We start from the raw sequence: 144,179 nt of genomic DNA, 5'->3' as shown, positions 1-144,179 counted from the left end.
GTTCGGACTCCGGTCACGGTTCTGAATCTAATCTCACAAAGTGCAATGCGAGACTGATAAACACCAAAGAGTCCAAATCCGACAAATCGTTTTGGAAAATCATATTTTAAATCAAATAATGCCAAAACTGGACTGCTTTGCCAGATTACAGAGTCGCCCCCTAAATATTTTATTTTGGGGAAATTTAGGAAACCCTGACTCGTGCCAAAGGCCACGTGTCCGTCATCACCAAAGTTGCCTTGGCTCGGGAACTTGGGTACGAGAGGGGAAGGTCTTGAAATGAGCATCCCCGTTTGCCCGATCAAAGAATCGGCCTCTACTAACCATGATATGTTATTTTATAAACCTCATGTGTTCTTATTCAGATTATTAGCTAACTTTACTATGTGACGCACACACAAGCAAGTATAGACTAAAATCGCAAGAATTGAAACAAATTCAACTCATGTTTGCTTTCGAAAAATGGTTCGAATTTGCCACCCTCAAGTGGGCTAAAACGCATATTTGCCACCTCAAGTGAGCTTAAAACATGATTTGCCATTTTGCAAAGTGGGCTTAAAACTCACATTTATTGAATTGTTCCAATTCAAGTAAGAAAGCCTTCATCCACAGGCATTCATCCAGTTTAGCATTTAAGCATATAGCCTCATGGTAAGCATGAGAAACATGGAAAATATGGAAATCACACTTATGCAAGCATGCCAAAGCGTAAAACTCACCTAGTACTCCGAGCTAGGAAAGAAAACAAAGTTAGAAAAAATGCATGATTCCTAATTATGTTAAATGACTAATGCAACACATGCAATATGCAATTAAATAGGCTCGGCTATCTAATCATGGAATATGATACAATTGGATAACATGCTTTGAAACACGTATTCAAATAAGTATTGAAATATAATGCAGTTTGAATGATGCGTCGAGCCTCAGTGCATGCAAGACAAATGAATGATGCAAACATGCAAGCATAAGGTATGCTAATCGAAGTATGTCGTAAACTAACCATCGAAAGCGGTTAAATAAAAGGGAGAAAGACGTGGGGTTGGAAGACATGCACACACGCACGCACACTTATTACAACATTACGCCCTCTCAGAGGAGGGTTCGAATGAATAAGCTAACTAGCTACGCTAAGCTAATTATTACAGACCAAAACTAATTAACTATTCTAGCTAATTATTACAAACCGAATTGAATAACTAGCTACGCTAAGTTAATTAAGTACAACACTTGAATTGAATAATTAGCTACACTAACTAATTAAAGCAATTAAATGGCCTCGAGGCGAGGGATGCATGCATGCTCGGTTGTTCTGCCCGAAAATGGCCTTGCCTTGCCATCGGATGCCTCTGTTTGCACTCGTTTGTTTTCTGAAATTCGTACCAACTTCCAGATTGCCTCTGCTCCAACTCAAGAACACATTTGTGCAAAAATTCACTGGTGGCCGGTCGGCTACAAAAAGTGGCTGTCGGCCACCTCAACTAGCTGGTCGGCTACTTCAAGTGGCCGGTTAACCACCCACTTTTATGGACTTCTGCTTTTGCTGCAACAAAAAGAAAATAGTGGCAAAGCAATGCATTTTCAAGAAATGTATGTACTGCTACCCTCCTTATCATTTCTCAAGCTCAAAGGAGTGTAGTTCTTGGTTCTCAAGCCATCAACCAAACATTTTCAATGCATGATGGCTAGAAAACCAAGTTTGTACAAGCTTAGTGAATGCACAAAGAAGACTCAAAGGACCACCTCCCTATCATGCATTATCAAGGGTAACGGTGACCAAGAAAAGTGGCACATTTCATCACTTTGAGTATGAAACGTCCCAAATTTCTTGTGTTTGGATTAACATTCGATCCAAACACATGCAATGCAACACAACATGCTAAACTTGCTCAAGTTTTACTTGTCATGTTTTATTTACACATTTTACATTACCGATTAGTACTTTAACCAGTTAAGTCCAAAGTGAATGTCCTCTAATAGAAAGAGGGCTTGAACCACAAGTACCTTGAGCATGAAAGAGGTCTCATGTTGTTGGTTAGTAGAGACCCTCAAGAGAGGATTAAAACCATTAGGCATGAGAGCCTCAATTCCAAACTCAAGCTAACAAGGGGTTCAAAGCTACTTTCAAAACAAAGCAAAGAGTGAAGAATAGGGGGAGGTTGCAGATATTTCAGTGTTGAAATGGCATGAAAAAGGACACTAAAACATGAAAACAACACATGCAAGTCACGCTAAGAGCCTAAAACATTACGCTAGTAAAGGAGATTGCACCACAACTACACAATACAAGCCTCAAAGGGCCAAACCAACTCAAGGCAGAGTTAAAACATACCAAAATAGTGGCTAAATCATGCTGAGATTGAGGCTCAAAAGGCTAGAAAAACATGCTCACATGTTAGCTTGCGGACAAGACTCAAAACACAACTCTCAAAAGCAATGAAAGAGTGAAATAAATAAGCATGGGACATAGCTATATACACTGAAATTACATGTTAAGAGACACTACAACATGCAAGCCACTCAAACACTTCATGCTTAAAGCCTCAAACAATGAGCTAGTGAAGACCGTTACACTATAGCCATGCAATACAAGCCTCGAAGGACTTAGCCAACCCAAAAAAGAGTTAAAGTAGGCAAAAATAGTAGCTAAAACATGCTGAAGTTAAGCTAACATAAGCTAGAATAATAGGCTAAACCATTAGGCATGCTAGACTAGTAAACACAAGTGCACTACAAGTACAAAAAACAAGCAACAAGTGCTCCAACCAACCCAAAACAGAGTTGAAACATGTAAAAATAGAGCCCAAAACATGCTTGAATTAAGCTAATTTAAGCCACAAAAACATGCTACTATGTAATGCTAACTAGGCATGGAAGTGAGACACAAGGAGGGGAGGCTAACCCCTCCATTTTTAGATTTCAAAACATACTTTTTACCACTGAAATAACTCTGAATTTCAGTGGTTTAAAGGCCCAAAAAGTTTGACTTTAACATGCCAAAAGATGGTGCAAAGGCTCACATAAATAAGCAACAAGAATGGTAGACAACCCCCTAGCACAAAATGGCTTCAAACCAACATGTTAAGGCTCAAAAATCAAAACTTTTTGTAGTAGAAAACTAGGCTCAAAACAGCATAGAAAGATGGCAAAGCAAGTATGTACAAAGAGCTTAAATGAGGTAAGTCTTATACCTTTGAAGCACAGCACTAAACAGCCACTCTCTTAGGCTCAAATAACCTTCCAACAACCCAAAATAGGTCCCAAGAGGCCTCAGCTCCAAGGTGGTCCAATTTGGTTAAGGGCTAGTGTGCAAAAATGTAGAGGATTCTAACTATCAACCATAAAACAAGAGAAAAGAGAGAGAATTCTAGAGAGAGGGGGAGAAATTTTGCTTCAAATTTTCTAACCCCTCAAATGGGGGAGAGACCCCCTTATATATAGAAATCCAAGCCAAAGGCTTGCATTCATCCCTCCATACACGTGTACGGAGATGGCCTTCAGTGAACAACAGCTAGCACAGTTGGCAAAGAAATATCTAAAAGAGGGAGAAAAATGGCCGTCAGCCACTTTAGGTGGCCGACCGGCCACCTTAACTAGCCGACCGACCACTTCAAGTGGTCGATAAGAGGAAAAAGTGACCGACAAGGCCCCTCCTCCTTCTAGGTAAGAGGCAACAAGGCTTCGCCCAAAAACAAGCACAAAACAAAAAGGGTTTAGAGGTTCAAAGACAAGGCGTTCCGCCAAGAACTTCAGGCGCTCAAAACAAGCACAAACAAGCACAATCATCGAGTGCATAAACGATGACGTCTAAGTCTTGAGGTCGGTCAAAAATGGGGTGTCTACAGTTGCCTCTCTTTGACAAAACTCGGAAATTATGAAATGATAGGAGTGAATGTCAAAGACTAGAGACGACCCATTTTTGACAAGGCCGAAGACTCAGACAAACAAGCAAACCAAACAAAGAACGGTTGTGCCCCACAGGCTGCCTACGTAGCCCTTTGCAAGGAATCAAACTAGCGTAGTTCTGGGGCAAGATGCAAATGATATGCACGATGCAAAACATAACTTATGATTATGCAATGAGGGCTGTAATGAAACATCTAGACGCAAATGTTATGCAAAGAGAAGCTACAATAAACTCGTACATAAGCAAGTAAACATGAACCAAATCACATTTCATGCAGAAATGATATAAGAAAATTATACAATTTTAATTGCGCCTCACGAGGGAAAGATAAAGAACAACACAAAACTCGGGAGCACCGGAGGCGTGAAACAAGATTTAATGCATGGGACACGCGAAGAGAGAAATGGTGTGAACCCAAGGACACACCCAAAGGTTTCGAACCACAGAGGACAATGATAACAAGTGAAACACATTCAACTATTATGCAATCAAAGCAAAGAGCGGTATAAACATTGGAGTCCGTCCAAATGCTTTTAACCAAAGCGTCCTAACACACCGTGCGCCAGAAGGAAAAGAGAGTGGTGTGAACAACAGATGGTGGTATGAACATCGAGCGTACGTCCCAATGTTTCTAACCAAAACAGAACAGTATAAGCATCGAAACACATTCCAAACGCTTCTAACCAGAAGGGTGGTATAAACATCGAGCAGACGACCCAATGTTTCTAACCAAAGCACGGTATAAGCGTCGGAACACTTTCCAAACGCTTTTAACCAGAAAAGTGGTATAAACATCGGGCACGCGACCCAATGTTTCTAACCAAAACACGGTATAAGCATTGGAACACTTTCCAAAAGCTTCTAACCGGAAGGGTGGTATAAACATCAGGCACACAACCCAATGTTTCTAACCAAAGCACGGTATAAGCGTCGGAACACTTTCCAAACGCTTCTAACCAGAAGGGTGGTATAAACATCGAGCACACGACCCAATGTTTCTAACCAAAGCAAAGTATATACATCGGGAACACGACCTAATGTTTCTAACCAAAGCATGGTATAAGCGTCGGAACACTTTCCAAACGCTTCTAACCGGAAGGGTGATATAAACATCGAGCACACGACCCAATGTTTCTAACTAAAGCACGGTATAAACATCGGGCACACAACCCAAACGTTTCTAACTAAAAACAAGAGGGAGTGGTATAAACATTGGGCGCACAACCCAAGTGTTTTTAACCAAAACAAGATATAAACATCGGACGCACAACCCAAGTGTTTCTAATCGAAGGAAGGGAGTTAAAGGCCAGGAATGATCTTACCTGAAGTTCCTCTGAATGAACCGTAAATACAATATCACCTGGTTGCACCAACTTTGAATGAACCGTACATATAATATCGTGCCTGCATAAGAAAGAAACTTGACAGATATGATATAATAAGGATGCATGTTCTATGCAAGATTAACAGCATGTTCTATGCTTAATACCAAATGCATGTTCTACGCGAATATGAGAAGCGAGCGTGAGAAGTACATATTCTATGCAAATGTGAGAAATGCATATTTAATGCAAAACACCGAATAAAGAAACGCGCGTCTCAACGCGGCTGATTCAGTTACAGCCTCCGATTTACCTCTCGGAGGAATTACAATATATTTCAAAAGGATACACATCGTTCATGCCGGCTGACGATGAGCCGCGCATCGAAGACATGGTTCGAAACTTCCGCAGAGACACTTGGAGTTGAAAAGTGAAATTTTCTTGCACTTTCTCGAGATCCAAGGACACAAAACAGCCTAAAAACACACAGGGAGAACACTGGACACCTGACGGCCACCCTGAAGCACTGTCGGCCACTTGCAAATGCTGTCGGTCACAAAAATTGGCCGGTCGGCCAGTTGTGGTAAATCTGGGACATTTCGGTCTTTTTGCATGGAGATCTTTAAAAACACATTTCCAAATCACATTCCCTCACACCCACAGTGCCGAAATCACTTGTTCTTCATCCCTAGACACTTTTACCTCGTAGATCTGTGCTTTACACGCGTTTTCCAACGCCCTACGCGAAGTTGATTCGCTAAAACCTTTCGATTTCCTCCATTTTAAACCGATTGAAACTTGTTTTCGGAGCTTTTTTCTCCATTTTCCCCACTTGAGCTTTGTTTCCCTCAAGTTTGTCTTGAGTTTGGCGCCTTTTCCCGGGCTTTGACTTTTTCTCCCATTTTTCCTTTCTGAGAGTTGACTTTTGTTGACTTTTGGCACTTTCCACCTACTTTGCTCATTTTCGCCTACTTTTTCACCTTCTTTCCAGATGGCAGACGACGCTCTTCAAGATGGAGGTTCTCCAGGGATGGAGGGAGAGGCTAAGTACATACCATTGCCGCCTAGAGTCCGACCTTTCGACCCGGAGAGGTATCGCCCCGAGGCACATGCACTACCGCCCAGTACAGTCTGTCACTTTAGCGGATTTACACGAGGCACACCAGCAGATCTCCTACTACGAGAAGTAGAGTCTCACCTATCTCACGGTGCCTCCTAGGTATGCACTGTATTCTTACATTTTCTGCAATGCACTTTACATTTCTTGTATAGCTTGCACTTTGCATTGTATTTCATCTGGTCATTCTGAACACATTCACACACTGTATTTCTTCTACTCATTCTGAACACATTCACACACTGTATTTCTTCTGCTCATTTTGAACACAGGTACACTCCCGTTTTACCCGAGGATATGGGTCCACCTCAGCGAGGGAGTGGTACATGGACCTCCCCAACGGCATCCGCCAGATCATCGATAAGACGGGATTTGGTTTGTTCTGCGTGGGGCTATCGCACCTCATGGCGAGCAGGACCCTTCTGAGCGTACTGGTAAAGAGATGGCGGGAAACCACCAACTCTTTCCATTTCTCTATTGTTGGGGATATGACGATGACCCCATATGATTTTGCTATGTTGACGGGCCTTGGGGTGGGAGGCAGCCAATCCCATATGATACCAACATGGGCAAGTGGGAGGCCGCCTAGACCTATTTGCTGGGAGCACACCCATCTATCTTCCGATCAGGGATGGTCTGATACACCTGGTTCGCAGACCACTACAAAGGGACAGCCCCAGCGACTGTAGAGGAGACCGAGCAGTATGCCCGAGGTTTCTTAATGTTCCTCTTCGGCACAACTTTGTTCGCAGACAGGGCGAACACAGTCGGGCTATATCTATTGAGTGCCTTGGTGGACTTATCTCAGGTTCGGCATTATGATTAAGGCGGCACCGGCCTCGCTACCCTATACTGCTACGTGAACTTGACCTCCCGCAGGAGCGGGAACAAAGTTGGCGGCTATTGGAGAGCCTGGGAGGTATGCTTTACTTTTCAGCTTTACATTTTCTACCGTGCTTTCTACTTTGCACTTTCTATACACTGCACACTACATACACATAGTCTAATCTCTGCATCCGTACTTTCTATACATTGCACTACACATTTCGCTTTCTGCATTTTCTGCATTCTTTGCATTCTGTATTTTCTGGACATTGCGCACATACTTTGCTTCCTACATTATCTGTGTTTATCTGTGTTCTCACTATCGCTGTCTTGCTTTTTTTACAGCTATGGGTGTACGCCTATTTTCCGACGCTTGCTCCCAAGCCGGAGGTCGAGATACCCCTTGGGGTACCATATTCTCATCAATACGATGGGAGGTGCCAACCGAGGACCCAGGAGACCCTCTCATTCCTCCGCCAGTATTTCGATACAGTGAGGGCAGTCGAGGTAACTCAAAACTCACAGTTCTTTATGCTTTCAGCTTCAATTCATTTTACATATCTAATGGCAACTTATCAACCTATGCACTTGCTATTTGCAGATCACGTGGCAGCCCTAGGCGTCGATACCAGAGGGTGCTAGATTTCAGTTCGCCGGAGCTTGGGGCACTTCCCGGTATCAGCTCGTGCTTAAGGGGCTAGTAGGTCGCGCCTGGTTTCTAGGTGAGCGCTTCATGCGCCAGACACTGGGTCTGCTATTACAATCGATTCCCTTACCACCTCCGTCTTCTATGCGAGCCACAGAGAGTCTCTCCCCTCAGGAGATCACTGACTTCATGCGGGGTGGAGATGCAGACTTCCATAGTGGGGAGGGGGACTATACGACTTAAATCTAGGCGTACCTCATGCCTCCTCTGATAGGTATTCATGCTCATACAAGGGGGGTAGCTGATGTCCCTTCATCGAGCAGGGCCCGAGCAGCAGATGCTTCTTTGACGAGCAAGGCCCGAGCAACGAGTGGTATGGTTAGGGGGATACCTCTCGCCAGGCAGAGTGTTGGATGGCTAGATCTTCCGACTGAGTTGACGGGTTGGCGGTACTCTGGAGAGCCTTATCAGATCCCAATTGAGCCCCTGTTGCCTGGTTACCGATGTGTGAGGACACCCGATTCACCACCGGTATGTATTACAGCTTTAGTTTTTTTCATTCTTGCTCATATACTCAGACATTCATTCATTCACTGATCATTTCAACTCGCATTTGTAGCCCTCCATAGGTACGTTGAGGGGTTACTCGAGATGTTAGCCTCATTCGAGGTCATGATCTTAAAGAGGGAGTCGATCATCGCACGGTATTCAGGTAACTCTTCAGTTTTCTTGCATTGCGGTTATCATATTTCTGCTGATATACTGAAACTGACATCTCAAGTGAACATTTCCCCACACTGCACTGATATACTGCATGTATAGATCACATCTGACATATTGCATTCGCATACCATATCTGACTTCTGCATGTACTCACCCTGCACACCATACTTGCGTCTGATACACATACTATAGCTGATATATTCAAACAGCCTTTTCAGGTCACACCTCTACAGACAGGGCCATCAGCGCCCTCCCTAGCATCAATGAGAGAGAGATTCTGGCACGCAGCTGAGAGAGACATCCAGAGCCTGTCATGCACGATGACGATGATGAGACCAGTGAGGACGAGGAGCCAGCGAGTCCCCAGTGAGAGTCATTAGAGGGGAGAGACGACGGCACTGGCTCGGGTTCTGAGGACGGTGGCGATGCTGAGGAGGGCTCCGAGGATGGGATCGAAGGCAGCTCTGGTTCAGGCTCCGGCTCAGATTCGAATAATGGTGCCAATGGTGATAGCTTTGCAGGGTCCGTTCCGCCAAGGAAGAGGACAAAGAGGGCCTCTAGAGCTTGAGATAGCCAGCGTTGATTCATGTATTTTTGCTTTGTTTCTTTTTACTAGTAGTGTTAGCACATTGTACAGCCTTAGGCAGTTTTATTTTCTTTAAAACTTGTACTTTTTGTAAAAAGAAACCATGATTGGAATGAAAACAACTTTTTGATGAAAACATGTTGCATTTTATATTCTAAGCATCACTTTGCACCATTTTACACAAAAATGGGATTGATGGAAATTGAACATTGTACATTGTCTCGACAATTGCTTAGTCAGGTAGTGAACCTACCAAAACATAACAAATAGAGTAAAATAACTCAAAGAACAACTAATGCGACAATTCGACAAACAAAATAACAACTCGATAAACGAGACAAATACAACTCGATAAGTAAATTGCAACAACTTGATAAACAAATTAAAACAACCCGAGTGCGACTCAACAAAACTACTAAAATAAAACAGCAGAATGCGTCCAGAGTAGAACAAAACACAGGTTCTCAGCATTCTCAACACACAGGAAGACCAAAGGCATCCTTCTGGACACAAATAGGGGTTGTTGGCCACTTAGTGGTGGCTGTCAGCCACTAAAGTGGCCGGTCGGCTACCTTAACTGGCCGGTCGGCCAGTGATGCAGGGAGTCCCCAGATTAATACCACATGTCTTCCACTCAGTGCCTTGTCTGCTACAAAGATTGGGACTTCGTAGTTTCTTCATTCCAACTCTGTTTTTGCTTCAAATGGAGCCATTCTTCACCGAAAAACTCTCCGATTGGATTACGCATTTAGATGGCTTGAAAAAGTTGAATTTTTGGGGTTTCAAGATAAATGCACTATTCTCGCTAAGTCACACCCTGCTGTGTTTTCCATTCCTTCATGTCGCGGCCAGATGTTGGAATCTGGTTGCTCATGTTTTTAGCCTCAGGGGACAAGAGATATGTCCCACAATCGAAGAATTCCAAATTTTGATGGAAATCCGGCGTGACGAGGAAATCCTGCCCCAGTCCTGTTTCAGCCATGTCCAGGCTTTAGGAAAGATGTGTGGGCTTACTTTACATGATGCCCGATCTTTGATTCACAACGGAGAACTAGATGTTCCTTGTCTCATTCACCGATTTTCTAATGTCGACGACCGAGGTGATCGTCTCTGGCAAATTTTTCGGTAACATGCCCTCTGCTTGTACATATTGGCTCATTTCCTGCTTGCCCCTGGCTCCGGAGGGTCTAGTATTAGCTTGATCGAAGTGGCCCAAGGCTTAAAAGAGGGCAAGAGCTACATTGGCTTGACACTAGCCGAGACTTTGATGGGCCTGGACGCCTTCCTTTGCCTGGAGACAACAAAGTTTATAGGAAGTCCACTACTTTTGTAGGTAATGTTTCCCACCCTATCGCACATGTATTTCTCACATCACTTGGCACTCATGCTCTGTTTTTATCTCAAAACCCTTTCTCACTTTTCTCTCCACATGCACCTCTCTATGCTTTAATCTCTCTTATTTTTCATCCCTCCCTAGATTTGGCTCATGGACAGGTTGAAAGTAGTGGACTCTTGCCCCGCATATTCAGCACACGGCTATTTCTTTCGCCTATGGCTAGTTGATTTCCCGAACTAGAGGTGGTGGTGCCACTGGATGTGCAACAGGTCCGCTGTTGACATTGCTTGGCGTTGCCCCTAGTTTGACCTGCCCGAGATGAGCTACGGCATGGCTCGGCAACCTGGCATTCAGTTGATTGGCTTGACACACTGTGTCTTCTATTTTCCATTACGGTTTAGGCATCAATTTGGACACGACCAAATTTGCCCAGAAGAGGAGGTAGAGTACCCGTCTTCATTTCCAATCCGAGGCGCACAGCTAGCTTGATATCCCACTGCATGGAGGACAAGAGAACTTTTGGCTCCTGCTCCCAATTTCAATTGCACCTTTCTGGCGAATGCATAGCTTGGCTTGAAGATTAGCCGCAAACCGGGCCTACTTTAACATCTAAAGCTTCCACAAGCTCTGGAAGGGGGCGCAGGAACACCTAACTTATCGATGCCCCAAGTTTATTACTTTGATTTGTACTTTCAAGTTTTCCTTTTGAATGTAATAAAAAGGCAACTTTGATTTGTATCAAGAGCTAGAGAGCTCTGTATTGAAATCAATGAAATTGAAGGTTGTGGGCACTGAAAATTTTCCTTTTGGTCCAAAAATGGTCTAAGTTATAAAAAGATTAATTTGAACAAAATCAACTTTTATTAAAACTTTTCAAAATCATTTTCAATAAAGATCACAACTGGACACACTTGGAACGTATCCTCAAGATGCACAACCCCGAATCCAGCAAATGGAAAGTTGGCCCTTATCTGAATAGCACTGCACTGTACTATAACCAGCTCTCATAACGAAGATCTCAACCGAACTCTCGGAAGTGGAAAAGACAAAGATGACCTGACCAATCTCACGGACACAGTTGATTTGGAAGTGTTTATGACTGGACTTTAGAATGAAGTTGCCAACGTATCCCAAAAATGGGAATCAAGCCTTACGTAGTTTGGTTCGGGTTCACTCGAGTGTTAGCACTCTCATTTTGCGCTCTAACTTTTGCTAATGCCGCCCTTTCTGGGTTTTCAACCTTGCGAGCTCAGTTTTTCTCATTTTTAATTTTTTGTGCTCTAACTTTTGCCTAGGTCGCCCTTCTGAGTTTTCGACGTAGCGAGCCACTCAAGGATAGTATTTCTTCAACTTGTCCATGTTGATTGGTTGGAAGAATTCTAGGCCATCTAGGTCCATAAGAATAACAGCTCCACCCGACCAAATTGATTTCATGATGTAAGGGCCAGTCCAATTGGGTCTGAACTTGCCTCTAGGGTCGTGGATGAGAGCTTGGTTGTCTTTGAGAAACAAATCCCCTTCTTTCAGATTCTGAGACTTAACTTTCTTGTTAAAAGCCCTGGCAATCCTACGTTGATAACCTTGGACATGGTACAGTGCTTTCGGTCTTCTCTCATCAAACAGCATAAGTTTCTCGAACCTACTCTACTGCCAATCCGCCTCTGCTATCTGGCACTCAGCCATAACCCCCAGCGACATGTAAAAACAGAGCCTAAAACATGCTTGAATTAAGCTAATTTAAGCCACAAAAACATGCTACTATGTAATGCTAACTAGGCATGGAAGTGAGACACAAGGAGGGGAGGCTAACCCCTCCATTTTTGGATTTCAAAACATACTTTTTACCACTGAAATAACTCTGAATTTTAGTGGTTTAAAGGCCCAAAAAGTTTGACTTTAACATGCCAAAATATGGTGCAAAGGCTCACACAAATAAGCAACAAGAAGGGTAGACAACCCCCTAGCACAAAATGGCTTCAAACCAACATGTTAAGGCTCAAAAATCAAAACTTTCTGTAGTTGAAAACTAGGCTCAAAACAGCATAGAAAGATGGCAAAGCAAGTATGTACAAAGAGCTTAAATGAGGTAAGTCTTATATCTTTGAAGCACAGCACTAAACATCCACTCTCTTAGGCTCAAATAACCTTCCAACAGCCCAAAATAGGTCCCAAGAGGCCTCAGCTCCAAGGTGGTCCAATTTGGTTAAGGGCTAGTATGCAAAAATGTAGAGAATTCTAACAATCAACCATAAAACAAGAGAAAAGAGAGAGAATTCTAGAGAGAGGGCGAGAAATTTTGCTTCAAATTTTCTAACCCCTCAAATGGGGGAGAGACCCCCTTATATATAGAAATCCAAGCCAAAGGCTTGCATTCATCCCTCCATACACGTGTATGGATATGGCCTTCAATGAACAACAACAAGCACAGTTGGCAAAGAAATATCTGAAAGAGGGAGAAAAATGGCCGTCGGCCACTTTAGGTGGCCAACCGGCCGGCCACCTCAACTAGCCGACCGACCACTTCAAGTGGTCAACAAGAGAAAAAAGTGGCTGACAAGGCCCCTCCTCCTTCTAGTCAAGAGGCAACAAGGCTTCGCCCAAAAACAAGCACAAAACAAAAAGGGTTTAGAGGCTCAAAGACAAGGCGTTCTGCCGAGAACTTCAGACGCTCAAAACAAGCACAATCAAGCACAATCATCGAGTGCAAAAACGATGACGTCTAAGTCTTGAGGTCGGTCAAAAATGGGGTGTCTACACTAAGGGAGAGAGAGGGAGAGAGAGAGAGAGATGCCTGGGATGCAGTGGATTGCCTTCTTTAGGAGATGATGGGATCAAGGAGAAGTGGTACGAAGGTCAAAGGTCCAAACTTGGTGAGCACCCTTTCTTAAGAGCTCAAAGCAAAGACTAAACCCAACAAATCCAAGCCCTTTGGTTAGCACGAAGGTTTTACCCTCTATCCCCTCATTCTTGCTCAAATGCATCTCTCTCTCTCTCTCTCTCTCTCTCTCTGTGTCTCTAGCTCTCTGTTTGTTTTTGTTTCTGCAGAAAACGGGCCCCGTTTGCGAAGTGAAATTTTATTTTTTGAGGTTAAAATTTATAAAAAGATAAAATAAATTAAAATAGTGAATATGATAAAATGTCATAATAAATTTATAATTATTTTACTCTTTTCTCACAAATATCACATCCAATTATAAAAAATTTAATAAATTTTCTAAATACAAAAATTTTAATCTATTAAAATAATTAAAAATTAAAATAACCTATTAAAATAGTTAACTTCCTGTTTCACAGTTTGTGTGACTGGATATTGATTTGTAATTCTTTATCACTACAAAAAACAAAAATAAAATAAAAAAAGAATAAATAGTAATTTGGTTTGCAAAATTAAAAAATACATTAGTAATTTGGGTTGACATTGTTTGTATTTTTTTTTTTTTTATATAGGCAAAAGAGCACAACAGCTCTTTTGCATTTCCATGACAGGATCACCACCATCCACGTCCTCCGGTTACAACAGTTGAGATGAATTATCTAGAATCATCCAACCCATTCTTCTCCAAAATTGATGAAGTCTGTCTTACTCTCCCTCACTCTCTCTGAAGACCATGGTGTTTCCTCGTCCATCTCCCTCTTAGTCTCCCTCTTCCTCTCACTCTCTCTCTCTCTCCCCGAAGATCATGGTGTTTCCTCCTCCATCCCCCTCTCACTCTCTCTATCCTTCTCACTCTCACTCTCTCTAAAACCAGAGTGTGCAGAGAGAGAACCAAATGTCAAATTCTATATATGTATTCTTTTCAGAATTTATTCATCAATCTCTCTTCATGATGCTGTATAGGCATTAATACCATCACTGATGTTATTCAATAAACAACAAAATCATTCAGGACATATGCCATTCATGGCTATGCTTTGAGAGGGAATTCGGCACACTCAAAGATCTTGATTATGCTATACAAAAGGTACTATTTCCTATTGCAGCTCCTCTTTTATTCTTCAAATATCAATTTAGCAGATGTGTTGTTTTTGTTTCATGAAATTATTGCAATACAATGGCTAAACTAGGTTTCTAATGTTTAGATTAGATGTAGAGAGCAATATTGGCCATGATTTGATATATATATATATATATATATATTTTGAGTTACAGTAGATTGTCAATAGCTATAATTTATTACAAGCATCCTGTGCCCTTGAGTTTTTTTTTGTTTTTAAAAAAATTCGTGAATTTCGCAGAATGAAAAAATTGATCTATTTTTGTTTGAGTTTTTCTAGAAAATGATGAGAAAGGGAAAGAGGGAAGGAAGAAAATCAGTTGGTTTTGGGTGAGCTAGCAGATTTGCCATTTGCCAAAGTTGTAGTCAAACTTGGCAACAACTTTTGGCATTTGCCATTTTTAACAGCTACTATATCTCACCATTGGAGAACCCTTTTTCCTCAAAGCTGCTATATTATAGCTTTGGCAGCCCCAATGGCAAACCATTGGAGATACTCTAAGAGTCCTATTCCATCAGACCCATAATGTTTTGTAATATTCCATTAGGTCCCATTTCATTCTAAAAGACCGAAAGATCCTCAAACAAACATGCGCCTATCCTTTGAATCAAATAACCGTCTCTCTCTTCCCCTCTCTTCTTGCAGAAAATCACGTACAGTATCTCCACCATTCCAAAAATCCAAAACCGTATTCCATATCATCTTGTAGACACCCCATTTTTGACCGTCCTCAAGACTTTGACGTCATCGTTTGAACACCCGATGATCATCCATGTCCGTGTTCGTTTTGAGTTCCCGGAGGTCTCGGCCGCGTGCATTGCCTCAGGATCTCTCAACTCGACTATTCTGTGCTTGGTTTTGCACCAAGAGCTTGTTTGTCTTTACACCTGAGTGTAGAGAGTAGCTTGTTAGCTATCACTAGTACCCACCGGCCTTGGCCTGAGGCCACCAGCCATAGTTTGAGTCTATAGGCCATTTGTGATGGCCGGTCGACATTTGGTGTGGTCGGTCGACCATTGATTTGGCCGATGGACTCCTTTTCTGGCCGATACCACCTTTTGCCTTTTTCAGGCATGGTGCATGCCAGCTGTGCCAGCTGGAGTGCACAGAATTGTCCTCCATACACGTGTATGGAAGACTTGCCCCTTTTGCACCCTTTTGGTCCTAGCTTCCTCAAGAAGCTTGGACCTTTGGGTTAGTTTCCTTGAGAAGCTTGCCCCTTTGAACCTTTTGTTTTAGCTTCCCTTGGAAGCTTTGAGCCCTTTATCTTGTCTATATAAGAGAGCCTTCCCTCTCCATTTCAGAGGTTCAGCAAAACCAGACCTAATATATATATATCTGATATATACACCTTCTCTCTCTATATCTCCCTCTCTCTCTTCATTTGTGTGTGTTAGAGAGCCAAAAAGTGTGTTTTGTTCTTAGTTTTGCACTAAGTCACCTAGCATTACACCATACTTCGACTTTGGAGGTGTTGAGGGTTTGTTCTTGAAGTTTTGAGCTGGTTTTGATCCGGAGAAGGGGGCTGGACTTGCTGTTCTTGAAGTGTTCTTCAAGGGTAACACTATTGCTTTATTTTTCCCAATCTTGCACTAGCTTTTAACCTATCTTGCATACTGATTTAAGCTTTGTGTATAACTGAAAAAAGTCTTGTATTTTCATGCTTAAGATACTTCATTAAGGTCATTTTGGTGTTGGGGGTCGACCTCCCCCTCTTAGGCCTTGTTTGGCCCTTTTTGTGCTCTCCTTGTTAAGCTTTGAATACCTTTGTGCATTGGCCTTCTCACCACTGAAATCCAAAGGATTTTCAGTGGTGAAGAAGAGGTTTTGAGGTCTTGCACAGGGGAGGGACACCCCTCTCCCTTTGTGTCTCATTTGTTCACGTTTTTGGCTCACAAAGGTAGCATGCATGCTTAGTTGTTTTTGGCTCCATTTCAGAGGTTTTTAGGTGTTATATGGTCATATTATATCTCTGTCTTTGGTCAGATTTATGGCCCCTTGCATGCACAATATACTTGCCTCGCATTCCTCCATTTTGCCTAGAAGGGTGCCATGCAATTAGGCCTCTATGCTTGCATGTTCTAGCTTATAGCGACCCCGGTCTTTTCCCATTTGATTATTGTATCCGGACTTAGGTTCCGTTTATTCTGTCATTGTATAATTGTTGTCGTCGTCCTTTATTTTCTCATTTGGAGTTATAGGATGTGTTGGGCAGGTTTGTTTCAGGTTGGTTGGGTTCGTAAACCAAGTGTTGCTGTCCAGTTTTTGGGTTGGTCGCTCGAGCCAGGGCTTGGTCACTCGAGCGAGGGTTGTTTTTTGTGTCTTCTGGCTCGATCCAGCTTTGCTTCGCTCAAGCGAGCGTTTGCGTCTAGTATAGACCTGAGGGCAGTGCTTATTCGCTCGAGCGAGATTTTCTTTGCTCGAGCGAGCGAGGTGTATGTTTTCGAGTTCCTCGCTCGAGCGAGATTTCTGTCGCTCGAAGCGTGCTGCTGGGTTGCAGACCTGAAGCATTGCATTTTTGGCTCGAGCGAGCTTTTCTTTGCTCGAGCGAGGTTTTCGTGTGTCTGGTCGCTCGAGCGACCAAGTCTTCGCTCGAGCGAGTCTGTCAGGTTTAAATAGGCAGCAGCGTGTTTCAGATCAGTTTTTGATCCACTTTCAGATTCCAAAACCCTAGGTACGAGTTCTCTCTCCCTCTACACACCTTCTCTCTTAGGATTGATCTACTTAGAGTGAGTTTCTACCTTAGATCCTTTATGAAAAAGATAGAGTGAGTCGAGGGCTTCCATTTAATCTGAACGTTTGGTGATTTGGAGCACATTGGAATGTGGGTCTTCATCTCTGTCTTCTCCATTCGGGTTATTTTCTTCGAGGTAGGGATTTCCTACTCCAATGTATACGGTTTGTTCTAAGTTCTGGCATTTTAATAGGTTGGGGGTATTTTGGTAATTTTGGGAAAAACCCTAGTTGTTTAAATAAATTGAATTGTATATTTAATTTAAGGAACATTGGGGAAACTAGTTAAATTCATGAGTTTGAGCAATCTATTGAGTAAATGGGGTAGTTGGTTAATTTAAATCACTCGTCCATTTAATTGTTGAGTTATTTATTTCCAATTCTAGAAATAACTGTTTTGGGCTATCGGTGGAGGATAGTCGTGATTGTTGTAGACACTGCATGTGGATTAGGGATAACCGAAACTAATCATTGATTAAGTCATCAATTTTGACTATTGAATTAATACAGACATTATGTGTATTGATTGTGTGTTGTATATGTTATGTGTTTACATACATTGTTTTGTGTGGGAGGAGATAGGGGATGTACTCCACGGTTTAGGGGAAGATAGGGGATGGACCTCTAAACCGGATTTTGTTTGGGAGGAGATAGGGGATGGACTCCATTAGCATCACTTTTATGTGTGCTTATTTATATTGAAGTGTTTTTATTGATACATCACTAAAATGTGTATCAAACTGGAAGTATGAAGTGTTTTGATTTGAGCCTGAGTCTCATTTGTTTATAGACATTGGAAGAATATGAATATGATATATATATAGTTCACTGTTGTAAGTTTGGCCAGGTTCTGAGCCCTATTGATAATGTTGGAAAGTAAAATGTGTCTTAGACATTAGTGTCATGAGACAGTTTAATGATATAATTGATTATCTAGGTTAATCATCTATTGAATGCTATCGCTTTATTCATTGCTTATATTTGGTTTAGTAGATTTCTACTGGGCTGTGGCTCACCCTATATGGGAACATCATTTTCAGGTTCAGGTGATAAGCTACCTCCAAGAACTTAGCTTGGAAGGACTTGGATTTTGAAGACTATTTTCAGTTATTTGTTTTTATTTGTTTGTACATGTAAACACTCAAGCCTAGGGCTTTATTTGTATTTGAGTTAGAACTCATACTTTTGTGTCCAAGTATTGGCTTGGAAAGATGTAAGCCTGTAGGGCATTTAATTTGATGTTACATGTAATATTTTCATTTAGTAGTACTCTGATGAATGAGATAATAAATTGCTTTCTTTTAATATTGCATGTCAATGATATATATATATATATATATTATGGGTTTATTTTGAGGGTGTGACATAGCTTGACTTCATGAAGCTTTTGGTCATATTTCATCATGCTTGAGGTCTGTTGGGTATAGATTTAATCATGTTTGCCATGTTTGGTATAGCCTCTTTGCATTTTGGCTTGTAAGCTTTGAGTGTGTGGGTCACTAGCATGCTTAGCTTAGCTTATTCTCATGATTTGGCATCATTGGAGATCATATTTCAGTCCATAATCCGTGCTTGTATGCTTGCATTCATCATTCTTTCCATGCCTTGAAGAGGTGTCCTTTTGTGCCTTGAAATGAAGCATTGTGCATGCCTATGTGTTTGAGGCTTTGGGTTGCCATATCAGTGGGTTTTGGGGCTCATTTTTGCATGATAAAACTCTGTTTTGCATTGAAAAATCCATGGCATGTTTGCTTGGGGTAGGTGTTGAGTAATGCCCTCTTTTGTGGCCTTGAATGCCTTCCATTTCGCATCCATTTCCTAGCATGTTGTAGACACCCTATTTTTGACCGTCCTCAAAACTTGGACGTCACCATTTGAACACTCGGTGATTATCCGTGTTCGTGTTCGTTTGGAGTTCCCGGAGGCCTCGGCTACGGGCCTTGCCTCAGGATCTCTGAACTCGACCGTTTAGTGTCTGGTTTTGCACCAAACACTGACATCTTGCCTTTGAGAGGCAGGGTAGGGCTTGTAGATCATCCCCACCCACCACCGGTAGTGGCTAGAGGCCACCGGCTGGTCTTTGCTGCCACCGGCAATGTATATTGCCGGCCGGCACTATTTGTTACCGGTCAGCACTATTCTTGGCCAAGATGGCATTTTTGGCCGGCCGACTACTGTAGATCTGCTTTTGCAGATATTTTAAGACAGCTGTCTTACTTTTTGCTCTCCCTCTTATGAAGCTTGTCTTGTAAGCTTTACAAGACAAGAAGTTCCATAAAGGAAGGGGTTGGTCTCTTGGCTAGAGAGGTTAGAGACTTGAGATATTTTGAGAGCTTAGACAGCCATTGTTAGGGTTTGAGTTCTAGGGTTAGGGTTAGATACACATCCTATCTCTCTTTCCCTCTCTTTTAGTGCTCTAAGTGTTTTGTGTCTTACTATTGCACATAAACACCTAGTGTTTCACCTTTGTCTAGCTATTGAGGTTCTAAGGGACTGATTTTAGTACTTTGGTGTTAGATTCAAGCCAAGGAAGGCCATTGGAGCATCATTGTTGAAGAAGGCTTCAAGGGTAAGAATCTCACCCCTTTATTTCCCATTTTTGCACCTTATTTCTACCTGTCTTAAATTCGTTTTTGATCTTGGTGTATAATACAAAAAAGTTCTGTTTTTAGACCCTCTTGATTGTTTATTAAGGGTGTTTTGTGATTTGAGGGTATTTGACCCCTCTTAGGCCTTGAAAGGCCTTATTTTGTGCTATTTTGTGCTAGTTTCGGGACTTTGGTGTTTGGGCGTCTTCACCACTGAAATCTTGAGGGATTTCAGTGGTGGAGATGGTGCCTTGAAGTCTCTAAAGGGAGAGGGCCACCCCCTCTCCTTGTTGTCCTTGAAAAGGGCATGTTTTGGCCTCTAAAGGGAGCCTATGTTTAAGTGTGTGTTGAGCATGTATAGGCTGTTTTTCATGCTTATATTTCCATAATATAACATGATTTTAAATTGGTTTTGGTACTCCATGCATGCTTAACATAGTTGCCATGTAATGCCTTGTGATTCCTTAACATGTCTTAGGTCGTGTGCCTTTGTTTCTAGCATGTTTTAGGCTTACATTTGTGAAGATTTTGTGCTTATCTTGACATGTTTTAGGTCTGTCCATAAGTGTTTGGGTTGATTTTGGCATGCATCATATAGCCTCTTTGCATTTTGGCTTGTTGGCCTTAGGTATGTGCATGCATAGCATGACATCTTTACATTGATTTGGTGATTTGGGGTCACCTTACATGTTATTTCAGTCCCATTTTCATGCTTGCGTGACTGCCTTGCATGCCTCTTTAATGCTTTGGAAGCATGCGTTGCATGCTCCATGTTTTGACCATCGTGCATGCCTCTAAATTTGAGCCACTTATATGCCATCTAAGTAGTCCTTTAGCTTTGTTTTAACATGCTAAAAACTTGTTTTTAGTTGCTTAATGCATCCCATGTTTGTTGTGATAAATGTGCTTCAAAGCTTCATGACTTGCCTCAAGTACTTGGACCATGCTTGCATGCATTTGCTTGTCTTGTTTAACATGATTTGGCATCATTTTATGACATGATTTTCAATGCTTATGTTGCATGCTAATTAGTCCATGATTCCCCCTTTCAAGTGTGTTTGAAAGTTGTTCAATTTGTGCCTAAGTGTCGGCCTTTCAACACATGTATGTGTGTATGTGTATTTGGTCCCTCATTATAACACTTTGGCCCTTGTTTTAGGCCTTATTGGAGCTGCCTAAACCATGCCTAAGTCCACCTTTTTATTGGTTTGCATGCCCCTATGTTTGCTTGTATGCTTGCATAAGTTTGTTGCCATGCCATGTTGCATCCTTAGCTTGCATGCCTAGGTTGCATTGCATATTGCATGCATGCCTTGTTCCTTGACTTAGTGATAGGAATTGGGCCTTGTTTGGTTGATTGGTTTGCATTTCATTTGACATGAAAATTGCATACTTGATTCCTTGGGCCATCATGCATGGAAATGCGTGATTGGTGGTCCGAGAATCGAGGCACATGTCCTTTTGAGTCACAAACGTGATAAGGGGCATGAGTGGTGCATACATGCTTTGAATTGTGCTGCCATGCTTTGCCTTGCCCTCTGTTGCTGTGAGTTGCAGGTTCTGCGGGCTTTATTTGTCGACCGGCAGTGTAAAGTGCCGACCGGCAATAATTTATCTGCCGACAGCTTCATTTTGTGCCGGTGGCCATATCACACTGCCGGTGGCAATTCCATTCAGCCGGTGGTGATCCCCATTGCCCAAGGAAGCAGTCCTGAGGTTTTGGCAACCTCCAGAGGAGTGAAGGAAGGAAAACAGAGGCAGCTCACGCATGGCGGCGCATTTCCCGAGGCGATTTACTGTTTTCTTAGTTTAATTAAATTTGCTTAGTTGTTTAGGCAATTTGTAATATTTAATTAGCTTGCGTAGTTAATTAATTTGTAATATTTATTTGGTCCCTCCGAGTGGGGGCAAATCTGTAATAAGTGTGTGTGGGTGGTGTGTATGTCTTCCAATCCCCACTTCTTTCTTCCCTTTTATTTACCTGCTTATGATGGTAGATTAGGGCATCTTTAAAATTAGCATACCGTATGCTATGCATGCGTGCATCCATACATTTGTATTACTTACATTAGGCTCGGTACATTATGCTAACTGCATCTGTATTTCAATTCACAAATTGAATATGTGGTAGTTGATCGCATTTCACATGCCATGTTTAAGGTTAGCCGAGCCTGCCTAGATTGCATTTTTGCATGTGATGCATTAGCCATTTTTAACATAAACTAGGACATGCATGTTTGCTAACTAGTTTACTGTTTTGGCACGGAGTACGATGTAAGTATTTATGCTTTAGCATCCCGCATGCGTGTGAGTGTTGCCATGACAGTATGCCTGCCATGCGGCTAAGTGCTTATGTGTTAAATTGTTTGAATGCCTGTGGGTGAAGGTTGGATTGTTGAATTGGAAGAACTCATTGAAATCCGTGTTTTAGTCTACTTGCGAATAGCAAATTTCCAAAGCGCTTTTCAAAACAAACGGATATGCAATGCTTATTTCCAAATTAGGCAATCTAGTCTATACTTGTTTGTTGCGCGCATAACATAGTAATTCTAGGCTAATAAATGGAATAAGAACACGTAATGTTTTCAAAATCGGATGTCATGGTTAGTAGAGGCCGGTCTTCGGACCGGGAAAAAGGGGGTGCTCATAGCTGACCTTCCCCGATCGTACCCAAGCTCCCGAGCCGAGACAACTCCGGTGATGACGAACATGTGGCCTTCGGCACCGAGTCAGGGTTTCCTAAATTTCCCCATTTTAAAAATATTTAGGTGGCGACTCTGTATCTGGCAAAGCAGTCCATGTTTGGCACTACTTATTCAAAAATCTGTTTCTCAAAACGATTTGCCAGATTTGGACTCTTTGGTTCAGATTAAGAACCGCGACAATAAAATCGCGAGTCCGAACTGTAGTAGCATAAGGCCCCCCTCCGCGGGCGCGTCTACAGTTTCTGGCGACTCTGCTGGGGATTTTTAGAGAGCTTGACTCAAACGCATGATATCCTATTTTGACTTCATTTATGTGTTTCTCTGCATTGCATGTGCATTGGTGCGCCTAGGAACACAGTGTTTGCCATCTGCCATTCCTGAACGGTTTGCCGGAGGCTTGTCTTGTCAAGGCATGACCATAAGGCTGACCGGCTATGGGCTCTGACAGTATGGGAACACAAACCCCTGTTTTTACCGAGGCACCCTTTTCGACCATTCGACCTAGTGCATATTCGGATCCATAGTGACCATTCCAAGTTAGGACAGGTTGCTTACCCGATGTTAGGTTGTTTGAAAACCGCTGTGTGCGTAGTGAAACCCTAGCTCCTGACAAAATAGGACAGGGAAACCCTACCCCAGCATAGGGGTGTTTTGGTTCTCTTTACTTGCTATGTGTTTTTAGAATGTATTTCTACAGGAAAAGTACATGTCAGTTTGCAAGTTTGAGTATCAGACCTGAGGACACCAGTATTAGTATCAGTTATGAGAATCAGTTATCTGCGGGTATCAGGGTTAAGTTTTCGGGAACAGTGATTTCTGGGAACAGTGATCAGCAGTAGGGTACAGTTGTTTGGCCACACCCGTGTTTGATCAGTTTGGGCTGAAATGCTGTCTGTTTTTCCTTTCAGTTCAGAGAGTCGCAGAGTTGATATAGAATATCCAGTGTCTCCCCTTCCTGAGGCAGGACTTATGGCGGCACAGAATACAGAAGAAATTGTGGTTATGACTGCTACATTGGAGCAGGGGACCGCTCCGCAGAGTGAGGCCAGCATCAATATGTCACATCCACCCAGGTCGCCCGTTGTGCACCCGGTCTGGGCTCCCCAGTTATACCAGGCTCGTGAGCCCACCACCTTTGAATTGATGGGGATGATAGGTGACCTCCAGAGGTCCGTGGCCGATCTGGCCTATGGAATGTCGGCTTCACTGCCAGCGGCGCCATATGCCGGGAATTTCATACCACAGGAGCCCCCGCTACTGGGGCGGATTGTGATAGAGCTCAGCCAGCCAGAGGTGGCTTCCAGCTACCGCCACGACATGTCAACAACAACCGGGCTTCGCTCTGAAGTAGCAACCCAAACCCTTGACCAGGCTGAGGCCGGAGGAAAAGACAAAATGAAGGCAGATGCCGATCCTATCGAACAACTGCTGTGGGCAGTCGAGGCTCTGAAAGTCAGAGGGATGAACAAACAACAAACATCTGCAATCGTGACCAAAGCTGTGGATGATGCTTTCCCCACTCCAATCAAAGGCAGTTCAAGCCAGGCAGAAAATCGGGATAGGCCCCGTCATGCCCAGACAATTCCTGTCGTTCCCAACCCTGCACCGGGAAAGGGTCAAAAAGCCAAGGCAGTGCCAGCCGACCCTTTCGCTAGCGCATCTGGCAAGAATCCTCAAACTTCAAAGTACCTGCCCCGAGGGCGCAGGGTCTTTCATGACCTCTACATGCCTTTGTCTAGGGCATTACTAATATTGGCGAAGAATGGGCATCTTAAACCTTTGGAGCCTCGGCCACTCCTGAAGAATCTTCCCGCCACGCATGATGCTACCTTGTACTGCGCGTACCACCAACAGTCCGGCCACAGTACCGATGGTTGTTTCCGCCTTCGTCATGAAGTGCAAGATTTGATCGACAACAAGGTTATCCTCCCACCCACCTCAGCCAAGTCCGTTACCACCCAGTTGTTGGATTTCGAGGGCTCAGATACTGCGAGTATGTAAAGTGAACCGCCTGCGGGCGACATTTGGTATATTTTGGATGTAGCGTCTGGCACGCATTTTTGAGCATCGGTGAAACCGAGTTTTGTAAATCCTGGCTTGGGTGTCGAGTCAGTCTTTTGTTTTGAGTCTGTCTCTTTGTCTTGAGTCAGTCTTTTTGCTTAAGGGTCTGTCTTGTTGTATCGAGTCAGTCCCTTTTGTATATAATACCAGGTGATTCTGGGGGTTGTTGCCTCGAAAACCATTTTGTCTTGTAATTATCTGTTTTCGTTTTGAGTCTGTTTCTGCCAAGGGGCCAGTTACACCAACAAATCCGAATGAAACAGCTATTGCTACCTCACTTTCATGCTTGCTTTCAGCATAAGTGCCAGAGAATTTGATTGGGCTGACAGTACATCTCGCCTGCTCTCATGCGCGCCAAACTCATTGCATTAACCTAAGTTTTTCAAAAAAAAACAAACCTTTTGAACATTGCGGTGATAAAAACGGAGAGGAAGGAATTCCTCGGGTTTTGCAAAATTTTGATCATTTTGAGAGAAAGAGAAGCGTGCTAAGCCTTTTAATGAGTGAAATCATGCTTGTCGGCGTGAGTACTGAGGAGGATCCTGGCTGGATCCAGATTGGTTCCACACTATCTTCGGCGCGAGTGATTTGTCGCTTTCTTAAAAACTTTCAAAAACAAATGTTTTACGCGGCCCTGCGAAGACCTGTGTGGAATCGCTCTTGAGGTTGCGCAGCCTAGGATCGCTCTCAGCCTCAAAATTCAACCCATCCGTTTCAAACCTTGAATCCGTTCAGAAAGTTCAACGGACAAACGCCATGAAAGGCCCGTGTGGCCAGTTTTGAAGTAGCCTTCAACCAAGAGGCACCAAAGCCGAATCAAAATGAGTAGATCTCACCAGAAGAAGCTCGTAGAGCAACCATGATGTATTCTTCTGCAAATCAGTGCAACAGCCGTTCTCCTAGACACAGGGAGGCTTCAATTTCAGGAACCATTTGGCATGGACTTGCTACGCTTTTACCCTTTGAGAGGCTGGCTGGGCCGAAAACCCGGAAGGGCGACCCAGGCAAAAGTTAGAGCAAGAGAAAAATACAAAAAAGCAAAAATACAAAAAAAGAAGAAAAGAAAAGAAATAAAAAAAAATGAAAAAATGAAAAAAAAGAGAAAAAAGAAATGAAAAAAATTAAAAAGAAAATGAAAAGAAGTTCACAAGGTCGAAAACCCGCATTGGGCGCCTTGGCAAAAGTGAGAGCCTAAAAAAAAAAAAGTGAAGGTTAAAATACCCGAGTGTACCTTAACCGGAACTACGTGAGGCTTGATTCCCATGTTTGGGATACGTAGGCAACTTCATCATGAAGTCCAGCCCCCAACGCTTTCATAGCGTCTCAGTCCATGCAATGGTTTCGATTTCATCCCAAAGTCCAGTTACCAACACCTTTCAAGGTGATTGTGTCCATATATGTGTTGTGACCGTCTTCGTCATCTCTGTGTCCGAGAGTTCGACCACCGCCAATGAAGACTGTCTGCGGATTGCTACAGCACCATCCCAAACAAGGGGCAACTTTCCGTTGCCACGAGACGCCGTTCAAACCAGGGGCAACTTTCCGTTGCCTCCCACCCCCTTCAAACCTGGGGCAATTTTCCATTGCCTTCGATCCGAGGTTGCGCATCTCAAAGAGTAAGTTCCATGCCCGTTGAGCATTGACTGTTTGCAAAAATAGTTTTTGAAAATTTTTACTGAGATTGACTATTTTCTCGAAAACTATTTCATTTTCCAAAACTGGACCATTGTCTTGGACCCAAAAAGGAAAATTTTCAATGCTTGCAGCCTGACTCACATACTTTTCAAATCAAAAATCGAACAAGTACGTTAATCCGACTCTCATTTTGATCAAAACTGTTTTAGTAGAAAGCAAAAACAAAAGAATGGTTAAAATGATGAACTAGGGCACAGTTGAGCTAGGCGTTCTGTCCCCCCTGTCATCGACGTACTTGCCAGAAGAGCGCTCTACCCGCCAGAAGAAATAGCAGTGAGCTAACGGCATTGGGCATAAACCCGCAACTTCCTATTCATCCATCAATCACCCCGGGGAGGGATGAAAAATGAGAGAATGAAGAATAGAGAGGTGTAAGTTGAGAGAAAAGTGAGGAAAAGGGTTTTGAGAGAAAATCCGAGCTCGAGAGCCGAGTGATGTTAGAATCACAAATCAGAAAGGGTGGGAAACAATGCCTAGAGAAACTGGCTCCTCGTGATCTGAGGTCCCCCGTCTTCGTTCAACGTGTCTGTGTGTCGTGTCTTTTGTTTTGTTTATCTCAACCTGTGTTTTAGGTCTTCCCGAGCGTGTCTCGTTGTGTTTAGGTCGTGTACCTTTTTATTTGAGTCCTCCCCACTATGTTTAGTTGTAGGCTCGATATCCCGGTTTGAAAAACCCTCATTCGATTTCAAAAATCATTTACACTCGGAATGCTATGCCATTCTCTACATTTGAACGTGTTTCGACTCCAACCGGTTCCATCTTTGAGCTCCGTCTTGTCAGATTGGGCTGTTTGTTCGGGGTGTGCTATGTGCAGAATGAACCGAATGCTGTGTTATGGGCTATATGCAGATTAATCCCCAACAGAGTAAGGGCTGTGTGTCCAAGAATCGGGCAGTGGATTGCTTAGGTTTATTTTGCTGTTGGCTGTTTAGTTATCTGGTTATTATAGTGCAAGTGTTCAATTTTCAGACAACCAATCAATTTCATTTACATTGAGGTGTAACATGATGGAATGCGATGCAATGCATGAGATATGTAAATGTAACACTTTTTAAGCAAAAATCTGTTCATTTTATAATCTTTTTCAAGTACAAAGTTTTGAGGAAAACAAAATCTGCCTGCGGCAGTACAAGGTAATCTAACTACCAAAGAAAAAAGGGAAAGTACAAGAAAGAAGAAAAATAACAAAAATCCGCATCTGTGTCGAGCAATCCAAGGGCCGTCAGTCTGTCCTGGTCCTCTTCCTGGACGAGGGTCCAGGAGCATCATCAGCATCATCGTCAGAGCCCGAGCTATAACCGCCTCCGGTCTCCTCCTCCGATGACTCGGACTTCGCCTCTGCTCCGCCCCTGACTCCTCGTCATCATCATCATACGAGACTGGAGCTCGCGAGCTACTCCCGACATGAGTGCGCCCCGCCTTGGAGCGGGGGAATACTCGGCCCTCCTCATCTCTCCCCCAGGCAGGGACGGAAGGTCCAGCTGAAGCACCTCCTGCCATGGGAATCTGGAAAGGAGGCTGAAAAAGTACATAAAAGGGAAATGCATCAGTATACTGTAGACAGTTTATCAGTGCAGAATGCAATGCAGAGTACAGTGTATGAATGCTGTGAGTAGTGCATCAGTGCAGAATGCAGTGTATGAGTACAGTATGAGAATGCCGTGAGCAGTCTATCAGCGCAGAATGCAGTGTATGAGTACAGTATGAGAATGCCGTGAGCAGTTTATCATCGCAGAGTGTAACAAGCCCGCGGGGGACCTCGCTACAGCTCGGACTCGATTTGTAGTCACGGTTCTAAGTCTGAACCAAAGAGTCCAAATCCGGCAAATCGTTTTGAGAAAACAGATTTTGCAAGAAGTGCCAAACATGGACTGCTTTGCCAGATACAGAGTCGCCACCTAAATGTTTTTTAATGGGAAATTTAGGAAACCCTGACTCGGTGCCAAAGGCCACGTGTCCGTCATCACCAAAGTTGCCTCGGCTCGGGAACTTGGGTACGATTGGGGAAGGTCACTTCGTGAGCACCCCCGCTTGCCCGATCAAAGATCGGCCTCTACTAACCATGATATCTATTTTTGAAAACATTGTGTGTTCTTATTCCGGTTATTAGCCTAGGTTACTATGTGATGCGCACAGCATACAAGTATAGACTGGGTCGCCCGAATTGGAACAAAACATTTCATGCTTGTTTATTTGAAAGACGGTTTGCTACTCGCAAGTAGGCTTAAAATGCAGATTTTGCCACCCGCAGGTGGGCTTAGAAAAGATGGTTTTGCCACTATCTAGTGGGCTTAAAACAAATAGTTGATGATTTATTCCAATTCGAGTAACCCAACCTTCACCCACAGGCATTCAGACAGTTATATCACATAAGCATTTAGCCTCATGGTAAGCATGCTATTTATGGCAGTCACTCACACGCATGCAGGGATGCTAAAGCATAAAGCTTACCGGGTACTCCAAGCTAAAACAGAAACTCATTAGAATTTTATGCATGATCCTAACTATACAGAAATGCCTAATGCAACACATGCAAAATGCAACTATAGCAGGCTCGGCTATTCTAAACATGGCGTATGGAATGCTACAACTGACATATATTCAATTTGGAATTGAAAATACAATGCAGTTAGCATGATGCGCCGAGCCCGGTGCATGCAATACAGATGAATGATGCAAACGTGCTGTCATACTGTATGCTAATTAAAATATGCCCTAATCTAACCATCATAAGCAGATAAATAAAAGGGAGAAAGACGTGGGGTTGGAAGACATACAACACACACACGCACACTTATTACAGTTGTGCCCTCGCGCAGAGGGTCCGAATAAATAATACAGTTCCAAATGAAAGAATATTACAGTCCAAATATCACAGTCCGAATAATGTACAAATTTTTAATTAATTAATGAATTAACTAAGAAAGCGGTAAAACTGGCATGCAAGCTAGGGACTGCCTTGCTTCTGATGAATGTTGTATGTTTGGGCTGCCTTGCGCGGAAATCCACTGGGATGCCCCAATTAGCCTCTGTTTACACCTTTTCTTGAAATGCGCGCCAAGCTTCGAAAAGTTGCTGATTCTTTATTTGCTGCAACAGAGAGCAGGAAAGGGGCATAGCAATGTATTTGCACAGATATATGCATGCCTCGATCCTCGTGCCACCAATCACGCATACCGAGGCATGATGGCCGAGGAGTCGAATTGCACAACTCAATATAGAATGAATGCACATGAAAACACAACAAGAACATAACTCCATCATGGGTAATCCGGAGTGTCGGTGACTGGGGAATTGAGATACATTCCGTCACTCGGAGTACGAAACGCACCTCGGTTCCCGTGCCCGGGCTAACTCCTATTCCGAACACGATGCAATATGCATGATATGCATGAAATGCGACTAAGATACAATCCTAACATACACAATGCTGTAAAAATGAGATGCCTCGAAATACGTGCACACGGGCACGCAAACCGAGAAAATGACAGAATGCGATCTAAGATACAACCTAGTATGCACTATGCTGTGAAAATGAGATGCCTCGAAATGCGTGCACACGAGCATGCAAACCGAGGCAATAACAGAATGCGATCTAAGATACAACCTAGTATGCACTATGCTGTAAAAATGAGATGCCTCAAAATACGTGCACACGGGCACGCAAACCGAGAAAATGACAGAATGCGAACTAAGATACAACCTAGTATGCACTATGCTGTAAAAATGAGATGCCTCGAAATACGTGCACACGGGCACGCAAACTGAGAAAATGACATATGCAATGCAAATAACATGAAAACATGATATGGGCTTATACCAACATGAGAGAGCCTCAGCCACACTCACATAGGATGCCGGTGGATGAAATGGAGTGCCTCGAAATGCGTGCACACGGGCACGCAAACCGAGGCAATGCAAAAATGCAAGCTATGGCATGGGAAATGATATGCAAACATGCTAATGGGATTTCAGCACTGAAAACTGGGGGAAAACAACCCCGAAATGAGGCGAAAACACACCCGATGCATGGAATCTCTCCCGAAATGCAAAATTAGGCACCCGAAATGGCCTATAGCTATTCCAAACATGCAAAATTGGTACATGGAATGTAAAGACAGAAGCAAGGCAGCCCCAAAATATGCATTTTACTAGTATAAAACATGGCCAAACAGCAAGCAAAGATAGGGCAAAACTAGCATGCAAGAAATGGCCCTAAACATGGGATTAAGAAGCAACTCATAGCTGATGTCCTCAAACAGGTTAGGGCCCTTCAACAAAGTTCAAGAGGGGCCCAAAATATGATGTTTTCCAGAACTGTAAAAACCCAAAAAACAAACACAGGTATGGCTGCACTTTCATGCAAGAAAAAGGGCCAAAAGGTGGCCAAAGAGGCAAGTGGTATATACAAAGCCCAAACTGAAAAATTGCCTTCTTCAACATTGAAGAGGGACCAAAAATATGACTATTTTCAGAACTGTAAAATGGCCAAAACAGTATACAAACGTGCTAGAAATGCAATGCAAAATGAGGCTCAAAAGTGGCTATAACACAAAGTATACAAAATATTCCACAAAAGGCCAAAGACCCTTAATGAAACATGAAGAATGGACCAAAATAAGACTATTTTCAGAACTGTAAAATGGCCAAAAACAAAAGCATGATAGGCTAACAAAACATGCAAGAATGGGGACCAAAAGAGAGATATAACATGAAGTGGCATATGGAGGTCCCAAACCATGAAAGGCCCTAAATGAAACATGAAGAATGGAACAAAATAAGACTATTTTCAGAACTGTAAAATGGCCAAAAACGAAAGCATGATAGGCTGCCAAAGCATGCAAAAATGGGACCAAAAAGGGAATATAAAGGCAAGTATAGCATGGAAGTCTCAAACAGTGTTGAGACCTTCTTCAATGTTGAAGAGGGGCTCAAAATAAGCCTATTATCAGTTTACAACATGCTCTAAAACAAATCACACACAAGCTAAAAATATCATGCAAGAAAATGACATTTTAGAGGGATAATGAAGCAAGTGCAAGATGGAGGGCTCAAACAGGGTTGAGCCCTTAATGAGACATGAAAATGAGCTCAAAATAAGGCCACTTTCAGTTATGTCCGGAGCTCAAAGCAAAAAGCATAGATGGCTAAGAAATATTGCAAAGAAAAGCTCAAAAAAAGGGAAATAGCAACTCACCCTTGGAGACAAGTCTTTTGTTGCTTCTTGGACCAATTTGCAGCACCTTTAGCCTTTGAGAAGCCCTCCTTGTTGCTGTAAATGAAGTGGTGATGGTAGAGCTTGGTGGTGATGAAGAAAACAAGGTGTAGGACTTAAGGATTTTTAGGAAAATGAGGGAGATGGAGGGAGATATGTGTATTGAGGCTTGAAGACAATTTTTTCCAACCCCAAAATGTGATGTTGGCTGCTGGTTATAAGGGCCAAAAAGGGGGTGTAAAGGTGGGGGAAAAGGAGGCCAACTTTCCCTTTCCCCCACAAAATATCCCCCGGATATTGATATTTTCTGGGGGATAAAGCTATACAGCTGTAAAGTGAACAGTGTGGGGATCTCGGCCGGCCAGTTATTTTGGTTGCAGGTGGCCGGCCGGCCACACCCCCTAGCCGGCCGGCTAGGGGTCAAAAGGGTCAAGCTGATTTAGTGGCCGGCCACCACATGATGGTGTCCTTCCATGTGTCCTCAACACAACCCTGTGGTTAAAAGTCCAAGAAAGTGGCTCAAGGGTATTCAACATTAGCTCAGAAAGAGGGGTTCAAAAGGGTCAAGTGGAATTACTGGCCGGCCACCATTTTTTAGGATCCTCCCAAGTGTGTACATCACAAATATGTGGTTGAAAGTTCAAGAAAGTGGCCCCAAGGTGTTCAACATTAGCCCGGAAGGAGGGGTTCAAAAGGGTCAGGTGGAATTACTGGCCGGCCACCATTTTTTAGGATCCTCCCAAGTGTGTACATCACAAATATGTTGTTGAAAGTTCAAGAAAGTGGCCCCAAGGTGTTCAACATTAGCCCGGAAGTGTGAAAAACGGGCGTCGGAGGGCGTCGGTGGATATATAACTGGTTGCTGCAACAATTACTGGCCTCCCACCCTTCAGTGACCTCCCCGGTGATAAAACAGAGGTACCTGCCAAAAATGAACGAAAACCGTTGCAAAACGAATGTTCGGGGGCCAAAACGCGCAGTTCGAGGTCCCGAAAATGGGCCGTTAAGCACCAAAAGTGGCATTCGGTCACGAAGTGGGTTTCTTAGACCCAAGTGTTCCTCAAAAGGGAGAAAATAGGAAGTATGCCAAAAATCAGAACAAACGGAGATGGTTAGGCGGTCCCAAACCGAGGCACACGGCCAACGATCCCGAAAAACCGGAAACCGGACTCCGAAATGGGCAAAATGGCCTACGACCACGAAATGTAGCCTATGGACATTGAGAGATGGTCTACGGGACCTCTCCCTTCCCTCAGGAAAAGAAACAAAGAAAATTGAGCCTGGTTCGCAAACCGAGGCAAAGCACAAAAGAGGGTTCGGAAGTCCGGAAGCAGGGATCACGGCCGCGACTCTGAAACTTCTGAACGAGCACAATATGCAACATCACCAAGCGCTCAATCAGTGACGTCTGAGTCTTAAGGTCGGTCAAAAATGGGGTGTCTACAGTTGTCCCTCTTTGACAGAACTCGGAAGTCACAAGTGACGGGAGTGAATGTCAAAGCCCAGAGACGACCCATTTTTGACAAGGCCGAAGACTTAGACAAACGTACAAAGTAAACAGAGATGTGCCCGCAGGCATGGGGGGGGCAAAATGCAAAGCGATATGCAAGAAGCCCAACATAACTCAATGATCATGCAAATGCAGCAAGCTGTAATGAAGCAAGTATTCGCAAATAGATGCAACAGTTTTAAGCAAGAATGCAAAGCAATAACTACATTTCATGCAGTTTAGAATGCGGAGGATTATTCAATCCCCGCCACGTCTCACTCGGAGAAGATACGATACCTGCGCGATTCGTCTGGTCGCACCAGCGTCAATTGAACCGTACATGCAATATCGTGCCTGCAAAAGAGAGAAATTGCAACAAGTACAATATGCTAATAACATATATTTAATGTGATTCCGAAAGTTTGACACACGCAGCGCCGGCGAGTGAATGCATCGCAATGCAAGAGTGGAACATGCGTGACATCGTATGCTCAAACATAGAGGTATGCCAATATCAAGAAATGTGCATAAAAATGTAAGTATGCTCATGAGAATGCAAGTTATGTGCATGATAGTACAAAAGGAGCATAAATCAGGGTGCCCGTTTGTTGTAAAATAACGAGCACGAAAATGCGTGTTTCGGCGAAGGCAACTCGATCACGGCCTCCGATCCGCTTCCCGGAAAGGCTACAACTCATTCAAAAAGGATACACTTTGATTTTGATGAATGATGATGAGACACTGTAGACGTCCCCGAACGCCCCGGGAGGGTGAGCTCCCGTTCTGTTCATTTGGGGTCACTACAGCTCGGACTCTTTAATGTCACGGTTCCTAATCTGAACCAAAGAGTCCAAATCCGGCAAATCGTTTTGAGAAACTGATTTTTTTGAAAAAGTAGTGCCAAATATGGACTGCTTTGCCAGATACAGAGTCGCCACCTAAATATTTTATTTTGGGAAATTTAGGAAACCCTGACTCGGTGCCAAGAGGCCACGTGTCCGTCATCACCAAAGTTGCCTCGGCTCGGGAACTTGGGTACGATTGGGGAAGGTCACTTCATGAGCACCCCCGCTTGCCCGGTCATAGACCGGCCTCTACTAACCATGATATCAATTTTTGAAAACATTGTATGTTCTTATTCCGGTTATTGGCCTAGTTTACTATGTGATGCTCACAGCATACAAGTATAGACCGGGTCGCCCAAATTGGAATAAAACATTTCATGCTTGTTTTTGAAAATGGTTTGCTACCCGCAGGTAGGTTTGAAACATTTGATGATTTTTTCCAATTCAAACAACCCAACCTTCACCCACAGGCATTCAGGCAGTTATATCATATAAGCACATAGCCTCATGGTAAGCATGCTATCATGGTAGTCACTCACACGCATGTAAGGATGCTAAAGCATAAAACTCACCGAGTACTCCAAACCAAAATAGAAACTACATTAGAAATCATGCATGATCCTAAGTATACAGAAATGCCTAATGCAACACATGCAAAATGCAACTATAGCAGGCTCGGCTATTCTAAGATGGCATATGGAATGTTACAACTATCATGTATCCAACTTTGAAATTGAAAATACAATGCAGTTAGTATGATGCGCCGAGCCCGGTGCATGCAATACAGATGAATGAATGCAAACATGCTGTCATACTGTATGCTAATTGAAACATGCCCTAATCTAACCATCATAAGCGGATAAATAAAAGGGAGAAAGACGTGGGGTTGGAAGACATACAACACACTCACGCACACTTATTACAGTTGTGCCCTCTCGCAGAGGGTCTGAATAAATATACAGTCCAAATATTACAGTCCTGAATAAAAGAATATTACAGTCCAAAATATTACAGAATCCTAATTAATTAATGAATTAACTAAGAAAGCAAATAAAACTGGCGTGCAAGCCAGGGACTGCCTTGCTTCTGACGGATGATGCATGTCCAGATTGTCTTGCGCGGAAATCCACCGGAATGCCCCGATTAGCCTCTGTTTACATCTGTTCTTGAAATGCGTGCCAAGCCCCAAAAAGTTGCTGATTCCTGATTTTGCTGCAACAGAGAGCAGGAAAGGGGCATAGCAATGTATTTGCACAGATATATGCATGTCTCGATCCTCGTGCCACCAATCACGCATACCGAGGCATGATGGCCGAGGAGTCGAAATGCACAACTCAATATAGGATGAATGCACATGAAACTACAGCTAAAACCTAACTCCATCATGGATAATCCGGAGTGTCGGTGACTGGAGAATTGAGACACATTCCGTCACTCGGAGTACGAAATGTACCTCGTTTCCCGTGCCCGGGCTAACTCCTATCCCGAACACGATGCGATATGCATGATATGCATGAAATGAAACTAAGATACAATCCTAACATATACAATGCTATGGAAATAAAATGCCTCGAAATGCGTGCACACGGGCACGCAAATCGAGAAAATGACAGAATGCAATCTAAGATACAACCTAGTATGTATTATGCTATGAAAATAAGGTGCCTCGAAATGCGTGCGCACGGGCACGCAAACCGAGGCAATGGTATATGTAATGAAAATGAGGTGCCTCGACATGCGTGCACACGGGCACGCAAATCGAGGCAATGACGGAATGCGATGAAGTGATGTGCCTCGAAATACGTGCACACGGGCACGCAAACCGAGGCAATGGCAGAATGCGATGAAATGAGGTGCCTCAAAATGCGTGCACACGGGCACACAAACCGAGGCAATGGCAGAATGCGATGAAATGACATGGGAACATGATATGGGCTTATACCAACATGAGTGAGCCTCAGCCACACTCACATAGGATGCCGGTGAATGAAAATGGGGTGCCTCGAAATGCGTGCACACGGGCATGCAAACCGAGGCGATGACGAAATGTGATGGAATGACATGGAAACATGATATGGGCTTATACCAACATGAGTGAGCCTCAGCCACACTCACATAGGATGTCGGTGAATGAAAATGGGGTGCCTCGAAATGCGTGCACACGGGCACGCAAACCGAGGCAATGACAGAATGCGATGAAATGACATGGGAACATGATATGGGCTTATACCAACATGAGTGAGCCTCAGCCACACTCACATAGGATGCCAGCGGATAAAAAAGGGGTGCCTCGAAATGCGTGCACACAGGCACGCAAACCGAGGCGATGACGAAATGTGATGGAATGACATGGAAACGATAGCAATCATTCTAATGGAATTTCAGCATGTAAAATATGGGGGAAGAAAGTCCCGAAATGAGGCGAAATGACATGAAATGCAAGGAATTGTCCCGAAATGCGAATTTAGGCACCCGAAATGACCTATAGCTATGCCAAACATGCACAATATGGATATGCAATGCAAAGGCAGAAGCTAGACAGTCCCAAAAAATGCACTTTCACAGTTATAAACATGGCCAAACAGCAAGCATAGGTATGGTAAAAATAGCATGCAAGAATAGGGGCCAAAAGAGGGGTAATGAAGCAAGTGATACAAGCAAAACCCAAACTGAAAAATTTCCTTCTACAACATTGAAGAGGAACAAAAAATATGAATATTTACAGTTTATGGCAGCCTCAAAATCAGTATACAAACATGATATAAATGTGATGCAAAATAAGGCTCAAAAATGGCTATAACATGAGGTATGCAAAATAATCACCAAACAGCCAAAGACCCCTAATAAAATATGTAGAATGGACCAAAATAAGCACTTTTCCAGAACTGTAAAATGGCCAAAAACAAAAGCATGGTAGGCTAACTAAACATGCAAGAATGGGGAATAAAAGAGGGATATAACATGAAGTGACCTATGGAGGCCCCAAACCATGAAAGGACCTAAATGAAACATGAATAATGGACCAAAATAAGAACTTTTTCAGAACTGTAAAATGGCCAAAAACAAAAGTATGATAGGCTGCCATTGCATGCAAGAATGGGGAAGAAAAGAGGAGTATAAAGGTAGGTACAACATAGAAGTCCCAAATGGTGTTGAGCCCTTCTTCAATGTTGAAGAGGGGCTCAAAATAAGCCTAATATCAGTTTACAACATGCTCGAAAACAGATTGCTCATGGGTCAAAAATAGCATGCAAAACTATGACATACAAGAGGATCAATGAAGCAAGTGTGTCATGGAGGGCTCAACCCTGTTTGAGCCCTTAATGAAAAGTGAATATGAGCTCAAAAGAGGGCCCTTTTCAGTTTGGGCCGGAGCTTGAAACAAAAAGCAAGTGGGGCTTACAAATAAATCAAGAAAGAGGGTCAAAATGAAGAAAAGGTTACTCACCCTTGAAGACTCAAACTTTTGTTGCTTCTTGGATGAATTTGCAGCTTCTTTGGCCTTTGAGAAACCTTCCTTGTTGCTGGAAATCAGGTGGTGGTGGTAGAGCTTGGTGGTGTAGAAGGAATGATGGTTAGGGACTTAGAGATTTTTCAAGAAATGAGAGGTATAGAAATGGAGTTATGTATGGAAGCTTGAAGAAGAGTTTTTCTAACCCCAAAATACTACAAGGCTTGCTTGCTATATAGGCCAACAAGGGGGTGTAAAGGTGGGTGAAAAGGAGAGTAATATTCCCCCACGAAATATCCCCCAGATAAAGATCTTTTCTGGGGGATAAAGCCTCACAGCTCTAAAGGGAACAGTGCAAGGAATACGGCCGGCCTGGTACTTTTGTTGCAGGTGGCCGGCCGGCCACACCCCCTAGCCGGCCGGCTAGGGGTCAAAAGGTTCAATGAGATTTTCTGGCCGGGCACCAACTGATGGTGTTCTCCTATGTGTGTAAGACACAACCATGTGGTTAAAATTCCAAGAAAGTGGGTCCAAGGGGTTCAACATTGGCCCGGAAGGAGGGGGTCAAAAGGGTCAAGTTGAATTAATGGCCGGCCATGAACTTTTAGGGTCCTCTCATGTGTGTACATCACAAATATGTGGTTCAAAGTTCAAGAAAATGGGTCCAAGGGGTTCAACATTAGCCCGGAAGGAGGGGGTCAAAAGGGTCAAGTTGAATTAATGGCCGGCCATGAACTTTTAGGGTCCTCTCATGTGTGTACATCACAAATATGTGGTTCAAAGTTCAAGAAAAAGGGTCCAAGGGGTTCAACATTAGCCCGGAAGTGCGAAAAACGGGCGCCGGAGGGCGTCGGAGGATGTATAACTGGTTGCTGCAACAATTGCTGGCCTCCCACCCTTCAGTGACCTCCCCGGTGATAAAACAGAGGTACCTGCCAAAAATGAACGAAAACCGTTGCAAAACGAATGCTCGGGGACCAAAACACGCAGTTCGGGGTCCCGAAAATGGGCTATTAAGCACCGAAAGTGGCATTCGGCCACGAAGTGGGCTTCTCAGCCCCCAGTGTCCCTCAAAAGGGAGCAAATAGGAAGTATGCCAAAAATTAGAGCAATAGGAGATGGTTAAGCGGTCCCGAACCGAGGCACACGGCCTGACGGCTCCGAAAACCGGAAACCGGACTCCGAAATGGGAAAAATGGCCTACGGCCACCAAATGTAGCCTACGGACATTGAGAGATGGTCTACTGGACCTCTCCCTCCCCTCAGGAAAAGAAACAGATAAAACCGAGTCTGGTTCGCAAACCGAGACAAGGTATAAAAGAGGGTTCGGAAGTCCGGAGGCAGGGCTCATAGCCGCAACTCTGAAACTTCTGAACGAGCACATTATGCAACATCACCAAGCGCTCAATCGGTGACGTCTGAGTCTTAAGGTTGGTCAAAAATGGGGTGTCTACAGTTGCCCCTCTTTGACAGAACTCGGAAGTCATAAGTGACGGGAGTGAATGTCAAAGCCCAGAGACGACCCATTTTTGACAAGGCCGAAGACTTAGACAAACATACAAGATAAACAGAGATGTGCCCGCAGGCATGCCCGCAGGCAGGGGGCAAAATGCGAATGATATGCAAGAAGCCGAAGGTAACCCAATGATCATGCAAATGCAGCAAGCTGTAATGAAGCAAGTATTCGCAAATAGATGCAACAGTTTTAAGCAAGAATGCAAAGCAACAACTACATTTCATGTAGTTAAGAATGCGGAGGATTATTCAATCCCCGCCACGTCTCACACGGAGAAGATACGATACCTGCGCGATTCGTCTGGTCGCACCAGCCTCAATTGAACCGTACATACAATATCGTGCCTGCAAGAGAGAGAAATTGCAACAAGTACAATATGCTACCAACATATATTTAATGTGATTCCGAAAGTTCGACACACGCAGTGCCGGCAAGTGAATGCATCGCAATGCAAGAATCGAACATGCGTGACAACGTATGCTCAAACATAGAGGTATGCCAATATCAATAAATGTGCATGTTAATGCAGGTATGCTCATGAGAATGCAAGATAATGTGACACGAGCATGAATCATGGTGTTCGTTTGTTATGAAACAACGAGTACGGAAACGCGCATTTCGGCGAAAGCAACTCGATCGCGGCCTCCGATCCGCTTCCCTGAAAGGTTACAACTCATTCAAAAAGGATACACTTTGATTTCGATGAATGATGATGAGACACATGTCAGACGTCGAAGCTGAAGTCCCGACGGAGCTATTTCGCGACCGGAAGTGTACTTTTCTTGAACTTTTTCAGGTCCCGGGAACTCCGATCTTCCTCAAAATTCGCAGAGAGCTAGGTGGGCATGTGAGGAACATGGCCGGCCGTTTATCTTCCCAAGGGGAGGTGGCCAACCGGTTTCCCATAAAGCTAATGGCTGGCCGGCCAGTTATCCAAAAAGCAGATAGCTGGCCGGCCATATGCCAGATCCGAGGGCATTTTGGTCTTTTTCACCCCCTTCCTTCATGCTTCTTCAACCAAGACTTGAGGCCTATAAAAGGCAGCCGAGGCCCCTTCCTTTCTTGCCTTCTACAACACTTTCCTCTCCAGATCTGAGTTTTATGCGCGTTTTCTAACGCCCCGTGCAAATTGTTTCCGTAAAAACATTCAGTTTCAAGCACTTTGAAGCGATTAAATTCCGACTTCGGAGCTTCTTTTTGCATTTTCGCCACTTGAGGTAAGTTTGCCTTAATATTTGGAAGATTTTCTCGGGAGTTGACTTTTGTTGACTTTTTTATTTCCCGAGAGTTGACTTTTGTTGACTTTTTCCAATTTCGGCTCATTTTCGTTCATTTTTGCTCCTTTTGCAGATTCTTTGAAAATGGCGGGTAATTGTCCCCACGGCGGAGGTTTTCCAGGTGCCGGCGATGATTTCAATCCCATGACTCTCCCCCCGAGGACCCGACCTTTCATTCCCGAGAGGTACCGTCCGCCAGCACATGTCCTCCCTCGTGCTGTCTTCCGTCATTTTACTAGCTTTGACGAGCGGGCACCCGTGGATCTGCTTCTCCGAGAGCCGGAGCATCACCTCTCTCATGAGGCCCGAGAGGTATTTACTTCATTTTCTGTATTCTTCGTACATTTCGCACCTTTGCCATGCTTGAACACGCAGTTTAGCTTATGACATAGTACTTTGCTTGCATCTTGAACATGTAATTTCAACATTCGAATTTCTGAACACTCGGCTCATTAATTAATTGCGAACACACAGTCCACATTAGAACACACAGCTCAAACACTGATTTGTCGAACACACTGCCCGAATTCGAAAGTGAACACACAGCCCACTCTTTAAATTTTCTGAACACGCAGCCCAGATTAGATAGTGAACACGCAGCCCACACTAGTTGAAATTTGAACACGCAGCCCAAACTTCAAATTTTCTGAACACGCAGCCCAGATAGATAGTGAACACGCAGCCCACAATTTAACTGAAAGTTGAACACGCAACCCAACTTCAAATTTTCTGAACACGCAGCCCAGATAGATAGTGAACACGCAGCCCACAATTTAACTGAAAGTTGAACACGCAGCCCAAACTTCAAATTTTCTGAACACGCAGCCCAGATAGATAGTGAACACGCAGCCCACAATTTAACTGAAAGTTGAACACGCAGCCCAAACTTCAAATTTTCCGAACACGCAGCCCAGATAGATAGTGAACACGCAGCCCACAATTTAACTGAAAGTTGAACACGCAGCCCAAACTTCAAATTTTCTGAACACGCAGCCTAGATAGATAGTGAACACGCAGCCCACAATTTAACTGAAAGTTGAACACGCAGCCCAAACTTCAAATTTTCTGAACACGCAGCCCAGATAGATAGTGAACACGCAGCCCACAATTTAACTGAAAGTTGAACACGCAGCCCAAACTTCAAATTTTCTAAACACACAGCCCACACTTTAACTGAATTTGCATGTAGCTTATTTCACTTCATCGGCATACAGCCCATTTCATCTCATTGGCACACAGCCCATTCATTCCATTGGTACACAGCCCATTTCATTTCATTGGTACACAGCCAGTTCACTTCATTATTGACACATGTATTCATTCTGAATGCAGGTTGGTTCCCGCAGTGTGCGGGGGTATGGTTCCACCATCGCACGGGACTGGTACGCCGAGCTCCCGGAGGCCGTCCGAGATTTGGTAGATTTGGCAGGATTCGGGCCCTTCTACGTCGGGTTGTCACGTTGTCCTGCCAGGAGGACACTGATGGCAGCCTTGGTAGAGAGATGGTGGGACACCACCAACTCCTTTCATTTCTCTGCTACCGGGGACATGACCATGACGCCTTTTGACTTCGCTGTATTGACCGGCCTTGACGTTGGAGGTTGGTCCATCCCCTACGATGAGGTTATGGGCGAGTGGGAGGCCGCCTGGATGTATTTATTGGGGGCTCGCCCACCTGTTGACAGGGTCTCTGGGAGGGTCCGATACACTTGGTTCTCTTCCCATTTTCGGCGGGCGGAGATGGTGCCTGAGACTCCCGAGGAGACAGAGCAGTATGCCTGCGGTTTCCTTATGTTCCTCTTCGGGACTACCCTGTTCGCCGACAGAGGGAACACCGTTGGGCTATACCTGCTGAGCGCTCTGGTCGACCTATCACAGGTCAGTAGATATGACTGGGGTGGCGCCGGCTTGGCTACCCTTTACTTTTATATGAGCGCGACCTCCCGCGGGCGGGGCGATTTACTTGGCGGCTACTGGAGAGCCTGGGAGGTAATTTTCTGTCCTCTTGATTTACATTTCTGCTCTTCATTACTTGTACATTGCACACACAGCGCACTTTTACAGTCTGTATTTTGCTCTCAGCATTTCGTACTTACATTCTGCACTGCTTTTCTCAGCTATGGGTCTATGTATACTTCCCATCATTAGCCCCAGAGTTGGAGGTGGCGGGGATTCTCATGACCCCATATTCATTGGTGTTCGAGGGCCCGCACCGGCCGAGACCTCGAGAGACCCTCCTTAACCTGCGACAGTACTTCGACACTGTGCGACATTCAGAGGTACCTCAGAACTTTCAGTTCCTTTCATTTTCATCTTTGATTTGCCCTGTATATTCTCGATTTCTGATTGGTTTATGCTTTTATCATTCGCAGATCACATGGCAGCCCTGGGTGTCCCTAGGTGACGGTCTCTGACTTCAGTATACTGGAGCGTCAGACATCTCCCAGTATAGGGTCCTGCTTGAAGGGCCGGTTGGCAGGGCATGGTTCCTGGGAGAACGCTTTCTACGCCAGGTATGGGGGTATCTTTCTCAGGATCCTCCCGCAGTACCTCCAGCCAGTATGCGGACTGCTGACAGGCTGTCTTATTCGGAGGTAGTCGGCGCCATGCTGGGCAGTGATGCTTTACTATATGTTGAGGAGGGGGACTACGCCACTTACCGTCACATATACTTGATGCCTCCATTGACGGGAGCTCATATCCCGATGATGAGGCCTGCCGGTATGTCATCCTCGGGCCAGGCTCGGGCTCGGGCTGCAGACGCCCCTTCTACTAGCAGGGCCGGTACATCTAGAGGTGGGAGTAGACCGGTTCCTCCGGCTCCGTCGACTCATCCTCATCCCGGATGGCCAGATATGCCTACTGAGTTGATGGCGTGGCAGTATGGGGCTAGCTTTCCGACTCCGATTCCACTAGAGCCTCCGATGCCCAGTGATCGATACGCCATTGATCCGGACTCACCGCCGGTATGCTCCACTTTTTTCATTCATCATTCAGATGTTTAGACACTCTTCTGTTCACTGATGATTATGAGCTCATTTTTGCAGCCATCGCGAGGGTACATGGAGGAGGTGGTTGGACTGGTGGCCACACTCGAGGGCATGGTCCTGCGTAGGGAGGCACAGTTGTCTGTCGCAGGCATTCAGGTACCCTTCAGTTTTCTGGCATTTATCATACTTCTGATGACATGCTGATTTCTACTGCATCGATAGACTATTTGTGTAGAGCACATCTGACACACACCCCACTTGTACACTGTATTTACATGCACCCACTTCATGTAGCCTTTGCTTGTATCTGCATCTGATGTATATATTTGGACTGATGCATTTGAATTGAACTTTTTGTTTTCAGATGCCTTCACGGTCCAGTCAGCCGCAGGCCAGGCCACCTGGGCCTCCTTGGGGAGCTGGGCCATCTGGGCCTTTTCAGGGAGCGGGACCATCTCGGCCTTCCCGAGGATCCGGGTCATCTAGACCTTTTCGAGGAGCTCGAGGAGGGCCTGTCCGCAGACGTAGGGCTCACGTTGTGGAGGTGGAGCCTGACGAGGAGGATGAGGATGCTGAGGAGGAGGAGGAGGCTACCGACCGTCAGTCAGAGACATCTGCTGAGGAGGGAGGCTCCGGTTTTAGCTCGGGGAATAGAGGCGAGGCTGAGGGGGATCCTGAAGATGACAGCTCCGACTCAGATGATGATGATGGTGCGGAGATTGTCCCGCAGAAGAGGATGAGGAGTGCTTCTCGTTCCTGCTCCCGAGGACTTTGATGCTGTTATTTCCTGCTTTATTTTTCTTTTTGCTAGTAGTTTGTAGCACTTTGCACATTGTTAGGCAGTTTTAATTTTTTTGTAAAACTTGTACCTTTGTTTGTTGTAAAGCATGATGAAATGAAATAGCTTTTGAAAAGGTGTTTGTATTTTAAACTTTTAGCATCGTATCGCATCAATTTATTTTGCACAAAAATGGAATTGAATGGAAATGTGCGTTGCGTAATCACCAAGTCAGGTAGTGAACCGACGCAACAAACTAAGCAACTCAACTTACTAAGATATAACAGAACCTTAGGAAGTTTACAACTCGATAAGCAAAATGCAACAACGCAAATAAACAAGACTTTAACAAAAATTGCTTAAACAGAGAGCAATGACTCAAAAACACAAAACACGTCCGCTCGACAAACAACTCGATAAGCAAAACAACAACTCGATAAACAAAACTCAACAACAACAAAGTGTACTTCTGACGATCTGGGCATCGGAACGCATCCGAAACGGAGGGAGATAAAGGCCTTTGACTCTCCCGTTGCATGGAAATGCTTGGAACTTTCCCTCGAAGGGTAAAACAGGGCCAAGGGGATACACTGGAGCATTGCTGGCCATCCCTGGGAGCCGGCCGGCCATTTTTGGTGGAGAGAGATAGCTGGCCGGCCATTTCTGAAAAAGTAAATGGCTGGCCAACCAGAAAAGGTGGCCGGCCGACCACTCAGTCCTGCAGCCACCAGATTTTTGACACGTGTCCCCGTGAATAGTGTTTTTCCTTCTATAAAAGCCTCAACTTCGGGAACATTCATTTCATCTTAGTTTTAGGCAAAGATGGAGGCGTTTCTCGCAGAAAATGTCACATCCTGGATCTCTTCTCTAGATGGCTCGGAAAAGCTGAATTTCCGGGGTTTCGGCTTGAACGCACTATTCACGTTGAGCCGTACTCCGCTACATCTCCCTTTTCTCCATGCCGCAGCAAGGTTTTGGAATCCAGTAACGCATGTTTTTAGCTTTGGCGGCCAAGAGATGTGCCCTACTTTCGAAGATTTTCAGGTTTTGATGGAGTCTGAATGCTCTGAGGTGATCTTGCCCCAGCTTCGTTTTGGCCATGCTCAGGCTTTAGGGCGGATGTGTGGGCTCACGGCGCTTGACGGTCGATCTCTGATCTGCAGTGGGGAACTGGACATTCTCGGCTTGATCCATCGTTTTTCCGACGCCGGTGACCGCAGCAACCATTATTGGCAGGGCTTCCGGCAACATGCCCTCTGCTTATGTTTGTTGTCTCACTTTCTGCTTTCCTCGGGCTTCGGCGGGGCTAGCATTCGCCTGATTGAAGTCACCCAAGGTTTGAGAGAAGGAAAGAGCTGTATTGCCATGACCTTGGCCGAGACACTGATGGGCTTAGATTTTGTCTATCGCCGGGAGGCGACTAGGTTCGCTGGGAGTCCACTACTGCTGCAGGTAATGTTTCCCACCCAACCTCACATATATATTTGCTCACATCACTCGACCCTCAGGCTCGGTTTTTTTCTCACAAAACCCTTGTCTTACTTTTCTCTCATCGTACATCTCTTTGTTCTTTATTCTCTCATTTTCCATCCCTCCCCTAGGTATGGTTAATGGACAAGTTGCAGGTTGTGGACTCTTGCCCGGCCTATTCAGCTCGAGGCTACTTCTTTCGGCAGCACCTAGTCAATGCTCTTGACGAAAGGTGGTGGTTCGATTGGATGTGCAATTTGTCCGCAGACGGCATTGCTTGGCGTTGTCCTTGGCTCAACCTCCCGGCAATGAGCTATAGTATGTCTCGGCTGATTGGGATCCAATTGATTGGTCTAACCCATTGCGTATTTTATTTTCCGTTCCGGTTCCTGCGTCAGTTTGGCCACGATCAGACTTGTCCACCGGAGGGGATTGAGTACCCAGCCGCTTTCCCAATCCGGGGTGCACAGCTTGCCCGATATGCCACAGCATGGAGGACTAGAGAGCTCCTGGCCCCTGCTTCAACTTTCAGTTGCACTTTGTCCGATGAGTGCTTGGATTGGCTCAACGAGGAGGCACAGGTTGGGCCTAGCTTGGCATCAGATGCTTCGTCCAGCTCTGGGAGGGGACGCAGAGATACTTGATTCAACTATGCCCCAAATTTATTGCTTATTTAGCATTTTCAAGTTTTTGTTATGAATGTACTAAAAAAAAAAAGCAACCTCGATTGTAATGCAAGAGCAGGAGAACTCAGTTTTGAAATCAATGAAATTGACAGTTGTGGTACTGAAAATTTTCCGCTTTTGGCCCAAAAATGGTTTTAGTCGTAAAAAGATTAATTTGAACAAAGTCAACTTTTATTAAAACTTTTCAAAACTATTTTCGATGCGGATCAAAACTGGACACGCCGAAGATCTGTCACTGAAATGCACAACCCCAGATCCCCGCAACTGGAAAGTTGCCCCTAGTCTGAAGAACAACGCGGCACTTCACAGCAACGGAAAGTTGCCCCTAGTTTGAACAGCACTGTACCGGAGATCGCGATAAATGTTGATGGACAAAGATGACTGAGATGATCGAAATGGACAGAGTTGATCGGGGAAGAGTTTATGGCTGAACTTGAAGGTGAAGTTGCCTATGTATCCCAAAGATGGGAATCAAGCCTTACGTAGTTCATGCGCAGGTTCACTCGAGTATTTTCACTCTCCTTTTGCGCTCTAACTTTTGCCAAGGCCGCCCTTTGCGGGTTTTCAACCTTGCGAGCTCAGTTTTTATATTTTCTAATTTTTTGTGCTCTGACTTTTGCCTAGGTCGCCCTTTCGGGTTTTCGGCCTAGCGAGCCTCTCAAGGATAGTATTTCTTCAACTTGTCCATATTGATCGGTTGTGAGAACTCCAAGCCATCTAGATCCATCAGAACCACAGCTCCACCTGACCAGATAGCTTTGATGATGTAAGGACCAGTCCAATTAGGTTTGAAATTGCCCCTTGGGTCGTGGATGGGAGCTCGGTTGTCTTTGAGCACCAAATCTCCTTCTTTCAGATTCCTGGACTTAACCTTCTTGTTGAAAGCCCGGGCAATTCTTCGTTGATAGCCTTGGATGTGGTACAGTGCTTTCAGTCTTCTTTCATCAAAGAGCATGAGTTCTTCGAATCTGCTTTGCTGCCAATCTGCTTCGGCTATCTAGCATTCAGCCAATACTCGTAACGACGGAACCTCAATCTCAATGGGTAGAACAGCCTCCATTCCATAGACCAATGAATATGGAGTTGCTCCAGTAGAAGTTCTGATTGAAGTCCTGTAGCCCCACAGAGCAAATGGCAGCTTCTCTGGCCAATCCCGATAGGTTTCCACCATCTTCTGTAGTATATGCTTGACATTCTTGTTGGCGGCCTCAACCGCTCCGTTGGTCTGCGGCCGGTATGTAGATGACTTATGGAAAGCCACATTGTATTTCTCCAACAAGTCTATCACTTCTTTCTTGAAGTGGGAACCATTATCTGAAATTATTTCGTTTGGCACCCCATAGCGACAGATGATGTTGTTCCTGATGAACTTTGCGACGTGCGACGCCTTCAACACCGCGTATGATTGGGCCTCGACCCACTTTGTGAAATAATCTATCGCTACTAGGATAAACTCATGCCCGTTTGACCCTTTCGGGGTAACAGCTCCGATCACATCAATTCCCCAGACTGAAAAAGGCCATGGAGAAGTCATGTTGTACAGTTTTGACGGCGGGATGTTCATGCGGTTTGCATGAATTTGACACTTGTGGCATCGCCGAACAAAGCTAATACAATCCTCCTCCATGGTTGACCAGTAGTAGCCCTGTCTGAGGATCTTTCTGGCCAGCATTACTCCATTCATGTGTGCACCACACTCCCCCCCATGGATGGCTTCCATCAGGCGTCTTGACTCTTCAGCTTCTACACAGAGCTTATGCATTCCCAGATGACCCCTTTTGTACAGCTTTCCCCCGCAGATAACGAACTGAGCAGCCATTCTTCTGACAGCCCTCTTATCTTTGGCATTTGCCCCTAGTGGATATGTCTCCTTTTCCAAGAAGTTCCAGATGTCGTAATACCAGGGGTTGCCGTCTTGAACCTCATCTATGGCGGAAATCGACTCGTATGCTGGCGTGAACTTCTGATCAATAATGACCGGACGCATCCGGACTCCGGACGGAATGTCTATCATAGAAGATAGAGTTGCTAATGAATCTGCAAACCTGTTGTTCTCTCTCACGAGGTGGGTGAAATTCAGCTTCTCAAACCGAGGAATTAACAAATCTAAGGTTTGGTGGTAAATTATCATCCTTTCCTCCTTGACTTTCCAATCTCCTTTCGCTTGAGACACAACGAGGTTCGAGTCCCCAATGACGTCCAACCGTCTTGCCCCTAGTTCCAAGGCTGCTTCCAGGCCAGCAATACATGCCTCATACTCTGCTTCGTTGTTGGAAACTTTGAACCAGAGCTTGAATGCTAAAGGAATACGGGAATCGTCAGGCGCTATCAGCAACACCCCTATCCCATACCCATACTGGTTTGACGCTCCGTCAAAGTACATCGTCCAGGTTTCATCTTTGACGTGCAGAATGGCTTCATCTGGGAATAGATACTCAAACGCTTCATCCCCCTCAACCGGGTGGCCGGCAAGGAACTCCGCTACCGCTCTCCCTTTTACTGACTTGCGCGTTACATACTTCAAATCAAATTCGGAGAGCAACAGCAGCCATCGAGCTAGCCTACCCGTAAGTGCTGGTTTCTCGAAAAGATATTTGATGGGATCCAAACGCGAAACCAACATTACAGAGTGGGCTAACAGGTAGTGCCGCAGCTTCCTGGTTGCCCATACCAAGGCCAAACAAGCCTTCTCCAGCGGTGTATAGCGGGTCTCGTAATCCAGCATCTTTTTGCTCAGATAGTATATGGCCCTTTCCACTTTGTCTTCTGACTCCTGCGCGAGCATGCAGCCCATGGTAGTCTCAGTTACCGAAAGGTACAATATCAACGGTCTCCCCGGCTCTGGTGGCGACAACACGGGTGGGTTCTGTAGATACTCTTTGATCTGCTCAAAAGCTGCTTGACATCGGCCGTCCCACTGGAATTTCTTTCCTTTCTTCAGGAGGCCAAAAAGTGGTTCACAAGTCAAGGTTAATTTAGAAATAAACCGTCTTATGAATTGCACTTTACCCAGAAAGCCTCGTACCTCCTTTTCAGTCCTTGGTGGTGGCATTTCTAAGATGGCCTTGATTTTGGAAGGGTCGACCTCGATGCCCCTTTGTGTGATCAGAAACCCTAGCATCTTCCCTGCTGTAACACCAAACGTGCATTTCTGGGGATTCAGTCGCAGCCGAAACTCTTTGATCCTCTGAAAGAATTTTTGTAAGGCGGTGTAGTGGCCCTTTCTATCTCTGGACTTGACAATCATGTCGTCCACATACACCTCGACCTCTTTATGGATCATATCATGCAATATTGTAGTTGCTGCCCGTTGATACGTAGCTCCAGCATTTTTCAACCCGAATGGCATCACTCTATAACAATATGTACCCCACGGGGTAGTGAACGCAGTCTTCTCCCGGTCTTCGGGTGCCATTACTATCTGATTATAGCCTGAGAAACCATCCATAAACGAAAGCAAGGCGTGTCCTGCCGTGAAATCCACCAATTCATCGATGTACGGCAAGGGGAAGTCGTCCTTCGGACTGGCCCTGTTCAAATCTCTGAAGTCTACACAGACCCGAATTCTGCCATCCTTCTTTGGCACCGGAACAATGTTGGCCAACCAAGTTGGATATTCAGATACCAGCAGGAACCCTGCGTCAATTTTCATGGTGACCTCTTCCTTAATTTTGAGAGCCCAGTCCGGGCGAATCCTTCTGAGTTTCTGTTTGACAGGGCGGGCCTCGGGATCAAGAGGGATCCGGTGCTGTACGATCTCAGGATCGATTCCAGGCATGTCTTCATAGGACCACGCGAAAACATCTTTGAAATCTTTTAATAAAGCGACTAAGCGCTCGCGCTCCTCTGAAGACAACGTGGACCCGATCTGGACTAGCCGCGGGTCCTTCTCAGTACCAACATTCACAGTAGTGATTTCATCCATTAAAGGTTTAACAAATCTTTCCTGCTCTTGATCAATTAATCGTTGCAAAACTGGGGGAATTTCTTCCTCGCTGTTTTCATCAAAATTTTGAAAATCCTGATTTAAGCAATAAATCAAAGGCACAGAAAAATACTCGGAAACCACATCCACATCATTCTCATTAAATATTTCCAAGTCGTCAGATTCCTCTGTTACAACAGACTCAAAAGAAAATGAAAAAGACGACCTAGACAGGACTGTGGCATCCGGGTTATCACCCCCAGGAATACCGGACTCAGACTCAGTCGAGCTGGAATCTGATTCCGACGCACAAGATTCGGTAGAATCAGATTCCGGCTCACTACCTGACCCGGAACTGCTAGATAAAAAGCCTTCTTCATATTGCCAGATGAGAGAAGGTGCGATAGATGCATCCAAGATCGGCGCTGGAAAGCCCGCAGCTATTTCATCTCCAATCACAGAAACCGAAGAGTTATCCCCCAAGCACTCTTGGCTGATCGGAGGATCTGATAGTAGACTCGCCAGTGCTACCCCCATTTCAAGCTCTGTGCTCTCAGGATCCACTGCTTCACATTGCTCAACCTCAGTTGGTGGGTCTGTCTGCGCTTCGGCAACGTCATCCCCAGATAATTGTATGTCGAAGAAGATTTCAAAACCAGGCACGCGCGTCCCCTCCGCGTTTAGCCATGGCTCCGGGAAGCCGCAGAATGGAAAATCTTCCCCCTCCCGGACGAAACGTCCGTTTAGGGTACCCCAGATGGGCCTGTGCATTAAATCAAATGGCTTCCCGGCCTTCTTTGCTCTGGCCCTTCCGGCCATTTCTTTTCCTTTCCTCACCCAATCTTCCTTGGTGGGCAGATAACCCAGTCCAAAGGCGTGAGGGTTGTGTGGCACTTCGGCCAATACTGAGACGCCCTTCCGGCCGCTTCTCCCTAATCCCATCCCGGGGGTATGTTTTAGCTTGTTCATGAGGTAGATAGATTGTGCACTAACATACATGCCCTCATTCGCAGCCATGACATTCTGCACCACTTGAGCCTCGGCAAAAGTGAACCCCGACAAAAACACATCCTCCGTGCCGTGCTCGATCTCCAAGACGGGTGTGGACACTTCCGGCGGCGGATGGATTGATGAATTCCCAAAAACGATCGCTACCCCTTTCCCGTGGGGGTACTTTAGCATCTGATGCAGAGTGGAAGAGAGTGCTTTGACCTGGTGCAACCACGGTTGCCCCAAAAGTAGGTTAAAGGTTGCGGGAACGTCCAAGATATGAAATTCGATGCTGTGTTGCCCTGGACCAACCTTGGTTTGAATTTTAACAGTCCCCATCACTTCTCTGCTGGTATTGTCGTATGCTCTGATCACTTGGGTAGTTGGGACGAAGTCCACGGGTTTCAACCCGATTGCATATGCCGTTCTGGTCGGGCAGACATTAATCGCAGACCCGGTATCAACAAGTACCACCGGTATCCACTTATCTCTACATTCCATAGAAATATAGAGAGGTTTGTTATGACTTGTGCCCTCAGGCAGTAGCTCCTTGTCCGAAAAGGTTAATGCCGGGAAACCTCCTCCCGGAAAAACCAGCCCAACCAGCTGTTCAGGTGTGGTGTCTATGGAGAGTTTGGACTTGTCCATAGCAGATAGGACAGCTTCTCTGTGTACTCGTGATGCCATTAGCAGTCCCCAGATGGAGATGTCTGCTTGTATTTTCTTTAACTGTTTCAGCACAGCTTCATCTTCAATCTGCTTCTCCTTCTGTCTCTCCGCTTCTCTATCCTTCCCGGATGCCTCGGGTTGGTCCAGGTGTGGGGGTTTGAAGTACCGCCCACTTCTTGTCATGTGGTCACTCTCATCAAGGTACCAAGTGTCATCCGGTTGGTTATTCCCCCAGTCTTCATCGGTGTGGGCAAGACACAAGTCGTCATCTTCCCACCACATTCCGCTGGCAGCCAACAGACACCTGTTTGGCTCCGGTCCAGTCGTACTCTCAGTGCTCTCTGTCCATATGCTCGCGGCATTGTCTGTCTTCGTGCACACAGCACTTTTAGTCCCCTCAAGGCCCTTTGCCTTCCTGGCTCTCTCAGTAGCCTCAAACTTTTCTTGTTCCAGCTGCGTCAGTACAACTGTTTGTTCAACAGTTCCCATCTCCATAATGCCCATGTCTCGAGCGGAATTCTTAGCACCGGCGCTCTCCGGTGATACAACTTGACTTTCGGCCATTCCGGCCACAACTGATACTTCTGCCCCTGCCGGGCTCTGTTCTAGTTGGGCTTCCCCCACTGGATCTGGTTGATCCTCGAGCCATCCAGTGGCCTCCTCTGATCCCTCATAATCGTACCAATTGATTGACGCCTCCCCCAGTTCCTGGTCATCAAGAAATTGCAGGTTGGCAAAGTCTTCCTCTGCGGCTGTCAAATCATCTGCCCATAGCCCAGATCTATCCCCCCGGATCATGCATAGCTCTCCTGTCTCTGGCAATTCTACGCTTAGCCCAATTCGGCTCGTTGATAGGATGTGCTTGCTTGGATCATAGGCTCCCCCAGCAAAATTCTGCCCAGTCCCAGATTCAACAATCTCATTTTCTCCCAAAATCTGCCCTGCCCCGTCTTCGACGGTCACCACCATTGGTTCTGGTTGGGTTTTGGAGATGTCCACCATGCACAAGAAATTAGTGCAATCAGGGAGGAGCACCTCCGGCTTGGGTAGGTGGGTGGGTGTAATATAGATGCTAGGATCGTAAGATACAATCCCAGTCTGGATAAAATTAATTCTTTTGGGAGGAGGAGCTTGGTTATGTGATGGGAGAGGGTTGGTGGTGACATTGGGTTTATCAGGGGGTGCGATCACCTGTTTGTCAATAAGATCTTGGATCTCATGATGCAATCTGTAACAACGGTCGGTGTCATGACCGTGTTGTTGGTGATACGCACAGTATTTTGACGGGTCGTAAGAGGGGGGGAGTGGATTCGGTAATGGCTTTGGTTCCAGGGGTTTTAAATGATTTTTTCTGATCAATATTCCCAGAACCTTGGTCAGAGGCATATATAGTGGGGTAAAGGTTCTTTGGCCTCGCGGTTGGAATCGGTTGTTTTGTGTGTTGCTTCCGGACGCGCCGGAGAAGGGTGTGGCAGTCATGGGCCTTGGAATGGGAGGGGGAGTGGTGGTGACCATACTAACTTCCGAGGCTCTCGTATTTGCAGCGCCACTCGGGCCCGCATTGTTGTTACGGTCAAAGGTCCTCCTCGGTTGTTCCCTGTCATGGTCAAACAGACCTTGTTTCATTGCGTCTTCGATTTGCACCCCCATGTCATGTAAATCTGCGAAAGTAGGGAAGGGGACTACAATCATTCTCTGCATCAACTTCGGGTGGAGATTGCGCACAATCATCCGGATTTGATCTTTGTCAGTGGGCCTTAAAGTCATTGTTGACGCCTTTGCCCTCCATCGGATCACAAAGTCCGAGAAAGAATCCTTGGGCTCTTGCCTTGTCGTTTCAAGATCGCGGGTTGTGATCTCGATCTGAGTGTTGTACGAATATTGCGCGACAAAGGCCTCAGCCATTTCATCCCAATTCTTTTTCACTTCATCTTGTAATCTTGCGTACCAATGGGAGGCCACACCCGACAGGGTTCGGCCGAATAGTGAGAGCTTCTGTGGTCGTGTTAGGCCCATTGGCCGCAAGACATCTGCAAACAGTCGGATATGGACCATGGGGTCGCCGGTTCCGTCAAAGCGGTCGATTTGTGGCATTTTGAACCTATCGGGGAGTGTTACGGCCTCCTCGGTATATCCATCTTCGATATCCGGCATAGCCTTGACCCCTTGGGATTTCTTGAAGAGCTTCTCCAGTTTGCTCAATTTCAGAGCTGTATGATCAACCTCGACCTCGAATGGAGAGTTCGGGTGATTGGGTGTATGGACCTCGGACAGTTGTGGTGGAAGCGGGGGCGGAGCTGGCCCCGTTGGAAGATTTGTGTCTTCTTGCAGATTTTGGATAGTCGGCACAGTATTCTGGGTGTTTGGAGGAGCGTTCTGAATAGCAGGTGCCTGCTCAGGTAATGGGGCTCCTGCCGGAGGAGGAATTTGGTGTGAAGCAGATGCTGTACTCTGTTGTTGCAGTCTGGTAATCAGCTCAGCCTGCTGGGTCATAATCTCAGCTTGCTGCTTAGCGAGTTCATCCCGGCGAACGGCATCCTGTTGCATGGCCCGCATGGTTTCCTACATTTGGCGCATCATTTCCTCAACTCCTGTTGGTGCCGTCATACTGTTTTGATTTGTCTGAACTACTGGCAGATCTGTCTTAATGGGGATCTCAATCCAACTGTCCACTGATGGGGGATACCACTGTTCTGGTGCTCTTTGTTCAGATACACTGCGCTTTTTCTGCTTCCTTCTTGTAACAGGGGGTAGAGAATGGAACACTGGCTGTCCGTCGATTAGATCCTCAGATCGATGGAGTCGACGACCTCGTGTCCAAAGTGCTTGGGGAATGCCTGCTGGGTTGGGAGCAATCGTGCTAAAACTAACCTAGCAAAAGATAAATAAAGCGAAAAGGAAATAAATAAACAGATAAACGGGCAACATAACAGCTTAAAATAAAATGCAAGACACACAGTCGGGCATAATCCACACACAGTCAATAAGCTGAATACATACTGTCCTCAAACACTGATTATTATCCCTGTATCACTGTTCCCTAAAACAGAATCTGATATCCACAGATAACTAATCCTCAAATACTGGCTGATGCCCGCAGGCCTGATACCCATAATACCGAACTGATGCCCGCAGGCCTGATGCTGACAATACCGAACTGATGCCCGCAGGCTTGATATTCAAACTCATATACTGATCTGATGCCCGCAGGCTTGATACTGACAATACTGAACTAATGCCCGCATGCTTGATATCCAAACTCATATATTGATACATGCATTCCTGTAGAGACGCACTCTAAAGCACATAACAGATAAGTGAGAGCCAAAACACCCCTATGTTGGGGGTAGGGTTTCCCTGTCCTATTGTGTCAGGAGCTAGGGTTTCATTACGCACGCAGCGGTTTCAAACAACCTATAAACGGGTAAGCAACCTGTCCTAATTTGGAATGGTCACTATGGATCCGAATATGCACTAGGTCGAATGGTCAAAGAGGGTGCCCCGGTAAAATCGGGGTTTGTGTTCCCATACTGGCAGAGCCCACAACCGGTCAGCCTTATGGTCATGCCTTGACAAGACAAGCCTCCGGCAAACCGTTCAGGAATAGCAGATGGCAAACACGGTGTCCTAGGTGCACCAATGCAAATGTAATGCAAAGAAACACACAAGTGTATTCAAAAACAGATATCATGAGTTCGAGTCAAGTTCTCTAAATCCCCAGGAGAGTCGCCAGAAATTGTAGACGTCCCCGAACGCCCCGGGAGGGTGAGCTCCCGTTCTGTTCATTTGGGGTCACTACAGCTCGGACTCTTTAATGTCACGGTTCCTAATCTGAACCAAAGAGTCCAAATCCGGCAAATCGTTTTGAGAAACTGATTTTTTTGAAAAAGTAGTGCCAAATATGGACTGCTTTGCCAGATACAGAGTCGCCACCTAAATATTTTATTTTGGGAAATTTAGGAAACCCTGACTCGGTGCCAAGAGGCCACGTGTCCGTCATCACCAAAGTTGCCTCGGCTCGGGAACTTGGGTACGATTGGGGAAGGTCACTTCGTGAGCACCCCCGCTCGCCCGGTCATAGACCGGCCTCTACTAACCATGATATCAATTTTTGAAAATATTGTATGTTCTTATTCCGGTTATTGGCCTAGTTTACTATGTGATGTTCACAGCATACAAGTATAGACCGGGTCGCCCAAATTGGAACAAAACATTTCATGCTTGTTTTTGAAAATGGTTTGCTACCCGCAGGTAGGTTTGAAACATTTGATGATTTTTTCCAATTCAAACAACCCAACCTTCACCCACAGGCATTCAGGCAGTTATATCATATAAGCACATAGCCTCATGGTAAGCATGCTATCATGGTAGTCACTCACACGCATGTAAGGATGCTAAAGCATAAAACTCACCGAGTACTCCAAGCCAAAATAGAAACTACATTAGAAATCATGCATGATCCTAAGTATACAGAAATGCCTAATGCAACACATGCAAAATGCAACTATAGCAGGCTCGGCTATTCTAAGATGGCATATGGAATGTTACAACTATCATGTATCCAACTTTGAAATTGAAAATACAATGCAGTTAGTATGATGCGCCGAGCCCGGTGCATGCAATACAGATGAATGAATGCAAACATGCTGTCATACTGTATGCTAATTGAAACATGCCCTAATCTAACCATCATAAGCGGATAACTAAAAGGGAGAAAGACGTGGGGTTGGAAGACATACAACACACTCACGCACACTTATTACAGTTGTGCCCTCTCGCAGAGGGTCTGAATAAATATACAGTCCAAATATTACAGTCCCGAATAAAAGAATATTACAGTCCAAAATATTACAGAATCCTAATTAATTAATGAATTAACTAAGAAAGCAAATAAAACTGGCGTGCAAGCCAGGGACTGCCTTGCTTCTGACGGATGATGCATGTCCGGATTGTCTTGCGCGGAAATCCACCGGAATGCCCCGATTAGCCTCTGTTTACATCTGTTCTTGAAATGCGTGCCAAGCCCCAAAAAGTTGCTGATTCCTGATTTTGCTGCAACAGAGAGCAGGAAAGGGGCATAGCAATGTATTTGCACAGATATATGCATGTCTCGATCCTTGGGCCACCAATCACGCATACCGAGGCATGATGGCCGAGGAGTCGAAATGCACAACTCAATATAGAATGAATGCACATGAAACTACAGCTAAAACCTAACTCCATCATGGATAATCCGGAGTGTCGGTGACTGGAGAATTGAGACACATTCCGTCACTCGGAGTACGAAATGTACCTCGTTTCCCGTGCCCGGGCTAACTCCTATCCCGAACACGATGCGATATGCATGATATGCATGAAATGCAACTAAGATACAATCCTAACATATACAATGCTATGGAAATAAAATGCCTTGAAATGCGTGCACACGGGCACATAAATCGAGAAAATGACAGAATGCAATCTAAGATACAACCTAGTATGTATTATGCTATGAAAATGAGGTGCCTCGAAATGCGTACGCGCGGGCACGCAAACCGAGGCAATGGTATATGTAATGAAAATGAGGTGCCTCGAAATGCGTGCACACGGGTACGCAAACCGAGGCAATGACAGAATGCGATGAAGTGAGGTGCCTCGAAATGCGTGCACACGGGCACGCAAACCGAGGCAATGGCAGAATGCGATGAAATGACATGGGAACATGATACGGGCTTATACCAACATGAGTGAGCCTCAGCCACACTCACATAGGATGCCGGTGAATGAAAATGGGGCGCCTCGAAATGCGTGCACACGGGCACGCAAACCGAGGTGGTGGCAAAATGCGATGGAATGACATGGGAACATGATATGGGCTTATACCAACAAGAGTGAGCCTCAGCCACACTCACATAGGATGCCGACGGATAAAAAAAGGGGTGCCTCGAAATGCGTGCACACGGGCACGCAAACCGAGACAATGACGAAATGCGATGAAATGACATGGGAACATGATATGGGCTTATACCAACATGACTGAGCCTCAGCCACACTCACATAGGATGCCGGTGAATGAAAGGGTGCCTCGAAATGCGTGCACGGAGGCACGCAAACCGAGGCGATGACGAAATGTGATGGAATGACATGGAAACATGATATGGGCTTATACCAACATGAGTGAGCCTCAGCCACACTCACATAGGATGCCGGTGAATGAAAATGGGGTGCCTCGAAATGCGTGCACACAGGCACGCAAACCGAGGCGATGACGAAATGTGATGGAATGACATGGAAACATGATATGGGCTTATACCAACATGAGTGAGCCTCAGCCACACTCACATAGGATGCCGGTGAATGAAAATGGGGTGCCTCGAAATGCGTGCACACGGGCACGCAAACCGAGGCAATGACGGAATGCGATGAAATGACATGGGAACATGATATGGGCTTATACCAACATGAGTGAGCCTCAGCCACACTCACATAGGATGCCGGCGGATAAAAAAGGGGTGCCTTGAAATGCGTGCACACGGGCACGCAAACCGAGGCGATGACGAAATGTGATGGAATGACATGGAAACGGTAGCAATCATTCTAATGGAATTTCAGCATGTAAATATATGGGGGAAGACAGTCCTGAAATGAGGCGAAATGACATGAAATGCAAGGAATTGTCCCGAAATGCGAATTTAGGCACCCGAAATGACCTATAGCTATGCCAAACATGCACAATATGGATATGCAATGCAACGGCAGAAGCTAGACAGTCTCAAAAAATGCACTTTCACAGTTATAAACATGGCCAAACAGCAAGCATAGGTATGGTAAAAATAGCATGCAAGAATAGGGGCCAAAAGAGGGGTAATGAAGCAAGTGATACAAGCATAACCCAAACTGAAAAATTTCCTTCTACAACATTGAAGAGGAACAAAAAATATGAATATTTAAAGTTTATGGAAGCCTCAAAATCAGTATACAAACATGATAGAAATGTGATGCAAAATAAGGCTAAAAAATGGCTATAACATGAGGTATGCAAAATAATCACCAAACAGCCAAAGACCCCGAATAAAATATGTAGAATGGACCAAAATAAGCACTTTTCCAGAACTATAAAATGGCCAAAAACAAAAGCATGGTAGGCTAACTAAACATGCAAGAATGGGGAATAAAAGAGGGATATAACATGAAGTGACCTATGGAGGCCCCAAACCATGAAAGGACCTAAATTAAACATGAATAATGGACCAAAATAAGAACTTTTTCAGAACTGTAAAATGGCCAAAAACAAAAGTATGATAGGCTGCCATTGCATGCAAGAATGGGGAAGAAAAGAGGAGTATAAAGGTAGGTACAACATAGAAGTCCCAAATGGTGTTGAGCCCTTCTTCAATGTTGAAGAGGGGCTCAAAATAAGCCTAATATCAGTTTACAACATGCTCGAAAACAGATTGCTCATGGGTCAAAAATAGCATGCAAAACTATGACATACAAGAGGATCAATGAAGCAAGTGTGTCATGGAGGGCTCAACCCTGTTTGAGCCCTTAATGAAAAGTGAATATGAGCTCAAAAGAGGGCCCTTTTCAGTTTGGGCCGGAGCTTGAAACAAAAAGCAAGTGGGGCTTACAAATAAATCAAGAAAGAGGGTCAAAATGAAGAAAAGGTTACTCACCCTTGAAGACTCAAACTTTTGTTGCTTCTTGGATGGATTTGCAGCTTCTTTGGCCTTTCAGAAACCTTCCTTGTTGCTGGAAATCAGGTGGTGGTGGTAGAGCTTGGTGGTGTAGAAGGATTGATGGTTAGGGACTTAGAGATTTTTCAAGAAATGAGAGGTATAGAAATGGAGTTATGTATGGAAGCTTGAAGAAGAGTTTTTCTAACCCCAAAATACTACAAGGCTTGCTTGCTATATAGGCCAACAAAGGGGTGTAAAGGTGGGTGAAAAGGAGAGTAATATTCCCCCACGAAATATCCCCCAGATAAAGATCTTTTCTGGGGGATAAAGCCTCACAGCTGTAAAGGGAACAGTGCAAGGAATACGGCCGGCCTGGTACTTTTGTTGCAGGTGGCCGGCCGGCCACACCCCCTAGCCGGCCGGCTAGGGGTCAAAAGGTTCAATGAGATTTTCTGGCCGGCCACCAACTGATGGTGTTCTCCTATGTGTGTACAACACAACCATGTGGTTAAAATTCCAAGAAAGTGGGTCCAAGGGGTTCAACATTGGCCCGGAAGGAGGGGGTCAAAAGGGTCAAGTTGAATTAATGGCCGGCCATGAACTTTTAGGGTCCTCTCATGTGTGTACATCACAAATATGTGGTTCAAAGTTCAAGAAAATGGGTCCAAGGGGTTCAACATTAGCCCGGAAGGAGGGGGTCAAAAGGGTCAAGTTGAATTAATGGCCGGCCATGAACTTTTAGGGTCCTCTCATGTGTGTACATCACAAATATGTGGTTCAAAGTTCACGAAAAAGGGTCCAAGGGGTTCAACATTAGCCCGGAAGTGCGAAAAACGGGCGCCGGAGGGCGTCGGAGGATGTATAACTGGTTGCTGCAACAATTGCTGACCTCCCACCCTTCAGTGACCTCCCCGGTGATAAAACAGAGGTACCTGCCAAAAATGAACGAAAACCGTTGCAAAATGAATGCTCGGGGACCAAAACACGCAGTTCGGGGTCCCGAAAATGGGCTATTAAGCACCGAAAGTGGCATTCGGCCACGAAGTGGGCTTCTCAGCCCCCAGTGTCCCTCAAAAGGGAGCAAATAGGAAGTATGCCAAAAATTAGAGCAATAGGAGATGGTTAAGCGGTCCCGAACCGAGGCACACGGCCTGACGGCTCCGAAAACCGGAAACCGGACTCCGAAATGGGAAAAATGGCCTACGGCCACCAAATGTAGCCTACGGACATTGAGAGATGGTCTACTGGACCTCTCCCTCCCCTCAGGAAAAGAAACAGAGAAAACCGAGTCTGGTTCGCAAACCGAGACAAGGTACAGAAGAGGGTTCGGAAGTCCGGAGGCAGGGCTCACAGCCGCAACTCTGAAACTTCTGAACGAGCACATTATGCAACATCACCAAGCGCTCAATCGGTGACGTCTGAGTCTTAAGGTCGGTCAAAAATGAGGTGTCTACAGACACATGTTAGATTCCGAAGCTGAAGTTCCGGCGGATCATTTCGCGACAGAAAGTGTACTTTTCTTGAATTTTTTCAGGTCCCGGGAACTCCAATCTTCCTCAAAATTTGCAGGGAGCTAGGTGAGCCTGTGAGGGACATGGCCGGCCGTTTATCTTCCCAAGGGGAGGCCACCGGCCACTTTTGCAAAAAGTAATTGGCTGGTCGGCTGGTTTTCCAAAAAGGAAATGGCTGGCCGGCTAGAAAAGGTGGCCGGCCGGCCATGTGCCCAAATCCGAGGGCATTTTGGTCCTTTCACCTCCCTTTTCATGCTCCTTCATCCCAAGACTTGGAGCCTATATAATGCAGCCGAGATTTCTTCCTCTCTTGCCTCCTACAACACTTTCTTCTCCAGATCTGAGTTCCATACGCGTTTTCCAACGCCCCACGCAAGTTGTTTCCGCAAAAACATTCAGTTTCAAGCACTTTGAAGCGATTAAATTTCGGTTTCGGAGCTTCTTTTCTCGTTTCGCCACTTGAGGTAAGTTTGTCTCAATATTTGGAAGATTTTCTCGGGAGTTGACTTTTGTTGACTTTTTCATTTCCTGAGAGTTGACTTTTGTTGACTTTTTCCAATTTTGGCTCATTTTCGCTCATTTTTGCTGCTTTTGCAGATTCTTTGAAAATGGCGGGTAATTCTCCCCACGGCGGAGGCTTTCCAGGTGCCGGAGACGATTTTGATCCCATGACTTTGCCCCCGAGGACCCGACCTTTTATTCCCGGGAGGTACAATCCGCCAGCACATGTCCTTCCGCGTGCCGTTTTCCGTCATTTCACTAATTTTGATGAGCGAGCACCTAGGGATCTGCTTCTCCGAGAGCCAGAGCATCACCTCTCTCATGAGGCCCGAGAGGTATTTACTTCATTTTCTGTATTTTTCGTATATTTCAGCACCTTTGCCATGCTTGAACACGCAGTTTAGCTTATGACATAGTACTTTGCTTGCATCCTGAACATGTAGTTTCAACACTCGAATTTCTGAACACTCGGCTCATTAATTAATTGTGAACGCACAGTACACATTAGTTAAGAGGCGAAAACACGGCTCAAACACTGATTTGTCGAACACACAGCCCGAATTCGAAAGTGAACACACAGCCCACACTTTAAATTTTCTGAACACGCAGCCCAGATTAGAATAGTGAACACGCAGCCCACACTGATAGAAAGTTGAACACGCAGCCCAAACTTTAAATTTTCTGAACACGCAGCCCAGATTAGAATAGTGAACACGCAGCCCACACTGATAGAAAGTTGAACACGCAGCACAAATTTTAAATTTTCTGAACACGCAGCCCAGATTAGAATTTGCATGTAGCTTATTTCACTTCATCGGCACACAGCCCATTTCATTCCATTGGCACGCAGCCCAGTTCATCTCATTGGCACATAGCCCATTCATTTCGTTATTGACACATGTATTCATTCTGAATGCAGTTTGGTTCTCGCAGTGTACGGGGATACGGTTCCACCGCCGCGCGGGACTGGTATGCTGAGCTCCCGGAGGGTGTCCGAGATTTAGTAGACTTGGCAGGATTCGGGGCTTTCTGCGTTGGGTTGTCACGTTGTTCCGCCAGGAGGACACTGATGGTAGCATTGGTAGAGAGATGGTGGGACACCACCAACTCCTTTCATTTCTCTGCTACCGGGGACATGACCATGACGCCTCTAGACTTCGCTGTGTTGACTGGCTTGGACATAGGAGGTTGGCCCATCCCCTATGATGAGGATATGGGCGAGTGGGAGGCCGCTTGGATGTATCTATTGGGGGCTCGCCCGCCTGTTGACAGGGTTTCTGGGAGAGTCCGATACACTTGGTTCTCTTCCCACTTCCGGCGGGCGGAGATGGTGCCCGAGACTCCTGAGGAGACGGAGCAGTACGCCCGTGGTTTCCTTATGTTCCTCTTCGGGACTACCCTGTTCGTCGATAGAGGAAACACCGTCGGGCTATACCTGCTGAGTGCTCTGGTTGACCTATCACAGGTCCATCGATATGACTGGGGTGGCGCCGGCCTGGCTACCCTTTACTTTTATATGAGCGCGACCTCCCGCGGGCGGGGAGATTTACTTGGCGGCTACTGGGGAGCCTGGGAGGTACTTTTCTGTCCCTTTGATTTACATTTCTGCTCTTCATTACTTGTACATTGCACACACAGCGCATTTTTACAGTCTGTATTTTGCTATCAGCATTTTGTACTTATATTCTGCACTGCCTTTCTCAGTTATGGGTTTATGTATACTTCCCAGCATTAGCCCCAGAGTTGGAGGTGGCAGGGCTTCCCATGACCCCATACACACTAGTGTTCGAGGGCCCGCACCGGCCGAGACCCCGAGAGACCCTCATTTACTTGCGACAGTATTTTGACACTGTGCGGCATTCTGAGGTACTTCAAAACTTTCAGTTCCTTTCATTTTCATCTTTGATTTGCTCTGTATATTCCCGATTTCTGATTGGTTTATGCATTCATCATCTGCAGATCTCATGGCAGCCTTGGGCGCCCCTGGGTGATGGTCTCCGACTTCAGTATACCGGAGGGTCGGACACCTCCCAGTATAGGGTCCTACTCGAAGGGCCGGTTGGCAGGGCATGGTTCCTGGGGGAACGCTTTCTGCGTCAGGTATGGGGGTATCTTTCTCAGGATCCTCCCTCAGTACCCCCAGTCAGTATGCGGACTGCTGACAGGCTCTCTTTCTTGGAGGTAGTCGGCGCTATGCTCGGTAGCGATGCTTTACTATATCTTGAGGAGGGGGACTATGCCACTTACCGTCACATATATTTGATGCCTCCATTGACGGGAGCCCGTACCCCGATGACGAGGCCTGCTGGTATGTCATCCTCGGGCCAGGCCCGGGCTCGGGCTGCAGACGCCCCTTCCACCAGCGGGGCTGGTGCATCTAGAGGTGGGGGTAGACCGGTTCCTCCGGTTCCGTCGACTTATCCTCATCCTGGATGGCCAGATATGCCGACTGAGTTGATGGTGTGGCAGTATGGAGCTATCTCTCCGACCCCGATCCCGCTAGAGCCTCCGATGCCCAGTGATCGATACGCCATTGATCCTGACTCACGGCTGGTATGCTCCACTGTTTTTCATTCATCATTCAGATGTTTAGACATTCTTTTGTTCATTGATGATTATGAGCTCATATTTGCAGCCACTGCGAGGGTACATGGAGGAGGTGGTTGGACTGGTGGCCACACTCGAGGGCATGGTCCTACGTAGGGAGGCACAGTTGTCTGTCGCGGGCATTCAGGTACCTTTCAGTTTTCTGGCATTTATCATACTTCTGATGACATGCTGATTTCTACTGCATCGATAGACTACTTGTGTAGAGCACATCTGACACACACCCCACTTGTACACTGTATTTACATGCACCTACTTCACGTAGCCTTTGCTTGTATCTGCATCTGATGTATACATTTGGACTGATGTGTTTGAATTGAATTCTTTGTTTTCAGATGCCTTCATGGTCCGGTCAGCCGCAGGCCAGGCCACTTGGGCCTCCTTGGGGAGCTGGGCCATCTGGGCCTTTTCAGGGGGCTGGGCCATCCCGGCCTTTCCGAGGAGCCGGGCCATCTAGGCCTTTTCGAGGAGCTCGAGGAGGGCCTGTCCGCAGACGCAGGGCTCACGTTGTGGAGGCAGAGCCTGATGAGGAGGAGGAGGAGGCAGGCTGATGAGGAGGAGGAGGAGGCTACCGACCGTCAGTCAGAGACATCTACTGAGGAGGGGGGCTCCGGTCTTGGTTCGGGGAATAGAGGCGAGGCTGAGGGGGATCCTGAGGATGACAGCTCCGACCCAGATGATGATGATGGTGCAGAGGTTGTCCCGCAGAAGAGGATGAGGAGTGCTTCTCATTCCCGCTCCCGAGGACATTGATGCTGCTGTTTCCCTCTTTATTTTTCTTTTGCTAGTAGTTTGTAGCACTTTGCGCATTGTTAGGCAGTTTTATTTTTTGTAAAACTTGTACCTTTGTTTGTTGTAAAGCATGATGGAATGAAACAACTTTTGAAAAGGTGTTTGTATTTTAAACTTTAGCATCGTATCGCATCATTTTATTTTGCACAAAAATGAAATTGAATGGGAATGCGCATTGTGTAATCACCAAGTCAGGTAGTGAACCGATGCAACAAACTAAGCAACTCAACTTACTAAGATATAACAGAACCTTTAGCAAGTTTACAACTCGATAAACAGAATACAATAACGTTGACAACGCAAACAAACAAGACTTAAACAAAGATTGCTTAAACAGAGCGCAATGAGTCAAAAACACGAAACACGTCCGCTCGACAAACAACTCGATAAGCAAAACAACAACTCGATAATCAAAACAACAACTAGATAAACAAAACTTGGCAACAACAGAGTGTACTTCTGACGATCTAGGCACCAGAACGCATCCGAAACAGAGGGAAATGAAGGCCTTTGACTCTCTCGTTGCATGGAAATGCCTGAAACTTCCCTCGAAGGGTAAAACAGGGCCAAGGAGATACACTGCAGCATTGCCGGCCACCTTTGGGAGCCGGCCGGCCAATTTTATGGAGAGTTGGAGCCGGCCGGCCAGTTTTTGAAAAAGAGAATGGCCGGCCAGCCAGAAAAGGTGGCCGGCCGGCCACTTATTCCTGCAGCCACCTGGTTTTTGACACGTGTCCCTGTGAATAGTGTTTTTCCCTCTATAAAAGCCTCAACTTCGGGAACATTCATTTCATCTTAGTTTTACACAAAGATGGAGGCGTTTCTCGCGGAAAATCTCACATCTTGGATCTCTTCTCTAGATGGCTCGGAAAAGCTGAACTTCCGGGGTTTCGGCTTGAATTCATTATTCACGCTGAGCCGTACCCCGCTACAGCTCCCTTTTCTCCATGCCGCAGCAAGGTTTTGGAACCCAGTGACGCACGTTTTTAGCTTCGACGGCCAAGAGGTATGTCCCACTTTCGAAGATTTTCAGGTTTTGATGGAGTCTGAATGCTCTGAAGTGATCTTGCCCCAGCTCCGTTTTGGCCATGCTCAGGCTTTAGGGCGGATGTGTGGGCTCACGGCGCATGACGCTCGATCTCTGATCTGCAGTGGGGAACTGGACATCCTCGGCTTGATCCATCGCTTTTCCGACGCCGGTGACCGCAGCAACCATTATTGGCAGGGTTTCCGGCAACACGCCCTCTGCTTGTGTTTGTTGTCTCACTTTCTGCTTTCCTCGGGCTTTGGCGGAGCTAGCATTCGCCTGATTGAAGTTGCCCAAGGCTTGAGAGAAGGAAAGAGTTGTATTGCCATGACCTTGGCCGAGACACTGATGGGCTTAGACTCTGTCTATCGCCGGGAGGCGACTAGGTTTGCTGGGAGTCCACTGCTGCTGCAGGTAATGTTTCCCACCCGACCTTACATATATATTTACTCACATCACTCGACCCTCAGGCTCATTTTTTCTTCTCACAAAACCCTTGTCTTACTTTTCTCTTATCGTACATCTCTCTGTTCTTTATTCTCTCATTTTCCATCCCTCCCCTAGGTATGGTTAATGGATAAGTTGCAGGTTGTGGACTCTTGCCCGGCCTATTCAGCTCGAGGCTACTTCTTTCGGCAGCGCCTAGTCAATGCTCTTGACGAAAGGTGGTGGTTCGATTGGATGTGCAATTTGTCCGCAGACGGCATTGCTTGGCGTTGTCCTTGGCTCAAACTCCCGGCAATGAGCTATAGTATGTCTCGGCTGATTGGGATCCAATTGATTGGTCTATCCCACTGCGTATTCTATTTTCCGTTCCGGTTCCTGCGTCAGTTTGGTCATGATCAGACCTGCCCACCGGAGGGGATTGAGTACCCAGCCGCTTTCCCGATCCGGGGTGCACAGCTTGCCCGATATGCCACAGCATGGAGGACTAGAGAGCTCCTGGCCCCTGCTTCTGCTTTCAGTTGCACTTTGTCCGACGAGTGCTTGGATTCGCTCAATGAGGAGGCACATGTTGGGCCTTGCTTGGCATCAGATGCTTCGTCCAGCGCTGGGAGGGGACGCAGAGATACTTGATTCAACTATGCCCCAAATTTATTGCTTACTTAGAATTTTCAAGTTTTCTTTATGAATGTACTAAAAAGCAACCTCGATTATAATGTAAGAGCAGGAGAACTTAGTTTTGAAATCAATGAATTGAAAGTTGTGGTACTGAAAATTTTCCGCTTTGGTCCAAAAATGGTCTTAGTCGTAAAAAGATTAATTTGAACAAAGTCAACTTTTATTAAAACTTTTCAAAACTATTTTCGATGTGGATCAGAACTGGACACGCCGAAGATCTGTCACTGAGATGCACAACCCCAGATCTCTGCAACTGGAAAGTTGCCCCTAGTGTGAAGAACAATGCGGCACTTCATAGCAATGGAAAGTTGCCCCTAGTCTGAGTAACTTTGCACCGTCGCGGCAACGGAAAGTTGCCCCTAGTCTGAACAGCACTGTACCGGAGATTGCGATAAATGCTGATGGATAAAGATGACTGAGATGATCGAAATGGACAGAGTTGATCGGGGAAAAGTTTATGGCTGAACTTCAAGATGAAGTTGCCTACGTATCCCAAAGATGGGAATCAAGCCTTACGTAGTTCAGGCCAAGGTTCACTTGAGTATTTTCACTCTCCTTTTGCGCTCTAACTTTTGCCAAGGCCGCCCTTTGCGGGTTTTCAACCTTGCGAGCTCAGTTTTTATATTTTCTAATTTTTTTGTGCCCTGACTTTTGCCTAGGTCGCCCTTTCGGGTTTTCAGCCTAGCGAGCCTCTCAAGGGTAATATTTCTTCAACTTGTCCATATTGATCGGTTGTGAGAACTCTAAGCCATCTAGATCCATCAGAACCATAGCTCCACCTGACCAGATAGCTTTGATGATGTAAGGACCAGTCCAATTGGGTTTGAACTTGCCCCTTGGGTCGTGGATGGGAGCTCGGTTATCTTTGAGCACCAAATCTCCTTCTTTCAGATTCCTGGACTTAACCTTCTTGTTGAAAGCCCGGGCAATTCTGCGTTGATAGCCTTGGATGTGGTACAGTGCTTTCAGTCTTCTTTCATCAAAGAGCATGAGTTCTTCGAATCTGCTTTGCTGCCAATCTGCTTCGGCTATCTGGCATTCAGCCAATACTCGTAACGACGGAACCTCAATCTCAATGGGTAGAACAGCCTCCATTCCATAGACCAATGAATATGGAGTTGCTCCAGTAGAAGTTCTGATTGAAGTCCTGTAGCCCCACAGAGCAAATGGCAGCTTGTCTGGCCAATCCCGGTAGGTTCCCACCATCTTTTGCAGTATATGCTTGATATTCTTGTTGGCGGCCTCAACCGCTCCGTTGGTCTGCGGCCGGTATGTAGATGACTTATGGAAAGCCACATTGTATTTTTACAACAAGTCTATCACTTCTTTCTTGAAATGGGAACCATTATCTGAAATTATCTCGTTTGGCACCCCGTAGCGACAGATGATGTTGTTTCTGATGAACTTTGCGACGTGCAACGCCTTCAACACCGCGTATGATTGGGCCTCGACCCACTTTGTGAAATAATCTATCGCTACTAGGATAAACTCATGCCCGTTTGACCCCTTCGGGGTAATAGCTCCGATCACATCAATTCCCCAAACTGAGAAAGGCCATGGTGAAGTCATGTTGTACAGCTTTGACGGCGGGATGTTCATGCGGTTTGCATGAATTTGACACTTGTGGCATCGCCGAAAAAAACTAATGCAATCCTCCTCCATGGTTGACCAGTAGTAGCCCTGTCTGAGGATCTTTCTGGCCAGCATTACTCTATTCATGTGTGCACCGCACTCCCCTCCATGGATGGCTTCCATCAGGCGTTTCGACTCTTCAGCTTCTACACAGAGCTTATGCATTCCCAGATGACCCCTTTTGTACAGCTTACCCCCGCAGATAACGAACTGAGCAGCCATTCTTCTGATGGCCCTCTTATCCTTGGCATTTGCCCCTAGTGGATATGTCTCCTTTTCCAAGAAGTTCCAGATGTCGTAATACCAGGGGTTGCCGTCTTGAACCTCATCTATGGCGGAAATCGACTCGTATGCTGGCGCAAACTTTTGATCAATAATGACTGGACGCATCCGGACTCCGGACGGGATGTCTATCATAGAAGATAGAGTTGCTAGTGAATCTGCAAACCTGTTGTTCTTTCTTACGAGGTGGGTGAAATTTAGCTTCTCAAACCAGGGAATTAACAAATCCAAGGTTTGGTGGTAAATTATCATCCTTTCCTCCTTGACTTTCCAATCTCCTTTTGCTTGAGACACAACAAGGTTCGAGTCCCCAATGACGTCCAATCGTCTTGCCCCTAGTTCTAGGGCTACTTCCAGGCCAGCAATACATGCCTCATACTCTGCTTCATTATTGGAAACTTTGAACCGAAGCTTGAATGCTAAAGGGATACGGGAATCGTCAGGCGCTATCAGCAACACCCCTATCCCATACCCATACTGGTTTGACGCTCCGTCAAAGTACATCGTCCAAGTTTCATCTTCGACATGCAGAATGGCTTCATCTGGGAATAGGTACTCAACCGCTTCATCCCCCTCAACCGGGTGGTCGGCAAGGAACTCCGCTACCGCTCTCCCTTTTACTGACTTGCGCGTGACATACTTTAAATCAAATTCGGAGAGCAACAGCAGCCAACAGGCTAGCCTACCCGTAAGTGCTGGTTTCTCAAAGAGATACTTGATGGGATCCAAACGCGAAACCAACATTACAGAGTGAGCTAACAGGTAGTGCCGCAGCTTCCTGGTTGCCCATACCAAGGCCAAACAAGCCTTCTCCAGCGGTGTATAGCGGGTCTCGTAATCCAGCATCTTTTTGCTCAGATAGTAGATGGCTCTTTCCACTTTGTCTTCTGACTCCTGCGCGAGCATGCAGCCCATGGTAGTCTCAGTTACCGAAAGGTACAATATCAACGGTCTCCCCGGCTCTGGTGGTGACAACACGGGCGGGTTCTGTGGATATTCTTTGATTTGCTCAAAAGCTGCTTGACATCGGCCGTCCCATTGGAATTTCTTTCCTTTCTTCAGGAGACCAAAAAGTGGTTCACAAGTCAAGGTTAATTTAGAAATAAACCGTCTTATGAATTGCACTTTACCCAGAAAGCCTCGCACCTCCTTTTCAGTCCTTGGTGGTGGCATTTCTAAGATGGCCTTGATTTTGGAAGGGTCGACCTCGATGCCCCTTTGTGTAATCAGAAACCCTAGCATCTTCCCTGCTGTAACACCAAACGTGCATTTCTGGGGATTCAGTCGCAGCCGAAACTCTTTGATCATTTGAAAGAATTTTTGTAAGGCGGTGTAGCGGCCCTCTCTTTCTTTGGACTTGACAATCATGTCGTCCACATACACCTCGACCTCCTTATGGATCATATCATGAAATATTGTAGTTGCTGCCCGTTGATACGTAGCTCCAGCATTTTTCAACCCGAATGGCATCACTCTATAACAATATGTACCCCACGGGGTAGTGAACGCAGTCTTCTCCCGGTCTTCGGGTGCCATTACTATCTGATTATAGCCTGAGAAACCATCCATAAACGAAAGCAAAGCGTGTCCTGCCGTGAAATCCACCAATTCATCAATGCGTGGCAAGGGAAAGTCGTCCTTCGGACTGGCCCTGTTCAAATCTCTGAAGTCTACACAGACCCGAATTCTGCCGTCCTTCTTTCGCACCGGAACAATGTTGGCCAACCAAGTTGGGTATTCAGATACCAGCAGGAACCCTGCGTCAATTTTCTTGGTGACCTCTTCCTTAATTTTGAGAGCCCAGCCCGGGCGGATCCTTCTGAGTTTCTGTTTGACAGGGCGGGCTTCGGGATCAAGAGGGATCCGGTGCTGTACAATCTCAGGATCGATTCCAGGCATGTCTTCGTAGGACCATGCGAAAACCTCTTTGAAATCTTTTAATAAAGCGACTAAGCGCTTGCGCTCCTCCGAAGACAACGTGAACCCGATCTGGACCAGCCGCGGGTCCTTCTCAGTACCAACATTCACAGTAGTGATTTCATCCATTAAAGGTTTAACAAATCTTTCCTGCTCTTGATCAATTAACCGTTGCAAAACTGGGGGAATTTCTCCCTCGTTGTTTTCATCAAAATTTTGAAAATCCTGATTTAAGCAATAAATCAAAGGCACAGAAAAATACTCGGAAACCACATCCACATCATTCTCATTAAATATTTCCAAGCCGTCAGATTCCTCTATTACAACAGACCCAAAAGAAAATGAAAATGACGACCTAGACAGGACTGTGGCATCCGGGTTATCACCCTCAGGAATACCGGACTCAGACTCAGTCGAGCTGGAATCTGATTCCGACGCACAAGATTCGGTAGAATCAGATTCCGGCTCACTACCTGACCCGGAGCTGCTAGATAAAAAGCCTTCTTCATATTGCCAGATGAGAGAAGGTGCGATGGATGCATCCAAGATCAGCGCTGGAAAGCCCGCAGCTATTTCATCTCCAATCATAGAAACCGAAGAGTTATCCCCCAAGCACTCTTGGTTGATCGGAGGATCTGATAGTAGACTCGCCAGTGCTACCCCCATTTCAAGCTCTGTGCTCTCAGGATCCACTGCTCTACACTGCTCAACCTCAGTTGGTGGGTTCTGTCTGCGCTTCGGCAACGTCATCCCCAGATAATTGTATGTCGAAGAAGATTTCAAAACCAGGCACGCGCTTCTTCTCCGCGTTCAGCCATGGCTCCGGGAAGTCGCAGAATGGAAAATCTTCCCCCTCCCGGACGAAGCGTCCGTTTAGGGTACCCCAGATGGGCCTATGCATTAACTCAAATGGCTTCCCAGCCTTCTTTGCTCTGGCCCTTCTGACCATTTCTTTTCCTTTCCTCACCCAATCCTCTTTGGTGGGCAGATAACCCAGTCCAAAGGTGTGAGGGTTGTGTGGCACTTCGGCCAACACTGAGACGCCCTTCCGGCCGCTTCTCCCTAATCCCATCCCGGGCGAAGCTTAAATGAACTGCAAGTAAAACATACCTCGGCCGGGGTAATGGTGTCGAAGTATCGGCGGAAAAACCCGAAAGTCTCTCGCGGCCGCCGGGTGCATCTCCCGTCAAAGCGCCGTGAGAAGGGGACGACCAGGAGAGTCTCTGTGACTGGTATGGGGGCAAGCCTAGGGAAGTAGGCGTAAACCCACAACTGCAAAACAGATGTCAGTATGACTATCGGATAAAGCAGAATACAGAATAAAGCAGAAATGGCAGAGCCGTGTGTTGTGCAGTGTATTGTGTGTAGTGTACAGTGTGAGCAGTGTACAGTCAGTGTGAAGCAGAATGTATGTGTTTGCCGTGTGTACAGTATACAGCAAGTATAAAGCAGACTACAGTGTGTGCAGTGTACAGAGTACAGAAAATATCGGGCAGAAATGAAAAGCAGAGAAGAAATGTACCTCCCAAGCCCGCCAATAGCCCCCCGAGCAACTGGCCGCTGCCGCGCGAAGCCGAGCTCATATATCCATAAAGGGTGGCCAGAGCGGCGCCACCCCAATCATAATGCAGGATGTCTCAGACGTCCACCAGTGCGCTGAGAAGACAGAGAGGCACGGTGTTTGCCCTATCGGCGAAGATGGTAGTCCCGAACAAGAACATGAGGAAGCCGCAAGCATACCTCTCCACGTCCTCCTAGGTCATCTGCGCCTCCTCCTCCAACACGGGCTGAACCCGAAACTGTACCTCGAACCAGGAGTACCGCACGAAGCCTGGATGAGCAAGAGGTGGGGCCTCCCCCAGTAGATGGACCTGAGCAGCGGTCCACTCATCCATGTCGATGTCAAAAGGGATCGGATCCCCTCCTACCCTGATGCCAGTGAGCATCGAAAAATCGTAAGGGGTCATCGTCATGTCCCTTGCAGTGGAAAAGTGAAAAGAATCTGTGGTGTCCCACCACCTCTCCGCCAAAGCGGCAAGGAGAGGTCTGCATGTGGAGAGCCTGGAGAGTCCTCGGCAGAAGGTGCCGAAACCTGCTCGATCCACGATGCGACGGACCGCGTCAGGGAGCTCATCGTACCACTCCCAACCGCCAGTGTTCCCATACCGACGGATGGTATGGGAACCCTCCTGTAAACAGAAAATAACAATTGCAAGACAACATTCAAAATGCAGTTTTGAAAAAGTAGATGAAGTATGTGTGCAAGTTTGTCAGATTTGGACAAATACCGGGTGCCGGTGTGCTTGCAGTGAACTACAACGTGTGATGTGTCAGCGTGTTTGGGTGTTTCAGAACAGATATAGCATGTGTGCAAATTTAACAGACTCAGACAAATACTGGGTGCCAGTGTGTATGCAGTGAAATACAGTGAGTGTAGTGTGTTTGAGTGATTCAGGGCTAGTGCAGTGTGTGTGCATGTGTCAGTCTCGAGTAGATGTCAGTTGTATGTATGTTTTTAGTAAACTACAGTCTACGGTATATCAAATTCAAACAGTTAAAGAGTACAGCTAACTATGATAGTTTTGTATCCTACATTGCGGAAAGTAAAGCAGAAGAAAGAAAGTTACCTCGGAAACGCTGAAGGAAAGGTGGGAGGTAGGCTCGCGCAGTAGTAGCTCAGGCGCCACGTGCCTCTCGAAGCTCTGGAACTGACGCAGGCCGTCGGGGGACAGAACATGGATCGCCGGTCGGTAGGTCGCCGGGTCGAACGGGCGCTCACTCAACGGTAGGAGCTCGACCTCGGGATCTATCTCGTGGTCCGGGGGAGTCCCGCCACGTGGAATGTCGTCCGCCATATCGAAAATGATGAGAGAATGGCCGGAGGAAGGAAAACCGGGCCGGAATACAAAGAGTCAACCGGAAAGTCAACTCCCGAGAAGGTCGAAAATGGCCGGGAAGGTCGGAATGTGAAAAGGCACGGGAATGAAGAGGAAAACGAGGGGAACAAACCCCGAAAAGGTGGGAACGCCAAACGAGGCACCGAAACAAAAATGTGATCGGTTGAAAATGTCTGAAACGCGAAGAAAATCGCGAATCCGACGACGAAACGGGCGTAGAACGCAAAGAAACGGGCGAAAAATGAGAGAAAAACACTCTAGAAAGAGAGAGTGAGAGTTTTTGGCGGTGGGGAAGTGAGCAAATAGGGTTTGAAGCCCTATTTTGAAACACCCGAAGTGAAAAGTCGAATCTGCCCCGACTCAGCAACTGTTTGCCGGTCGGCAATATTTTGTGCCGGCCGGCAGTATTTTGTGCCGATGGATTTATTTTTCAGCCGGTGGACAGCTGGTGGCCTCCCCTTCCGGCCGGTGGTGTTCCCACAACCTTGTTTAGGCCATATGAGAAGTTTTTGGTCTTCATAGCTCAAGAAAGTGCAAGAAAGAGCATCTCCGATGCTCAACCGGCCTCCGTTTTGACCTCGGACTGCGGCTTCCGTGCGTGGCACTCCAATTCATACAAGGTGTATCCTTTTCGTATCCTTTTGACTTTTACAAGATCCAAAAGTTGCCCCATGTGTATCGCATATCAATCGCACTATTTTGTGCATTTCAAACCGGCGCACTGTTTTGTGCATTTCAAACCTTCGCACTGTTTTGTGCATTTCAAACCTGCGCACTGTTTTGTGCATTTCAAACCGGCGCACTGTTTTGTGCATTTCAAACCGTCGCACTGTTTTGTGCATTTCAAATCGTCGCACTGTTTTGTGCATTTCAAACCTGCGCACTGTTTTGTGCATTTCAAACCGTCGCACTGTTTTGTGCATTTCAAATTGTCGCACTGTTTTGTGCATTTCAAACCGTCGCACTGTTTTGTGCATTTCAAATCGTCGCACTGTTTTGTGCATTTCAAATCGTCGCATTGTTTTGTGCATTTCAAACCGTCGCACTGTTTTGTGCAATTCGAATCATCGCACTGTTTTGTGCATTTCAAACCGTCACGCTGTTTTGTGCATTGCATTCCGTCGCGCGGTTTTGTGCATCTCATTACATTACCTGCGTAGACCGCATGTTTGTAATCATTTCTTTACTTGCGTAGACCGCATGTTAATTACATTACCTGCGTAGACCGCATGTTTGTAATCATTTATTTACTTGCGTAGACCGCATGTTAATTACATTACCTGCGTAGACCACATGTTTGTAATCATTTCTTTACTTGCGTAGACCGCATGTTAATTACATTACCTGCGTAGACCGCATGTTTGTAATCATTTCTTTACTTGCGTAGACCGCATGCTAATTACATTACCTGCGTAGACCGCATGTTTGTAATCATTTCTTTACTTGCGTAGACCGCATGTTAATTACATTACCTGCGTAGACCGCATGTTTGTAATCATTTCTTTACTTGCCTAGATCGCATGTTAATTACATTACCTGCGTAGACCGCATGTTTGTAATCACTTTTATTACTTGCGTAGACCGCATATTTATTATTTTCATTACATGCGTAGACCGCATGTTTTGATTGCGTAGACCGCATTATATCATTACCTGCGTAGACCGCATGTATTCCTTGCGTAGACGCATGTATTCCTTGCGTAGACCGCATATTAATTGTTCAATTTCTTTACCTGTGTAGACCGCATGTATTCCTTGCGTAGACCGCATAATTGTTCAATTTCTTTCCTTGCGTAGACCGCATATTAATTGTTCAATTTCTTTACCTGCGTAGACCACATGTATTGCTTGCGTAGACCGCATAATTGTTCAATTTCTTTCCTTGCGTGGACAGCATATTTATTGTTCAATTTCTTTACCTGCGTAGACCGCATGTATTGCTTGCGTAGACCGCATAATTGTTCAATTTCTTTCCTTGCGTAGACCGCATATTTATTGTTCAATTTCTTTACCTGCGTAGACCGCATGTATTGCTTGCGTAGACCGCATAATTGTTCAATTTCTTTCCTTGCGTAGACTGCATATTTATTGTTCAATTTCTTTACCTGCGTAGACCGCATGTATTGCTTGCGTAGACCGCATAATTGTTCAATTTCTTTCCTTGCGTAGACCGCATATTTATTGTTCAATTTCTTTACCTGCGTAGACCGCATGTATTGCTTGCGTAGACGGCATAATTGTTCAATTTCTTTCCTTGCGTAGACCGCATATTTATTGTTCAATTTCTTTACCTGCGTAGACCGCATGTATTGCTTGCGTAGACCGCATAATTGTTCAATTTTTTACTTGCGTAGACCGCATGTATTGCTTGCGTAGACCGCATTATTATTTTCATTACCTGCGTAGACCGCATGTTTCATTTGGGTAGACCCCATATTAATTTCATTGCTTGCGTAGACCGCATGTATTGCTTGCGTAGACCGCATAATTTGTTGATTTCATTACCTGCGTAGACCGCATGCTTATGATCAATACCGGTGTAGACCGCATGCTCCACTTACGTGTTTGTATTTCCACAGCATTGTTATGCTCCCCACTTACTTTGCGTTGTCACGCATTTCGAGTATACTACTATGCATGTTGCTAACGATATTGAACCTGTTAAGTTTGTTTTCTTTTCAGGTACGATATTGTATGTACGGTTCATTTGAGGCTGGTGCAACCAGACGAGCTGCACAGGTATTGTATCTCCCGAGTGAGACGTATTGAGAATTGCATAATTCTCTTACATCCTTTCTGCATTGTAGTGTAGTTCGGTGTATGCTAGCTTAAAACTGTCGCATGTATGCTTCGTTACAGCTTTCTTTGCATGATCATAAGTTATGACCGGCTTCGTGCATTGTCTTGCATTTTGCCCCTGCCTTCGGGTGCATACCTTATTTGTCTTGCATGTTTGTCTAAGTCTTCGGCCTTGTCAAAAATGGGTCGTCTCTGGGCTTTGACATTCACTCCCGTCATTGTTATGACTTTTGAGTTCTGTCAAAGAGGGGCAACTGTAGACACCCCATTTTTGACCGTCCTCAAGACTTGGACGTCACCGTTTGAACATTCGGTGATTATCCGTGTTTGTGTTCGTTTGGAGTTCCCGGAGGCCTCGGCTACGCGCCTTGCCTCAGGATCTCCAAACTCGACCGTTTAGTGTCTGGTTTTGCACCAAACACTGACATCTTGCCTTTGAGAGGCAGGGTAGGGCTTGTAGATCATCCCCACCCACCACCGGCAGTGGCTAGAGGCCACCGGCTGGTCTTTGCTGCCACCGGCAATGTATATTGCCAGCCGGCACTATTTGTTGCCGGTCAGCACTATTTAGTGCCGGTCGACACTATTCTTGGCCAAGATGGCATTTTTGGCCGGCCGACTACTGTGCATCTTCTTTTGCAGATATTTTAAGACAGTTGTCTTACTTTTTGCTCCCCTCCATACACGTGTATGGAGGGATCTCCCTCTTATGAAGCTTGTCTTGTAAGCTTTACAAGACAAGAAGTTCCATAAAGGGAGGGGTTGGTCTCTTGGCTAGAGAGGTTAGAGACTTGAGATATTTTGAGAGCTTAGACAGCCATTGTTAGGGTTTGAGTTCTAGGGTTAGGGTTAGATACACATCCTATCTCTCTTTCCCTCTCTTTTAGTGCTCTAGGTGTTTTGTGTCTTACTATTGCACATAAACACCTAGTGTTTCACCTTTGTCTAGCTATTGAGGTTCTAAGGGACTGATTTTAGTACTTTGGTGTTGGATTCAAGCCAAGGAAGGCCATTGGAGCATCATTGTTGAAGAAGGCTTCAAGGGTAAGAATCTCACCCCTTTATTTCCCATTTTTGCACCTTATTTCTACCTGTCTTAAATTCGTTTTTGAGCTTGGTGTATAATACAAAAAGTTCTGTTTTTAGACCCTCTTGATTGTTTATTAAGGGTGTTTTGTGATTTGAGGGTATTTGACCCCTCTTAGGCCTTGAAAGGCCTTATTTTGTACTATTTTGTGCTAGTTTCGGGACTTTGGTGTTTGGGCCTCTTCACCACTGAAATCTTGAGGGATTTCAGTGGTGGAGATGGTGCCTTGAAGTCTCTAAAGGGAGAGGGCCACCCCCTCTCCTTGTTGTCCTTGAAAAGGGCATGTTTTGGCCTCTAAAGGGAGCCTATGTTTGAGTGTGTGTTGAGCATGTATAGGCTGTTTTTCATGCTTATATTTCCATAATATAACATGATTTTAAATTGGTTTTGGTACTCCATGCATGCTTAGCATAGTTGCCATGTAATGCCTTGTGATTCCTTAACATGTCTTAGGTCGTGTGCCTTTGTTTCTAGCATGTTTTAGGCTTACATTTGTGAAGATTTTGTGCTTATCTTGACATGTTTTAGGTCTGTCCATAAGTGTTTGGGTTGATTTTGGCATGCATCATATAGCCTCTTTGCATTTTGGCTTGTTGGCCTTAGGTATGTGCTTGCATAGCATGACATCTTTACATTGATTTGGTGATTTAGGGTCACCTTACATGTTATTTCAGTCCCATTTTCATGCTTGCGTGACTGCCTTGCATGCCTATTTAATGCTTTGGAAGCATGTGTTGCATGCTCCATGTTTTAACCATCGTGCATGCCTCTAAATTTGAGCCACTTAGATGCCATCTAAGTAGTCCTTTAGCTTTGTTTTAACATGCTAAAAACCTGTTTTTAGTTGCTTAATGCATGCCATGTTTGTTGTGATAAATGTGCTTCAACGCTTCATGACTTGCCTCAAGTACTTGGACCATGCTTGCATGCATTTGCTTGTCTTGTTTAACATGATTTGGCATCATTTTATGACATGATTTTCAATGCTTATGTTGCATGCTAATTAGTCCATGATTCCCCCTTTCAAGTGTGTTTGAAAGTTGTTCAATTTGTGCCTAAGTGTCGGCCTTTCAACACATGTATGTGTGTATGTGTATTTGGTCCCTCATTATAACACTTTGGCCCTTGTTTTAGGCCTTATTGGAGCTGCCTAAACCATGCCTAAGTCCACCTTTTTATTGGTTTGCATGCCCCTATGTTTGCTTGTATGCTTGCACAAGTTTGTTGCCATGCCATGTTGCATCCTTAGCTTGCATGCCCAGGTTGCATTGCATCTTGCATGCATGCCTTGTTCCTTGACTTAGTGATAGGAATTGGGCCTTGTTTGGTTGATTGGTTTGCATTTCATTTGACATGAAAATTGCATACTTGATTCCTTGGGCCATCATGCATGGAAATGCGTGATTGGTGGTCCGAGAATCGAGGCACATGTCCTTTTGAGTCACAAACGTGATAAGGGGCATGAGTGGTGCATACATGCTTTGAATTGTGCTGCCATGCTTTGCCTTGCCCTCTGTTGCTGTGAGTTGCAGGTTCTGCAGGCTTTATTTGCCGACTGGCAGTGTAAAGTGCCGACCGGCAATAATTTATCTGCCGACAGCTTCATTTTGTGCCGGTGGCCATATCACACTGCCGGTGGCAATTCCATTCAGCCGGTGGTGATCCCCATTGCCCAAGGAAGCAGTCCTGAGGTTTTGGCAACCTCCAGAGGAGTGAAGGAAGGAAAACAGAGGCAGCTCACGCATGGCGGCGCATTTCCCGAGGCGATTTACTGTTTTCTTAGTTTAATTAAATTTGCTTAGTTGTTTAGGCAATTTGTAATATTTAATTAGCTTGCATAGTTAATTAATTTGTAATATTTATTTGGTCCCTCCGAGTGAGGGCAAATCTGTAATAAATGTGTGTGGGTGGTGTGTATGTCTTCCAATCCCCACTTTTTTCTTCCCTTTTATTTACCTGCTTATGATGGTAGATTAGAGCATCTTTAAAATTAGCATACCGTATGCTATGCATGCGTGCATCCATACATTTGTATTACATACATTAGGCTCGGTACATCACGCTAACTGCATCTGTACTTCAATTCACAAATTGAATATGTGGTAGTTGATCGCATTTCACATGCCATGTTTAAGGTTAGCCGAGCCTGCCTAGATTGCATTTTTGCATGTGATGCATTAGCCATTTTTAACATAAACTAGGACATGCATGTTTGCTAACTAGTTTACTGTTTTGGCACGGAGTACGATGTAAGTATTTATGCTTTAGCATCCCGCATGCGTGTGAGTGTTGCCATGACAGTATGCCTGCCATGCGGCGAAGTGCTTATGTGTTAAATTGTTTGAATGCCTGTGGGTGAAGGTTGGATTGTTGAATTGGAAGAACTCATTGAAATCCGTGTTTTAGTCTACTTGCGAGTAGCAAATTTCCAAAGCGCTTTTCAAAACAAACGGATATGCAATGCTTATTTCCAAATTAGGCAATCTAGTCTATACTTGTTTGCTGCGCGCATAACATAGTAATTCTAGGCTAATAAATGGAATAAGAACACGTAATGTTTTCAAAATCGGATATCATGGTTAGCAGAGGCCGGTCTTCGGACCGGGCGAAAGGGGGTGCTCATAGCTGACCTTCCCCGATCGTACCCAAGCTCCCGAGCCGAGACAACTCCGGTGATGACGGACATGTGGCCTTCGGCACCGAGTCAGGGTTTCCTAGATTTCCCCATTTTAAAAATATTTAGGTGGCGACTCTGTATCTGGCAAAGCAGTCCATGTTTGGCACTACTTTTTCAAAAATCTGTTTCTCAAAACGATTTGCCAGATTTGAACTCTTTGGTTCAGATTAAGAACCGCGACAATAAAATCGCGAGTCCGAACTGTAGTAGCATAAGGCCCCCCTCCGCGGGCGCGTCTACACATGTTTTGGCATCATCCTTCGCATGCTTTTCAGAGTTTAACATGAGTGTTTAATGTCCATATTTATCACCTTTAAGTGTCCTTGAAAGTTGCCCCTTCCATGCTTGGGTGATAGGCCTTGGTATGTGCATACTTGCATGCATGATTTGTGTCCTTGTGCATCATCTATGGCAACTATTTTGGGGCATGGCTGAGGCCTCCCATTTCAGTTTAAGTCCACAATTGCATGTTTTGACATGTTGCATTACTTTGGTCTCATGTCTGCATTGTATCATCTTTGCATGTTTGCATTATTGCTTAGCTAGTTGTACATCATGTTTGCATCGCATGTTTGGCACATTGCATACTTGCATTATAGGTCACATTACATTTGGCATGTTTTGGTACCTTAGCCTCATGTGCATACTTGAGTCATATCTCACACATGCATTGCATTTTGCTTGGTTTGGGGTGTCAAACCAAGCATGAGGAATGAGGCGTGTTCGTACTTAAAGTCACGAAACACGTCGCACTCCTCGGTCGCCGATCCCCTTGATCTCAACATGATAGGGCGTTAGCACTTATTTGTTTTGTTGCATGCATTTACATTGAGTTGCAAACTTGGTGCCTTTGGCCATCAGGCATCGAAGTGCGTGATTGGTGGCCCGAGCACCGAGGGCCATACTCCCTTGAGTCTATAGCATGATTGGGAGAGTGGCCATGCACGCATTGCTTTGAAAATTCCATACCATGCATTGTCTGTCCTCTACTGTTGTCAAAACAGGGCTCTGCAGGAAGAAATGGCCGGTCGACCACTTTTGGTGCCGACCGGCCATCATTGTCCAGCCGATGACACAAGATTTGGCCGATAATCCCATTCCTATGGCCGGTGGCCTTTTGTTCTGGCCGGTGGAAATCCAAAACACTCAGGAAGAAGTTCAAAGTAGTTCTGGAAACTTTCATAACTTTCAGAGGAGCAAGGCAGTGTAAACAGAGGCAACAGTGGCATGGTACCGGGTTTCCGAGCGCGGGAAGTCGAGCATGCATCATCCCATCATTCCGAGGCGGGGCTGCGGCCACCTTCTTTTTGTAATTAATTTGTTGATTAATTAGAAGTTTTGTAATTAATTAATTAGTTAGTCAGTTAGTTAATTAGTTAAATCTGTATTATTTATTCGGACCCTCCGAGTGAGGGCAATTGTGTAATAAGTGTGCGTAAGTGTGTGTATGTCTTCCAACCCCACGTCTTTCTTCTCTTTTATTTACTAGCTTTCGATGGTTAGCTTAGGGCATGTTTTGATTAGCATACTTATGATAGCATGTTTGCATACATTCATTCGTAATGCACGCACCGGGCTTGGCGCATCATACTAACTGCATAGTATTTCCATTCCAACTTGAATTCGTGTATCGAGTTGTCGCATTTCACATGCCATTCTTAGATTAGTCGAGCCTATTCTAGTTGCATTCTGCATGTGTTGCATTAGCCATCTTAACATGAACTGGGATCATGCATTTGATTACTAACTAGTTTCTGTTTTGGCTTGGAGTACTAGGTAAGCTCTTATGTTTTAGCATCTTGCATGCGTGTGAGTGTTGCCATATTAGCATGCTTACCATGAGGCTATATGCTTATGTGATATATCTGCCTGAATACCTGTGGGTGAAGGTTAGGTTATCTGAATAGGAATAATGCATTGACTATGAGTTTTAAGCCCACTAGACAGTGGCAAAACCATCTTTTCTAAGCCCACTTGAGGGTGGCAAAACCTGCATTTTAGCCTACTTGCGAGTAGCAAACCGTTTTCAAAACAAACATGAAATGCTTTGTTCTAATTCAGGCGACTCAGTCTATACTTGTTATGGTGTGCGCATCACATAGTAAATCTAGGCTAATAACCGGAATAAGAACGCATAATGTTTTCAAAACAAGATATCGTGGTTAGTAGAGGCCGATCTTTGATCGGCCTCTACTAACCATGATATCTATTTTTGAAAACATTGTGTGTTCTTATTCTGGTTATTAGCCTAGATTTACTATGTGATGCACACAGCATACAAGTATAGACTGGATCGCCTGAATTGGAACAAAACATTTCATGTTTGTTTATTTGAAAATGGTTTGATGGTGCTACTCGCAAGTAGGCTAAGACGTGGATTTGCCACCCTCAGGTGGGCTTAGAAAACATGATTTTGCCACTATCTAGTGGGCTTAAAACATACATTTGATGAATTGTTCCAATCCAAGTAACCCAACCTTCACCCACAGGCATTCAGGCAGATATATCACATAAGCAAGTAGCCTCATGGTAAGCATGCTATTCATGACAGTCACTCACACGCATGCAAGGATGCTAAAGCATAAAACTCACCGAGTACTCCAAGCCAAAACAGAAGCTCATTAGAAATCATGCATGATCCTAAATACATAGAAATGCCTAATGCAACACATGCAAAATGCAACTATAGCAGGCTCGGCTATTCTAATCATGGCATATGAAATGCTACAGCTAACATGTATTCAACTTAGAATTGAAAATACAATACAGTTAGTATGATGCGCCGAGCCCGGTGCATGCAAAACAGATGAATGAATGCAAACATGCTGTCATACTGTATGCTAATTGAAATATGCCCTAATCTAACCATCATAAGCGGGTAAATAAAAGGGAAGAAAGACGTGGGGTTGGAAGACATACATCACACACACGCACACTTATTACAGTGGTGCCCTCGCGCAGAGGATCCGAATAAATGATACAGTCCCGAATAAAAGAATAGTACAGTCCAAATAATGTACAAATTCCTAATTAATTTACAAATTAACTAAGAAAGCTGTAAAACTGGCATGCAAGCCAGGGACTGCCTTGACTCCGCTCCGGATGATGAATGATGCATGCCCGGGTGCCTTTGTGCGGAAATCCACGGCGATGGCCCGATTAGCCTCTGTTTGCACTTTTTCTTGAAATGCGCGCCAAACTCCGGAAAGTTGCTGATTCTTGATTTTTTACTGCAACAGAGAGCAGGAAAAGGGCATAGCAATGTATTTCACAAATATATGCATGCCTCAATCCTCGTGCCACCAATCACGCATATCGATGCATGATGGCCGAGGAGCTGAATTGCACAATTCAATGTAGAATGAAGGTACATGAAAACACAACAAAACCTAACTCCATCATGGATGATCCGGGGTGTCGGTGACTGGGGAATTGAGACGCGTTCCGTCACTCGGAGTACGAAACGCACCTCGTTTCCCGCGCCCGGGCTAACTCCTATCCCGAACACGATGCAATATGCATGACATGCATGAATGCAACTAAGATACAACCTAGCACGCTCAATGCTATGAAAATGAGATGCCTCGAAATGCGTGCACACGGGCACGCAAACCGAGGAAATGCATGAATGCAATCTAAGATACTACCTAGTATGCACTATGCTGTGAAAATGAGATGCCTCGAAATACGTGTACACGGGCACGCAAACTGAAGAAATGCATGAATGCGATCTAAGATACAACCTAGTATGCACTATGCTGTGAAAATGAGATGCCTCGAAATGCGTGCACACGGGCACGCAAACCGAGAAAATGACATATGCAATGCAAATACATGGAAATATGATATGGACTTACACTAACATGAGAGAGCCTCAGCCACATTCACATAAGAGGCCGATGGATGAAAATGAAGCGCCTCGAAGTGCGTGCACACGGGCACGCAAATCGAGGCAATGACATACGCAATGCAAATGACATGAGAACATGATATGCAAGCATGCTAATGGATTTTCAGCAATGAAATGTGGGGGAAAACAGCCCCGAAATGAGGCGAAAACACACCCGATGCATGGAATCTCTCCCGAAATGCAAATTAGGCGCATAGAATGAACTACAGCTATACAAAGCATGCATAATTGGTACACGAGATGAAAAGACAGAAGCAAGGCAGCCTCAAAATAAGAATTTTTGTAGTACAAATCATGGCCAAACAGCAAACAAGGATAGGGCAACAATGGCATGCAAAAATGGCCCTAAACATGAGATTATGAAGCAACTCACAGCTGCTAACTCCAAATAGGTTAGGGCCCTTCAACAACATTGAAGAGGGGCCAAAAATAAGCCACTTTACAGAACTATAAAAACCCTAAAAACAAACATAGATATAGCTAAGCTCTTATGCAAGAAAAAGGGCCAAAAGGTGGCCAAAGAGGCAAGTGGTATATGCAAAGCCCAAACTAAAAAATTCCCTTCTACAACATTGAAGAGGGACCAAAAATATACATATTTACAGAACTGTAAAAACTCCAAAACAGTATACAAACATGCTAGAAATGCAATGCAAAATGAGGCTCAAAAGGTGGCTATAACACAAAGTATGCAAAGAATTCACCAAACAGCCAAAGACCCTTAATGAAACATGTTAAGAAGGTCAAAATAAGACTATTTCTAGGCCTGTAAAAAGACCAAAAACAGAAGCATGATAGGCTGCCAAAGCATGCAAGAAAATGGCATTCAAGGAGGATATTGAAGCAAGTGCAATATGGAGGGCTCAAACAGGGTTGAGCCCTTAATGAAACAAGAAAATGAGCTCAAAAAAATGACCTTTTTAGTTTTGGTCGGAGCTCAAATTAATAAGCATGTATGGCTTATGAATGGTGCAAGAAATGAACCAAAAAGGGGGAAATGCTACTCACCCTTGAAGACCAACACTTTTGTTGCTTCTTGGACCAACTTTGATGACTCTAAGCTGCTGGAGTTCCTCCCCTTGCTGCTGAAATGGAGTGGTGATGGTAGAGCATGAAGATGATGAAGAAATGGAGCCCAAAACTTGAAGGAAATGGGGTGATATGTATGTATATGCTCCAACCAATCCTTCTAACCCTCTTTCTTGAGTTGGGAGGCCAGCAATATGTGCAAGAGAGGGAGTGAATACCCTTAGGCCAAAGTGGAGGGGGTTGAGGCTCTTGTTTCCCCACAAAATATCCCCCGGATATAGATATTTTCTGGGGGAAACAGCTGTACAGCTGTAAAGTATGCACTGCAAGGAATATGGCCGGCCAAGTATTTTTGTTGCAGGTGGCCGGCCGGCCATCCCCCCTAGCCGGCCGGCCAAGGGTCAAAAAGGTCAACTTCAATTAGTGGCCGGCCACCACAAAAAGGTGGCCTCCCAGGTCTCCTCTTCACAACCCTGTGGTTCGAATTTGGAAACTCTGAAACAGGAGAGAGAACAAGCCATTTTGAGGAGGGGTTCAAAAGGTTCAAATGGAATTAATGGCCGGCCATAAACTTTTAGGGTCCTCCCATGTGTGTACATCACAAATATGTGGCTCAAAGTTCAAGAAAGTGGCCCAAGGGTGTTCAACATTGGCCCGGAAGGAGGGGTTCAAAAGGGTCAAGAAACATTAGTGGCCGGCCATGAAATTTTAGGGTCCTCCCATGTGTGTACATCACAAATATGTGGTTTGGGTTTGAAGAAAATGGCTCCAAGGTGTTCAACATTGGCTCAGAAGTGCGAAAAACGGGCGCCGGATGGCGAAAATGGAATATAACTGGTTGCTAAGATAATTGCTGGCCTCCCACGCTTCTACGGCCTTCCCGGTGATAAAACAGAGGTACCTGCCAAAAATGAACAAAAACCGATGCAAAACGAATGCTCGAGGGCCAAAACACGCAGTTCGGGGTCCCGAAAATGGGCTGTTTAGCACCGAAAGTGGCGTTCGGCCACAAAGTGGGTTTCTCAGACCCCAGTGTCCCTTAAAAGGGAGAAACTAAGATGTATGCCAAAAATCAGAGCAAATGGAGATGGTTAAGCGGTCCCGAACCGAGGCACACGGCCAACGGTCCCGAAAAACCGGAAACCGGACTCCGAAATGGGCAAAATGGCCTGCGGCCACAAAATGTAGCCCACGGCCACTGAGAGATGGTCTACGGGACCTATCCCTCCCCTCGGGAAAAGAAACAGAGAAAACTGAGTCTGGTTCGCAAACCGAGACAAGGCACAGAAGAGGGTTCGGAAATCCGGAGGCAGGGCTCACGGCCGTGACTCTGAGACTTCTGAACGAGCACGATATGCAACGTCACCGAGCGCTCAATCGGTGATGTCTGAGTCTTAAGGTCGGTCAAAAATGGGGTGTCTACAGTTGCCCCTCTTTGACAGAACTCGGAAGTCACAAGTAACGGGAGTGAATGTCAAAGCCCAGAGACGATCCATTTTTGACAAGGCCGAAGACTTAGACTAACATACAAAACAACGAAGAAATGTGCCCGTAGGCATGCCCACAGGCAGGGGCAAAATACAAATGATACGCAGAAATATTTTGAAGATTGGACTTATACGCTACGCGAAGCCGGTTCGAAAATTGAGGATTCATGCAATGCACTGTAATGTAGTGGCTAAAATGCAATGTAATGGCTAAGAGGTAAAGGTACCTCACAGGGGTAATTGGCGATGACTTACCTCATGCTGCTGGGAATCTTTCGCTTCTTCTTGGTTGAACTGCAGGTACTACTTTTCTCCCTGACTATGGTCGCAGCTTTCCCTATTCTCCAACAGGGTGACAGACTAGGTTGGATCAGTATCCAGAATTGAGGTGCAGACAGATGCTATCTCAATCTATGGGGCTGCCATACAGATTTCAAGTCGAGGATATACCCCTGGGTATTTAAACCAGACTTTAGTCTCGGAAATCCCGAACCTTTGCGTTCTAGGCATAAGCCATTCGAACTCTAGTTTCCACCGTCTCAATTGGTCTCCTAGGAACTCACCGCGAACACAGGCAGGTGGCTATACCAGACCACCAGAAGTCGTTCGGGCACGACAAACACCAAAGGAATTGCACCTTTAGAGGATTTAAGGTCTCCTAGACCAGAAAGTGCATGAGATGGTGCGAATAAATGCAAGTGCGATGCAAGTACGATGCGCAAAAACAGCGCGAATGATGATGCAGGATTTAAGGTCTCCTTAGACCAGAGGGTTTAAGGTCTCCTGGACCAGGGAGTGCACAAGACAGTGCGATGCAGAGTGATGCACAAAACAGTGCGATACAGATAAGGTGCGCAAGATAGCGCGAATGGTACAATGCACAAAATAGTGCGATACGCTAAGTAGCGCGATTGATTTGAAATGCACAAGACAGTGCGATGCAAGTGCGCAAAATAACGTGAATGATAAACAGCACAAAACAGTGCGATGCGTAAAATAGCGTGAATGATAAATTGCACAAAATAGTGCGATTGAGGTGCGCAAAATAGCGCGAATGATAAACTGCACAAAACAGTGCGATGCCCAAAATGGCGCGAGTGATTTTGAAATGCACTAAACAGTGCGATACGCTAAACAGCGCGATTGAAATGCACTAAACAGTGCGATACGCTAAACAGCGCGATTGATTTGAAATGCACTAAACAGTGCGATACGCTAAATAGCGCGATTGAAATGAAATGCACTAAACAGTGCGATATGCTAAACAGCGCGATTGAAATGAAATGCACTAGATAGTGCGATACGCTAAACAGCGCGATTGAAATGAAATGCACTAAACAGTGCGATACGCTAAACAGCGCGATTGAAATGCACTAAATAGTGCGATACGCTAAACAGCGCGATTGAAATGCAATGCACTAAACAGTGCGATACGCTAAATAGCGCGATTGAAATGCAATGCACTAAACAGTGCGATACGCTAAACAACGCGATTGATTTGAAATGCAATGCACAAAATAGTGCGAGTGAGATACAACCACAAGATGCACAAGACAGTGCTAGTGAGATACAAAGCGTAAGTGCACAAGATAGTGCGAGTGAATGCATGTTCTATGCAAATGAGGTGCATTTGCTATGCAAGTATGGAAGAGTGCATTTTCTATGCAAAAGATACGAGCATTTTCTATGCAAGAAAAAGCATATTCTATGCAATATTGAAAGCAAATTCTATGCAGAATCGAAAGCAAGAATATTCCATGCATGAATCATAACGATGTGCGGCACGCATGTCACAGAAGTGTATATGAAAGTGCACATTCTATGCAATGGAAGGGCATCAAACATGTACTCTGGTGCCTCCAATTTACCTTTCGAAGGACTTTGTAACACACTCAGCTCAAAAAGGGGACACCTTGTTTATATTGGCGAGAGATAACATCTACTGCTGCTTTAATTGCCATTCTGACTTGAAGCAGGCTTACACTTGGGGTCGAGATACACTCATACTCCAGAGAAATGGCGAGGTCTGGGAAGGTGCACCTGAAATGCAGTCTCGGATCTTGCCAAAGCTGGAACACCCTAAGATGCTCCAAATTTTCCTTTTTTTCTTTTGCTTTGCAGTCTGGAACCTACATAGCTTCAGATAGGTCCTTGTTCTACTGTTCACACTTATCGGGGGTGGACCCTGTAGTTTCATGAAAAAACAAATACTGTTTTGCACAAATGTGGAGAATGGCACAGCACTTTGAGCACAAGATGATTTTTTGAAAATTGAGAAACGAGTTCTTAACCGGGTATTGAGCCGACGACTGGCCACAGCCAAAACGACTCGACAAGGAAAAGACAAAGGTAAACAACCTAAACACATCGAGTAACACTCGAAGCGACTCAAAACAAAAATCGAGACAGACAAAATAAAACACAAGACTCGAATGTGCACATGGAGCCTGTTTCCCCAAGTATTGTTTCCCACCCTTTCTCATTTGTGATTCTCACATCGCTCGGCCCTCAGGCTCTGTTTTTCTGAAAAAGCCATTTTCTCACTTTTTCTCTCAATGCACATCTCTCTATTCTTTAATCTCTCATTTTTCATCCCTCCCCAGGGTGGTTGATGAATAAACAGGAAGTTGCGGGTTCTGGCTCCAAGCATTCTGCTAGATTCTCTTCTTCTGCTCACAATAGTGAACTTTCTCCCACAGAGGGGTTGCGATGTGGCTGGATGTGCAGCGACGATGCTCTTAATTGGGAGTTTGGACGTGATTAGATCTGTCCAAACAAAGGAGTGGAATATCTTGATCCGCTCCCATTCGTGCTTCGCACTCGGCTTGATACCTTGTTGCTTGGAGGATGAGGGAACCTTTAGCCGTTTTGTGATCAGCCTCAGTGGTGCCCTTTTCTGGCGAATATGGTGCCCTTTCGGCAAGTAGAGTTCCCTTTCTGGCAAGTAAGTTGACAACAAGAGGAAGACAGAACATCTGACTCAACTGTGCCCCTATTTCATCATTTTGACCACTTTTATTTTGGTTTTAAAACAATTTTGACTAACATGAAAGTTAGATTAACATGGTTGTTCAATTTTTGATTTGAAAATCATGCAAGTCAGGCTATGAGCACTGAAAATTTTCCTTTTTTTTTTTTTTTTTTTTTGGTCCAGGAAATGGTCCTGTTTTTGGAAAAGATGAAACAATTTTCGAGAAAATTAGTCAACCTCAGTAAAAATTCTCAAAGGCTATTTTTGCAAACGGCCGATGCTTAACAAGCGCGGAACTTACTCTTGAGACGTACAACCTCGGATCTGGACGAAAATTTCCCCCTTGCTCAAAGAGAGCTGCATGGCAACCGAAAGTTGCCCCTTGTTTGAAAGGCACCGCGGCGCATTGAATGGCAACGGAAAGTTGCCCCTTGTCTGAATGGCACCACAACGCATTATAATCAGTCCTCGAAGTGATGATTACAACCGAACTCTCGGATACAGAGAAGGCAAAGACTATCAGAACCATTACATGGACATGATCGAATTTGAAGTGTTTTAGGGCTGGACTTCAGAATGAAGTTGCCTACGTATCCCAATGATGGGAATCAAGCCTTACGTAGTTCGGGGTTAAGGTACGCTCGGGTATTAACCTCTCTTTTTTAGGCTCTAACTTTTGCCAAGGCGCCCGTCGCGGGTTTTCGACCTTGCGAGCTTTGTTCTTCTTTCTTTCTTTTTTCAATTCTTTTCTTTTTTGATTTTTCTTTTCTTTGCATTTTTCTTCATTTTGTTCTTTTGTTCTTTTCTCTTTTCTCTTTTCTCTTTTTTGCTCTTTTTCTTCTTTTTCTTGCTCTAACTTTTGCCTGGGCCGCCCTTTCGGGTTTTCGGCCCAGCGAGCCTCTCAAAGGGTAAAAGTGTAGCTTTGTCCATGTCAAATGGTTTTGAGATCCCGAAGTCATCTGAATCTAGGAGAATGGCTGCTGTTCTAGCTTCGTAAGCTTCTTCTGATGAGATCTGATCTTCTTGAGTGGATGATTAGAGCCAGTAGGATCGTCTCTGGTATGATGACCTTTCTCCCGGCTTGCCCCTTGATTCAGATTGCCCCCAACTTGAGTGGCAAAAGTATTATCCACAGTTTTTGCAACCACTGCAAGCACTTGCTGTTTGTTCAGTCCTTCGGCTTTCAAAGCCTCAACAGCCAACAGAAGATGTTCATTGGGATCCATGTCCGCCCCTATCTTGTTCCTCCCACTCACCTCCATTCTGCCAAGGGATTGGCTTTCCTCAAATGCAGCCCGTCCCAACATCGGGGAGTCTCTTGACATGAAGTTCCCGGTATGTGGTGTGGTCGATGATGGAGCCAATGTCCCGGAGGCCAGATCTGTCACGGTTTTTTGAATATCTTTAATCATTCTCATCAACTCAGAAGTAGTGGGTTCACGGGTTTGAGATGGTTGAGGTTCAGGTGCACCCATCATGCATAAGTCCATGCTTTCTGGGATAAACACCTCAGGCTTGGTTAGATGGGCCGGGGTGATGTATATGCTGGGGTCATAGGTGGATGGCAGTATGTGGATGAGATTGAGGTAAGCAGGAGATGTTTGGTCATTGGGGTCTGAAGGTGGGGCTATCGTCCGGTTGTCGATGAGATTTTGGACCTCATGACGAAGGCGGTAGCAACGGTCGGTGCCATGACCGCGCTGCTGATGGTACACACAGTACTTGGCGGGGTTATGTCTGCCTGGGAGTGGGCTGGGAAGAGGTTGAGGATCGAGGGGTTTGAGATGCCCTTTTTCCATCAAGGCTTTTAGTGTGCTAGTCAGGCTCATATAGAGGGGGGTGAAAGTTCTACCCTGAGCTAGGATTGGGCCGGTTGTTTCTATGCTTGGTTTGGCAAAGGGGTTGGCTGTGGTGACTGTATTGATTTCGGTGGGTTTGGGAACAGCGCTACTACCAGCGTTGGTAATCCCTGAAATCACCTTCTTTGTCAGTTCCCTTGTCCTGGGAATGATCCCGCTGTTGAACGCATTCTCGACTTGAACCCCCAGTTCATGCAAACTTTTGAAAGTGAATAGTGGAGCGACTATCAACTTTTGCAACATATCATGCTCGAGGTTTCGGACCATCATCTGCACTTGATCCCTCTCAGAAGGGCGACGATCTGTCATTTGTGCTGCCTTTGCTCTCCACCTTGCAATGAATTCTACAAAAGGCTCTGTTGGGTTCTGGCGAGTTGCTTCAAGCTCTTGGATGGTCATTTCAACTTGGGTATTGTAGGAATACTGATCGACAAAGGCCTCAGCCAGTTCTTCCCAGTTTTGCTTCACTGTATCCTCCAATTTGGCATACCAAGTGGCTGCTACACCCGACAGGGTTCTTCCATACAGAGAGAGTTTCTGTGGCTTAGTCAGACCCATCGGCTTTAGGACATCTAAGAAAAGTCGAATATGTACCATTGGATCTCCAGACCCGTCGAAACGGTCGATATATGGCATTTTGAATCTGTCTGGGAGCCGGATGGCAGCCTCGGTGTGCCCATCCTTAATGTCAGGAATGGAAAGGCCCTGTGCCTTTTTGAATTGCTTCTCAAGGTTTGCAATTTTCACTGCAGTCAGATTGAACTCATCAACATGAAAGGGTTGAGTTCTCTCATTAGGCTGCACTAGGGGTCTGAGCACCTGAGCTTAAGCCAACCCTTCTCGAGGATTTGGATCCTGCAAATCTTCAACTGGCGGAATTGGGTCAAAGTTCGGCTGGGGTCCCAAAGCTGGATGTGAGGCAGATGCCCCAGATGGGCGCTGCGTTTCAATACTGGTTTCAGCCTGCATGGCAGTTCCCTGATTTAGCGCTGCTATCACGGCCACAAATTCTTCCGAACCCTGTGCCATCACGGGTCTGCTGATGATGTGACTGGTGACGGTCGGATCAGATGAACAAAATGAACCCTATCTGGCCTTCCTTTGCCTTACCTTAGCGAAGGAACACTGATTTGCCCTTGAACTGAATTTTCGACCTGACAAAGTCTATCGACACGGATCCAATGTATCCGGGGGATATCGGAGCCTTCTGAAGCTATAGTTCCAAGACTACCTAGCAAAAGGGGAAACATGCAGCATCTCAGCCTGATTTCACCTGAACAGATATGAGCCTATTTGAATGAGTGTGCTCTCTACTGAATTCTGCCCCAAAATTCGGCCTGTAAACCGTTACCCTCGGGTAAACTGAATCCTAAAATACTGAACTGGTGCCCTCAGGCCTGATGCCCAAACTTGCAAACTGATACATGCATTCCTGTAGAGACGCACTCTAAAAGCATATAATAGATAATTGAGAGCCAAAACACCCCTATGTTGGGGTAGGGTTTCCCTGTCCTATTTTGTCAGGAGCTAGGGTTTCACTACGCACGCAGCGGCTTCAAACAACCTATAAACGGGTAAGCAACCTGTCTTAGTTTGGAATGGTCACTATGGATCCGAATATGCACTAGGTCGAATGGTCAAAGAGGGTGCCCCGGTAAAACCGGGGTTTGTGTTCCCATACTGGCAGAGCCCACAACCGGCCAGCCTTATGGTCATGCCTTGACAGGACAAGCCTCCGGCAAACCGTTCAGGAATAGCAGATGGCAAACACGGTGTCCTAGGCGCACCAATGCAAATGCAATGCAAAGAAACACACAAGCGTAGTCAAAAACAGATATCAAGAGTTCGAGTCAAGTTCTCTAAATCCCCAGCAGAGTCGCCAGAAACTGTAGACGTCCCCGAACGCCCCGGGAGGAATGAGCTCCCGTTCCGTTCATTTTGGGGTCACTACAGCTCAGGACTCTCAAATTTGTCACGGTTCTTAGTCTGAACCAAAGAGTCCAAATCCGGCAAATCGTTTTGAAAAAAAAAAACAGATTTTTGAAAGAAGTGCCAAATATGGACTGCTTTGCCAGATACAGAGTCGCCACCTAAATGTTTTTTAATGGGAAATTTAGGAAACCCTGACTCGGTGCCAAAGGCCACGTGTCCGTCATCACCAAAGTTGCCTCGGCTCGGGAACTTGGGTACGATTGGGGAAGGTCACTTCGTGAGCAACCCCACTCGCCCGATCAAAGATCGGCCTGTACTAACCATGATATCTATTTTTGAAAACATTGTGTGTTCTTATTCCGGTTATTAGCCTAGATTTACTATGTGATGCACACAGCATACAAGTATAGACTGGATCGCCTGAATTGGAACAAAACATTTCATGTTTGTTTATTTGAAAATGGTTTGATGGTGCTACTCGCAAGTAGGCTAAGACGTGGATTTGCCACCCTCAGGTGGGCTTAGAAAACATGATTTTGCCACTATCTAGTGGGCTTAAAACATACATTTGATGAATTGTTCCAATCCAAGTAACCCAACCTTCACCCACAGGCATTCAGGCAGATATATCACATAAGCAAGTAGCCTCATGGTAAGCATGCTATTCATGACAGTCACTCACACGCATGCAAGGATGCTAAAGCATAAAACTCACCGAGTACTCCAAGCCAAAACAGAAGCTCATTAGAAATCATGCATGATCCTAAATACACAGAAATGCCTAATGCAACACATGCAAAATGCAACTATAGCAGGCTCGGCTATTCTAATCATGGCATATGAAATGCTACAGCTAACATGTATTCAACTTAGAATTGAAAATACAATACAGTTAGTATGATGCGCCGAGCCCGGTGCATGCAAAACAGATGAATGAATGCAAACATGCTGTCATACTGTATGCTAATAGAAATATCCCCTAATCTAACCATCATAAGCGGGTAAATAAAAGGGAAGAAAGACGTGGGGTTGGAAGACATACATCACACACACGCACACTTATTACAGTTGTGCCCTCGCGCAGAGGGTCCGAATAAATAATACAGTCCCGAATAAAAGAATAGTACAGTCCAAATAATACAGTCCAAATAATGTACAAATTCCTAATTAATTTACAAATTAACTAAGAAAGCTGTAAATCTGGCATGCAAGCTAGGGACTGCCTTGACTCCGCTCCGGATGATGAATGATGCATGCCCGGGTGCCTTTGCACGGAAATCCACGGCGATGCCCCGATTAGCCTCTGTTTGTACTTTTTCTTGAAATGCGCGCCAAACTCCGAAAAGTTGCTGATTCTTGATTTTTTGCTACAACAGAGAGCAGGAAAGGGGCATAGCAATGTATTTCACAAATATATGCATGCCTCGATCCTCGTGCCACCAATCACGCATATCGATGCATGATGGCCGAGGAGCTGAATTGCACAATTCAATGTAGAATGAAGGTACATGAAAACACAACAAAACCTAACTCCATCATGGATGATCCGGAGTGTCGGTGACTGGGGAATTGAGACGCATTCCGTCACTCGGAGTACGAAACGCACCTCGTTTCCCGCGCCCGGGCTAACTCCTATCCCGAACACGATGCAATATGCATGACATGCATGAATGCAACTAAGATACAGCCTAGCATGCTCAATGCTATGAAAATGAGATGCCTCGAAATGCGTGCACACGGGCACGCAAACCGAGGAAATGTATGAATGCAATCTAAGATACTACCTAGTATGCGCTATGCTGTGAAAATAAGATGCCTCGAAATACGTGTACACGGGCACGCAAACTGAAGAAATGCATGAATGCGATCTAAGATACAACCTAGTATGCACTATGCTGTGAAAATGAGATGCCTCGAAATGCGTGCACACGGGCACGCAAGCCGAGAAAATGACATATGCAATGCAAATACATGGAAATATGATATGGACTTACACTAACATGAGAGAGCCTCAGCCACACTCACATAAGAGGCCGATGGATGAAAATGAAGCGCCTCGAAGTGCGTGCACACAGGCACGCAAATCGAGGCAATGGCATACGCAATGCAAATGACATGAGAACATGATATGCAAGCATGCTAATAGATTTTCAGCAATGAAATGTGGGGGAAAACAGCCCCGAAATGAGGCGAAAACACACCCGATGCATGGAATCTCTCCCGAAATGCAAATTAGGCGCATAGAATGAACTACAACTATACAAAGCATGCATAATTGGTACACGAGATGAAAAGACAGAAGCAAGGCAGCCTCAAAATAAGAATTTTTGTAGTACAAATCATGGCCAAACAGCAAACAAGGATTGGGCAACAATGGCACGCAAAAATGGCCCTAAACATGAGATTATGAAGCAACTCACAGCTGCTAACTCCAAATAGGTTAGGGTCCTTCAACAACATTGAAGAGGGGCCAAAAATAAGCCACTTTACAGAACTGTAAAAACCCTAAAAACAAACATAGGTATAGCTAAGCTCTTATGCAAGAAAAAGGGCCAAAAGGTGGCCAAAGAGGCAAGTGGTATATGCAAAGCCCAAACTGAAAAATTCCCTTCTACAACATTGAAGAGGGACCAAAAATATGCATATTTACAGAACTGTAAAAACTCCAAAACAGTATACAAACATGCTAGAAATGCAATGCAAAATGAGGCTCAAAAGGTGGCTATAACACAAAGTATGCAAAGCATTCACCAAACAGCCAAAGACCCTTAATGAAAAATGTTAAGAAGGCCAAAATAAGACTATTTCTAGGCCTGTAAAAAGACCAAAAACAGAAGCATGATAGGCTGCCAAAGCATGCAAGAAAATGGCATTCAAGGAGGATATTGAAGCAAGTGCAATATGGAGGGCTCAAACAGGGTTGAGCCCTTAATGAAACAAGAAAATGAACTCAAAAAAATGACCTTTTCAGTTTTGGTCGGAGCTCAAATTAAGAAGCATGTATGGCTTATGATTGGTGCAAGAAATGAACCAAAAAGGGGGAAATGCTACTCACCCTTGAAGACCAACACTTTTGTTGCTTCTTGGACCAACTTTGATGACTCTAAGCTTCTGGAGTTCCTCCCCTTGCTGCTGAAATGGAGTGGTGATGGTAGAGCTTGAAGATGATGAAGAAATGGAGCCCAAAACTTGAAGGAAATGGGGTGATATGTATGTATATGCTCCAACCAATCCTTCTAACCCTCTTTCTTGAGTTGGGAGGCCAGCAATATGTGCAAGAGAGGGAGAGAAGACCCTTAGGCCAAAGTGGAGGGGATTGAGGCTCTTGTTTCCCCACAAAATATCCCCCGGATATAGATATTTTCTGGGGGAAACAGCTGTACAGCTGTAAAGTATGCACTGCAAGGAATATGGCCGGCCAAGTATTTTTGTTGCAGGTGGCCGGCCGGCCATCCCCCCTAGCCGGCCGGCCAAGGGTCAAAAAGGTCAACTTCAATTAGTGGCCGGCCACCACAAAAAGGTGGCCTCCCAGGTCTCCTCATCACAACCCTGTGGTTCGAATTTGAAAACTCTGAAACAGGAGAGAGAACAAACCATTTTGAGGAGGGGTTCAAAAGGTTCAAATGGAATTAATGGCCGGCCATAAACTTTTAGGGTCCTCCCATGTGTGTACATCACAAATATGTGGTTCAAAGTTCAAGAAAATGGCCCAAGGGTGTTCAACATTGGCCCGGAAGGAGGGGTTCAAAAGGGTCAAGAAACATTACTGGCCGGCCATGAACTTTTAGGTTCCTCCCATGTGTGTACATCACAAATATGTGGTTTGGGTTTGAAGAAAATGGCTCCAAGGTGTTCAACATTGGCTTGGAAGTGCGAAAAACGGGCGCCGGAGGGCGAAAATGGAATATAACTGGTTGCTAAGATAATTGCTGGCCTCCCACCCTTCTACGGCCTTCCCGGTGATAAAACAGAGGTACCTGCCAAAAATGAACAAAAACCGATGCAAAACGAATGCTCGGGGGCCAAAACACGCAGTTCGGGGTCCCGAAAATGGGCTGTTTAGCACCGAAAGTGGCGTTCGGCCACGAAGTGGGTTTCTCAGACCCCAGTGTCCCTTAAAAGGGAGAAAATAAGATGTATGCCAAAAATCAGAGCAAATGGAGATGGTTAAGCGGTCCCGAACCGAGGCACACGGCCAACGGTCCCGAAAAACCGGAAACCGGACTCCGAAATGGGCAAAATGGCCTGCGGCCACAAAATGTAGCCCACGGCCACTGAGAGATGGTCTACGGGACCTATCCCTCCCCTCAGGAAAAGAAACAGAGAAAATTGAGTCTGGTTTGCAAACCGAGACAAGACACAGAAGAGGGTTCGGAAATCCGGAGGCAGGGCTCACGGCCGCGACTCTGAGACTTCTGAACGAGCACGATATGCAACGTCACCGAGCACTCAATCGGTGATGTCTGAGTCTTAAGGTCGGTCAAAAATGGGGTGTCTACAGGGTGCTCATAGCTGACCTTCCCCAATCGTACCCAAGTTCCCGAGCCGAGGCAACTTTGGTGATGACGGACACGTGGCCTTAGGCAAACGAGTCAGGGTTTCCTAAATTCCCCCAAAATAAAATATTTAGGTGGCGACTCTGTATCTGGCAAAGCAGTCCATGTTTGGCACTTCTTTTCTAAAAATCTGTTTTCCAAAACAATTTGCCGGATTTGGACTCTTTGGTTCAGATTAAGAACCGTGACAATTTGAGTCCAAACTATAGTAAGCTCAAATGAACAAATTGGGATTTCCCTCTCGGGACGTTTGGGGACGTCTACATATCTCAACGCCCAAAAGACTCTCATTGTCGCATCGTCGCATTGTCTCATCGTCTTCTTCGTCATCCCTACACCGTCGATCGATGAAGTCATGGAAATCACCGTTGTTGAACATCCGTAAGTTCCATCTTCGTCCAAATCACCATCGACGACCATTTATGGCAACACAACCGTCGAAATGGGCAAAAAACGTAAGTAATCTAATCATTCTTGTATGTAAACCCTAAATCTCATCTTCAACAAACAACATTGTGAACTTTCACAAATATCCCATGTTTCTATTCATACAATATATGAACCTTCATATTATTATTGTTCATGCCATAATCGTTAATCTGAACCCCTCAATCCCTATCCCCAATTATATGGACTTTTTCGCCAAAAAAATTACAATTGCCATTATGCTGTGTTTAAATCTGTGAACATTCAAATGGATTGAAAGATGTTGGGCCATTCAAATTATTTCAGATGTTGTTGTTGTTGTTGTTGTTATTGTTGAAAGATGTGAACATTCACATGAAATTTAAAATTATTGGGGAAGCAAATTGTTGTTGTTGTTGAAAGATGTGAACATTCACATGGATTGAAAAATGTTAGGCCAATAAGATTATTTCAGATGTTATTGTTATTGTTGAAAGATGTGAACATTCACATGAAATTGAAAATTGTTGGGCACGCAAATTGTTTCAGTTGTTGTTGTTGTTAAAAGATGTGAACATTCACATGGATTGAAAAATGTTAGGCCAATCAAATTGTTTCAGATGTTATTGTTGTTGTTGTTGAAAAATGTGAACATTCACATGGATTGAAAATGTTTGGCCAATCAAATTGTTTTTGTTAACCGTAGTGAACATTCACATGAAAATATAGAATCATAGTCCAACTTCCTTGTGTCAGATGTTGTTGTAATATATAATTATGTTATGAACATTCATAACATGTGTAAATTAATTAGACACTATGTGAACATTCACCACTGTGTTTGGAGGAAATATAGCACTTTTGTTATCCCATGTTTGAAACTGTATTTCAATTTTGAGGTTGTACTATAAAATTGGCATTGCATGATTGTAGTAAGTCTGTGCATTGTCAGCCAAATTAGTACTGTGAATGTTCATAACATCCTTTAATCTATTTGGGTTAACATTCACATGTTCTTGAATGTTGTTCATGGTTGTATAAACACACATTAATTTTTACACACATACACACACTATGCACATTGTGCTTTTGTTGACACAGTGAACATCCATATCCATGGACAGATGTGGATATTCACATCCACACACACAACTGTGGACATTCACACCCATGCACACAATTGTGAACATTCACATCTATGCTAATGTTGTGAATGCTCAAATTTGTGCCACTATTCTAATCACATGAGCCTTGTCTTAATTTTTTTTCTTTTTTTTTATTTATTTATTTTTTTTATGCTCTATTTTCCAGATATTGCACAGAAGAAAATCTCAAAGCAAAAAAGGGATGAGTACCATGTCAAGGAAGAAAGCCCATATGCAAATACTAACAACAATGTTGACATGCAGCTTATCGGCCCACTGTTTGCATTTTCCGTTCTCCCACTATTCCATCGTCATCGAAGCGTTGTCGGCTACTGGAACCATACTCCAACAAAGAAGAAACAACGTTGTAAACATTCGCCTATATCGAAGTGTATCAACTCGACATGGGGACCAAATGCAAGCCCCTTTTTTCCCTTTTTTTATGTAATCAAATTACATTTTTTTTGTCCTAATGCAAACTTTCTCACATGTTGCCATTGTTATTTTTGGTCCTTGCTGTTCATGATTTTGCTGTTATTTTCCCTCTTTTTGTTGTTGTTAGTATTGTTGAAATGATGTAAACTCCCATATTTTTTGCTTTTCCTAGGAAACAGAAAATTGTCATTGTTTCGGATATTGTTGTTGTTATTGGCATGATTTCAACATTCACATGGGCAACATGTCTTGAATAAATTTGTTACATGATTGTAAACATTGTGTCAAGCAAATCCCCAAATTAAAATGTTTCTTCTACTTGTAGTTTGATTTTGATGTGAACCTTGACATTGTGAACATTAATGTTGTTCATATTTGTCCACTTAATATTCACATCACAGTTGTGTACACTAAAAGTATGTGGTTTATGGTTAATGAATGGGTGATGTTGTCATGTTGTTTGGTTGTTTATAGTCACTATGAATATTCACATTGGTGCTATTTGCTTATAAATGTGTACATATAATCATTGTCTTACTGTGAATTATTGTAACCAAATGTTATACACATAGACATACCTAATATTATATGGATGTGTAAATATTAACATTCAGTGTGACCACTACTATTTGTACCCTAACAATAATGTGAATATTCACATCTCCAATGATGTAAATGTTCACATTACTATGTTTGTCACCTAAATAGCACTTTGTTGCTTTTGCTTATATGAATATTGTTGAATGTGAATATCCACACTGACTAATGATGTGCTGATGTCAATGTACATGCCTACCCTACCAATTCTATTGAAATCAAATTTAATGTTCATATAAACACTCACTATTTGTGCATGTCCATGTAACAGATGTTGCATCTAAAATTTTCACAAAGAGGAAGAGGGAGGAGTATCATGTCAAAGAAGAGAGCATGCCTCTAGAGAGCAACACCTACATTGACATACGGCATGTCAATTATCGATCAAACATTACAAGCTTAGTAAAACTGATGGGATGCACCAAGTTCTCGAATCTTCAGCTAGACTACTTGAGGCAAACTTCGTTGTTCGATGGTTGGGGTAGTCCACCATACACTAGCTATACCCGAATACAGTGTTGGTTTTTTTTTTTTTTTAACTTGCAGTTGAAAACAACTTGACAACATATATATAAATCAATGATATACTTCTCACATACCTATGTGTTTTGATGGTATATTTGGTATTGATGTTTTACTTGTGCTAAACAATATAAACTGTGAACATTCACATCTATTTTCTTATGTTGAAGTTTATGTGAATGTTCACATTTTAATTTATGTTCAATAAATGTGAATGTTCAAATTATGTCCTATGTTTACTGTGGTCAACTACAGATGTTAATATTCACATTATACATTAATTAGGTGTATAATCATATTAGAATTAATGTGAATATTCACATCTATTTGTTGCATTGTGAATATTCACATCATACTGTGGTTGACTACAAATATTAATATTCACATTATACATTAATTAGGTGTATGACCCATGAACAAACATATCATAATTAATGTGTGTCTTCACATTTAGTCATTGCATTATGAATATTAACATCATGTTTGTGTCTAAAACAAAATGGTCCTTGAATATTCAAATCTATATAATAAGGGAGAAGGGTTTTTTAATTTATCCTACACACATTTGTCCTACTAAGACTTTTGAACGGTTAGGATTTATTTCTGCTTGAGAATGAACGGCAAAGATGATAACCTTCTTTCCCACTCTACCTCAACTTCCTGCCAAAAGCCACACTTCAAAAATACCTAAAACTTTGCAATCACCTCACTTCAAATCACACCCACTCATGCTCATCTCTCTCTCTCTCTCTCTCTCTCTCAACCTTACTTTCCACCGGTACATCACTCTCCGACCGGTCAATGATGTTGTTGTTTCGGTGCCGTCGCTTCTAGATCTAGATCAACAGCCTTACTTCCCACCGGTACATCTCTCTCTGACCGCTCGATGGTGCCGCTGTTTCTGTGCCATTGTTTCTAGATCTAGATCCACCACTACCGTCCGGTCATGAGATCCATAACGCTCACACACTCCTCCTCTACTACAGCATACAGACAACCGATGATTTCACCACTGTTGCCTCAGAAAATCTTCTGCCAAATAGAGATCTGTACACTAGCAGTTGTTCAAGTTCATCGGTGATGGTGGTGGATTGATATTGGTTTGGAATTTCTCAAATTTTTGGTTATATAAACTGTTTATTTAGAATTAACTAATTTCCTTTTCTCTGAGACCGAAATTGCAGACCTGTTTGAACAAAAATGCCAAGACATTTGTGAGTACATATATTAAAGGAAACAAATATTGTATAGATATGTATAGTGCTTTCAATAACTCATGTTAATTGACATCTGTGAGTCCTTGGAAGCTATATTCTATGATCAAGCAATCCTTATTCTCACATTCATTGACATCTGTGAGTCCTTGATATTGGTTTGGAATTTCTCAAATTTTCAGTCATTCTACTCTGTTATTGAGTACATATTTTTTTTGGATTATCTTGATTACTCTTTGTTTTTTTTTTTTTAGTCTCTGTTATTGAGTTTATTTATTCCTTTATTTATTATGTTTGTGTGCTCTGATTTTTGTTCTATTATGAATAGCATTTAGATAGCCAAATTTTGTTTAATGCAGTTGGATTCCATATAAATCTGTATATGATCTCATTTGACTATGTTGTGTTTTAAGAACAAAACATTCTACCAAACAAGTTCACTGAGCCATTTCTATTTTTTCTATCTAGAAACATAGTATAGATATTGAAAAGACAATCTCACAAAGAACAACTGAGAGGGGTTTTCTTTCATTATAACTGGCTTTGCTTCATGTGTTCTATTTTAAATCATAAACCCACCCTTGGCTGTTGTTTTTGTTTTTGGCTAGGTTTGTTTAGGTTGAATTTCCCTTGCTACAATTCAAACAACGATGCTCCTCCTTCAGAGATTATCATCAGGTCTTCTCTCTCTATTTCTCTCTATGATATTTCATGGTTTTATCAATGTTTGATTGATTGAAAACCTAGGATTATTCTTTCATTTGTTGAATGTTATGACAAAGTGAGTATGTATCTGACAAGGATAAAAAGCATGAATTTGTATCTGGCTTCACCAGAAGTGTTGATTAGTTAGCTCTGTCTTATATCTTTTTACTGATTACTGTGAGGTCAATAGATTATGCTTGTTGAATTGTTTATATAATTTTAGGTACCATAATTTGGTGTTGTTGATCAAATTGAAATCTAGAAAATGAATTTTTTAATTTGAAATAATATTCGAAGTGTGTACAAAAAGTTTTCGGTGTTGAATTTAATCAAGCTATTTGATATGTATATTAGAAGGTGAGTTTGAAATTTATTTTCTATATATTTTTTTTTGTTTACGTATTGGGTTGGTAGCAACATGGCGGCGATGGCAATGTGCTGGGTAGACTTAGTGGTGACAATTGTGGTGGCAGAATTGGTGGTAGTAGTGACAAGACGGTAGTGGTGATGTCAGTGGCATTGGCATGGTATTTGAGGAGCAATGTGGTGACAATGTTGATGTGGTGGTGGTGACGACGGTAATGGCTATTGTGTGGTAGTATGGTAATGGTAAGGTAGGGTGATGATGGTTGTGGTAGTGGCGGCAGCAATGTGGTGGCATAAATCGTGGCAGTAGTGTAGAGTGACAATGGTGGTGATGATACACTTTAACGATAATATAAGCATAAACAATTAAAAATTCAGCATTCAACATTAAGTAAGAAATTTTTGGCTTAAAATTTTAGTTTTTTTTTAATAGGTTGTTAAAATTTTAAGTGATGTGAATTGTGATTATCAAACAGACTTAATGTGTGGAACAAGGTTTTAAAAACCAAACCGGTGAGTGAACCAAAAAGAAGACCGAGTGGATGAGTCACCAGTTCAACCGTTGGGTTGAACCAGATCGAATCGTGACGTCATAATTATGTCATAAACATTTTCTAAAAAATATAAATTAACAATATAAATTAACAATATAAATATTATATTTTCAATTTTTTTTAAAAAAATCTTAAATATTTTTAGTGATGTTTTTCTATATTTAAAAAAAAAATCCTAAATATAAGTCATAACACTTCACACAGTAACAACAAATAAAATTAAAGATGAAAACTTAGCCGTTAAAAACAACAATCATAGTAATAAAAATTATGAAAGCATCCAACTACAACAATTCATAAAACATAAGTTACAAAAAAAGACAAAATTAAGTCCAAAGTTTACAGACATAAAACATAAATTTCAAGCAACAAATGTAAAAAGATGTTTAGAACATCACATCGTTCTTAAAAAAAAATATATATATAAAAAAATAAAAATAAAATGAAAAATTCAACACAACACAACACAACATCACAAACAATCTTTGATTTTTGCCTAAATCTCCTAGGGACGATAATTTAGCCAATCATCATCATCATTCTCATTCGCATTTGCACTAGAGCTCGAGTTGTTTGATCTATAATCAATGTTCACATCACCAAAAGATCCCAAGTCGATATCATCTCCAAGAAGCTCTACCTCCATATCATCCTCAACATCATCTACAATGGTTAAAATAAAATCATTAAGCTATCATTTTGATAATGATAGATTAAAATAAATAAAAAAAAATGTTGCATAATGATGAAACATTATTTTCTAACCATCTCAGAGGCCATGACATTGCCTCTTATATCGTGGAGGCTCATCTTCTCCATAAAGCATTTTTCCGAGCTCATCATAATTAAGCAATGGAGGCTTCTCTTGTTCTAGTCTTTCTTCTTTAATAATCCAAAACTCGGTTTTGTCAACGCTTTCAATGTTAATGGGATCATAATTCCTTGTTTTGTAATACCTCCTATATTGATTCAATTGTAAGACTAAATAAACGAATAAAATAAAGAATGCATTAGTTACTATATGAGAAAGATTGATTTACCTATTCTTTAATCGCAAGTTGTAATGAACATACACAAGATCATTAAGCCTATGATGTTCTAGTCTATTCCTCTTCTTTGTATGTATGCGTTCAAAGACACTCCAATTCCTTTCACACCCAGAAGAGCTACTAGTTTGACTAAGAATTCGAATGGCCAACTTTTGGAAATTTTGAACACTGTGGCCAAACATCTTCCACCATTCATCTTATTATCAAGAAAGGAAGAGAGAGATATTATAATTATAAAAAACAAAAAAGAAACAAGAAATAGATAAATGAGATAAAACATTCTAATCAAAAGAAAATAATAATGATAATTACTATTAAAGAGAGAGAGAGAGAGAGGGAGAGAGAGAGAGAGATTACCAAGTTGTGTTTTCTTAGATGTAGTAATGGCAAGCTCTCTTCCAAAACTGTCTTGTCGATCTCGAAACAATCTAAGTTCATTCATGAGCTTTGTTTTACTTGATGTGGCTTTAGTTTCAATCACATCAAGTACACTATTCATAACCTCTGGCTTTTCGCAAATTGAAGGTTGATCATATTGAAAAGTTGGGTTCAACCAATAAGTTGCCGCATGTATATTCTTCCGCAATTAATTATCCCAACGATTTTTAATGATTGTCGTGTAAGGCTTATACAACCTCTTATTTCTCTTGAAAATATCTTTAATACCTTTGATTGCCCTATACATGCCTTCATAAACATATCCCATGGACGGTTTTTCATCTCCATCAACAATACGCAAGAGACGCATAAGTGGCTCAACAATCTTAATAGTGATGAAACAATCCTTCCAAAATTGTTTGTCTAAAATGATGTCAATGGCATCCTTTCCTTTCTTCTCTTTGGCAAACCTTGAACTTGCAAACTCCATACTTGTCACCAAAGCTTGCAAATCATGCATATGATCATGAATACTATGCAATGCAAGGAAAGTAGTGGCAAAGTGCCTTGTTCCTGGGTGCAAAATTTTCAATCCAACTCTTCTTCTTTCTCAACCGAGCTAACAATCATGAACAATTGTATGTGTACCTTGTCACCGTTGATGCCTTAATAACAAGCACATACACATGATTCATCTTGGAAATTTCACTTAAGATTAAGTTCAAGCAATAAGCTGCACATGGAGACCAATTTATAGATTTGTAAGTTGCATTTACAAGTCCTCCAGCAGCTTTATAATTTGCTCCATTATCTGTCACCATATGAACAACATTCCACACTCCCACCCACTCAATAACCTCTAGAAACAATTTAGAAAGAAGAGTAACATCTTTGACAACATCAGAGGCATCAATAGTGTTAGGTTTTTATTCTTGGCAACCCCGTTTGACAAAACTCCTTTCAGTTGTATTTGTTTTCGCACTTTTATTTTAGTGAGGCTATGAGTTTATTAGATGCGAATCCAACCCGAATCGAGCCTTGCAGAGAAGTTTGTGATGTTAATGCTTTCGAGATTGCCACTTCACTGATTATGACAGGGGTCGAGCTGCCCAGTCAGCTCGCGCCCGAAGCAAAATGCAAAATTGCATTCAAAGTTGGTTGTCCGCCCTTGGTCGCTCGAACGAAGAAGTCCTCGCTCGAGCGAAGGATTGTGTCTATACAAAAAACCTGAAAAAGAGCGAAGGCACTAGTGGAAATCACGTGAGTTAAGGTTCTCGCTCAAGCGAGAGAAGCTTCGCTCAAGCGAACTTCAAAATCCGGATTTCTATAAGGAATTGGTTTTCTTCCAAAGTAGGATTACTTTGGATTTCTGTATGTAGTTGGTTTTCTCCCAAAACTTTACTTACTCCTCCAGATCTTCTTTTTGTATATTAAGGTTTATATCTGGGGATATTTTGCTAGTTTTTTTTTTTTTTTATGTTTTGATTGAGTATTCAACTCATGGTTTAAAGAATATACATCAAAGGATTATTTGTTTGTTCTATACAAAAGAGAGAGTTGTTCTTCAGTGGATTCTGAAGAATTTGAGCCTGAAGCTTTGGTGGATTATGGAGTGGCTCATCGTTAAGACAATTCTGAGGTGAAAACGAGGTTGGAAGAGGCACATAGGGGTTGGTTCAATTCGGGCGTGGCTTCGTTAGGTAATTGAGAGTATACCTGTGTAATTCCTTTATATCTTCTTAGTGGATTGTTTTGTGGTTGTTGCCCATGGTTTTTTTTATCACAATTAGTGTAACGCCCTCGAAAATAAACCCATTAAATATATGTAACATCAACATCCAATGTTAAAAAGGAAACAGTTCATCATAATATTCATCAGAGTCTTACTAAACAAAAGCATTACATGTAACATCAAATTGAATGCCCTACAGGCTTACATCTTTCCAAGCCAACACTTGGACACAAAAGTATGAGTTCTAACTCAAATACAAATAAAGCCCTAGGCTTGTGTGTTTACATGTACTAACAAATGAAAGCAAATAACTGAAAATAATCTTCAAAATCCAAGTCCTTCCAAGCTATGTCCTTGGAGGTAGCTTATCACCTGAACCTGAAAATGATGTTCCCATATAGGGTGAGCCACAGCCCAGTAGAAATATACTAAACCAAATATAAGCATTGAATAAAGCAATAGCATTCAATAGGTGGTTAACCAAGATAATCAATTACATCATTATCCAATCTCATGACACTATTGTCAACTACACGTTTCACTTTCCAACATTATCAATATGGCTCAGAACCTGGCCAAACTTACAATAGTGAATTATATATATATCATATTCACATTCTTCCAATGTCAACAAACAAATGAGACTCAAGCTCAAATCAAAACACTTCATACTTCCAGATTGATACACATTTTAGTGCTGTATCAATAAAAACACTTCTATATAAATAAGCACACATAAAAGTGATGCTAATGGAGTCCATCCCCTATCTCCTCCCAAAAAAAATCCGGTTTAGAGGTCCATCCCCTATCTTCCCCTAAACCGTGGAGTACATCCCCTATCTCCTCCCACACAAAACAATGTATGCAAATGCAATGCTCAATCAATACACGTATTTTCTGTATTAATGCAATAGTCAAAATTAATGACTTAACCAATGTGATTAGTTTCAGTTATTCCTAATCCACATGCAATGTCTACAACAATCACGACTATCCTCCACCGATAGCCCACAACAGTTATTTCTAGACTGGAAATAAATATAACAACAATTCACTAGGCGAGTGGTTTAAATTACCCACCACACCATTTAATCAATGAATTCCTCAATTTCATGAATTTAACCAAATACCCTTAAACTAATTATACAAATTAATTTATTAATACAACTAGGGTTTTTCCCAAAATTACCAAAGTATCCCCAACATATCAAAATACCAAAACTTAGAACAAAACTTATAGAATGGAGTAGGAAATCCCTACCTCGAAGAAATAGCCCCAAAAGAGAAGATGGAGATGAAGACCCAAACTCCAAAGTGCTCCAAACTACCAATAATTCAGATTAAAAGGAAGCCCTCGACCCACTTTATCTTTTTAATAAAGGATCTAAGGTAGAAACTCACTCTAAGTAGATTAATCCTAAGAGAGAAGGTGTGTAGAGGGAGAGAGAACTCATACCTAGGGTTTTGGAATCTGAAAGTGGATGAAAAACTGATCTAAACACGCTGCTGCCTATTTAAACCTGACAGGCTCGCTCGAGCGAAGACTTGGTCGCTCGAGCGACCAGACACAGAAAAGCTACGCTCGAGCCAAGGAAGCCTTGCTCGAGCCAACAACCCAAAAGCTCGCTCGAGCAAAAGAAATCTCGCTCGAGCGAAGAACTCAAACCCTCAGGTCTGAAACCAGACACACGCTCGAGCGAAGGAACTCTCGCTCGAGCGAAGAACGACTAACTCGCTCGAGCGAAGAAAAGCTCGCTCGAGCCAAAAACCTCTGCTCTCAGGTCTAACTACAAAACGCAATCCTCGCTCGATCGAAGAAACCCTGGCTAGAGCGACGGACCAAAACAAAGAGCTCGCTCGAGCGAAGAACGTCTCGCTCGAGCGAAGAGTCAAAATTCTGGGCAGCAACCCTTTGCTCCCAAGCTCAACCAACCTGCTACAAACCTGCCCATTGGATCCTTGGGTTTCTGGGAGTCTTGTTGGAAAAGCACTTGATCAATGCTGTTTCTAACCGGAACTCTAGTAACGCCTCGGGACTATCATTATCCGGAAATGAAATTCGTAAGTGCTTATGTGTTTATGTGCTTACGTGGAGTGAATTACTATTGTCCATGCATTAGGACGTGAGTGTTTAGTTTCGGCACATTTATGAATGTGCTAACGTTCTGTGTTACCTTTATTAGGATGTCAGGACGAGGAAGAGGTGCTAGGCGTGGTGGACCTGCGAGGCAAGAAATACCATTACCGGAGGAGGTTCCGGCAGTGCAGGAGGGAGTTGGTCAGGCCAATGTGGCCGAGCCAGTGGGTCAGCAGGCCATGGGTGCCTTGGCCAGAGAGATAGCAGGAGCTTTGGGTATTCTTAGAGCAGGGAATCAGGCAGCTGAGGCAGGGCCTTCTTTCTTGAAGAGGGAGTTTTTCCGGTCTAATCCGGATGAGTTTATCGGGGATCCGAAGGAGCCACTGAAGGGTGATGAGTGGATAGAGCAAATGAGTAAGACGTTCGAGATGCTTGGCATCGAGGACGGAGCACTGACCTTGGCATCCTTCCAACTGAAGGGAGATGCAGGTCAATGGTGGAAGTACGAGAAGGCTCGTGTTGGTGGTACTTGGGAGGCGTTTGTAAATGCTTTTCAGGAGAGGTTTTTGTTTGCAGCAGCTAGGGAGAAGCTGAGGGATCAGTTTAGCCGGCTTAATTAGCAGGGCTTGTCAGTGGCCGAGTTTGAGGCTACTTTTACCAGTCTGTCCAGGTTTGCACCTGAACTGGTGGCGTCTGAAGAACGCCGTTGCTATGAGTTTGAGCAGAAGTTGAGGCGGGACCTCAAGCTGAGAGTTAGTGGGTCTTACATCCGAGAGTATAGACACCTAGTGGATGCTGCAGCTCATATGGAGCTCATGATACAGGAGGAGGATGAGGGGCAGAGAGGCTCCAAGAGGAGCCAGGATGGTCAGGGTGATGGCAGGAGGCAGAGGGGTTCTAACCCTCAGCAGTCGCAGGGTGGTGTTGCTAGATCGACCTTCCTAGTGCCGAGTGCAAGCTCCGGGAGAGGTGGTCAAGGGGAATTCACCTGTTACAAGTGTGGCCAGCTGGGTCACAAGGTTTCTGTTTGCCCGCAGAAGGGTGGGGGTCAGAGAGCTGCTTCTTCTTCAGCTAGACCGCAGAGTCAGAGTTTGGGCAGGGGGCAGCCCTTTCTTGTTATCAGTGTTGACAGCCTGGGCACCTGAAGAGGTTTTGCCCGCAGTTGAGTGCCACATCGGGAGCGTCTGGTTCTAGGCAGACGCAGGGTTTTCAGCCAGCTCAGTCTGTACAGGCCTCGAGGGCCAATCCGGGAGCTTCGTCATCTCAGTCTGTACAACAGTCTTTTGCTCCGAGAGGTGAGCAGGTAGACCAGGGGCCTACGGGGCGCGTGTATGCTGTTACCGCGCAGGATTTAGTACCGGCTCCATCGGTAGTGAGAGGTACTTTTCTGTTTTGCAACTCGGTTGCTAGTGTGTTGATAGACACGGGTGCATCTCATTCTTTTGTATCTGGTGCATTTGCATCTGTTTTGGAATTGGAGTTAGCACAGTTAGTATCTCCTATTTGTGTAGTGTCACCTCTTGGTGGTGAGTTGATTCTGAAACAGGGTGTTAGAGGTTGTGATATAGAGGTCGCCGACCATAGGCTTCCTTTTCCGTTTGTTGTCATGCCCATGAAGGGTTTTGATGTTATTTTGGGTATGGACTGGCTATCGTCATACCGGGCTGTTATCGATTGCTACCGCCAGAGGGTCACGTTATGTACCTTGAGCGGGGAGTGGTTCCATTTCTTGGGAGACCGGGTTGGTAGTGTTTTGCCACCGGGGTATGATTCGCGAGGGCGGAGTGAGCTTAGTGGTTTACTTGCTAGCTTTGAGAGTGGTGAGTGTGTTGAGACCCAGATTGTGTTTCCGAGGGTGGTTTGTGAGTATTCGGATGTCTTTCCCGAAGATCTTGTTAGTTTGCCACCTCACCAAGAGATAGAGTTCTCTATTGATTTGGTGCCCGGCACGGCGCCGATTTCTATGGCACCTTACCGTTTTGCTCCAGCAGAGTTGGTTGAGTTGAAAGTTCAGCTTCAGGAATTGCTAGATAAGGGTTTTGTTCGCCCTAGTGTTTCACCGTGGGGAGCACCGGCCCTCTTTGCTAAAAAGAAAGATGGTGCCTTGAGATTGTGTATTGACTACCGGAAGTTGAATCGGGCTACGGTCAAGAATAAGTACCCTATGCCCCGTATAGATGACCTGTTTGACCAGTTGAAGGGTTCCCGTTGTTTCTCTAAGATAGACTTGAGATCGGGTTACCACCAGTTGAGGGTCAAGGAGGAGGACATTCCAAAGACGGCATTCCGTACGCGGTATGGCCATTATGAGTTTCTGGTGATGCCATTTGGGCTTACCAATGCACCGGCTGTCTTTATGGACTTGATGAGCCGGATCTTCCGGGAATTCTTGGATCGATTTGTAGTCGTTTTCGTGGACGACATCCTTATCTATTCGCCTTCAGAGGAGGAGCACGAGGAACACTTGAGAGTGGTGCTTGAGTTGCTTAGAGCCCATAGGCTGTATGCCAAGTTTGGGAAGTGTGAGTTCTGGCTGAGGGAAGTCAAATTCTTAGGCCACGTGGTATCCGGGGAAGGGGTGTCTGTTGATACATCAAAGGTAGAGACAGTGCAAGATTGGGCACAACCTAAGAGTGTGTTTGAGATCCGCAGTTTTCTGGGATTAGCTGGGTATTACCGTCGGTTTGTGAAAGATTTCTCCAGATTAGCGTCACCGTTGACTAGACTAACTCGGAAGGGAGTTAAGTTTGTGTGGAGTGAGACTTGTGAAAAGTCATTTCAAGAGCTGAAAGTTAGATTAACCACCGCTCCGGTGTTGATTATTCCGGAGAGAGGGTTGGGTTATGTGGCTTATTGCGATGCTTCACGAGAGGGTTTGGGTTGTGTGTTGATGCAAGAAGGGAAAGTGGTAGCTTATGGCTCACGTCAGTTGAAAATACACGAGAAGAATTACCCCACACACGGCCTAGAGTTAGCGGCTGTGATCCTTGCCTTGAAAATCTGGAGGCACTACCTTTATGGTGAGAAGTTCGAGGTGTTCTCGGACCACAAGAGTTTGAAGTATCTGTTTACACAGAGAGACTTGAATTTGAGGCAGAGGAGGTGGATGGAGTTCATCGAGGATTATGATTTTGAGTTGCACTATCATCTGGGAAAGGCCAATGTTGTGGCTGATGCCCTTAGTAGAAAATCCATTAGTGATGTAGCTAGTATAGCCATCCGAGAATGGGAGATGTTGGGAGCACTTGGCGAGTTTGATTTGCTACTGGGCGAATCTGTTGAGGCTGCGGCCTTGTTTTCAGTTGTTGCGCAGCCTACACTTGTGACTAGAGTGTTAGAGGCACAGAGAGGTGACCTTGAGGTAGAATCCCTCCGAGAGAAGATCTCCAGTGGGAAGGTTGAGAAGGGTTTGACGGTGTATCCCGACCTGAGTGTGAGATACTGAGACCGTTTGTTTGTGCCGGAGTCTTGCCGAGAGGAAGTACTCCGAGAGTTCCATCATTCGCGCCTTGCGGTGCATCCAGGAGGTACTAAGATGTATCAGGATTTGGGTCGCCAGTTTTGGTGGCGGGGTATGAAGAGAGATGTGGCTGTTTTCGTATCGAAGTGCCTTACTTGCCAGCAAGTGAAGGCCGAGCATCAGAGGCCAGCAGGTTTGTTGCAACCCTTGCCTATTGCCGAGTGGAAGTGGGAGCATGTCACTATGGACTTCGTTGTAGGTCTTCCGAGAACTCAGCGGGGTAGTGATGCTATTTGGGTGGTTATAGACCGGTTGACTAAGTCGGCGCACTTTCTTCCTATGCGCGTGAGAGATTCGGTAGATCATCTTGCCGACTCGTATATTCGGGACGTACTGAGGTTGCACGGGGTCCCAGTGACGATCGTCTCAGATAGAGATCCTCATTTTACTGCTAGGTTGTGGCAGAGTTTCCAGAGTGCCTTGGGCACTAAGTTGACCTTTAGTACGGCTTATCACCCTCAGACTGACGGGCAGTCTGAGCGTACTATTCAGATCCTCGAGGATATGCTTCGGGGTTGTGTCCTGGACTTCGGTGGGACGTGGGAGAGGCACTTACCATTAGTGGAGTTTGCCTACAACAACAGTTTTCAGTCTATCATCGGTATGGCACCGTTTGAGGCCTTGTATGGCCGACCGTGTAGGTCTCCAGTTTGTTGGGCCGAGGTGGGTGATGCACCTTTGTTGGGTCCGGAGTTGGTTAGGGAGACGACGGAGAAAGTTGAACTTATCCGTAGGAGGCTTGTTACAGCCCAGAGTCGACAAAAGAGTTATGCCGACCGTAGGAGGAGACCTTTGGCGTTTGAGGTAGGTGATCATGTCTTTCTGAAGATATCACCTAGGCGAGGCCTGATGAGGTTTGGGAAGAGTGGGAAGTTATCCCCTCGGTTTATTGGTCCTTTTGAAATCCTTGAGAGGATTGGCGAGGTTGCTTATCGGTTAGCTTTACCGCCGCAGTTGTCCGGAGTGCATGACGTGTTTCATGTGAGTATGCTTCGGAAGTATGAGCCAGATCCATCACACGTGTTGGATTGGACCGATTTAGAGGTAGATGAGGATGCCTCGTATGAGGAGAGACCGGTTCGGGTCTTGGATAGGCGGGATCAGGTGCTGCGTGGCAAGACCATTCCTTTGGTGAAAGTCTTGTGAAAACATCACGGAGTGGAGGAAGCCACTTGGGAACGTGAGTTGGAAGTCCGTGAGAAATATCCGGACTTGTTTGTTGATATGTAATCTTGTATTTAAATTTTGAACTATTGTTGAACTTAAGAGCTTTTATATATGTCTTAAGTTGTGAAACATTGAAAATGTTTTGGTTTATCGGAAGTGTGTTTTGGAACTTGCCTCATATGGAAGTTGAATGTAACATTATATATGTTGAATATATTGTTGAAATTGGAAAGGAAATACGTAATGTTGATGCATGTTGAAAGTACATATGTTGTTTACAAATTGTGAAATGCCCCTTGTTAAAGGGATGGAATGACCGGTGATGGGTCGAATTGTTGAATGTTAAAATGTAACATTGTTTAAAATGGAGAAAAACTTGTTTTTGAAAACTTGTGCTTAATTTCGGGGACGAAATTCTTTAAGGGGGGAAGGTTATAGCGATCCCGGGTTTACCCTTGTTGTACAGTGATCCGGACATGTGTCCGTGGATGTTGGTAGTTGTTTATTATCTTGTTTACATCCTTTTTACTTCGTATTTGAGTTATAGGATGTGTTGGGCAGGTTTGTTACAGGTTGGTTGAGTTTAGAAACCAAAACTAGTTGCCCAGATTTTGACCTATCCGCTCGAGCGGGAGTGTTGGCGCTCGAGCGGGGATTGCACACATCCAGTATTTTCTGTGCAGTGTTGGACGCTCGAGCGTGGTATTGGCCGCTCGAGCGGGGTTGTGTGAGTGCCGCTCGAGCGGGGAGTTAGAAGCTCGAGCGGAGACCTGGTTCTGTAAAAGTTCTGGGAGTGTGTATCCGCCGCTCGAGCGGGATTGTTGGCGCTCGAGCGGGAGTCTGTGAGTGACGCTTGAGCGGGGTGTTTGACGCTCGAGCGGGTCGACTGGGTTTAAGTTCCGTGTTTTGACTTTTCAAATCACTTTTTCACTTTCTCTTCTCTCTACTACTTTTTCAAAAACACCATTGTTGAGCCTCTCACTCTAGAACTCTACCTTCTCTCTAGGTTTTGATCTAGTAGGAGTGATTTGCTCACCTTTGGCCTTTACAAAAAGGTTGTTGATCGTCGAGGGCTACATTTTAATCTGAAAATTTTGGGATTTGGAGCACGTTGGGTTTTGTCATCTTCTCCTTTGGGACTCCGAATTTGAGGTAGGGATATCCTACTCCTCTCTATGGATTTTGTCTTTAAATTTTAGTATTTTGAGATGTTGGGGTTAGTTTGGTAATTTGGTGAAAGTTTGGAGTTTTATTCATAATAAACCTAGATGTATGTTTGGCATAGAGAAATGGAATAAATGTTGAATCATTGATGAAAATGGGACCTAAGGGTTGAAATGGTAATTATGGAAAATGACCTAATTACATTGTTGATTAATTGAGATAATTAATTGTGAGAAATGAGGAAATGAAACGGAATTGTTGAGATTGGAAATGTATGGGGTTAAAGGGTGTAGTTGAATTGTTATCACACACTGAATTGAAATGTTGATTGAATATCCATTTGTGCATTTATTTTCTGTATAGAAATAACTGCTTTGGGCTATCGGTGGAGGATAGTCGTGATTGTTGTAGACAATGCATGATGATTAGGCAAACGAAAACTAATCAATGGAATGTGTCATGGAATTTGACGGTTGATAGAATACATTAACTATATGTATTGAGTGATTGTATATAGAACCAATGTGTTTGTATACGTTATGTGTAGAGGAGGAGATGGGGGATGTACTCCGCGGTTTAGGGGAAGATGGGGGATGTACCTCTAAACCAGATAGTGTTGGGAGAAGATAGGGGATGAACTCCGTAGATACAACTCATATGCTTGTCTAGAGAAGTGAAGATAGAGCTCATATGCTTATCTTTGTGAAGTGTGGATACAGCTTATATGCTTATCTGTGAATATGGGATATTGTTGTTATACATATCTGTTGAGAGTGTGGATACAGCTTATATGCTTATCTGTGAATATGGGATATTGTTGTTATACATATCTGTTGAAATGATGATAGAGCTAACATGCTTATCTGTTGAAAAAGAGAAAATAAAAGGTAACTTGGACTCATAAGTCGTATGACATAAATATGTGATTTATGTGAATGTATCAGTGTTGGCCATCTATCAATTGCCAATCTTTAGTCATTGTTCATGGTTGGTTTAGTATATTTCTACTGGGCTGTGGCTCACCCTATATGGGAATATCATTTTCAGGTACAGGTAGCATGCCGCCTCCAAGGACATAGCTTGGGAGGCTAGAGGCGGATATACTTTTGTCGTTTTGTTTATTTTGATGTATTACATGTAAATTCAAGCCAAGGGCTTAATGTGTAAATGAGTTAGCACTCTTTTGTTGTAACCAAGTGTTAACTTGGAAAGCTGTAAGCTCATAGGGCATTTGCTTTTGTTGTTAACATGTAATACTTTTGTAATGAAACTCTGATATATGGAAGAATGTGGTTATTTCTTATGTCAATGAATGTCTCATTTAATGGGTTTAAAGTTATTATTTTGAGGGCGTTACAATAATATAACCCAAAGTCATAATCCTCTATAAACTCCATCCACCTCCTCTGCCTCAAGTTCAAGTCTTTCTGTGTAAACAAATATTTCAGACTCTTATGATCCGAGAACACCTCGAATTTCTCACCGTAAAGATAATGCCTCCAAATCTTCAATGCAAAAATCACAGCTGCTAATTCTAGATCATGTGTAGGGTAATTCTGCTCGTGAATTTTCAACTGATGTGAGCCATAGGCAACTACTTTCCCTTCTTGCATTAACACACAACCCAGACCCTCTCGTGAGGCGTCACAATAGACTGCATAACCCAACCCTCTCTCTGGAATAATCAATACTGGAGCGGTGGTCAGTCTAACTTTCAACTCCTGAAACGACTTTTCACAAGTCTCACTCCATACAAATTTGACTCCCTTCCGAGTCAATCTAGTCAAAGGCGAAGCTAATCTGGAGAAATCTTTCACAAACCGACGATAATACCCAGCTAACCCCAGAAAACTGCGGATCTCAAACACACTCTTAGGTTGTGCCCAATCTTGCACCGCCTCAGTCTTGGATGTATCAACAGACATTCCTTCCCCAGAAACTACATGGCCTAAGAACTTGACCTCCTCTAGCCAGAACTCACACTTCCCAAACTTAGCATAAAGCTTATGGGCTCTAAGTAACTCAAGCACCACTCTCAAGTGTTCCTTGTGCTTCTCCTCAGAAAGTGAATAAATAAGGATGTCGTCCACGAAGACGACCACAAAACGATCTAAAAATTCCCTGAATATTCGGTTCATCAAATCCATAAAAACTGCCGGTGCATTGGTGAGCCCAAATGGCATCACCAGAAACTCATAGTGGCCATACCGTGTACGGAATGCCGTCTTCGGAATATCCTCCTCCCTGACTCTTAACTGATGATAACCCGACCTCAAGTCTATCTTCGAGAAACAACGAGAACCCTTCAACTGATCGAACAGATCATCTATACGAAGCATAGGGTACTTATTCTTAACCGTAGCCCGATTCAATTTCCGGTAATCTATACAAAGTCTCAAAGAACCACCTTTCTTTTTAACAAAGAGGGCCGGTGCTCCCCACGGCGAAACACTAGGACGTATATAACCCTTGTCTAGTAACTCCTGGAGCTGAATCTTCAACTCAACTAACTCAGCTGGGGCAAAACGATAAGGTACCATAGAAATCGGCGTCGTGCCGGGCACTAGGTCAATAGAGAATTCAATCTCTCGGTGCGGTGGCAAACCAACAAGATCCTCGGGAAAGACGTCCGAGTACTCACAAACCACCCTTGGTAACACAATCTGAGTCTCATCATCCACACTAATCGAAAGGTTAGCAAGTAGACTACTAAGCTCACTCCGTCCTCGCGGAACATACCCCGGTGGCAACACATTACCAACCCGGTCCCCCAGAAAATGAAAATACTCTCCGCTCACAGTACAACAAGTGACCCTCTAGCGGTAGCAATCAATAACTGCCCGGTATGACGATAACCAGTCCATACTCAAAATAACATCGAAACCTCTCATAGGCATAACTACAAAGGAAAATGGGATTCTATGGTAATCAACCTCTATATCACAACCCCTAACACCTTGTTTCAAAATCAATTCACCCCCAAGAGGTGACACTACACAAATAGGAGATGCTAACTGTGCTAACTCCAACTCCAAAACAGATGCAAATGCAGCAGACACAAAGGAATGGGATGCACCCGTATCAATCAAAACATTAGCAACCGAGTTGCAAAACAAGAAGGTACCTCTCACAACTGATGGTGCCGGCACAAGATCCTGCGCGGTAACAGCATACACGCGCCCAGATGACCTCTGATCAACCTACTCACCACTAGGAGCATAAGATTGCTGCACTGATTGGGACGATGAAGCCCCCTGATTGGCCCTCGAGGCCTGACCCGACTGAGCTAGCTGCTGACCCTGAATCTGCCTCAAACCAGATACACCAGGTGTGCCACCCAACTGAGGGCAATACCTCTTCATATGCCCTGGCTGACCACACTGATAACATGAGAGTGGCTGACCTCTACCCTGACTCTGGCTCTGAGATCGAGCCGCAGATGATGCTGCTCTCTGCACTTCTCCCCTCTGAGGACAAACTGGTGACTTGTGGCCCAGCTGGCCACACTTGAAACAGGTAATGTCTCCCTGGCTGCCTTTTCCCGAACTAGCACTCGGCACAGGAAAAGTCGATCTAGAAAAACTACCTTGAGACTGCTGAGAATTAAAACCCTTCTGTCTCCTACCATCACTCTGACCATCCTGACTCCTCTTGGAGCCCTTCTGTCCTTCCTCCTCCTCCTGCATCATGATTTCCATGTGGGCTGCAGCATCAACTGTAACACCCTGTCCCACATCGGAAGTTTGCATGGGTGATCTTGAGCATATATAGCACCACTACCTTGCTACTAAATAACTTGGACTTAAGCTTTTGGGTATTGTTGGTCAACCCACAAGTTATTTGGGCCAGCAAGTAGTGGGGCGTTACAAATGGTATCAGAGCGGACCCATGCACACAACCATGTGGGCCACTTATTCTGGGCTGGCGACGAGCTTGTCGTGGTATTCTGATTGATTATAGACCCTCGCGAGGACGCGAGGATTTATAAGTGGGGGAGTTTGTAACACCCTGTCCCACATCGGAAGTTTGCATTGGTGATCTTGGGCATATATAGCACCACTACCTTGCTACTAAATAACTTGGACTTAAGCTTTTGGGTATTGTTGGTCAACCCACAAGTTATTTGGGCCAGCAAGTAGTGGGGCGTTACATCAACCATACGCCCATAATCCCGAATCATAGTTCCCCCAACTCTCAGCTTGAGGCCATGCCTCAACTTCTTCTCAAACTCAATGCAACGGCGTTCCTCAGACGCCACCAATTTCAGGTGCAAACCTGGACAAACTAGTAAATGCAGCCTCAAATTCGGCCACTGAAGAACTCGACTGCTTAAGCTGGCAGAACTGGTCTCTTAGCTTCTCCCTAACTGCTGGAGATAAGAACTTTTCTTGGAAAGCATTCACAAAAGCCTCCCATGTACCTCCTATACGACCCTTAGTAAACTTCCACCACTGACCCGCATCCCCCTTCAACTGGAAAGATGCCAAGGTCACTTTCAACCCCTCGTCTTCGATGCCAAGCATCTCAAACGTCTTCGTTGTCTGTTCGAGCCATTCATCTGCCTTAAGCGGCTCTTTAGGATCACCCACAAATTCATCCGGATTAGACCGGAAGAGCTCCCTCTTCAGAAAGGAAGGTCCTGCGTCTGCAGCAACATCTCGAGCTTGATTCTCAGCTCTGAGAATGCCTACTGACTCCCTGAATGCCCCTGCTATCTCTCGGGCTAAAACGCCCATAGCCTGCTGGCCTACTGGCTCGGCCACATTGGCCTGGCCAATTCCCTCCTGAACTGCTGGAATCTCCTCTGGCACAGGCACCTCCTGCCTAACCGGCCTACCACACCTACCGCGTCCTCGTCCCCGTCCTGACATCCTAATAAAGGAAACAAAGACATTAGCACATTAATAAATGTGCCGAAGCTAAACACCCACGTCCTAATGCATTGGACAACAATAATTCATTCCACGTAAGCACATAATCACATAAGCACCTACGAATTTCATTCCCGGATAATGATAGTCCCAATGCGTTACTATAGTTCCGGTTGGAAGCAGCAGTGATCAAGTGCCTTTCCAACAAGACTACTAGAAACTCAAGGGTCCAATCAACATCCTAGAAACTACATTCCATACCCACATAATCACATAAACATGTTATCACATAAGCATATAACATTACACTAAGTCTCTATCAGACGAGACGAACCCATTGTGATACTAATCACTTCCCACGTACCCAAAGTATTCAAACCCGGTACGCTCTGATACCAAGTTGCAACGCCCTCGAAAATAAACCCATTAAATATATATAACATCAACATGCAATGTTAAAAAGGAAACAGTTCATCATAATATTCATCAGAGTCTTACTAAACAAAAGCATTACATGTAACATCAAATTAAATGCCCTACAGGCTTACATCTTTCCAAGCCAACACTTGGACACAAAAGTATGAGTTCTAACTCAAATACAAATAAAGCCCTAGGCTTGTGTGTTTACATGTACTAACAAATGAAAGCAAATAACTGAAAATAATCTTCAAAATCCAAGTCCTTCCAAGCTATGTCCTTGGAGGTAGCTTATCACCTGAACCTGAAAATGATGTTCCCATATAGGGTGAGCCACAGCCCAGTAGAAATATACTAAACCAAATATAAGCATTGAATAAAGCAATAGCATTCAATAGGTGGTTAACCAAGATAATCAATTACATCATTATCCAATCTCATGACACTATTGTCAACTACACGTTTCACTTTCCAACATTATCAATATGGCTCAGAACCTGGCCAAACTTACAATAGTGAATTATATATATATCATATTCACATTCTTCCAATGTCAACAAACAAATGAGACTCAAGCTCAAATCAAAACACTTCATACTTCCAGATTGATACACATTTTAGTGCTGTATCAATAAAAACACTTCTATATAAATAAGCACACATAAAAGTGATGCTAATGGAGTCCATCCCCTATCTCCTCCCACACAAAACAATGTATGCAAATGCAATGCTCAATCAATACACGTATTTTCTGTATTAATGCAATAGTCAAAATTAATGACTTAACCAATGTGATTAGTTTCAGTTATTCCTAATCCACATGCAATGTCTACAACAATCACGACTATCCTCCACCGATAGCCCACAACAGTTATTTCTAGACTGGAAATAAATATAACAACAATTCACTAGGCGAGTGGTTTAAATTACCCACCACACCATTTAATCAATGAATTCCTCAATTTCATGAATTTAACCAAATACCCTTAAACTAATTATACAAATTAATTTATTAATACAACTAGGGTTTTTCCCAAAATTACCAAAGTATCCCCAACATATCAAAATACCAAAACTTAGAACAAAACTTATAGAATGGAGTAGGAAATCCCTACCTCGAAGAAATAGCCCCAAAAGAGAAGATGGAGATGAAGACCCAAACTCCAAAGTGCTCCAAACTACCAATAATTCAGATTAAAAGGAAGCCCTCGACCCACTTTATCTTTTTAATAAAGGATCTAAGGTAGAAACTCACTCTAAGTAGATCAATCCTAAGAGAGAAGGTGTGTAGAGGGAGAGAGAACTCGTACCTAGGGTTTTGGAATCTGAAAGTGGATGAAAAACTGATCTGAAACACACTGCTGCCTATTTAAACCTGACAGGCTCGCTCGAGCGAAGACTTGGTCGCTCGAGCGACCAGACACAGAAAAGCTACGCTCAAGCCAAGGAAGCCTTGCTCGAGCCAACAACCCAAAAGCTCGCTCGAGCAAAAGAAATCTCGCTCGAGCGAGGAACTCAAACCCTCAGGTCTGAAACCAGACACATGCTCGAGCGAAGGAACTCTCGCTCGAGCGAAGAACGACTAACTCGCTCGAGCGAAGAAAAGCTCGCTCAAGCCAAAAACCTCTGCTCTCAGGTCTAACTACAAAACGCAATCCTCGTTCGATCGAAGAAACCCTGGCTCGAGCGACGGACCAAAACAAAGAGCTCGCTCGGGCGAAGAACGTCTAAGCATTTGTTTAGGGGAATCTTCCATTACCTTGGTACTGGACTATATCTTTTGTGTGTGATCAATGTAGGTTTTATGTGCCTCTCTGTGGAGTTATCCTATATGTTTCCATTGTACAAAATGGCAGCCTTATTTTCCATGCAACATATTGACATGTTAATGATTAAAACCTTTGATTAATTAGTTTTAGTTTTGTAAGGTTACTGATGCTAAATTCCATTCAGATTTGGCACTTATTACAATGAATGAAGCGTTGCTCTGGACCAACGGGAGGTACTTCTTGCAGGTAGCATAGGAGCTAAGTGACCAGTGGAAGCTCATGCGCATGGGAGGAGACCTAGCTGTGGATGCCGGGATAGCAGATGTGAGCCACCTTCCTTTCTAAATTTTTCTATACAGTTATTTACTAAAGTTAATAGCTTTCTAAGCATTTGTTTTATTTTAAATCATGCTTCACCAAGTTGACATGGTTCCAAATAATTATTTGAGATGTTTACAAACCAATGCTTTTTAATGTGCTTTAATGAATTTTCTTTAACTGGGTTATGACTCCCATTCGAAGCTCAAACTTGAGTAACAACGGAGTTCAAATAGGAAGAGAGAGACGTAGAGGAAAAAGAGAGACAGAGCTCTCTGCCCAAAAAAAGAACAAAAGCACAAAGAAGTAAAAGAAGAAACGAAAAAGTAGCTTTGGTTAAATAATTGCACAGGATTGTTTAAATAATTTTTTTATATTAATAATTTATTTTTTTATTAAAAAAAATATCAAGTTGCTTTAGTTATTCAGATACTTAACATATATTTATTGAGAAGCCTAACGCCATGAAAAAAAATAAAATTGGTTCTATTAAATTTTTAGTAACAAATTAAGTAGATCATATTTAATTACACTTTGATTTCATTATTATTTACACTGTGCCTTTAGGCACGGAGGCATACACTAGGGGAAGTTGTTATTTATTTAAGTTCTGTAGAGCTTGTGGTACAAGTAAAATGGTTACAAATTCTTTAAGAAAAATAATATCTTTATCAAAAAATGCTACAAATTCTATAAATTTAAACATATTATGTATACATTACAATTATATTTTAAACCCAACATTATTTACATCGTGCCTTCAGGCACGGGCATATGCTAATCATCAATATTGCATAATGGTAATTAACACAACAAAAACATATACACCATTCAATATTATATAAAAGTGCTAATATTAACATTAATTGACAATACATATGACAATACATATGACAAAATTCTAGTACAAAAAACCAGAAATCCAAAGACAAAAAAACCCATAAAATCTAAAACTCTCCAAAAACAAAAAAAAAAAAAAAAAGCCATCACCCACATTCTTATCTTCATCATCTTCGTCATTATCACTACCCATGCAATTCCAACATTACACCAATCCAACAACAACATCTGCATGTTGAACCCCCGTTGATTTGGCAAGCAAGAACATACTTTGAAGCTCATCATCACTATCCAAATTACACCTATTAATCCCAGGTAGCCAATAGAACAATGAAACACAATCAATAGATAACTCGCTCAATTTTTCACATACACACTCCACGAAACGTGAATAAGACAGTGCTCGCACCATATTTATTACAGTAGTACTACACCCATATGAGCACACCAACAACATAAATGTATCCATCTGCTGCAAAAATACAAAAACAAGGAAGTGAATAACCACATTATAGCCAATGATATATGAACATTTACATTGTCATGACCCAAACCCACCCCTGTGGATTAGAGTCATAACCGACCAATAATCACGAGATTACTTGTGGCCTCAGTCAAAAACCAAATCATATTTAATAACAGGGGGCCAAATTACGGAAGCAAAATTTACAAAGATTGTCCAATAAGCTGTGCATACATGGCTTAACCAAAATATTCTTATATCTATATAATAACTCACACCATATGAACATTCCTATTAAGTATGTAATACACACGTCCAGGATCATTCAAGTCAGTATTAACGAAAACCAAGCTTATGCACAGGGATGGTCATTCATAACCACAAAAGATCAAAAGCAAAAGATCATGGGTCAAGTAAAACAAAAGTAAGGCCTCTTGCGTGAGGCGACCTTGGTTGATCTCTCAAGACTTGGTTTCTCACTGCGCAATGGGGTTGGGGTTGGTGCTGGACATCCCGCTGCTCACTTACATACATAAATATAAACAATGAGCAGCCTAATGAATAATATCAAAACAAAGGAGTTCATGAACAAGGTTCTTATATCACAGTTCATTATCACACTTAGTACTCAATGATAAAGCAAAACAACCTCAGGTCCTTTACATCATATCCCAAGTAGAAAACAACCTTGGGTCCATGTAACATACAGAACGACCTTGAGTCCATTACACACTGAACTACCTTAGGTCCAATACTCACAGAACGACCTTAGGTCCAATACTTACATACATTCATTGTGTGCATACATTTAGTCTATGATCATATTCATTCTTATATCCAGAACGACCTTAGGTCCATATCTTTTCCTTATCCCGAACGGCCTTCGGCCCATTTAATAATCATACAAAACGGCCTTAGGCCCAATTTGCATTCTCATTGAATGTACTGAACGGCCTTAGGCCCATTTCATACTCATACACCGATAGCTTTGTATATCTCATTCCAAATTGAGTGATTGGAACGCTCGTTCATATTATCACTTTAAAGGTTTAGAACCTTACCACATAGGCATTGTTTAGAAAATAATGCGTATACGAAAACATCCTTGCTAAGATATTACTCACCGTGTTCTAGTGCTTGATTCGTCCTTGCACTCGACCCTACATAATTCATAACACATTGGGTCATAATACCATTCAATCCATTCTTTAGTTTGCTTAATGCTCTTAGGCTTCTTTCGTGTCCTTTAATTCATTTAGAATGTCCAATGCATGCCTAAGAGTGCTTAGAAATGAAAGAGAACGGAAAACGAATCATAAAATGACTTTTCAAAATTTCTAAAACAAGGCTCTCCGCTTGAGCGCAACTTTGGCCGCTCAAGCGGACTGCAAAACTCTGTAAAAGTACTGGTTATATAAATTTTACCCTTGACCGAGATTTTTGACGCTCGAGCGAGGAGTCTTGAAAAACAAGGTTCACTCGAGCGCAGCCACCATGCAAATTTCTGTAAAATTTCTGGGAGCTCGACCTTCACGCTTGAGTGACGCTTTCCTCGCTCGAGCGAACAAGTCGAATTCTGGGTTTTCCAGAACTCTGTTTGATGCTCAGAACTCAATTCCAAAGGTCCAATTCGAGTATAACTCACTCAATTATGCAAGAATACTTCCAAAAACATATATTTGAAGAAAACCTTCAATCATAATTCAAAATTCTATGGGTTTAACAAATTTCAAACCATAAACTTTATATATACACAATTCATGTTTGTATCTTGCATGGACAAGCTTCAAGGCTTGAAATCAACCTTCAACATATGGAGATTCTTGCATGCATGTGTCAAACAACTTTCAATACAACATGATTAACATGCTTCATAGACAAACATGCAAATTTGTGATTAATTCTCACATGCATGTACATATCAACTTCAAATTCATTACAATCAACTCAATTCTTGTTCTTAATTACATATCATGCTAGAATTCATGTAATTATGGACTTAAACTCAAGAATTTGAGTTCATTACTTACCTAGGAGCTCTAATCTTCCAATTCCTAGCTAGTTCTTGAGTTATCTTTTTCAATCTTCAAGCTCCTTGCCCAACTCTCAAGTTTTGCTTCACTCACTCTCTCTCTCTCTAGAGCCGTCCCTCACTCTCTCTCTCTAGAGGGTAACTTCATATTTGAGCTCATAATATGAGCGTAAGTGTGTTTGTATATTAAGTGGTTAGTTTAAACTAATCCATCTTAATTAAGGTTAATCAATTGTACTTAATTTAATCAATTTAATCTAATTATTTTGATCTGAATTAGTTTTCAATTAAATTTCACCATAGGCTCTAAAAATAATGCTGAATGCAACAACACAGTCAATTTCGATTTCTATCGCCTCTACTACAGCCTTCAATTTAAATTTTATGACGGAAAGTCAAACAAATTTTCTTATGGTGAACAGATATAAATTGACAAACACCCATAATCATATAATTACCACTCCAAATCATATTAAGCTCATAATTATAAGCATAATTAAGATTAATTAGCATAAACTAGAGTTGGGTTGTCACATACATTGTTCACATAATCTGAATTATCTAACCAAACAGAGATTAAACAAAATAAGGAAATGAATATTCACATCATTTTTGTATCTAAATAAACATTATTGCTTGTGATTATATGATTGAATACAATGATTTGATGTGAATTTTAACATTTTGCATAGTGGTAATGAACATAGTGAAAATATATACACTATTCAGTATTATATGGATGTGTGAATATTCACACTGATTGATAAAACAAATGACAAATTTCCATTACAGATAATGTGAATATTAACACTAGTTAATAATGGGATGAGGTTAACAAAAAATCAAAATAACTGTATATGCAACTTTTCACCAATGATCCACTACAATCAATTTGTTCAAACAACTGTATATGCATCTCTGTCCAATATCCAAAACTCAAACAACAAAAATATACATGCATTGCTAGTAAAAAATCAGAACCTCATTCATCAAACATACACTTGCATTACCCATGTATTCTAGAAAATGCACATGAAAAAAAAAATTAAAAAAAAAAATTAGAGCATGCAATCCTTCACATAAATGAACATGCATTCATAAATAAAATGATACTAAACTTGAGAAAGAAATTCTGTAATCGTTTTCCACCTTCGATCAACGACTGATCTCCAACAATTACGTAACAAACCAACTACACACAAACACCAAACTACGAAAACGAACACACCTATGGATAAAAACCCGTCGTCTTCGTCTTCTCTCCTACGGCATAGAAACCCTACCACAATGAAACCCTACCATAAAGGATTGACATTGATTAGCTGAATCAGAATCATTAACGTCAATAACACTGACAAACAAAACAGAAACCTGTATTTCCTTTTTTGTGTATGTTATGTATTAACATAATATATAAGGGTATAATAGTCCAAAAAAAATATAAAATTAGGAAAAAAAAAAAGGACTTCATGGAATAAAAGTACAAACATATAAGACTAATTAGGTTATAAATTTCCTTTATGGACTTATTGGGTTATAACACCCCTAAAAGGGATTTATTAATAAAAAACCTTTTTTTTTTTTTGGTAAACAAAAATTTTAATCTATTAAAATAATTAAAATTAAAAAAACCTATTGAAATAGTCAACCTCTCAAAGGCCACAGTTTTGGTGACCGGATATTGGCCGCGTTTGGTATAGCTGTTAAAACAGATTATAGATTATAGCTTAACATATTATAAATTATGTCTTTAATCAGAAGCTGTTAAGCTGTTTGGTGTAGCTGTTGGATTATAGATTTAAGTTGCTGAGTAGTGTTTGTTAAATAAGCTGTGAAGTAGTTTTTTTAATTAACTTTTATTTTTTGTTATTCACTACTTGTCTACATTTCTTATAAAAAAATAATAATAATCTATAGTTCATTTGGGTCTTTTTCTATTTTTAAAAAAGTAAAAAAATAAAAAAATCTAAGAGTATAACCGTAAATTAGCATATCCACAGCAAAAGCTAATAACCAAAAGCAAAGGGTAAACAGTTTCTCAGAATCAATTTTTTTGAATTAAAATAAGTTGTTAGAATAAAAAAACTGTTTGAAATAAGTTTAACCAAACAGTCCAAAATAACTTTTCAAAAGCTAAAAGCTATAAGTTGGCTCAAAAAAGTCCAAACAAACACCCCCATTGATTCGCAATTCTTTATTCAGGTCGGATCCAGAGTGGAATTGGAATGAGCCCAACTCTGGGGAGGCTTGGGCCCCCAAATTTTCATTTGACTCGTAATTTCTATTTTTTATAAATATATGTAATAAAAAAATAAAAAAAATAAAAAGAAGAAGTCCCCCACTCATGAGTTCGAATAGGCCCTAATGAAAATCAATCAAAGCCAGTCGCGCATGAGAGAGAAAATGGGCTTGAGTCAGATATTAGATCCACTTGTATTGTATGCCCACTATTCAATCATGCTTGAAAGTGGATCGAGACAATCAAGACATTCAGTACAAGGACACTCACCGCTCATTTGCTCACAAGGGAGAGTTGTTCCACTACATATACGCTCTCGTTTTGCACTGCAGGCTTTGCGTTCCAGGAAATATGCTTTACTCATTTCGCTTCTAATCGATCATTCTCTTGCAGACTTCAATTAGTAAATCAATCTTCTTCTTCTTTTGGAGGGGATCTTCTTCTTCGTTTCTGATTTTCATTAATTTTTTCCCCACACCTTTTCTTTTCTATTATCATTTTTTTGGTGAATTAATTGTTTCTTCAATCTGCTTTGATGGTTTCATCTTTGTGGTCATATGTGTAAACTGTCATAGCTAATTTGTAAATGCACGATGATTTAGCAAGTATATGAAGTAGATAACAATAGCAAAAAGAAAAACCACACAATTACATTGTGAAATGTGTGATTGTGATTTTTTTTTCATTTGATTGTTTGAAGACAATCCAGATCGATTATACATTTGATTGTTTGAAGATTCATTGTAGAAGGTGATATATTGCATTCCCTTTTGGTGCATTGTTATTACAATATGAGGTTGAGTTTTAACCACTTTAATTGGAAAATTGGGTAAAAATTAGGGAGAAATTACAAGAGGGTGTGCACTCTATGTAGATTGTTTTGCAGATTTTCCATGCCTTGTCCACCTCATGTATGGGAAGATTCACTTGTAACATTATTGAATGATCACTTTGTGTTTTTTTTTTTTTTTTGTTGGATTCCCCGTTGACAGATGGGTCAAAAAATGTTTCCATCTTGAAGTTAGGTATAGTTAACTCCATAATAGATGAGATGAGAGAAGTAGGAAATTCTCAAACATGCTGTTAATGAGATAGGCACCTGTAAATGTATAAAAGATCATGTGAATCAGGTTAACCCTTTATTGAGTTGTAAAATTTGAAAGATCTTAGTAGTTGGTCATTTATTACATTATATGAGAATTAGTAGACATGTGAACATTATGCATCTTAATTCTTATGAACGAATATATAAATATTTATGTGTATTGTATTGTATTTGTTTATATATATGCTTCTTTTGAGAAAATATGTGTTTTCATTTAATGTACATTGTAAGTACGGAAGTGGTTCTTTTCAAATGTAACAATGCCGTTGTTGAAAACTTAATACGTCATTGGTGTATGATCATGTATTTTTGGTACTATACTGGTTTTTCATTTATTTTGTTTTACTATGGTTAGCAGCACAGATTATTATTTTGCTTATTACGCTTTTCTGTGCACGAATGATAGTAAAACATGATTGACTATTAAAATCTCCAGTCATTTTGCTTATATTTTAAATAAACTATTTCCATATCTTGAACCTAACCTAATTGCTCCAAGTCATTAAAACTTCACTATTTCTTCCTTTATTTGCGTACCCATGTCTTGATGCGGTGGAGGGAATGGAGGTTTTTTTTGTCTATTCCCTTTTACTAATTATTTGAACTACTAGTTTTCTTTTCAATATATGTTAGTCAACAAAATTTGAAAGTTCTTCTCTATATGGTTCAAATTTTTGTTGCTAGAGATGAGTTTCTCTTGTTTAATATGTAAGAAGCACGGACACTTCTAAGAAGGTGACATATCCATGTCGTGTCTGTGTCGGACACTGACACTCTTTGGGCACTCTTAGGACATGTGTCCGGCACTCTTCAAAATGTGTCCTATTTTTAAAATTTTTCTAAAGATCCGGACACTCTTTGGACAATTGGAGAATACACGTGTCAATCTCTTAAACACGCATGTCTATCGATTAGACATATGTGAAAGTAATTATAAGTTTGAACAAAACAACTTAAGATACAATAATAAAACAAAACCCATATAAATTTATAGGAATTAGTGTCATATTGCATTTTTTATTATCTTTAAATTGATTATGTTGTATCACCTTCCTTGTTATTGTTTGCTTGCTTGCTGCTTTATTCACTTATGTTTAAAGAGAAAAACCTGGTTTGTATTGTTGTATCCACATGCTCTTCTTTCCCTGCTTTTTCCCATTGGTATCGTGTTTTTTTTTTGGTTAGTAATGTATGTGTGCTTTTTATATTTTGGTCTTGCCTCACTGTTAGTAATGTTGGGAATCAAATCTATTTGGTTGAGTTTTACGAATTTGGTTTTTTAAAAATTTTCACAAACTAGAATATAAACAGATGAATTCATATTATATCTCAAGTAGTACTACACAAATTATAAAATTGTACACATTTACTTGTATATTTGCCTAGCTGTATTTCTTTGGCCTCATTAATATTCTCTCTTTATATGTTGGAAATGGTAAGCTTTATGATTTTGTTGATTTTCAAAAGGCAGTCATAACTACGTAAAAATAGTTTATATTACAAAAAAAATTGCTCATCAATCATAATGTTACAAGTTTGGTTATATATATAGGATTTTAGACTCTTTGTTTTACATGTCTTTTATCTGTCATGATTACTCTCGAAGGTGTTGTTAAACACAAAGGATAAAGTATGATAGCTCATTAGAAATAGATGATTGACTCTTTTTTTTGCTTCACTTGAAAACATTGTTGGTAGCATGTATAGTCACATAAATCCTGTGTTCTACGTATATCTGTACTTTCTTATTTTCTCTTTTATTCAGGGTGATGCCTTCGATGAATATATTCCCATGCAACATTAAAATAATGTAAGTAACAAATATTAATCACATTTGCTGCCAATATATATTTGCTATATCTTGTTGTGTACGCGTTTACTGGCTTTTAACCAAAAAAAAAAAAAACCCAAACTATTGCTGAGCCAATGTGCGTAGGAATTGGTGAACACTAATGAATGCTTTTGAGATGATCATTCAACTATGAATGCTACAGCCTTTGTTAAAATGGAAGCATTCTTTCTTAAAGACAATTTTGCCTCCATGAATTTAATTATCCTCTCTTATTTGGCCCTCATCACACTATAGTGGAAGCCTAAGAAGCATGGACACAGACATGTGACATGACACAGACACGATATGGACACGCTGACACGTTAATTTAAAAAAAAAATGTAGGGCACGACACGTGGGGGACACGCAAGAAATATAAAATTTTATACATTTATTATATGTTTTATATATGAATATGTCATTCAAAGATAATTAAAAATGCAATATAACACTAATTCCTATAAATTTATATGATTTTTGTTTTATTATTGTATCTTAAGTTGTTTTGTTTAAATTTATAATCACTTTCACATATGTCTAATTGATAGACATGCGTGTTTAAGCGATTGACACGTGTATTCTCCAAGTATCCAAAGAGTGTCCAAATCTTTAAAAAATAAAATGCGTTTTAAAGAGTGTCGGACATGTGTCCTAAGAGTGTCCAAAGAGTGTCGGTGTCCGACATGGATACGTCATCTTTTTAGAAGTATTCATGCTTCTTTGGTGGTAGCAGTAATGATGCTTCTGCACTTGCAATAGAATGGATAGTAGTGCAGAATATTGCAACTCATAATGATGAAGATAGGGACAACTAAGTGGACATAGAAGGCAATAACAAAGTTGAAGCACATAGTTTGACTTATTCATTTGGTTACAATAGATTGTTTCTACATTTGCATGTGTATGTGTGTGGAGCTGAGCATTACATTTTTCCTAATTTCTGGATATGGTATAACAGTGAAGCTTCAAAGGTTTCATCTTTTACCAACATAGCTATATGTTTATTTATGCCCAAATCTTTTGGTGAATAACTTTGAGAACGAATTGAAACTTTAGTTGTTTATAGAACCAAATTTGGGAACATCAATATGGACCCAGCTGTGGTTTTGACTGGAACAACAAATGAACGGAGAGTCGGACACCGTTTTGGTAGTGTTGAGATCAGTCGTAGCCATAGATTGCTGATTGGGAAATGTTATACACCAGATTTCTTGTTTGCTCAAGAGACCGTACAGTTCACAGCCTTTCAATGTTGTATATAGCAGAGTGGTCTGAGAGAGCGAAGCTCACTAGTTTTCCAGCTTTTCTTCAAATGAAATTAGTACAGCTAGTGCCAAGTAAGGCAAGTTTTGTTGCTGTTACCGGTTAAGAATATCAGGATGGTTAAGAGAGAGTCAAAGATATACTCCTTTATTGTATACAATTAAGACGGTAGTACCTTCAAGTTTCCAGCATTCAACTAGTTTCAAATTTCCTTGATATGTTACGCCACTTAATGGACAAATGCAGGTTAGTTCCCTACAAGCAAAGCCTATTCCTTAATATTCTTTTAAATGTTTTCTTTTATTCTCAAGGAAACAATTCTTTGTTTGGTTTCGTTTTTCAAATCTATTTTCGAAAAAACACTGAAAACTAATTTGGTGAAAATTAATAAAAAATTCAAAAACACTAGAACATCACTAATGTTAGTTATGAGATGAGAATAATAACAATAGAACTTTATTGCAGAGTACTATGATCTCCTAAGCTACTATACGAACATATCATGACCAACATGCAACTGCACAATGTTCAAAAATTTCTGTCTACAAATAAACTGTCAATGGAGGAACTCTGGACTGTCTTTTTAACGTCAGGTACTACTACTATATTGGTATTCCACTTTCGTATTTTTCTCCAGTAAATATCCCAGAAAATAATGAGAAAATACATAATTAAGAGGTGAACGAAAGTGAATGTAAACTGTTACCTTTGCTATCTTTCCTCACTTAGCATATTTCTATCTTATTTCTCTCTTTCACCCTCTTTCTTTCCTATCTAGGAACTTTCTTTGTCTCTCTAGATGGATTAAAGGTTCTTAATGACCATTACTAACATATTTGGTTCAACCTCTATTTCAATTTTTTTCTACCAAAATTAGAGTGTTTAATGACGACCAAATTAGCTTCTGTAATATTATTTATTGGCTTCTCAAAAAGGCATTTTCTTTTCTACTTCTCATTCCATGATTTTGTTTATTACTTTTGGTAAGAATGAGAATATTTGGTTAAAAGTTGGTCTAAGAAGGTGGTGCACGTGTGTAGTGAGTTTCGTCTTCTTACTAGTGTGTAGCTCGTCTTGAAGGTCACATTTTTGTAGTTTCTCAAATGGACAAGTATATGTTAGTAATGGTTCATGTTATTTAGATGTTGCTCAATGTGACCTTGTATACATGAAGTACCCTTGCCAATTCATTTGGGAAATCACAAGTTTATGCTATCTGTTTATTTTATTTTTTTTGTTATAAAATATTACAGCTTTTATAGCCTACTATAACTTGCAATGTGATTTGATGATGGTAATGTGTAGGAACCAATTCCTGTCACTCAACTTGTAAGGAAAACTGCTGCTGTTATGCAGGAGTTCATACAGTCAGAGTAAGTGCTTTTTATCAGTTTACATCTTATATTATCTTTTCGGATGATAAGTATGAGTCCAATAGTAGTAGTGACGATGATGATGGTGATGGCTAACTTTTGAGGACTTTGATGAATAGATTTCTTTAATCTTTGAATAGTTTTGGATTTTTTTGCAAACTTATATATGATATAGTTTTTGATGGTCTTTAACTTTTTTTTGATAAATAAGCAAATTTGTTAGAAAAGCATCAAAGATGATGCAAAGAATACAATTTTAAAACCCCTAAATAAACAAAGCTAAACTATAAATCCTCTATGAAATCAACATAAGCTAAAACATCTGGATCAACCAAGCCGTAACCCAATTATATAACACCATAAATACCTACCTCTCCAGCCAAGGAATTGACTAAGACACCCCTTGGAATACATGCCTATTACGCTCCAACCAAATAAGCCACATTAAACAGTAAGAGGCAATCAGCCACGCCTTTCGACAACGCCTCCCAACCTTACCCCCAGCCCAACTTTGCAAGACAGCCAACACCGAACCTGGCTGTACCCAAACCAAACCAAAAATCCCCACAATAAGCATCCATAACTGATATGTAACTAGGCAATGAACGAGCAAACGGTCCACCGACTCAACATCACCACCACATAAACAACACCAATTCACCAAAATATGTCCACGACAAATCAGATTGTCAATCGTATAAATACGACCTAAGGCCATCATCCATACAAAGAAAGCTACCTTGGATGGCGTGCCTGACACCCAAACACATTTCCAAGGAAACAAAACCGTATCAACATGAACAAGCGCACCATAAAAGGAAGACACAAAAAAAAAAAAAAAAAACCCTTTAGAACCGGGACAGGCCCAAACTATAGAATCTTCCTCTACACCCCCAGGTTGCAACTTATATAAGAAACTCAACAGCTCCACTAACTGATCCACTTCCCAATCCTCAACCTCACGACGTAAGCGCACATTCCATACCACTACCTGGCCTTAACCTATTCGAACCGTCACTACCATAACCTCAGAATTCTCTACAATCCCAAAAATCAACGAGAACAGGTGCTCTAGAGAGGCATCCCCACACCACCTATCACGCCAAAAACGAACTCTATTGCCCAACCCTACCTTCAATTGAATCCTCCGCCAAAACTCCAGCCAGCCCAACCAAATACCTTTTTCCAAACACCACAACCATGAGGGTACCCCACCCTACCTAAGCACCACCCCCTTCTATGTAGACCAAACTTTGCCACAACCACCTTCGCCATATATGCTCTCGTTCCCCCATAGAACGCCATAACCACTTACCCAACAACGCCAAATTAAACATAACCAACCATCTGCCCTCAAGCCCCCTATCTCCTTAGGGCAACTATAACAACCCTAACCCATGATTAACATTAATTCATGCTTAATTCCGCCTAATGAATAATTGAAGTGAAATGTTGCATCATATGTTGCCTGATGTGTGTGTATATATTTGTTTAACATAGAAAGATCTATTCATGTTTTCATTTCGGTTTGCGAGTCTAAGGCCTTATTGGCATCTGATTCAGAAATTGACTTGATTTATGTGTTAATTGGAATTTTTAGAATTTTATGGTGGGTTTAATTCATATTCATTTTGAAAGGATTAAATTAGAGTAATTAGTGCTCAATTAAGACTAATTAATGAATTCCTTAAATCCAAGCCTAACTAAGGTACTAGTTGACTCTTATATGCACCCATACACTCTCATTTCATTCTTTTTGAGCTACAAACGTGAGGAAAGGGAGAGAGACCAAAAGTGAGAGTGAGTTCAACAAGGGAGAAAGGGTAACTTGCAAGAAATTGTTTAAAGTGAAGAGGATTTGAGAGTTTCAACTTCAACACTTGTGAACTCAAGTCTCTAGGTAAGAATTTTATCCTTAAGCCTTGAAATCTAGACTATAATGCATGAACACAAGAGAATTATGTTGATTGATACAAGAATTGAGTTAGAAATGAAGAGTATTGAGCCATACCATGCATGCATGCATATTTTCTCACATTTTGAGTTTAATTTCCAAGAATTCCCTCATGCATGTCTTGAATTCACCTTTATTTTCGAAAATTATCAAGTTTCACGTTGTTTTGTAGCATTTGATCATGTTTTGAGAAGCTTAAGTTGAAAGAAATTCATGCATGTCATGTTCATGAAACATACATAAATTTTAAGTTGAATTTTTGCACAATTGGCAAGCTATTTGACCATAATTTCTTGAAAACATCCTTAATTCATGATGTATTATGAGTTTCTAAGTGTTCCTCAAGTTTTGGCCAAGAAAAATCAAGTTTTGATGCTTAAAGATTGAGTTTTGAGCTTTGGAAGCAAATTTGGAAATTCCAGAATTCTGCTTCCACGCTCGAGCGTAGGAGTCCACGCTCGAACGACCACTGTGAGTGCGTGCACTTCCGCTCGAGCAACCATAAGTCCGCTTGAGCGTGAAATGCAAGCTCCCAGAAGTTCATGTATTTTTTGCTAATCACTCAAGCGACAAGAGTCACGCTCGAGCGAGGGTTTGAGTCTCATGCTCGAGCGAGGATCGAGCGTCCGTCGAGCGTGAAAAGCAAGCAACTAGTGTAACGCCCTCAAAATAATAACATTAAACCCATCAAATAAGACATTCATTGACATATAAAATAACCACATTCTTCTATTCATCAGAGTTTCATTACATAAGTATTACATGTTAACAACAAAAGCAAAATGCCCTACGGGCTTACAGCTTTCCAAGTTAACACTTGGTTACAACAAAAGAGTACTAATTCATTTACACATTAAGCCCTTGGCTTGAAATTACATGTAATACATCAAAAAGAAAAGGACAAAAGTATGTCCGCCTCTAGCCTCCCAAGCTATGTCCTTGGAGGTGGCATGCTACCTGTACCTGAAAATGATATTCCCATATAGGGTGAGCCACAGCCCAGTAGAGATACACTAAACCAACCATGAATAATGACTAAAAGATTAGCACTTGATAGATGGCCAACACTGATACATTCACATAAATCACATATTTATGTCATACGACTTATGAGTCCAAGTTACCTTTCATTTTCCCTTTTTCAACAGATAAGCATGTTAACTCTATCATTATTTCAACAGATATGTATAAAAACTATATCCCACATTCACAGATAAGCATATAAGCTGTATCCACATTCTCAACCGATATGTATAACAACAATATCCCACATTCACAGATAAGCGTATAAGCTGTATCCACACTTCACAAAGATAAGCATATAAGCTCTATCTTCACTTCTCTAGACAAGCATAAGAGCTGTATCTACGGAGTTCATCCTGTAATAACCCGACCCTCGCACATGCTTTCTGTTATATTCTGAGTCCTCGATTGATACTTTTAAATGCTTACTGTGTAGTTCCGTGAAAAAAATTATGATTAGGGAAGTGAAATCCATGTCTATGCATGTCTATCTGTCTCATAAGGAAACTATCTGTCACCATTAACACGTTTGAATTAGAAATTGGAAGCCTTAACAGCTTAATTAGCTGAAATTGATTATATATCCGTAATCAGCATAATTTTTAGGTAATATTGAGCATGTTCGCGAAATTTTAATTTTGGAAAGATTAAACGATCCATTTTTGTCTTATATGCCTTACTTATGCCTTACTTATATATATCTCTAAGCCTTTAGGAGCCTTGATCAAAAAACAAACAAACGTGAATACCATTTTTGGGGGAAAAAGAGAAGAAATCGGGGGAGAAGGGATTCAACAAGAAAGCTTGGCAAAATTGTTAGAGGTGTAGGATTGAATTCAAGGTAAGCTCAAATCCTTCTTGTTATGGCCACTTAGAGTTTGTAATTGATGTGTATGTTTGATTCATGTCTAATTCATGCTTGATTAATAAGGGTTTCTCCCTATTGGTTGCTTAGGCATCTAGATTGGGTATGGTATGAAATTATACTTCAATCTATGGTTTTCTATCACCACTTCATGGAATTATGCATATATTATGTGTTATGTTTCAAGGATATGAAGAACTTGAATCCAAGAATGGAATTAGAGAGGGAGATGGCTTGTTGAAGCTCCTAATCTTGTTTAATTTATGATACTCAAGGTAGAATCCATGTTATAGTGATGTTTGGTGGGAATATTGCATTAATCTAACCTTGGGTTGCATGTAAAAATGGAGTGAATACCAGGTTGGGACTCGAATGGAAGTCCAGAATTTCAGAAATTCGCTTGGTCCGCTCGAGCGTAGGAAAGCCCGCTCGAGCGGGAAAAACCACCTCTCAGCAGTTTTGTGCAATTTACAGTCCGCTCGAGCGGCCAAAGTTACGCTCGAGCGGAGGACTCATTTTCAGGAAAAATTAAATGTTTGTTCAGCTTTGAGTGCTTGTTTCTCTGGTATTTTTAGAATATTTTACAGATGATTTTAAAGCGGTTGTAAGCATGCAAGGTGTAAGACTCAGGAAATGCTTTATAAAAAAGAAACTAATGTATTAATTGTGTGCAGGGCACATTCCAGAAGGAAGCAACACGCCACCTCAACACTGTGAGTAGTAGTACCTACGTAATGTTATGTAATCATGTCAATGTTTCAAGGCATGTAAGGCAATTATGTTAATGTCTCAAGTATGTATGTACTTATGCATGTTTAAGATATGTTGGTGTTAAAACAAGTTTCAAGTGTATTACAAGGGCCTCGTGCCATATGTTCAAGGGCCTCGTGCCACAAGTTTCAAGTGTATTACAAGGGCCTCGTGCCATATGTTCAAGGGCCTCGTGCCACAAGTTTCAAGTGTATTACAAGGGCCTCGTGCCATATGTTCAAGGGCTTATAGCCACATGCTTATGTCAGAGGATTAGGCCTAGGGCCATTATGAATTAAACGCAGAATCAGACAAACCATGTGCATGCTGCATCTTTCTATGTATTAATGCATTTATGTTTCAAGTTAGACGTCGTTCATTATGTATTACTACTCATTGAGCTCGGCTCACTCTCTATTATGTCTGTTTCTGTAGGTTATCAGTCAGGGGGTTAGTCCTAACTTTGACGCTGTCCCTTTTGTCAACCTTTACATGTTCAGGCACCATACCAGGCCATTTATTTTTGTGAAGCTGCTAAGATATGGGTCTGCTTTTGAGAGCCACCTACGGATGTTGTACTTAACTTTTATATTCCTTTTGTTATGCCTAATTATCGGGCTAGGACTGTAAATGTATATGTTATACACGATATCCAAGGATATAGTTTTAAACTTTATCCGCTTTTGATGATGTATGTAATGCATGAGATCCTGGCATATTAGAAATAGATCAATGGAGTATGCTTGTATTTTTGTTATATTAATATTTTATGCTTCCGATAAGGCCCCGTACGGTGTGTACACCAGTTTTTATGTCAGGTTTTGCATAGGTCATGCCCAAACCTTTAGGGGCGGGTTATGGGTCGTGACACATCCCCTATCTCCTCCCAACACTATCCAGTTTAGAGGTACATCCCCCATCTTCCCCTAAACCGCAGAGTACATCCCCCATATCCTCCTCTACACATAACGTATACAAACACATTGGTTCTATATACAATCACTCAATATATACAGTTAATATATTCTATCAACCGTCAAATTCTATGACACAATCCATTGATTAGTTTCCGTTTGCCTAATCATCATGCATTGTCTACAACAATCACGACTATCCTCCACCGATAGCCCAAAGCAATTATTTCTAAATAGAAAATAAATGCACAACTGGATATTCAATCAACATTTCATTTCCTCATTTCTCACAATTAATTATCCCAATTAATCAAACAATGTAATTAGGTCATTTTCCATAATTAACATTTCAACCCTTAGGTCTCATTTTCATCAATGATTCAACATTTATTCCATTTCTCTATGCCAAACATGCATCTAGGTTTATTATGAATAAAACCCCAACTTTTGTAAAATTACACAAAAGCCCCAAACTTTCACAAAATTACCAAACCAACCCCAACATCTCAAAATACTAAAATTAAAAGACAAAACCCATAGAGAGGAGTAGGATATCCCTACCTCGAAGTTTGAGCCAAAAAGGAGATGAAGACTCGAAGATCAACGTGCTCCAAATCCAAACTTTTTCAGATTAAGTCGAAGCTCTCAATGCCCTCTATCTTATTAACAAAGGCCCTAGGCTAGATTCACACTCTAGGGAGATCAAATCTTAGAGAGAGTGTAAGTTTAGAGAGAGAGAGTCTCGGATCTAGGGTTTGAAAGAAAAAGGAAGTGAAAAACTGATGCTCAAAAATGCTACTGTCCGCTGATATAAAACACGCTCGCTCGAGCGAAGCCTTTGTCGCTCGAGCGACCAGACACAGAAAACTCTCGCTCGAGCCAAGAAGTTCTTGCTCGAGCCAAAAACTCAGAAGTGCGCTCGAGCGAAAGAATGCTCGCTCGAGCCAACAACTCAAACCCTCAGGTCTGTAACCAGAAGCACGCTCAAGCGACAGACTTCTCGCTCAAGCGAAGAACAAACCAGACCGCTCGAGCGAAGAAAGCTCGCTCGAGCCAAGAAATGCAACTCTCAGGTCCAGAACCAGATGCAATCGCTCGCTCGAGCGAAGCCACTCTGGCTCGACCCACCAGACACGAACTCAACTCTCGCTCGAGCGACCAACTCCTCGCTCGAACGAAGGTCCAAAAATCTGGGCAGCAGCACTAGGCTCCCAAACACAACCAACCTGTAACAAACCTGCCCAACACATCCTATAACTCAATATGCAAAGTAGAAAGGATGCAAACATGATAATAAACAACTACTAACATCCACGGACACATGTCCGGATCATTGTACAACAAGGGTAAACCCGGGATCGCTATAACCAGTACTTTTTCAAAATTTACAGACCACTCGAACGAAAGAAGTTGCGCTCGAGTGAACCCTCATGTTTTGCATGTCCGCTTGAGCGAGGAAAGCCACACTCGAGCATGGACCCTATTTTCAACAAGTTTTGAAAATTATTTTCAAGTATATTTTTGCATCCTCATTCCATTCTAGGCATTCCTAGGCCAAGATTAAGACACCATAATGAGGATAAAGGCCAAAAACACATGAAGAACAATGAAATAAGTTATGTACACTCCGAGGTGTGTTTCAATGTATGTATCTGTTATGTTATGTAGGTCATACGCCGCAAGACATCTAATTTGCTTATTTTGTCTGTTTACCTTGGAGCCTCTGTTATCTGTGAGTAATGATTTTGTAAAGTTATGTTCAATTATAAATATTTTTTGAATGATATAAGATGATCTGTTTTCTGTTTTCTGAAATATTATTTTCTGCATGAATGAATGGTTGTCCAACGTTTCTAAAATGTATTCGTGGCATCATTAACTTCATATGACATTTGTTATTTGTTTTGTTATGTCCCAATTATGGGTCAACTGTACATCTCATGAGCCAACTGTTATGGATCCTTATGTATACGTCCCCCCATTTATGGGCCAACTATACATCTCATAAGCCAACTGTACCGTCTCCGTGCACGTGAGTTAACTGTATACCTCTATGGCCGTCCCTTTATGGGTCAACCATTTCTGCTAGTGCTAATAAATGTGCCACGTATGATTAACTGCAAGTTCTAATTATGAATACAACTCTGAAATTGTATCTGTTATGTATTATGATTTCTAAACATAATTACGAATTCATTTCTGACAACTATTGAATTCTATTTTCTGTAACTGTTATGGAAAACATTCATTAAACCTCTTTACTCTGTTATTATTCACTAGGCTCCAGCTCACTATTTATATTATGTATGTAGGTGAGCAGGCACGTGACCAGGCCCAGAGTTAAAGGCCTATGTTTCTATTTTGTCAGCCAACTACCGTGCCTCCTGAGGAGGTTCCTTTTGAGAGGATTATGTCAAGGCTTTAGTTGACCTTGTTTTGTATATCTCTACTTGGGCTAAGTACCCTTTGACCCTATCTATGTAATTGGGTGACATAAGACTAATGTATTTTTGACGTCACATCTATATATATATATATAAGTTTGTTTTGAAAATTTATGTCCCATATATGTCTGCACAGCTCTATGGACTATGTTAATTTTGTATATTTGCTTCCGTAGCCCCTATGTTATGTTATCATGTTCAGAGGCCTTTGGTAATCCAAGGATTACTAGCCGGTTACGATGCTAAACCCATAGGGGATGGGTTTGGGTTGTGACAGTGACACACCCGATCCCATGCCACCAAATGAGAATAAGAACCCTCTTCCTCATTTCCCAAAAAAAAATCTCATTGCAACTTCTCAATCCATTTCACAACTGCCACTGGGATCACAAACAGCCTCATCTCCCAACTCTTCCTCCAGTGGCAGTGAGCCTAAACGCAGTGACACAACATCCCTAGCGCCATAAGCCTGACAACAGTCAGGCGACGTCGACCCTGCACACCCCAAAGGCTGTTGCGACCTAGACGAAGACCTAGACACAGCGATCGACGGCTGAAACCCACCTCTATCACACTCCCTCAAGGGGAGAAGATTTAGAAGTGAGCTATTTGGCTCTGACGAAATCGAGTTTAAAAGACCCAACCCAAAAGACCTGAGCCTATCCCTGTGACACTGCTAGCCCACCAAAATGGTCCCATAGCTTAACTCGCCCAGACCTACTTCAGTAGCCAAAGCTTGTTTGCCTTCAACATGACCCAGGACAGGTTTGGCCTTAAGATGACCCTTTGAGCCCACTCCCTTTATTTCCCCAAATGGGCCTCACCAAAGTTGACTGACCCAGTTGACCGTTACCCTTAGAAAGCCTCTCAAATCTCCGCAGATAAGCCTCTACCCCCAAATCATGCGATTCAGTCTGATCAAATCGCTTCAAATCTCACCCCACCAAATCCAACGACACGCCATCGGGAAAACCGACCGGTAACGCAACAAGAGCCACGGACAGATCTGCCTCCACCCACACCGGAAAAGAAAACTGCCACGAACCCCACCGGACGGAGATATGCAACGGAGCAGAGTTAGAGTTTCAAATCCATAGTCGAACACAACCCAAATTAGCTAAGGACTCATCATCTGCCACAAAGCCTCCACACCGATCGCCAATATCACGGTACACCGCATCACCATGTAAACACTTTTCTCTGAAGCCGGTGTCCGACTTAAAGCACAAAGAGCCAGAGGTGACCACCATTCCAAACTCAAAACACACCCATCAAACATCCATCGTCGCTTCAACACAGAGTCCGCCTCACGCCGCATCGGAAAAACAAACAAGAAAGCTTTGCCACTGACCACTCGCACCTCCATCGGCCCTAAAATCTTCCACCAACATCGAATCCAGTCACGCATGGCCCTAAAACCAACCCCCTTTGCACCTCCACCATCCACCCTACCCACCAAGGACCTGTCCAGTAGCCTAAACCACTCCACCGTAGATGTGGGGGTCACGACTTCCGAATCAGAGACGCACTGACCCACTGGTGATACAGCCTTCACCGGAACCTCCTTGCCATGTCGTCCAATAGATTGTGGCACCCATCCATCCCGCAGCTTGAACCCTTCCAACACCAACGCAACTCCCTCCCAACCATGCCCAAAAGTGGACATGGGTATGAAAATTTGCTCCCTTCGTGAGCTCATCGTCACCACAACTTGCATCGAGGACCCTCCTCCCACCTCCCCATGAACCCATTTTGCTAGACTTCGATGACCTCTGATAAGAGGACCTAAGAATTTCAGATTGCCTGGTGCTTGCAATGTCACCTTCAGCTTCCTCGCAAACAAACCTACTTCAACATCGATAAGAACCACTGTCTGCCGAAGTCCTTTCCTCTTCTCCACAAACGAAAGACTCTGACAACCTATGGAATCTACCAATGCCTCCTCAAAGGAATGGCGCAGAGAAAAAGAATCCACTAGCATGGACCAGAATCAGCCACAACAAGTAACATTAAAATCGCCTAAAATCTCGAAGCATCTTTCAAGAGAAATAAAATCTACCAAGACAAATACACCATTCACAACATCTATTAGGTTAGGTGACTAAAAAAAAAAGTAGCCACTATTAGTGAAATTAATACAATTACATTGATGAAACAATGCTAAGGAAAACAAAGAAAATTGTGTATGTAATAAAAAAAAATAGATAATTTAGAACTTAAGGATAGTCCTTTTGGATGGTTTTGAACTTACAGTTAATTTTTGTATGTTTGGAATGTATTGACAATTTTTGAATGTTCATAATTTATGGATGTAGTTTATTTTTTATGCTTGAAACAATATTTTGGTGGTTGATTAATAATTTGTGAAGCTTGTTTGTAATGTTTGTTAGATTGTACAAAACAGGTCAAAATAGAACCCTACTGAATTAAAAAAAATAATAGTACACATTCTACGGCAAGCAAATTAATCCATTATACGACATATTCCACAGCATTCTATGAACGCTGTGGTATGTTCTACTTATCTACAACAAGCTAAGCACATCGTATTACATATTCTACGGCGCGCAATCAGCATTGTTATTTGTCCCACCAATTAACAACGTGCAAAGGTAGTCGTAGAAAAAGTAAAAATGATGCGTAAGATTTGCTATTAAATACTTTTTAATGGCGTACTATCGCATGTCGTTGAAAGTGAATGACTTTTCATGAGTGGTCATAATATGCACGCCGTAAAAACCCTTTTTTGTTGAAATCACCACCTATAACTAGGTTCTCTCTCCTACGGATATCTCCTGTAATACCCCATCTATTTGATCCTAAAAAACTCTCTTAGTCGGATCATCTAACCATACTTGGGGGGCGTATACACTAATAGCGTTCA

At 43.2% G+C, this 144,179-nt stretch overlaps 1 protein-coding gene across 1 annotated transcript; it reads left to right on the top strand.

The window, feature by feature from the left end:
- Positions 1-42,518: 42,518 nt before the first annotated feature.
- LOC145822275 (uncharacterized) lies at positions 42,519-103,390 on the top strand. The gene is made up of 4 exons (XM_082918898.1): positions 42,519-42,999; positions 43,081-43,179; positions 64,154-64,303; positions 103,232-103,390. Exons 1-4 carry the CDS (start codon positions 42,595-42,597, stop codon positions 103,388-103,390), a joined length of 813 nt encoding a protein of 270 aa, XP_082775024.1. The 5' UTR covers positions 42,519-42,594.
- The last annotated feature ends 40,789 nt before the right edge of the window (positions 103,391-144,179 follow it).

Source organism: Camellia sinensis, chromosome 3, assembly GCF_055761805.1.
Source record: "Camellia sinensis isolate YWXY chromosome 3, ASM5576180v1, whole genome shotgun sequence".
Classification (NCBI taxonomy): domain Eukaryota; kingdom Viridiplantae; phylum Streptophyta; class Magnoliopsida; order Ericales; family Theaceae; genus Camellia; species Camellia sinensis.
This window is presented reverse-complemented; position numbering and strand designations above follow the sequence as displayed.

Excerpts from the sequence above, each read along its gene's own strand:
- LOC145822275 (XM_082918898.1), top strand. The coding sequence starts at position 42,595 with ATGCGGACTGCTGACAGGCTGTCTTATTCGGAGGTAGTCGGCGCCATG. Across the intron at positions 43,000-43,080 it reads TTGATCCGGACTCACCGCCG|CCATCGCGAGGGTACATGGA; the intron begins GTATGCTCCACT and ends TCATTTTTGCAG. Across the intron at positions 43,180-64,153 it reads TGTCTGTCGCAGGCATTCAG|ATGCCTTCATGGTCCGGTCA; the intron begins GTACCCTTCAGT and ends CTTTGTTTTCAG.